Source organism: Hyperoodon ampullatus (assembly GCF_949752795.1).
Source record: "Hyperoodon ampullatus genome assembly, chromosome: 11".
NCBI classification, from domain to species: Eukaryota; Metazoa; Chordata; class Mammalia; order Artiodactyla; family Ziphiidae; genus Hyperoodon; species Hyperoodon ampullatus.
Window position 1 is genome coordinate 14,300,335 of NC_136924.1, and position 144,179 is coordinate 14,444,513.

Here is a 144,179-nt window from a genome sequence, read left to right on the forward strand (position 1 = left end):
CCCAATGTCAAAGAGAAATGAGAGCATGGTAGGGATTGTGTCAATGGCCCTTGGAACTCAGCTCCAGCCTCTCGGGGCCACATGGATATTACAGGTCCAGCAATACCAAATCTCTCCACTTTTCAAAACAGCCCAGAAATTTGTATTTATGCTTTAGTGTTGAAGATAAATTTTTAAAGTTTTAAACACTCGGCAGAGGTAGACAAAACACATCTGATGCCAGACTTGGCCTGCGTACTCCTGCTTGAACCTTTGTTAAACATCTACACTAAAACAACTCTGTGCATATCTATGTGTGGGAGTTGGTAGTTGTGATGAGCAAATCAATGCCATAATGTCACGTGGAGTGGAGAAAAAGTAGAAAAGGGAAGAATGTTAAAATTTGTTCTACTACAGTTTGAGTTCACACTCTCCCTTGCTTCTTTTCATGAACCTCTAATTATAAGTTAAATGGGATCTTTGGAACTCTTATAGTAACTTCTGTTTATGAAATCTACTCTGTGAATTCTATTAATTTATTAAATGTTATCTAAGATGGTTTTAGTGGTTTTAAACTTCTCAAAAACACCAGAAGGACATTCCCAGATCACTTCTATGTACTCCAATTCTGGTGCCGAGCTTAACTGCTTATTTGGTAAAAGGGGCCCTATGGTGGCTAATTTTAATGTTCCTACTTGACCAGGCTGAGGGTTGCTCAGATAGCTGGTGAAATATTATTTCTTTTTTATCTGTGAGTGTGTATCTGGAAGAGATGAGCATTTGAATCAAAAGATGGAATAAAGAAGATCACCTTCACTAATATGGGTAGGTAACCTCATGAGCCAATTCCTAAAACAAACAAACAACTAAATAAGCAAATCTCCTATTGGTTCTGTTCCTCTGGAAAACCCTGACTAATACACATTTTGGTATTTTGATGAGATTAGCATTTGAATTTGGTGCACTCAGTAAAGTAAATAGCCCTCCTCAATATGAGTGGACGTGATCCAATTCATTCAGGGCCCGAACAGAACAAAAGGAGGAAGAAGCAGGAATACATCCCTTTTCTTCCTGCTTCATCCGTTGAGCTGGGACATCTCATCTTATCTTCTGACCTTGGACTCTCATATCTACCATTGGCTCACGTGGTTCTCAGGCCTTCTGATCCAGACTGAATTTCATCACTAGTTTTCCTGGGTCTCCAGTTTACAGAAGGTAGATCATGGGGTTTCTCAGCCTCCATAATCACATGAGCCAATTCCTCACAATAAATAAATAAGTAAACAAATATTCTGTTGGTTCAGTTTCTCTGGAGGACCCTGACTAATACACTGATACAAGTCTTTTTCTGAACTAAAGTAAAAATGTTGCTGATCAAACTAACTGTCTGGCCAACCCAGGAAGATTTCCTGTCTTCCAGCTTGCCTCATGTAGTAGAAATCAAAATCTCATCTTCATCAGTGTTTCCCTCCCACCATACTATTTTTTTAAATCCTTAATTAATTTCTGTTTTAAAAGGACCATGTTTATAATTCTTCTGTATACAAATATATTTAAATGAAACCTGGCACTCAACCTATCTTTTTTTACATTTCAGTTGGTTCAATAGTTCCCTAAACTTGACTCCTGAAAGAGTAATGCTAACAAGAATAGCCATCCCAAATATCTGGCCAACTGTTTAAAAAAAATGCAAAGTATCTCAAATCAATGATCTGTAATGAGATTCACTAACTAGAATTTCTGACAGTTTACAAAGAATAAAAAGTTTTCTTGATAATTACACTATGTCTGTATCATGGTGAAATGGGAGGGGTTTCAATGACTGAGTTTTGTAAAACACAAAACGAAAAAAAGACAAGTGAGCACAAGGAAACTAAGACTTAAACTTCCTTTATTTCAACGAAGCAGAAGCACTGAGAAATGGAAGCTAAGGTCCATGCTATCCAGAGAGGGCTTTCTCCTGACTCTGATCTTCTAAGTCAGTGTTAGCATTTTGATACTGATGAGATCATTTAATTTCCAGTACAGCCAGCTCTCAGTCATATGCTCTGAAACAGAAAGATCGAGATGATATGAATAAGTCAAATATTAGTAAAATATTTTTGAAGTACATGCTGGCTTTGGCAGGAACTTCGTGCTTTCATGTAGCAGCATTATATTTCCTTTCTTCATCAAGTTTGGATTAGTTGAAATCAAAATTAGTTTCTGTTTCCTGAGCCACTGAAAGTGAGGACAGATGGATTAGAACATTCTTCTGGCTAAAATGATCACAGCTTTACCAAGGGCAAGCCGCAAAGTGGAATCCCACACTCTGATCATCTGGAACTCAATTTAACACACATTCTGCAAAGAAATCCAACATTCATGGCTAAGAGAACCCAACTCAAAAGCAGTAGCATCACTTTCCTTTATTCCCACCTAGTGAAGACAAACTGGAGAATGGCTAAGCTCCAAAACAGTGAGTTGTTAATCATCATGGTTTTCATGCCTCTTTTAGAGGAAATGAGATGTAATCCAACGCCTGCAGAGGCCTTTTCAGGAAATTGCTCATCTGTCTAATTAGCTTTTCTTTCTTCATAGGTCTATGGATACAGTCAGCAGACATATAGCTTCCAGAAAACCTTTGTGCCCTTTTTCTGTTGCTCATTGGAAATTTCTGATGTAATGGAATCTCCTTGAAATGGAGGTATTTGGAGATTAAAATCTCCATTTTAAGGTGATTCCTTCACCTTGTATTAAGCACTGGCTAAACGTCATGGACACTTTATTAACAAGTGTCATTTCCTATAGGGAAGCACTTCTGAAAGAGTGCAAATTAGAAAGCCTAAGAGACTACACAGATGGTTTTATACCTTGTCACTAGCATAGAGCATCTAACTGCTCACTGGCGCCAAGTTTATAAGTGCTCAGGCAAGAATGTTCCAGCTTGTTTATTTGTTTTTTTCAGTAAAATAGTCATTGTACTTTGGCCTCTGCCCCTTTCATAATACACCACAGATGACCTACCCTCTGTCCTACCTGCCACCAGTCAACCTCGTTTCATTCCCTGTCCTTGCAAAGTTAGTACAACCCACTGCACTTCCACCGTAACCATTTACCATGTCTGTCCTTTCTAAGCCAGGTTCTCAATTTCTAACTTAATTAAAGAGCAATGTGACAGACCTTTATGGAGTCCTATGTCAGATCCTGGGCACATGAAACAAAGTAAGACGGGAGTTTTGCCCTCAAGAAGTTTGCAATTTAGCAGGAAGAAAAATACAGAATTAGTAAAAAAATTCCACATCCAACTATAATAGGAGCAAAAAGAAAAAAAAAGTCATCTAAACAGCATGTTAAAGAAGCAAAAAGGAAGAGGCAAACAAGTCATCATCACTCTCCCTACCTATGAAAAAAAATGTATCACTTTTAAGTGCTTTTATATTTTGCAAATAACACTTCAAATATGTGGTCATACATATGTAGTTAAAGGAGGGTGGATAGCAAGTGTGTTCATCCTCCCACTGACCTATGATATCCAAGTACTTTAGAAAGGGAAAATTGATTCTTATTTATTAAGTTATACCAACAAGGACTATAACAGATAAATGAGGTTAAAAGAAACAAAGAGTGCAGTATTGAAGTCTATGGAAGCTAATGAGCCTCCGCCACTTCCCTGCACCTCGAAAGGCACACTATAGCAATGATAGGACAGGCCTGGAACCTCAGTCTCATTCAGTTTTTTTTTTTTTTTTTTTTTTTTTTTTGTGGTATGCGGGCCTCTCACTGTTGTGGCCTCTCCCGTTGCGGAGCACAGGCTCCGGATGCGCAGGCTCAGCAGCCATGGCTCACGGGCCCAGCCGCTCCGCGGCATATGGGATCCCCCCAGACCGGGGCACGAACCCGTATCCCCTGCATCGGCAGGCGGACTCCCAACCACTGCGCCACCAGGGAGGCCCTCATTCAGTTTTACCATCCCTTTGGCCCACCTTGAATCAAAACTACTCAACTTCTTAGATCTGTTGAAAGGCATCACAATAGAAATAATTATGGGCCTTCAAGCAGGTCTCTAGATTTGAGATTTAACATTCCAGTAGTTCTGGAATGCATTCATCTCTATTCATGCACACCAAAAGAGTTAGAAGAGGATTTAGTTCATCTCTGTGCAACCTGAGCCTGAAGGCTCCTAACATCTGCTGTATTTATAGGTTGAGAGCAGATCCAGGCAAGGTCAGTTCCACTGATTCAACAATTATTTGAGCCCAGGGAGTCCTTATTATTTAAACATGCATTATACCCCATCCCACAATTACATGGTTGCTTAGGGAAGCAAAGAAGCACCATAACACAAAAATATTCGTAAAGGGGCTGATTGACCTCTTGAAACGCTAGTCACCACTTATCCCACTCTACTTAACCCCTAGCTTGTATCTCCAACCATCATATCAATACCAACTCTGATGGTGTAGATGTTATAGACATTTAATCAAACAATGCAAATGCAATGCAATAGATTGCCAAGCAAAATGACAAACATTGCAAAAGTTGTAGGATTTCATAAGATTGATGAAAGTTACATTGGAAAATTCTTGGATCACACACACCCACACAAAAGAATTGGCAATGGTGGATCTATTAAAAATTAATGAAGAGGAAATCAACAAGGATACTGATATGACAGGCATGGTAAAAAAGAAAAAAAGAACTATTTGATAAAAAGGATTAAGAGAGCACTTTAGGAAAATTGGTAAAGCCATCACTTAAGGCAAAAACTCCATTGAGATAACATTGCAAAAGGTGTATATACATTAAGTGAAGATTTCAATATTGCTACCATACAATTTTGTTAGAAAAGTTAGGCTGAAATGAATTATCAGTATTTCATTCATCTTTGTTTTCTTAATGTGCTAAATATAATTTAACTTAAATTTATTTAAATGTAAGTAAGAATAAACAAATTATCACCATGAGATTTAATTTCCTTTTGAAGATACAGACCCAATTCATGGTTCTTTTAATTATGAAAAAAAATTTAAGTGTAAGTGGATTCATTTTTAGGAGCATTATATATATATAAGGTAAGGTAAGCACTATAGGATCAACTGGTGCAGAGGATTCACCTAAATGTTGCACACACGTTCCCATGGTCAGTTAACTTAGTGCTGATGGGAGGGCTTTGCTCCTTATTTTAACCTAAGCATTTTCTTAGATGAAAAGGAAGGACCTAGCACCCTAAATTCATTTTCCCGGGACTAATAAAAGAACATTCATCAAAGAAAAAGGTCTCCAAGTGTTCAATTCTAGGTTATTTACCTTAGGTGCCTAACGATGCTTAGTTGAAGAGGTCAGGAGCAATGCTATGAAGCACATATAAAGATTAGAAGATCCTGTCCTGAGAGAAAATATAGCCTCCTCCACCCCAAATGCCCTGGTCCTCTGACCATGGCAAATTTGCTGGAGCTCTATTGGAAAAGCACTGCTCTCTCTCTACCATAAGCTACAAAGCCCTCAATGGGAAACAATTTTATAACATCCCTCTCCTTCTGAGGAGGTAACCTTGTACAATATAAGAAGCCCAGATGTTTTCGGGTCAGACAAGCTGAACTTTAAATTCCACATTTGTATATACGAGCTGTATAATATGGACAAGTTTTCTATCTTTTCAAAGCCTCAGTTTCCACCTCTCTGCTATAAAAGTAATAAAATCTACTTCATGGAGTTGCCAAGAGACTGCAAATGACACAATGATGCTGAATGCCCAGTTATGCTTTATAGTAGGCACACTTTCAAAAAAAATGTTGGTTCCCACCACTTCCCCCATAACAAGGAAGATCACGGGGAAGCATAACCCCTGGCACCTGGTGGGAAATGAGGAACTGAAAGGCGATAGAGGGAGTGTAAGAGGAAATGGAGAGGGTGACACAGACTAACTTCACCAGCACCACCCCAACTCTTCCCACCTCACCCCAGCCTGGTCCTAATCTCATGTGGAAATGAGGGATGAGATACCTGTGTGTCAGACAGAAAGTACAAATTCAGTGCATCTGACTCAGAAACTGGGCCAAGCTGCCCAGAGCAGGTAATAAATACAGTCACCCTGATCTAATTCAGAGGCCTCAGGGTTCAGTCACTCCCAGCTGAGAGGTTTTCCTGTCATTGGTAGGAAACCCACTCTGGCCAACATGTGACAGTTGCTAATCGTTTTCTAATCTTAGTGTGAAACATGATCTTTTCATGAATGTGGTTTTCTTAGTTTTGTTTTGTTTTTTAAGATAGCTTATGAAAGGAGATCTCTTCGAGCCCTTGGAAAAATAGAGATATTCAACAAAAATTGGTGCATGTTAGTCTTCATCTTCAAGGTCTGAGCACTTTCATCTATAATGAGTCAACAAATATTTATTAAGCCCTGCGAATATTTGCTGTGTCAGGCATTGTGAGTGATAGAGAAGGGGTGAGAGGTGTGGATTTCACTCTCAAGGAACTTGCAACCAGCTAAGGCACACGAAACCTACCCCCACCCTAACCCCCGTGAAATAACTGGCCAACGGGACAAAACAAAAATATCTATCCTCAAGTGACAGTATACAAGAGTGTCTGCTGCCCCAGAGAGTTGTCATGAAGCTCAAATACAGTGATGCACAAAAGCTCCTAGCAGGAACATGTGTGTTTAACACATTAATTTTTCCCTACCCCTAGAAGAAAATCTAGGAGAGAATAATGTCAAAGCCAAGGCAGCAGGGGGTCACAAGGAGGAGGTTATCAACAGCAAATGCTGCTGAGAGATTTTGACAAAAAGGAAGTCACAACTGACCCTTTAGAGAACTGTTTTTAGAGTGTGATGAAGATCAAAGTCAGTTAATTGCAAACAGTTAAGAAATGAAGGCATATCTCAAAAGTGTAGCCAACAGGCATAAACTACACCTTTGAGAGGCTTGAGTGGGAAAAGAAAGAGAGAAAAACCATAAGATCTAGTGATGGGCATTCTGTTTCTTTTTTACAACACAAAGCTCTGTTTAAAAGGTTTCTCTACAAAAAGGGAAAAAACTAAAAGATTCTAGAATCTTCCCCAGCTCTAATATGAAGCCAACAAGACAACCATGTGGTCTTGTGCCTCCAAAGAACTCAAAGTAGGTAGACTCAATTTCTTTTTTTTTTTCTTTTTAATCAAAACATTCTAAAATAAACTTAAAACAACTTTTCCAAATTTTTTCCAAAAATTAAATAATCTTGTTTGTTTCATCAGCATTCTACAAAGAAAAGCAAAAGAAGGTAAAGGTTGGGAATTCCCTGGTGGTCCAGTGGTTAGGACTCCACACTTTCACTGCCGAGGGCCCTGGTTCAAGCCCTAATCGGGGAACTAAGATCCCACAAGCTGTGTGGCCAAAAAAAAAAAAAAAAAAAAAAGATAGAGGGGCTTCCCTGGTGGCGCAGTGGTTGAGAGTCCGCCTGCTGATGCAGGGGACACGGGTTCGTGCCCCGGTCCGCGAAGATCCCACATGCCGCGGAGTGGCTAGGCCCGTGAGCCATGGCCGCTGAGCCTGTGCGTCCGGAGCCTGTGCTCCGCAACGGGAGAGGCCACAACGGTGAGAAGCCCGCGTATTGCAAAAAAAAAAAAAAAAAAAAAAAAAGAGGTTAATTAGTTTTAACTGAAGAAAGTTAAAGAACTTTTGCCTAGGATCTTGCTAATCTCTGTTAAAATGATTAAGAGTTAGTGTATACTTTAAGTCAATAAACATTGACGTATTATGCTGGCTTTTTATATCCCTCATATCACTGAATAAATGTTATAGGAAATATAAGGATGCTCATGACAAGCCTTTTGCCCTCTGGAGACTTCAACTCAATAGACACAACAGAAAAGGTATAAGTAACTTGTGTAAAAAGGACACTGTGACCAATTTAATAAAGGGCTAAAGATATTAGGAGGAAAAAAGAGAAAAAGGTGAAAGTTGGACTGGGAGAGCTGAGTTTCCTTGGTAGAAAAATGAATTTAAGTTGGATTTTAAAGAAAGCATAGGAATTTGAAGGCAGATATGACAAGGACAAAGAAGGGGGAGGAGGGTGTACAGTTCCACTGGAATCCAGGCAGGAAGAAGGAATGAACAAAACCAAGGACAGTCATAAACAAAAGGCCATACATAACAGCCTAAAGAGACAGGAGAAATATTCACTGTACCAGAAGGGACTCGACTAAATCCAAGCCTCTAGATGGAAGATCCATACCTCCAGGCCTTTCTGTCCAATTCATTATTGTGTTATTACTCATGGCACTATTTCCTAACTTCAGTATTTCAGCTCTAGGGTCTATTATTTTCCCATTGTATTCATACAGCAGAAAGAGGAAATAACTCATCCAGCGGTGGGGATTTCTTAGTAGGGTTTTGAAGAGAGATGCTGAGGGTGGCTGACTCTGCGAAAATGTTTCCTTTTTCTCTTGCTGTTTGTCAGATATTACTGTTGGGCAACCCTGGTGAGTGTCATCAACATGCAATCTCATCTGATTTATCTTCCTTTACTCACTCAAACTCAGCCCTTTGCCTCCTTTTTTTTTTTCTAGCTCATTTAGAGTTTCACAACCTCTTACCTTTAATTGCTGAGTAAGTACAAAACATTTGTGTATCTGGCATCAGATATGACAATCTCCAAGAAAAATGACTCACAGTCACAGAGATGGCCGTGGCTACCTATTATGTCTTAATATTTTGTTTGCCATTATTTCATTTTAAAAGTTCATTTCTATTTTTCTCACAGATTCACTTTCAAAATAATAAATTTTCGTGGCTGTCTTTTCCTCCAAGTCCCTCCCTTTTGAAATGTGCATGACTGAAGTAAACCGTATGTGCTCCACAGAACTAGTGTCAGTCTCCCCAGAGACCCATAAAAAAATTTCACACCAATAAACTGTTGATGTGAGTACAGGCAATGGAATATTGGGGTCTAATGGAGTCAAAAACTGGCTTTCAATCACAGAGATAGAGGAAATTAAATTCATTTGTAGGTCAAAAGCTTTTACAAGTGTCCTAGAGGTAGGGTCACCATGGTTACTGGCTCCACCCAGCTAACGCAGATATGGAGTCTTTACAGTTTATCCCCAAGTCAACCTAACTTTCCTTGGATCAGCCAAGAAAACTTTGTTTCCTCCTTTCCCAATTTCTCTCCTCTGCCTCCTTCTCAAGAGGAAGAAAAATAGTTTGGGTTTTGACAGAGGTTTCTGGAGCAGAATTCCAGATCTAACTGTTAAATAAATATATACAGTTTGAGCCTAATGCAAGAGATGACTGTGCTACAATGGCTAACTAAGGCAGGTAAGGAAAAGCAGGTAGTGTGTTGATGCTTTCAACAGTCTGTAGCTTTTATAGACCCTGCCACTCCACACCTGTGCCTGGACTCATAAACTTGGGGGCAACAAGCATTTTTCAAGCATTCAGTTAAACTAGGAAGGACTGTAAATGCATGAAAAAGTTTTAGGACCTGCCTCATGTCCCTGAATACAAGCTATACTCTACCTATTATCTTTTTATATAAATATCTTCTCCTGCCCACAAATCCTGAAAGGGTCAAATCCTGGGAAGTCACTTGTTGTCTCTGTCAACACACAAAGGAAGCACCTGCTATAAGATGTTTCCAGCCCGCCCGTGGCAATCTTTGCTTCCAAGTTTGCTGCTATATGCACAAAGCTTTCTATAGCACCTGGAGCTTAGTAGGAATTCACTAAATATTTGCTGAATATTGAATGAATTAACAAATCAAAAGGTCTCATTGTTGGTAAAGTGTCCTCTTAACTGACTACCTTGCTACAAATCAGTCTTGCTGTTACCACCAGTCTTTATACTTTGAATCTTTGCCATTTGTTTCCTTTTCGGCTCCCGCGTATTTCCAGCCTTTGGAGTTTTAGCCTGGATTTGGCCCACAGGCATCAACCAGACCAGCAATTTTTATGGTTGTCTTGGGATTAGACCATTCATTACCCTGGCTTCAACACTTCACTACCTGGCTTATCTTGGCTTTCACAGTCCTAAATTCCAGAGCTACATTGATAGAAATCCATACATAGCACAATGATTTAAAAGTGAAAATGTGGAGGGTTACTAAATGTAATAGCCAGCCTCCAAGACGCTTCCCAGTGTCCTCTGCCCTTAGAGCTTGCTTCTAACAAATTGAACACTGTAGAAGTGACATATCGCTTTCAAGATTTAGTTATAAAAGACTGCGGATTCCATCCTGTGATTCCTCTCTCTCTCTCTCTCTCTCTCACTCTCTCGCTCTCTGTCTCTCTGTTTCTCTCTCACTGTTGGATCACCTGGGGTGATCTAGGGTAAGCCAGCTTCAGGTGGATCAGCCCCATGAAGAAGCCCATGTGGCAAAGAACTGAAGCCTCCAAACCAACAGCCACTGAGGAACTGAAGCCTGCCAACAACCACCTTGGGCAAGCTCAGAAGTGGATTATGAAGATGACTGCAGTCCTGGCCAACAGCTTGACTGCAATCTTATGAGAGAACCTGAGCTGGAATCACCCAGCTAAGGCAGCCCAGATCTCTAAACCACAGTGTATACTGTGAAATAATAAATGTTTGCTGTTTTAAGCTGCCAGATTTTGAGGTTATCTCTTACAAAGAACAGATAACTAATCCATTGAACGAGGGTCAGTAAACACTTTCTTGAAGGGCCAGATAGAAAGCATTTGGGGATGTGCAGGCTATACAGTGTCTACTGCATTCCTCTGTACTGCCATTGTAGCCCAAAAGGAGTCAGAGACAATGTGTAAATGAATGCACAGCACTATACTCCTATAAATCTTAATTTACAATAACAGTCAGCCAGCTTGTAGGCTATAATGTGCCAACCCCTGCAATATACCAATGTATTTTCAGTCTTTCTGCTTTCTAATGTCTCATTGTCCTGCAGCTACCCTATCAAGAGACAAGCATGGCCAATCTACAGTTTCTTCTGTGGTGTGAAGGGAATACCCTTCCCCAGTGTTACTTTTTAATTACTCTGAAAAAGTGAGGTTAGTGCCATTGGGAAAGGAAAGTAAGATGTAGGGAAAGTTCCTTCCAGAGTTGAGAAGAAATAAAAATCCAGACCTTTTTGTCCAAGGAGAGTTTAGAAGGAGAATAAAGAGAGGTAGTGTGAGGAGATTAGATGACCAGGCTCCACAACCCTTAGCCAAACACTGTGCACAGAGATGGGGGAAAATGCTTTCAATACATCCAGATAAGCACAAGAATCCCTAGAACTTCAGAACTGGTTGTCCAATTGCCTGCAGTGCTCAAAGCCTTTAGTAGAAACCTTGAGCCATTTGGACCAAAATGGCCCAAGACTGATAGCACAACATTGGTTAAAGGAGCCTGAAATACGGTTTATAGCCTCCCATGGATTGGGCACAGCATACAGAAGATACAAAAGTTCTCACATGGTCACCCAGAAGTTGCAGAACTGCTAAGAGGACCACTTGGTCAGCAGAGTCCAGGGCTGATGAAGGATGAGATCTCAATGACTAGAGGCAATGGCAGTGTCTAGGGTAGACAGCAAGGGAAGAGACTAGATTTTTACTTCTTTTTCCTCCCTGGAAAGGATTCTCTCTGCATTTTATTTTTCTTTTCCCCAGGTCACCATTCTCACAGGGCATGCCCAAAGCTTGGCAGGACCGCTACAACACCAGCACATTTAGCAAAGGTCAACAAGCAAGGATTAGTGGAAATAGATCCATAATGAGAGGTTTTTCCTGGAGAAGCCACCTCTCCCCAATTCCCAAGAAGATACACGAGCCCCTCTCTACCCCACTGGCCTATGGGTCACCTTGGAAAGAACAGAGAAAGGGAGAGGAAATCTGGAAGAGCAAACATTTACCCAAAAGAGACTAAGTGACCTCAATATACAACTGTTTAAATCAGAAGGGGTTGAGATACATTTTTTTTTCTTTTACAACTTTATTGGAGTATAATTGCTTCACAGTGGTGTATTAGTTTCTGCTTTATACCAAAGTGAATCAGTTATACATATACATCTGTTCCCATATCCCTTCCCTCTTGCGTGTCCCTCCCTCCCACCCTCCCTATCCCACCCCTCCAGGTGGTCACAAAGCACCGAGCTGATCTCCCTGTGCTATGCGGCTGCTTCCCACTATCTATCTACCTACGTTTGGTAGTGTATATATGTCCATGCCACTCTCTCGCTTTGTCACAGATTACCCTTCCCCCTCCCCATATCCTCAAGTCCATTCTCAAGTAGGTCTGTGTCTTTATTCCGTTTTATACCTAGGTTCTTCATGACTTTTTTTTTCTTAAATTCCATATATATGTGTTAGCATACGGTATTCGTCTTTCTCTTTCTGACTTACTTCACTCTGTATGACAGACTCTAGGTCTATCCATCTCATTACAAATAGCTCAATTTCATTTCTTTTTATGGCTGAGTAATATTCCATTGTATATATGTGCCACATCTTCTTTATCCATTCATCCGATGATGGACACTTAGGTTGTTTCCATCTCCGGGCTATTGTAAATAGAGCTGCAATGAACATTTTGGTACATGACTCTTTTAGAATTATGGTTTTACTTGATAAGTTTACATTGTTTTCCCTGTCATCCAAAGGGATGGGGGTTCATGAGAAAGTTATCTCAGCTATTATGTGACTTTTCTATTGCTGCCATAACAAATTACATGGAGGCTTGAAACAACACAAATTTGTTATCTTGTATTTCCGTGGGTGAGAAATCCATCATGGTTCTCACTGGGTTAAAATCAAGGTGTCAGAGGCTATTTCCTTTCTGGAGGCTCTGAGGGAGAATTTCTTTCCTTTCATTATCCAGTTTCTAGAAATGGCTTGCATTCCATGGCTCCTGGCTCCCTTTTCCCATCTTCACAGCCAGCAATGTAGAATCTCCTTGACCATGTGTCCATTGTCAAATCTCATCCAACCTGGAAAAGTTCTCCACTTTTAAGTATTCGTATGATTAAACTGCACCCTACCACATAAGTTAACCTATGCAAAGATTCCGTCTAGACATCTTTGGGACAGCGGAGCAATATTCTGTCTACCACAGCCATGAAAAATAAAGGTACTGCATTCCACTTCAATCTGTGCGATCAGTAAATTTCGGACCCTACTGATAAAAGTAACCAATATTTAAGTATAATTTATATTCTGCACATATTATCACTTATAGACCTTCCAAACACAACATATTTTACATGAATAGTTAATTCCTTAGACTTCTCAACTAACTTTGAATTAAAAATTCAGAAAAAAATATGCATCAACTATATCTATTGGAGGCAGTAACCTCACTCAAAAAATTCAAGAACTCTTGAAAACATTCACTGAACCAAAAATACTTTTCCTTGTAGAATTCCAAACAGAAAGGTATGATCCCTGTGTAACCAATAAGACATAGACAAGACTCTTCAGTGAAAGAGTCTTAAAAGCTCCCTGAAATCCTGATTTTCTTCAATTAAAACCTAACAAACCAGTATGATTCATCATTAAACTGAGCAGCCTGATTGATTACTGAATGACACCAACCACATAAATCATGTAGGAGACTCCTACCAGAATAATACTTACTGTTAAGAATAACACTATAAATTATGTGCACTCTAAATGCACTAATAATATCATTATTATAAACATTAATATGTGCATATTTCTTGAGAGTTTGTGTTTTGTTTTGCTGGAGTACTTGTTTTTTGTTTGAGGGGCTTTTTTTTTAAGTTTTCAAATGAAGACTATTCTCTAAATTGAAGCTATACTATAAGAATCATTATTGTTATTCTTTTTAACTATCTATTACTAGAATTTTTAGAAGAGATGCTCAATTATCAATTACAATTCAAAGAAAACACATCCATGTTGTATATGATTGCTTTATCTCAAATAAGTTTTTAAATATAGGGTTTACCAGAAGTTAGACCAGTTCCACAAAACAATGTTCCAGATATAGAAACAGAAATGACCATATCTGGCAGTTGAATATGTCTAGGAATTCTTTTGGAGAAATTAAATGTTTGGGGTTTGCGATAGTTGTGGTTATGATTGATGTCATGTACTTCAAGAGAGTTGCACTTTTTGAGATCTTACAGCCACTGAAAACAAGCCCATCTTTTAAATTATAAAATATTTAGCATAATGCAGTTGCATGAAGGCCTCGGTTTCATGCCTTTCTGAGCACTAAAAGGAATTCTCTTCAGTCTTCTTCCAAAGCTTTCTTTCCAGGCAAGGTTTCATCCATTCTACAGAAACTACTCATTCTATAGAAACTTCCCTCAGGTGGAGGGAAAGGGCTAACACATTACACTTCTTAATTCTTACCCACATTTCAGCAACTTTTCATCTTCTCTTTGTCTGGTCACCTGAAGACATACAGAAAACAACACAATCTGGTCATTTGACAAAACTAGCCACCTACAATGAATGAGTGTGTGGACTTTTGTCATATATAAAATACCTTTAAGTAGCTAAACTAAGCATGGACACAATAAAAGAGGAAGATTATAAAGGAATATACAAAACGTAAAATTAAACGTTGTGGAAAGTTCAAGGAAGGAGAGATGGTCCAACTGGGTAGATATAGGAAAGTTTAATGCAAGGATGTGGCACTTGACCTTAGCCATGAACAGTCAGGCGGCTGTGATGATTGAGGGAAAGGGTATACCAGTCATCAAGATCAGCAATATGAATTCTCAGTTTTGCAGAGAATCAGAAGCAACACACCTGCCCCTATTTGTAGCAAAGTTAGCAGTTACAGATCTTAATGACCACGTGGAGTAATGGGAAGAGCACAAGGTTTGGACATAAAAAGACAAGGGGACTGAGGAGTGAGGTCCAGTCACCACATGGTCACTTACAATTTTATTACCTTAGAGATATCACTTAACCTTCCTGAGCTTCACTTTAACATTCTATAAACATCCAGAGCAAGAAAAACAAGTTGGCAGCGTTGTTTGTATTTGTAAGCAAGAAGCATATCTCCTGAAAGAATGTTACATTTGAATTAAATGTTAATTATAAAGTTTCTCCATAGCAAAGATACCACAGACCTAAGTACTTCCTTATATGTAGATAAATTTCTTCTTCTAAGATTACTCTGCATTTAACTTCTAAATTCTCTTTCTAAAATTAACTCTGGGATCTGGAGACTAGAATAATAGAAATCTCACATGACATTTTTCCAGGAGCAAGCTACTGAAAAACTGCTAAATATAGAATATACAAAGAGGAGGAATATGGAAAATTATGGACATATAGGAAATTACAGCCATAAAGTTTCAATGTCACATTGCAAAATGCCAGATGCTGGAATTTCCTATAAAGCTTAATTGTATTTGTTTCAAGGAGAAATACTTTGGAAAGCTGGATTTTAGAAGCTCCTCATATTTTAGCCTACTATTTCCAATTATGCTGGAACTTCACTATCCGTCCTGGATACACTGGAGATGTATCATTATCTAAACAATCATTTCCATTTCACAGAAATCCCAGGACTGTTTTTTCTAACAATTGAGTCATAACAGTGCTGTTGCCATGGTTACCAAGAGTTCCAATTTCAGTTCCTCAATATGCATTTTATCATGTAAGATTGTACAATCCTTCAGAATAGGCCCTACTTAGTTCCACATGCTCTGTTATTTTCTCCAAGTTTCTCACACCCAATCCCCATTTAAGCTTCCTGTTTTGCTCATTTTTTGACTAAAGTTTATGTATCCAACCTATATGACAATCATCTTTCTAGACAATAAATTCAAAGCAATGGAGTGAAATTAAGGGACAGGAATTGGGAGAAGATTAGAAAAATCTGCTTCTCATCACTCTAGATTTTAGCCCTAGATTTTAGCGCCATAATTATGATGGTAAGGGAAAGAGCAACATAAATCCCAAACTACGGTGTCCTCAGTGATTCTGTGATTCCATTTTATTTGTTCGAATTTCTCAACTGCAAAGGAATTTAATGCTACAGCTCTGAAAGGTACTTTCTCTGGATATTGGGGTCTTACACCAGAGTCCATAGAATGGGCTTCAGAGGTGCTCATCAAGTGCCTGAAATTACGGGGATGGGGCACATGCACATATCACTTCACGTGGCTGAAGGAATTCACTTTAATGAGGAAAAGGTCCGTAGCCTTTTAATCAGGTTCTCAGAAACATATGTACAGCAAAGATGTTTAAAGAACACTCCTCTTGGACAAGATCTCTGTTTTAGGAAAGAGCTCTGAAGGGACAAGCTGTTAATAAAAATAATTTTGGCAAAATAATCTTCAGTCGTTGAGAGGTTTTAAAATTTGATGTAAAATTTTTGGAAAACCAATATGGAAATGTGTACCAGGACCCATAAAGGTGTTCTTCATCTTCGATTCAGTTATTGCACTGCAAAGAATGTATTTTTTAGGAAAAAAATCAAGAAAGGCAAAAAAGATAAAGAAATGTTTATTTTGATATTATGAATGACAGGAAAAAATAAGAATCCAACATAGACTGATTGAATAAATAATGTGACATCAACAAAATGAAACATTACAAAGCCATAACTACAAATATCCTACAGGAAAATATAAAATATTTATGATAAAATATTAAATAATATCACAAAGAAAATACAAGTATGTATAATATGAATAAAATTATGACAAAATATATACAATTTTCAAATTAGTTGTACTAAAGTAATGGAATTTTGTGTGATTTTGCTATTTTAAAATCCTCCCAAATTTTAATATCCTATTAAGTGAATACTGAATTAAAACAGAGACTTCTGGGGCCTCCCTGGTGGCGCAGTGGTTGAGAGTCCGCCTGCCGATGCAGGGGATACGGGTTCGTGCCCCGGTCCGGGAGGATCCCATATGCCGCAGAGCGGCTGGGCCCGTGAGCCATGGCCGCTGAGCCTGCGCATCCGGAGCCTGTGCTCCGCAACGGGAGAGGCCACAACAGTGAGAGGCCCGCATACCGCAAAAAAAAAAACAGAGACTTCTGTTTAAACATGGCAATTTGAACATATATCTTGATCTTCATTCGTTTCCCACACTTGACAAAAATGACACTGAAGATACGAAAAAAATACATAAATCTACAAGGAAAATGAGAACAGAGAAGGAACTGACAGCATCAAAATTTTGAAATCTATAAAGCCAACATATGAGGATGTCTAACTTATTAAAAAGGGGAAAAGTTAAACATACACCAACAATGTAGTAAGATTAGGAATAAGGTTATGTACGTAAAAGAAACCTGGAATGTTTCAAAATTGAAGACATCTTTTACCTCTAAAAGAGAGGAAAAGATGTGGCTAACAGATTCATATTTGAAAGCAACTCTGGGATCAAAAGCCAAAAACAGGGCTTCCCTGGTGGCGCAGTGGTTGAGAGTCTGCCTGCCGATGCAGGGTACACGAGTTCGTGTCCCAGTCTGGGAAGATCCCACATGCCGCGGAGCGGCGGGGCCTGTAAGCCATGGCCACTGAGCCTGCGCGTCCGGAGCCTGTGCTCCGCAACGGGAGAGGCCACAACAGTGAGAGGCCCCGCGTACCACCAAAAAAAAAAAAAAAAAGCCAGAAACAATTAGACCCACTCCTTGCCCAGATTCAACTCTCCCAGCCTACTGAGCCAGAGAACTTTCTCTTCCTCACCCAACAAAAAAATGCTCTTCGGAGGGATTGAAACAGGAGGATCTTATATTGTGAACAGCTGAAGTCAAAGGTGATGTACTGAAAATAAAACATTGGAGTCACAATAGACATGCTGAATAGTGAGATCCCTCCCTTTTTCCTCACTCAGCTCCCAGAATGCACCAGCAGCCAGGCTAGATCCCTGGGAAGGAAATTTCAAGGTCACCAGCTTGTGAGAAAAGATTTACAGATACTGATGGTTGTGGATCCCCAAGTGAAACATCCCAATCCAATCATGCTGGAATAAAGCCCATTGGTGTGCCCAGACAGCCTTTTAGTGCATCAAATTTAAGTATGAGTAGACACCCAGAGGACACAAAACATTTGAGGAAAACCTCGAACCTTGAACAAGAAGGACAAGAAGGACAACAATTAAACAAACAGTGAAAGAAACTGGGAGGGATAAGACAAGGTAGAAACAAAAACGTTCTTCTCCAAATAAATTAATATTCCCAGAGAGAGATAAGAGAAGATAATCCAGCTATGGAACAAAAGCCAAGATGTTATTTTTAACAGAACATTAAGAATACAAGGAATACAAGGAAGAGTTCTTGAAATTAAAAATGTGATATCAGAAATTTAAAATGCAATAGGAAGATGGAGAGTAAAGTTCACAATCTACAAAGTAAAACAAAAGACAAAGAGTTAAAATACAAAGAAAAACAAGCCAGAATGTCCAACATTTAACCAACAGAAGTTCTAGATAAAAAGAATAGAAAAAACAAGAGCAAGATTTTGTCAAAGAAATAATTCAAGAAAAGTTTCCAAGAACTGAACTTGAAAGTGCCCACCAGATTCCTAATATAATGAATGAAGAAAATTACACATAATTACAGATAATGAACTTTCAAAATACCAAGAATGGAAATATCTTAGATCTTCCCAGATCAGAAAGAAAAGTAGATCAGAAGCCAAGAATCAAAATTACATCATACTTGATTTTCCAATGGCAGTCCTGGTGGTGAAATAATGCTTTGAAAATTCTAAGGAAAATGACATCCAGTATTAAAGTCTGTATCCGGACAAATTATCCCTCAAGAATGGGAATAGACTAAAAATATTTCGGACAGGAAAAGCCTCAAAAAATGTGCTGCCATGCTCCTTTTCTCTGGAACTAGTAGAGAGGGTAAACCAAGAAAGAGGAACCAGGAGATGGGAACCAGAAAACAGAGTCTCTAACACAGGAGAGAGTTGAAGGGAATTTCCCTCATGATGATGAAGGGAGATCCCAAAGAAACAACAGTGTAGTTAGACTAGAGAACATCAAGTCTACACATCCAGGAGGGATAACTCCAATACTTTTTTTTTTTATTGAAGTATAGTTGATTTACTATATTGTGTTAGTTTCAGGTGTATAGCAAAGTGACAATTTAAGAAATTATTTGATATGTTTGAGTGCATCAGAGGAGATTCTGGCAAAAAGTTTGGAGTTGAGCTGTGATAGGTACTTAGAAAATTAAACAAAGGAAAAAGAGCTAGATAAGGATACTCCAAGAAAAATAAAATTTATATAGGAAAGGAAAGGAAATTAGAGTATACTATATAGTTCATCTATGAATAAAGTCTATATAGTTATATATACTGAATTTTGATTAATTAAACAGAATGATAAGACTATATCTGGAAAATAGGGAAGCAAAAGTGTTTCAGTGAAGAGGAGGGAGAGGCACATATTACAAAATTAAATCCTTGGCTTCAGAGTAAGAAATTAATAGATAGTATCTAATATAGAAAAAAAGTGTAAGCATGTTATTTAGAAATGTGGGAAGCAAACACTAGAAGAAGCAAGTAGAAGAATTTAAAATACAAATAAAAATTGAGGACAGAGAAGAGTTGGGAAAGTGACTGCTCTTTTTAAAAGTAAGTTTTATTAACGGTTTGCTTTTAAATCTATTTTCATGTATAACTTGCACAGAATGAAAAAATAAAGTTAAAAGAAGAAAACAATTGTGAAAAAGTAAATCTGAGTGCTTTCCTAGACTCAGTTTTATAAAAGTTGAATACTCTACGTGACATTCAAATTGCAGCTTCCATTAATACTATAAGATGAAACCAGAAAAAAAAGAGAGGATAAAATGATTAAAAAAAAAATTCAAAAGGAATGTTCTGGGACTAAAGAACATTGATATTTGGATTAAAAGGTACTACTAATTGCCTTGGACATGAAGAAAAAACACTCCAACTTAGACTCAGCATTATAAAATTTAGAACATAAAGAAAAATCCTAGAAGTTTCTAGACAGAGAAAAATACAAATGGGACTAGGACTGGTATCAGATTTCACATAAACAACTCTGACTTTATTTCCTTCGTTCTGTTCTCCTTAGATCAGCTTTGATTTTCCTCCTAACATTGATATAAATGTTAACTTTTATTTTTCTATTTAAATAATGAAAACATTGCAAAGTTATACATATAAATCTATTAAAAAGCCAACAGTTAATAAGAGACTTTAAAAAACAGTAGTCACAATAGAAAAAAATGGCTTTAATGTTAGGGAAAACAATTTCAAGACTATATAGTTCTATATCTAGCCAAATTAGTAGTTGAATATAATGGAGAATAAATGCATTTCAGATATACAAAGACTCAGAATGTTTATTTCCTACACATCCTCTCTTAGGAACTTACTTAAGGATGTTTTCCAGGAAAACAAGGGAGGAAACAAAGAAAGGAGAACTTCAAGCCAAGAAATGGGGGATCCATGCCTCCGCCAAAAAAAAAAACAGTCCCTGGATGAAAACTCCAGAAGTTCAAAGGAGCAATCAGCCCAGATTAAACATAGAGAAGACACCCAGGAAAAATAAGAGCGTCTTAAAGTTGGCACTTTCCTTAGTAAGCTGAAAGATCTTAAGGATTTAATAAAGAGAGACAATGTAAATTAAAAACTCAGAAGAGAAAAAAAAAGCTCTATTTAAGAATGGATATTAGCATACAGTTCAATATGCTATGAATAGTTTTTTTTTTTTACATCTTTATTGGAGTATAATTGCTTCACAATGGTGTGTTAGTTTCTGCTTTATAACAAAGTGAATCAGTTATACATATACATCTGTTCCCGTCTCTCTTCCCTCTTGCGTCTCCCTCCCTCCCACCCTCCCTATCCCACCCCTCGAGGCGGTCACAAAGCACCGAGCTGATCTCCCTGTGCTATGCGGCTGCTTCCCACTAGCTATCTACCTTACGTTTGGTAGCGTATATATGTCCATGCCTCTCTCTCTCGCTTTGTCACAGCTTACCCTTCCCCCTCCCCATATCCTCAAGTCCATTCTCTAGTAGGTCTGTGTCTTTATTCCCATCTTACCCCTAGGTTCTTCATGACATTTTTTTTTCTTAAATTCCATATATATGTGATAGCATACGGTATTTGTCTTTCTCTTTCTGACTTACTTCACTCTGTATGACAGACTCTACGTCTATCCACCTCATTACAAGTAGCTCAATTTCATTTCTTTTTATGGCTGAGTAATATTCCATTGTATATGTGTGCCACATCTTCTTTGAATAGTTTTCAAAACTATAAAAATGTAAGTAGCATTTATTTCTTTAGACACAACCTATATACAGGAAGTGCTGACCTGCAAGAAGCTGAGGGGTCAGCAGACATTTAATCCTGTCCAAAATGTCCATAAGATACTTGGTCCATAGTATATTTGGTTCACAATACGTTTGGTCCACACCAAAATGTCCCTGAAATTTGTTCTTGTCCAAAGCATCCATGAGCATATTTGGTCCATGCCAAATAGTTTTGGACAAACCAACTATCAAGGACTTTTTGGCATGGACCAAATGTCTTATGGACATTTTGAACAGGATCAAATGTCTGAAATGGAAGCAGAGGCCTGAAGCTAAGTCAAAAACAGCCAGTTTAAGGGCCTTGCCTAAATCAGCAGAAATGGAGTTGAATTTCCCAGCAGTAGGTCACTGAAGAAACCAATCAAAGAGACTCACAAGAGAAATATTATTTCTAAAATACTTTTCATATAATATTTCTCTTAGCTTTTTTTATGTGCCAAGCACTGTTCTGAACATATTACATATATGCATTAATTTAATCTTCACAACAACCCAGTGGGAGAGTCTATTATTATCCCCACATTACAGATTATAAAACTAAAGCACAGAGGGGTTAAGTAACTTGGCCGAGGACATACAGTTAGCAACTAGTATAGCTGTGATTTGAATCCAGGGACTGGTGCCACGTTCTTGCCTTTTAATGATCACACTAAAGGGTCCCCTTAAAAAGTGAACAATTGTTTATCAACCATACAAAGGCCTCACTGCCAGGTTAGAACTATCCCAGCCACCAAAATTCTTGTGAAGTTCCACTTACTTTCTATACTTTTTCCATACAGTGAAAACAGACCTAGGATAGCCTGCTAGAAAATGAAAGTGGTCCAGATGCCCAATCAGCCCCAGCTAATAGCCAACCAACTAACAGAGGTGAGCACATTTAACAGAGACCAGAATAATTATCCATATTAAATGACTGGCCCATGAACTCATGAGTTAAATAAATGCTTATTGTTTCAAGCCACTGATTAGGTAACTCATAGCAATAGCTAATTGATACTCTCAAGATTTCCTTCTATAGTTGTCAAGGAAGTAATCAAGGACTCAGTTAATGAGTGGGAGTGATAGTAGAGAGGAGGTGTCCAGACAGTGGCCACCAATGGTACCTAGGAGCCAGAGCTCTGCCTTCATGGTAGATATAGGATCCATAGATACTGGCCAAAAAGCCACATGGGCAGGGAGGGATGTCCCAAGGAAGAAAGCCTCGTGCTCTACTGTAGGTTTTAGACTGGATCATCCATGAGGGTATTCAGCATGTGCTTTTATCCAGACTTAGCAGATGACCAGTTAAATAGTCAGTCTCCAATTCAGTGCTTACAGGCAAGAATTTTTTTTTTTTTTTTTTTTTTGGTACGCGGGCCTCTCACTGTTGTGGCCTCTCCCGTTGCGGAGCACAGGCTCCGGACGCGCAGGCTCAGCGGCCATGGCTCACGGGCCCAGCCGCTCCACGGCATGTGGGATCTTCCCAGACCGGGGCACGAACCCGCGTCCCCTGCATCAGCAGGTGGACTCTCAACCACTGTACCACCAGGGAAGCCCTGAAGAAGGAATTTTAATCTCCCCACAACATAAAAGCAGTCCTAACAATATTTTAGTTTTAGAATACTACCGTTCCAAGTGAAAGAAGGAGAAAATGCCAACCATCCCAATTAAAAGCCCAATTTAATGACAAACTCAGCAATGATGGCTACCCATTTTGACATGATGGTTTCTACCGAATAGCTGCCTGTATTTATAATATGTGAAATAGTCACACAGAAGACTTACCATTGTATCCATGGAATTATACCAGTGCTGGGGACATAGTATATAGTCAATATACATCCCTTTAATTAAAATTTTTTCATGAAATTTAAACAAAGATGTAAACTCATCTACACACTGAAAGGATGCAGTTGGAAGCATCAACAGAATACTTCACACCAAGTAAATTATCAGTAATAGATGTTTACATGAGAATAAGTTCATACATTTCTTAATGTATAATCAATATGTTATTAATATCCTATGATGTGCATACTGTGCTGGTGGCTATAGAAAAATGTATGGCTCAGTTCCTTTAGAGAAGAGACTTTAAATCTAGCTGATGAAACATATATTTAAAAGATAGAATGAGAGCCCACAAGGCGTGTTTTAATGAAGTGCTAAAAGAAAAAAACTGACAGTTAAGTGAACTATTACCATATTGTGTTGAATTCATTCCCCATGAAAATCAAACAGGAAAGAAGTCAAGTTACCCAGAGTTCAGTCCCAACTGTGACGTTTCCCATCTAGAATGTAAATTATTTTATTTAACAGTGTTAAGCTTGTTTATTTTGCTGGATTGCACACACTTCAGTTCTAGAGCAGCCTGAAATAGTTATTACACCACCACTAAAAAACTAGCTTTCTGTGGAAGAGCTTCTGTGAAAAGGGTTTAACAGATAATAGACTCAGTTTGCATTTTCAAGGTTTTGGAAACATTTAAAATAGCATAATATTTAAAACAGTCCAAGGAGTTATATGCCAGATGTTAACACATTGGAAACCACCAATACATGAACTCCTCCTTCCGGTTTGACTCATTTTCGAATGGGCCTCAGAATAAAGGCTTCTTCTACAAGAATATCCTGACATTACAAGGTGAGCTGCTAAAAACCTCCCATTTGCAACTACTCTTTGGTGTAAATCAGGATTTTTTGATAGCGTGCAACCATATAAAAATACTAAGATAAATCAGATGGTAAGGATTACATGAAATCACAAGTGTCACACAGTAGCTGTGATTCCAAGTGTTTGTATGAATCAAAACAACTCCATGAGTTTCATTATATAAAGAGTAAACATGTTTGGTTTGAACTTATAAAGTTATTTTTACTAATAAAATACCATCTGTTTTTATATAGTAGAGTTCCATTTAAGATTTTATTTAAAAGGAATTCTTTCTGCTAAAAAAAAAATCCATTAGAAGAGATGATCTGAGAAGTCTTTTCCGTATCAAATAGTGTATGGTTCTTAGAGCAAAGCTCTGTTTTACAACAGAAATATAAAGCAATTACCTTGTGTCCTAAGAGTTTATAATATCACATACTATACCCATCATATGTAAGGCAACTGCCAGAATCTGCTTACTAGTTATAAAATATTTGCTCTTCCCACTTGCTTTTGCACAACACCTGCAATTTAACCAGGATGTTTTTGGGTGTGCACGCATTTCCCTGTCAACATTACAGTTTTGGGCAAATGCCAACCTGTAAGAGATTTTCATCTTGAGACTGTTTCCCTTCTTGCAACATTGGTTGTACTTTTGCCCAAAACATCAACCTACTGAAGGAACATCCCCTTTTACTCACTCCCATCCATTTTGGACTCAAATGATAAACATTTAGTATTGATACTTACATCTGAATTTAACTTTTTCTGTCCTTTTCCTTAGTAACTCCCCTAAAACAATCCTCACCAACTTCATAGGTCATTTTTTTTTCATGTGTTCTTAATACCTTAAGTTACTCTCTATTTTTTTATAATCAATATTTTTTGAAGTGTAGTTGATTTACAATATTGTGTTAATTTCTGCTGTACAGCAAAGTGGTTCAGTTTTACATTATACATTCTTTTCTAATATTCTTTTCCATTATGGTTTATCATAGGATATTGAATATAGTTCTTTCTGCTATCATAGGATATTGAATATAGTCCTTTCTGCTACACAGTAGGACCTTGTTTATCCATTCTATATATAAAAGCTTCCCTGGTGGCGCGGTGGTTGAGAGTCCTCCTGCCGATGCAGGGGACACGGGTTCGTGCCCCGGTCCGGGAAGATCCCACATGCCGCGGAGCGGCTGGGCCCATGAGCCATGACCGCTGAGCCTGCGCGTCCGGAGCCTGTGCTCCGCAATGGGAGAGGCCACAACAGTGAGAGGCCCGCGTACCGCAAAAAAAAAAAAAAAAAAAAAAAAGCTTACATCTGCTAACCCCAACCTCCCATTCCATCCCTCCCCCAACCCCTTCCCCCTTGGCAGCCACCAGTCTGTTCTTTATATCTGTGAGTCTGTTTCTGTTTCATAAATAGGTTCATTTGTGTCGTATTTTAGAGTCCACGTGTAAGCAATATCATATGATATTTGTCTTTCTCTTTCTGACTTACTTCACTTAGTACAATAATCTCTAGTTGCAAGTTACTCCCTATTTTTAATTTTTACTTTTGTTTTTTTTCTGGAGGAAAGATTTTCATAACATTTGGGACTTCCAAAATATCTGCTCCATCATCCTGAGAGAACTCAGTCTCTAATTCTACACAGGAGGAGAAAAGTCATTCTGTCATTTCTACCCATTGTGGTATTTTAGGATGCTAACTTCCTTTGTACCAACAAAGAGCTTTGTCCTTGCTTACAAAGTGTCCATTACTTCTTAACAGAGATCAAACCCTGGAGCCCATTTCCTAGGGAGATGAAATGCTAGGGGAGATAATTCTGATGACCAAACAATGACTCAATGTATTAAAAAGACAAACCTAAGCTAAAACAATGTTGTGGAAGATAGGCATGGTTTCCTGAAAGAAGTTTACGGACAAGAAAACTTTATTTATCTAGATCTAAGTCTGTATTCTGTTAGACAGATGTTTTTTCCATTGCTACTGCATTTTTAATATCAGAGCAAACTACAATTGCTCAAATTGCTCAAAGATGTTAAATATTTATACTTTCTCAGAAGTCCTAAGAGGAAAATGCAGCTAATAGAAACAATCTGCTAGAGTGGTCCATAGGCCTGGTTTGGACTATGGCGGATGATATTATTAAATCTGGTGAGTTATTTAGACTTGGATGTTTCAAGGAATGGAAATATTTGATGGCTAAGTTCTGTCACACTCAATAATTCTCTGTATAGTATTAAGGATAAAACACTGCATATTTTTAGAAAAAATGATCCTGTGTCTGTTCACCTGGTACCCTCAGGTTCATTGCATAGATGAGCGCAAATCAGAAGCAAGTTTACCTTTAAATGTGTAAACTATAATAGTGCATGGAATAACAAGTCCTAAGGCAAGGATAAAATCAAAACTCTTTCCTGTGGCCTCCAACACCCTTCCGCACACTTGTGACCTTTTCTCCCTCGCTCATTCCACACAGGCCACTCTGGACTTCTTGTTCTTCAACATACCTGGCTTTGTGCCTGCTTAGAGACTCTCTACCGACCATTCCTTCTTTGGAAATGGTTTTCCCCAGTTCTTCATAAGACTTCACCACAACAGCAGGGACTTTTTAAAGTGGGGAGTTGGGAGCGGGAATCCCAGGACACAGGAAATTGATGTATGTAAATGACTAGAATTTAATGAAGTGCTCAGTCACTAGAGATCCTTATTGTTTGGGTTGTCGTTGCTACCCTCCTGTTCTCAGCTCAAGGATTACTTCCCCCACACAGACAGGTTTCCTCTGGACGTTGAATGTACCGTTTCTCCTTCCTCTCTTCTCCAAATGATCACTCTCTGTCACATCACCCTTTTATTTTCCTCCATGCACATGAGGGTTGCCTAATGAGTAGCATTTTACAGAAAAGCTAAACTCGGAATGGATGGCTTTGTTTTTAATAGACAGAAAAGCTTTCTCTAGTTTCTACAGGTAGAAAATATATTAAACCTGTCACAGTGATAGGAACGAAAAGTCAGCACTTATTTTAAAATAAGTGGAATGGGGCTTCCCTGGTGGCGCAGTGGTTGAGAGTCCGCCTGCCGATGCAGGGGACGCGGGTTTGTGCCCCGGTCTGGGAAGATCCCACATGCCGCGGAGCGGCTGGGCCCGTGAGCCATGGCTGCTGAGCCTGCACGTCCGGAGCCTGTGCTCCGCAACAGGAGAGGCCACAACAGTGAGAGGCCCGCGTACCGCAAAAAAAAAAAAAAAAAAAAAAAAAAAATGGAATGACAGTGTAAGTGGTATTAGAGCACTGTGGTTTGTTGTTTATGGGAAAAGTGGCCAGTGTAAGGAAATCACCTATAACGTGCTCTTCTCTGGGCATGTCAAGGCGGTACTATCCCCTGGAGGTAGTGACTAAGAAGGTACTAGGACGAGTCTTAATTCTTAATTTCAAATCTAAGATACTTACATTGAGCAATGTATGCTAAATGTGTGTGGGAAGGATGTATGGAGAAGAAAGGAGTCTTGGGAGTGACAGTCCAGTCTCCTCTCAGAGGCCATTATTCTCCTCTATCCTGCCTTAAATTTATAAAATTACTACTTTATGAAAATCATCACCAAAAAACACGCTAGTGGAAAACATAAGTCTGTTTGAGAATATGTTAGTTAAACTCTTGCACAATAGATGTAGTGAATCATTAAACATAATGTTTATCCCTTTGGAAAATTGTCCTTCTTGGAGACAAACCAGGAGAACAATGTGCCTTGGTGCCCCTATGAGAACAGTCCTTAGGTGGCATCGCTGATCGCTCTGACCACTCCACCCCCAGCATGGACACCCTGATATTCTGATATGCATTCTTCCCTTCCCTCTCTCAGGTCATCCTTTTACTCGTTCTTTCTCATCTTCAGACCAAATGAGAGAGAAAAGAAAACATCACCAGTATAAGGCGGAATTGGGTCAGGATATTTTGGAAGAATCTATTCTTTCTTCCTCTTCTCACACTTTAATCTTCGATCTAAAATCACTCTGTCGGAGAGGTCAAGAGTCCAGATGTCTTGATTTCCCTGACAGTGATGTTTCCACCAAACGCTTGCCCGGTGGCTCTTCACCATAACACAGCTCCAGTCACCTAAGGCAGCCCAACATTCTCATTGCACAATCATCTGTTTTACAAACCAGAAAGCTGAAGCCAAGAAACAGTGAACAACTCCTCAGGTTTATTTCAAATCAGTAAAGAAGATGATATCGAAAGTCATTGCTCATACCTTTCTTGACTCATGGATAAAGTGAGAAACGAGTTGCCTCATTTCACGCTTTGAAATAACCAAGTATTTATTCTCAAGTTTGCTCTTATAAGTATATATTCTCAAGAGCAACCTGACTCTTGTGTAATCATTTGGAGTAGGAGAAAGGGAAAGTCCTGTGAGGGCGGGTGGGAGAGGGAAGGGTGGAGTGGGTGGGAGGCTAAACCCTGGAAGGATGCTTCATGGGCCATGAAGAAACAGTGGGTCCTTGGGCCAACTGGTCTGACTCAGCCCCAGGAAACAGATCAGTATCATTAACTTTGTCTTTTAAAGGAAAGATTGGAGCCACAAATGAACATGCAAGTCCTTGTCGGACAAGTGGACTAGATCTTCATGCTTCTGTATAGGCATATGATTTATCGAGCACTTATCATGTGTAATACGTATACTAGGAGCTTTGAATATATTATCTCATTTAGTTCTTATAACAACCCTAGAATGAAGGTATCATTATGTTTAAGACTAATGCAAATAAGGCTTGGAGAAATTATCTTGCCCAAAATCGCATAGTTATAACATGGAGAAGTCAAGCTGCTAATCCAGATCTTCCTGATTCTAAAAGCTTAAACAAAGGTATTTAAGACTCCCTTAGGAAAAAAAAAAAATCTCTCTTTTCACAGCGAAAAGTTGTATGCCTGTATATACACCTGACTTTGACACTGCATGCTCCTCGGGAACATAGATTTTGTTTGTTTGTTTTCATATCTATGTCTTCAAAGCAACCTAGCCCAAATCCTGCCATACATTAGGTGCTCAGTAAATGTCTTTTATTTCTATATAAATGCTCACATTAGCAAGGAGCTAACTGTGATTAATAATAGCAGCAGGGGCCTCCCTGGTGGCGCAGTGGTTGAGAGTCTGCCTGCCGATGCAGGGGACACGGGTTCGTGCCCCGGTCTGGGAGGATCCCACACGCCGTGGAGCGGCTGGGCCTGTGAGCCATGGCCGCTAAGCCTGCGCGTCCGGAGCCTGTGCTCCGTAACGGGAGAGGCCACAACAGTGAGAGGCCCGCATACCGCAAAAAAAAAATAGCAGCAGGAGCTGATAGATAAGTGACAGCAGTAAGATCCCCTGCCCCCTCCCTCACTTAAGCATTTCCAAAGAGCGGTGGGCACATGAAGCTGTAAGAGGCTACTGTGAGAGTGGTCCAAAGTGAAGAAACAGTCAAAGAAAGATTCCGTCAAAGAGCCACAGGTTCAGCATGCCCTGTCCTACTTTCACCATTAACCATGTGGCATAGAAGGTGGAGCGTATGGGTTGTACTATCATGGGCATCATTTTAGAGAGGTGCTTTTGGCCCCTGAGGTTGCAGCACTTTTCATATCTTCCCTGGAAACACCTTGTGTATGTATTTTCCTAAGTTCTATCTCAGCCCCCTCCTCCCATCCACACCATCACCATGTTCTTCCAAAGGCAACCAGCATCACTAATTCATGTGAGCGGCAGTGAATTCAGAGACTTAGAAACAAATGCATTGAATGTTCTCCATCTCTCTTTATTAAAACTGTCTACTACAATAAATTAGAGCCACCATAAGTTATTCTATAGTTCTTTATAAGCTGTCCTCATGAAGACAATTAAATTACAGAAATTAAATGACACATATGATCTGTTTTTTTTTTTTCCTCTATGAACAGACTTTGGGAGAGGAAATCACTACCTATAACATGTTCTTTTCAAACTTTCTCTCAAAATGATAGTATTTCCAATTAAGTAGTGAAAGATTCTTTATTGAGAACTTGCTGTGTACCAAACTCTGCTTAATGATATTGGGAATTCAAAGGAGTATAAGAAAAAAAGTCACCTGCCACTGAGTTGAAAATCTAGATGTAGGAAAAAGAAGCATCATCTATCAAGGTAAGCAACAAAACAGGCTGCATGTGCAAACTTCAGATAAGTAACGTACCAAAATCTGGGAGGTGGAAAGCGCCAGGGAAAACTGAGGAATCAAATAAGACCAGTACCCAGTACAGAGAGTAAACCAACATTGGAGAAAGGACGGTCAAGGGAGCTAAATTCTAACTTTCAACAGTAGTACTTCGAGACAATATCTACATTTTTTAAATCAGAAAAGAGATAACTCGCTAGCTAGCTAAATAGATAAATAAGGAAAGAGGAGCACCAGAAATACTTATAGTTGAATCTGGTGGTCCCTGGAGTTTTCCATGAGGGGCAAAGCAGGAACAAACTTGTAGTATGGTTTGCATGATTAACCTATGTTCACGTATTATAAACTAATTAAGTTTAATGTAGACTGAGTGAAAATCTTATATGCAAAGAAAAAGAGCAATGGCCTCTCAACAGAGATGTCAGCCTCCAGAAGAGCCGAATTTGTAGAGATTGAGGGTGTGGCTGGAAATGATTGGAGATAAGTCTGGGGATGTAGGTCGAAGGTAAAGACTCTGAAATAGATCCTGCAGGACTTGAGGAGTCAGTGAAGAGTTAGCAGGAAAGAAATATGAAACCTGCATTTTAGAAAGAGCATAATGGCTGTACTGCAAAGGATACATTAAATGAAGAAAGTCCTAGAGGCAGAGAGTCCCTTTAAGAAGCTGATGGAATAGTCATGTGGAAAGATAAAGGTCTGAATTAAGTATAGTGGAAACGGGGAGAAGATATATCCATCCGTTGTGCAGGATCTGTAGACCAATTGGGACCCACCTCCCTTATGAGCCATAATAGGAGAGGAACAGAATGAAGCCAGTTGCTCCACATAGAAATCAAACATATGGCATTACTCTTGGGAATGTCATCCTAACTCCCCTTTCTACATAATCTACTGTGAAACTCTCCAAGAGAGGTTGCTATTACCGCAACAAATCTATCGTGCAGTCTACCCACTGCAGTCACAGTTACTTCTTGAATATTTTAAGTGAACATTTATGATGAATGCAATCACACATTTCTAAATTACTAAGTGGGAGTAAGTTCCTGTGAAAAGTGACCTCAAAGGAAGGAGTAGTTTTAAATGCTAACTCCTCCTCATGCGCCATTTCTTCTCTATAAAAAACTCTTGCTCTAAGCCGTACTGAGAGTGCTGTTTATGGCCTAATCATCTCTGTCTGTACATCAGTATCTCCTCCTCCTCTGTTCTCAGCAGTTACAGCTTCTTCTCCTTTCATTCCATCGGTCATGCTGCAACGTGCCACGTGCCATGTGCCATGCTTCTACAACCCCCATTAACTTGTATTATTCACTAATCAAAACTCTTCAGGCTTTTTCCCTCCCTGTGAAATAAATACTTGCATGCTGTGCAGTGTACTTTCCACATCCCACTAATTATCTCAACAATTTAGAAAGTTGAATCATTGTCCCTGTTATGTAGATAAAAAGAGCAAAGGGGAAAAAGCAATTTCTCAGTCAAAATTGAATAGCTTTCCACTTTTCCCCCCCTACTTTTATTTAGGTTGTTATCAAAGGGCCTTTAAAAACTGCACACTCCAAATCTGTCTTCCATTCATCTCGCTGGAAATGTGGTTCTTAAGTGGAGGGGTTTATGAACTGCGCTGGAACCCCTCCTGGTATCCATGGGTAGGCTACATGTATGTAAACCCCTAAAAATGTATATAAAATTTTGCATTTTTATATGGTCATTTTTTGGGAGGGGAATTCAAAATATTTATCAAATTTTTAAAAGTATCCATACCTTTGAAAAAAGGAAGAACACTACTTTGCAGGAAGACCCAGCTCTAGGAGATTGGACTACTTTCTCCCCACTCTGCTCGTTCTCTGCTTCTTTTCTGCCTTGGATATTTCCACTCATACAAAGTTAACTTTCTCCCAATACCAGGCTTCAATCTCTCTTCCTCTATGTAGTTTTTGTAGATCACTGAAAACCAGATTGTCCTCCGAACTGTTAGCACTCGTGTCCTATATAACAAATTTAGTAATTAATAATACACCACCCTGTGGCATTGCTTGGATTTTTTTATATCTGGTTATTAGGTAACTCTATTTTATTGTTACTTGCTTCATCATTTACATTTTAAGAATCTCTAGCATCTTAGACTTCCTCATAGTCTCCATAGCATCTTGCCCAGAGCTCCACCCAGCATAAATGTTCAATAAATATGTGTTGCTATGGTTTGAAGCTAGTATCTTACTTTTCATAAAAGTGCAAACATTACTCAGGTGCTTATTAAATGTCTATAATGCACCAGGACCTATCATGGAGGTGGGCAGATGGAAGTACTCCCCATCCAAGGCAGTGAGAGAACCATTTGCCCAGGGCTGTATACTCACAGTGGGCTTCACCATGAATGGAGGGTGGAGGTCATGAGAGAGGGGTCATGCCCTATCAGATGTTTAAGAGGTACAAAAGACAGAACTTAGTGACCCATTGGTTGAGGACAGGAAGGGAAGAAGAACTGAGGATGCAAGAAACAGAGGGAAACCGATTGCCCCTCAAAAGGACCAATCACATGGCAGAGATGAAGCCAATCAGTCTTCCCTTTATTACACAGAGAAAAATCTAAAAATCTGCATTGGCTTATGATCACGCAACAAATATCTATGTGAGGTTTATTGTGAGACACAGGGACACACTGAGGGGACTGCAATTTTTAAATATACCTCAGTTTTAACATACTAGTGAACAAAGGGACTTCTGAGAGCTTCGTTTCTATCTCTGTGAGGGCCAAGGGCCACATCAGCTTACTAGGTACATCTCACACGAGCAGCTGTGATGAAGAATACTGTGCTCCTTACCATCAAGATACTTCAAATATAGTTGGTGAAAAAAAGATACACAAATATGGACCAAGAAGACAGCAGATACCAGAATGCTAAATGAAAATATGCAAAGACACTAAGTGAATTTGCTATTCCTTAATTATTAAAATTCTGAGTTTTTTAATGGTGTCATGAAAATTTTATTGCCCCCCAAAACCCCAAAATATTTATTGGGTAATACTATGACACATTCTCTTCCAGATTATATCTGAGAAAAATTCATCAGAAGTATTTTTCACTATTGGTTAGCACCCCTGGCATCAAAATGGCTCTAAGAGGAAAAACAAAGTCAAATCAGCAAAGACTGTAACACAGGCTATCAGTATTCACGTTCACAGAGGATGATAATATTCAGAAAGCTAATTTAATTATATTTCAGGTTACTTGAACTTTTAGAAAGTCTCCTGTAGCCAAGTTTTCATTGTGTGAGATCCAGGAACATATAATTAAACAGACTAATTTCATTGGAAATGAGTATTTCAAATGGCATTATATAAATAAGTTTTAAATTTATTATTCTTTATTAAAGTAACTTTTTCAGAAAAAAAAACTTTAATATTCCAAGTAGACTTTTATCAATAGTTTTCCTTTGGATAAAAACATCCTTTAAGGGCTTCCCTGGTGGCGCAGTGGTTGAGAGCCCACCTGCCAATGCAGGGGACACGGGTTCATGCCCCGGTCTGGGAAGATCCCACATGCCGCGGAGTGGCTAGGCCCGTGAGCCATGGCCGCTGAGCTGCGCGTCCGGAGCCTGTGCTCGGCAACGGGAGAGGCCACAACAGTGAGAGGCCCGCGTACCGCAAAAAAAAAAAAAAAAAAAAAAAATCCTTTAAGGGTTTCCCTGGTGGCGCAGTGACTGGGAGTCCGCCTGCCGATGTAGGGGACACGGGTTCGTGCCCCGGTCCGGGAGGATCCCACATGCCGCGGAGCGGCTGGGCCCGTGAGCCATGGCCGCTGAGCCTGCACGTTCGGAGCCTGTGCTCCACAACGGGAGAGGCCAGAACAGTGAGAGAGCCGTGTACCGCAAAAAAAAAATCCTTTAATTATTTTGAAAAAAGATCATTTTAAAAGTTAATAAATGCTCAGTATAAAAACTGTAAATATGGCCAAAAAGCATAGAGTATAGAGTAAAATGCATCCCTCTCTCCAGCCCCATCCCATGATTGCAGCTTAAAAACAACTCCATAAAAGTAGCCAAGGCTATATTATATTCTTAGATGTATTACCTATACAAATATAAACACAGATATGTCTCTTATTTTTTCCTATTTGAATGGAGTCTTAGTGTATATATGCTTTTATAATTTTATTTTTCCCTTTAATAATATTTCCCGATCATCATTCCATATTAGTAGACTTAGAGCTGCCTCACTCCTTTTAATGGCTGCATGATATTCCCTTGTTTAAAGTGCCATGATTATTTAACTAGTCCTTTATTAAGGGACATTTAATCTATTTTTAATTTTCTCTATTACAGTAACAAAGCAATGGCAGTGCTATATAAATGTGCATTTTTACATATGTATATTTTAAGGTAAATTTCTAGAAGTGAGTTCACTGCCTTTAAATGCATTTTAAATTTTGATAGATTATTGCAAAATTGCCCTTCAGAATTATTGTGCCAATTTACCGTCCCACCAATAATAATGTATGAGGGCCGTGTATAATAACAATTCCACCAAAAATATATGAAAGTCCCCTACTAATACCTTTCTGAAACACAAATCCAATAACGTAGCTCAAAAAAATCTTCAAAGGTTACTCAGTTTCTATAAAATAGAGTTCTAAATCTTTAGGATAAGGGTCATGGCCCTCTCCAGTTTCACCCCAGCCTAATTTTTGAAAACTATTATCTCCTTCCACTTAGTTGAGGTGAAATTGAAGAGGGTCATGAATCTTATGCTTGGAAGTCTATTCCCTAGGGGAAATAATGAACTTTTTCTATAGCCAAACCATTCCAAGAAAGCATCATACTTTCTTGTCTCAGGGCTTTGTTTGTGCTACTTCATTTTCCTATGACTCATTCGTTCATTCATTCATGGCTGCCGAGCTCTCCATGGTCTGTGTCTAGCTACCTCTCCAAACTCATTCTTCTTCCTCTCTGTTCTATGGCACGTCATGCATGCTTCCATCTCGTGACCTTCGGACTTGCCAAGTTTTCTGCTTAGAACTTTCTTCCCTAGAGAATGATGTAACTCACTCACTTCATTCACACCTCTTCTCAAATGTTTGCTCCTCAAAGGGACCTTCCTGATCAACCCATCCAAGATAGCACCCCCGTCCCTCTCTAACCTCGTACTCTGATTTATTTTTCTGCATGGCACTTGCCATGACTGGAAATTTTGTCTGTCTTCTGCCTTCATTCTTATAGTTCATATATATTATTATAGTTCATATATATTCATATATATTAACTATTTTAATGTTACAATCTCTTACTATGAAAACAAATCCAATGAAATGTAAGTGTCGTGAGGACATAGACTTTTTGATTTGGTTCACTGCTCTTTCTCAATGCCTAGAATGACGCCTGGCATATAGTAAGCATTTAATAAAAGCTAAATAAGTAACTCAGCAAATATATTGAGCTTTGTATTGTCCCAAGCATTCTCCTAGGATAGGAAAAAGATAAATAAGATTGATTGTGGTTAAGGTGAGTATGTAAAAATTACTGTGTAGTGTGATGCATGTCCTAGCAGAGGCAAACTAGAGGTGGATTCTTAGAGGACAGAGGAAGGTAGGTAATCTCTGTGGCTAGAACTCAGGGATTGCTTCAAAGATTACCCCTTACTCCTTCTTCATGATGACTCAAATGTCAACCCCTCTGGGAAATCACTTTATTCTGATTCCCCAAGCTCATCAGCCCACCTCCTAAGCCCCCTCTTGACATTCCTTCCCATGTCCCATCCAAACCATATTTATCACTTCTTTATATTCTTATTTTTTTGTTCATAGAACTGATGGAACATTTCACACATATAGGTATCCCTTGCTATCTGACTTCTCACCACCCGTATGTTTGCCCAGATGAACGGCAAACAATTTTTTACACAAAGTTTACTGTATATATTACAAATCTACTTTATTACATATGCCTGACACACTAGTGAAAATGTTACAAGTACACAGTATTGTAAGCAAGAGGACGTGTCTTACCTGGCTGTCCACCTTCCCTTTGTTTAAACCTGTTATAATCATCTTCCCCACATTTTAAGGGAAAATGTTTTCTTAGAAAGTGGAAAAGGCTGTAGAGAAATGAGATGAATCTAAGAGCTCAAGAACAGCCATATATCTGAAGGAAGATAGAAATGTGAATACATATATCAAAACAAAATCTTGGCCATGCATGTGTCACCATCACCACATAAGAATTTTTCTAAGTATTGTTGGCTTTAGAAAGTTTCATCATGTTACCCAAGCACTACACGTTATCTTTTGACACCTAGAGATTTCTTGGTGTAATAGATTAATAGTTTTGGTGTGTTACCTTTGAACAGCATGTTAAAATAGAAGGCACTGAAGATCCTCAAGGACTAGAAAAGAATTAAGGAAGAAGGGAATTGATTCAGTGAAGGAATGGAATTTACAAGTCCACTATAGGCCAAAAGATTTAAGTGTATGTAACACCGCATAATTTGACGATCATAGGTGAAACAATTTCCACTTATAGTGAGGTTGCAATTAAATGGTTTATTTTACAGATAAATTTCAATGGTAAACAGGAATAAAGACGCAAATGTAGAGAATGGACTTGAGGACATGGGGAGGGGGAAGGGTAAACTGGGACGAAGTGAGAGAGTGGCATGGACATATATACACTACCAAACGTAAAATCGATAGCTAGTGGGAAGCAGCCACATAGCACAGGGAAATCACCTTGGTGCTTTGTGACCACCTAGAGGGGTGGGATAGGGAGGGTGGGAGGGAGATGCAAGAGGGAGGAGATATGGGGATATATGTACATGTATAGCTGATTCACTTTGTTATAAAGCAGAAACTAACACACCATTGTAAAGCAATTATACTCCAATATCTATGTTAAAAAATGCAAAAAAAAATTTTTCAATGGTAATAAAAATGTCACATTCATTTCAAAAGAAGAGGAAAAATTTCAAGGACATTCAAATGCATTCAAAGATAGGATTTTAGATGCATATTGTGAAGACATTAAACTAATACCTTTGAAAACCACAAGGCCCTTAGAGAAATAGTGAAGAGTGAATTACATTATATACAAATCATAAAGAATGATAAAGAAAATATTTAATTACTTGAGATGGAGCTATTAAAGTCAATCAAAGTATACAAAAGAAGTATACAAAGAAGAAAAATCTTGCAAACAAGATTATATTGATAGTAGACCAAGTTCTTAGACATTCTTTTTGTGCTGTGATTACAGTACTAATGTCTTAGTGGTTTTTTTGCCTTCCATAGCATGTCACTTTTATAACCTGTGGATCAATGTACCATGTCAACATGCAATATCTTGTGCAGAGGTCTGATGCAGGTAACACAGCTTTTTTTTTTTTTTTTGCGGTACGCGGGCCTCTCACTGCTGTGGCCTCTCCCGTTGCGGAGCACAGGCTCCGGACGTGCAGGCTCAGCGGCCATGGCTCACGGGCTCAGCCGCTCCGCGGCATGTGGGATCTTCCCGGACCGGGGCACGAACCCGTGTCCCCTGCATCGGCAGGCGGACTCTCAACCACTGCGCCACCAGGGAAGCCCAGGTAACGCAGCTTTGATGGAGAATTTATGAGAGATATTTGGTATCTTCATTGGCCTGGATTATTAGAAAACAAAGTTGAGGCACAGATTAAGTGCTAGTATTTTTAATGGATGTGCAATACCAGAGCAGCATGAGTCAGGGAAAAGGGAAGTGAGACAGTGAACAATCTAAAGGAACACAGGTAAAGAATTACCATGCTAGCCACTGGTGTAAACTGTGTTACAAGAAGACACATGCAGTTGCTAGGCAGGATCCTTTAGGACACATTATGTAACATGATATGACAGGACTTTAGGCTCTACAAAGAAAACTTGTCTGGGAGTCGTCCACTGGAAAGAGGAAGGGAGATAAAATTTATTTTTCTAGGTCCTTCCCATCCCTTGTCTTCCAGTGGGCTCTGAGTTTCATCACCTGTCCTAATCATATGTCTTATATCTTTATCAAGTGTTAACTTTTTATTAAGCCATGTGATTGGTTGACATCAAGCAGAAGAATGATGTAGCCGATGAGTGGGAGGAAGTGCCTAGAGAAACTGAGGAGGCACATGAGATGTGTCCTACACAATATCAAAAAGACTCAGATTCATCAGGCAGGGTGGAAGATAAGAATCAGAATAAGAAGGAGTGAACAGGACTTCCCTGGTGGTGCAGTGGTTGAGAGTCCGCCTGCCGATGCAGGGAACACGGGTTCGTGCCCCGGTCTGGGAAGATCCCACATGCCGCAGAGCGGCTGGGCCCGTGAGCCATGGCCGCTGAGCCTGTGCGTCCGGAGCCTGTGCTCTGCAACCAGAGAGGCCACAGCAGTGAGAGGCCCGCGTACCACAAAAAAAAAAAAAAAAAAAGAATCCGTCTGCCAATGCAGGGAACACGGGTTCAACCCCTGGTCCAGGAAGATCCCACATGCCGTGGAGCAACTAAGCCCATGGACCACAACTACTGAGCCTGTGACTCCTTCCTCCTTATGACTCTCTCACTAAACTGTGAATTCCTTGAATCCAGGATTAGGGCACATTTATTTTTGTGTTTTCAGTACCTGCCACATACTAAGCCCTCAGTAAGTATTTGTTGAGTACAGGAGAAATAGGTATGAGGGCTATTAAGAACTAAAGTACTAGTCACTAAAGGATTTTGAAGAGCTTTCTGATTTCCTTCCCATCACATCTAAAGTCACTGTAGGAAACTTATTTTAAGGCTGTCTGTAATTTTTCAAGAAGATATTACAGAGAAAAGTTTTCCTTTTCTTGGGCTTTTCAAATTTATTTTCTATCTGACAGTTTTCTAAGTAAAAGTTACTGCTCTTTATGGAAGTTTTATTTAGAAGTGGCAATTTCTATATCCTTTGAGAGAGAATGATCTGTTTTGCATTCCATAGGAATAGAATAAAATCAAATTTAAATGCAGACTAAGGGACTTCCCTGATGGCACGGTGGTTAAGAATCCATCTTGGGCTTCCCTGATGGCGCAGTGGTTGAGAGTCCACCTGCCGATGCAGGGGACACGGGTTCGTGCCTCGGTCCGGGAAGATCCCACATGCCGCGGAGCAACTAAGCCCATAGACCACAACTATTTAGCCTGCACTCTAGAGCCCGTGCTCCACAACAAGAAAAGCCAGTGCAATGAGAAGCCCGTACGCAGCAACGAAGACCCAACACCACCAAAAATAAATTAAATAAATAATTTTTTAAAAATTCAGGTTAGATCTTGGAATTAAATAAAAATTTTCTGATTCAGTCTTTTACCTTTGCAATTTACTCATAGAAAAAAATGTTCTTATACTCAAAAGTTTATATTATCAATTTTCATCATTATTATTTATTTTTAACAAAATAGACCTTTTATTCTTTTCCTATTTACTACCCTTTGGTGCATCTGGCTTCCCACTTGTTAAGAAAATGGGCAGAAGATGCTATTGAACTATCATATGTTTCCCAAACATAGGCCTTAATTTCAATTGTACCCAGGTAAGGACAAAAATAAAACCCTAGTAAATGTGAAACATCTGACCATCATAGCGTTGAGATTGGCCAGATCACAATCAACTGGAACTTCCTTCTACCTAATTTTAATTCCATTTGAGAATTTACCCATGATAATTTGGCCCAGGTCTCTTCACAAAGTAACATTATCTTTGAGTTTACAATTTCGTTAACCTCTTGTGATTAGAAAAGGGAGTATTTCAAAACTCCCACTTGATTACTCTGAGCTGTGACGGTTTCCTTTGCATGGGTTAAGCTTGTCTTACATTTAACATGGCAAATTCAGTGTGACCAAAGCAACCTGATGCAAAGTCTTCACAGAAAAACTACCATGAAGGAGTTTTATTGAAATCATACTCTGCATCAGACTGGCAGAATTGTAATTTTTAAAATCAAAACTACTAAATAACTGAGAGACAGTTTTGACCAAATTCAAATCAAAGAATGAATGAATTAAGAATCATTTAAAAACCTACAAGATGCTGACTTACCTGATTGAATAAACATTAATAGCTTACTTCCTTAAAATCAGAGAATGAAAAATATTAAAATTAAATCTGGTAATAACTTTCAAAATCTGAGCTAGAGCTCAGAGTAATGAAATGGGAAGTTTGAAATATGTTTTCTAATCACAAGAGGTGAACAAAATTGCAAACTCTAAGATAATGTGGCTTTGTGAAGAGACCTACATCAAACTATCATGAAATTAAAATCAGGTAGAAGCTTGAGTATCATTTTGCTAAGTCCTCATGCATTGTAGTATATCTAAAAGTTATCATATGTGATTTTAAATGTGATGTTTGTTTGATCATTAGAAGCAGAAGAAACATTTAAAACACAAAGTTCAGTAACTGGGGGGGATGTTTAGAACTCTTTTCTTTCACAGGTTTAGGCAAAGCTAGAATATAATTTTCTAGTTCTACCTTAAATACTTTCTGAAAATAACAATGATAAATAAATAAAATAATTTTTTGAAGTTTTAGGATATAATATTTAGAGATTCTGTAAACTTCAATTAAAGTTCATACTTAAGCTATTATGAAAAAAATCTTCTTGACTTTTCCACAATTAAATATCTACTCAGTGCAATTCTTATAGCCCTAAGACCATAAGCTCCAAGAGGACAGGGCCATGTCTATTTTGTTTCTGGCTCTATCCCCAACAAAAGAGTGTAATGCTGGCTCATTTAATATACTTAACCAGTATTCGTTGAATGGATGAATACCGTAATTGTGTACATGTACTACTACAAACAGATCCCATTAATGTACTAATAATGGCTCCCATTTGTTCAGTCATTCAAAACAAACTTAACAAATATTTGTCGAGGGCTTCTATGTACCAGTGTCTGTTCTAGGCACTAGGGATACAGCTATGAACAAAGCAGACAAAAAGAAATCCTTGTCCCATGGTGCTTACCTTCTAGCAGGAGGAGACAACCGATCAATGCTATAACTAAGTAAAATACATAGCGGGTTAGTTAGTGATACGTATTTAGTAGAAAACTAAACAGGGAAGGCAGACAAAGGGTATCAGGTGGCAGGGAGAGCTTTCTGGAATGTTTAAGGCACAGCAAGGGGAGGCCAGGGAGGCTGCAGCAGATAGAATGAAAGGGGGGTGGGGAGGTAAAACATGCCTTCCATTAGGAAGCTTTTACTCTGAGTGAGATGGGGAGCCATTGGCAAGTGTTGACCGGAGAAGTGAAACCATCCAACTGACATGACAACAGGATCAACCTGGCTGCTGTGCTGAGAACAGACTGAGGCGGAGCTGGCGCAGAAGCAGGGTGAACAGGGAGGAGGCTGTGTCAACAGTCTGGCGAGGTGACGATGCTTGAATTTATTGTTCATCATGTGCCAGGTGGTGTGAGAACTGCTTTATGGGTTTAATATTTACATATTCTATTACCTAATCCCCGCAAGCTTCTGAGGTGAATTATTATATTGCCATTTGTTGGATCAGGAAACTGAGGCTAACAATGTTTGACTTGCCCAAAATCACCTAGCGAGCAGGTGGCAGACGTAGGATTCAAACACAAGTCTGTCTGTTAATGACCCCACTGCAGTGCCACCCTAAGTTTTCATACATATTTGTCAAATGCTTAGTAATAATTAGCATCAGTATCTCCAGAGATGATGAGAATACCCACTTTAGGGGTGAGGTGATATGAATAATAAGAAACCGACCCATCCTTCCAGCTCTGTCCTCAGTTTCCCTGTGCTGGGAACCCCCTACACCAGCCAAACCAACGGACTTATTATCTCCCACATATTTCTTGAACTTTCCCAATCTTAAAAATTTAGAATTTGAAGAAAACTTAGCCAACCTGACACTCAAGACAGAAGTCCTGTCTACAGCAAGACTGATAATTAGGTCTGGTCTCTGAATATCTCTAGGTGACAGATAAGGTGTTCATTGCTGGCTGTACCTGTTCATGTGCTCATGTCAGACAGCACCTGGGGAATCCCAGAGGTTCTTGCAATCGATCTTGCAAAGAGTCGGCCACATTAAAAGTTTGGTTATAGGGCAATAGCATTCATATTATGGAACATTTCTCATCAGCCAGGCCTCTTATTATAAAAACAAAACAAACCAAAGCAAAACCATGTGCCGCTAAAGAAAACTAGGGCTTCCTGGTGGCTCAGTGGTTAAGAATCCACCTGCCAATGCAGGAGACACGGGTTCAAGCCCCGGTCCGGGCAGATCCCACATGCCGCGGAGCAACTAGGCCCATGCGCCACAACTACTGAAGCCCGTGTGCCCTAGAGCCCGTGCTCCACAACGAGAGAAGCCACCGCAGTGAGAAGCCTGCGCACCGCAACCAAGAGTAGCCCCCGCTCACCTCAACTAGAGAAAGCCCGCGCCCAGCAATGAAGACCCAATGCAGCCAAAAATAAATAAATAAATATTTTAATTTATTTAAAAAAGAAAAGAAAAGAAAAAAGAAAACTGGGACTTAGGGTAAAAAAGAAACCAAAATCCTGCTTCTCTTGATATTAGAATGCTAGGATTTGTTGGCTTGAGGTCCCAAATTTGATATTTAATTGTTAATTTTCACTTTTGTCTGTCACTCATAAAGGAAGTCACCGTTTGAGGGACAGAAAATAGAACCATGAGTTATACTAGTGGAGCCTCAGCCCTGCATTCACTACCACCCAGATGCTGGTTTCAGGAGGTGGCTGACGACCGTCTTATTGCTGTGGACAGTCTGTCTATTCCATGGCCTGACACTTTAAATTCAACCCCAGGCAATGGACCAGGATGGAGGAGAAAAGAAAATCACAGTAGACAGGACACTGTGAGAAGTCTGCCTGTTGACCTGGCACTGTGGGTCCCTGGAGGGAGATAAACAAACCCTCAGCCATTAAAACCATTACCTCAGAGTTTGGTAAAAACACAACACAAGAGGTAGGAGTCAGGCGATATGACGAGACTGCTTTCAGCTCTTCCACTTTTTTTTTTTTTGCGGTACGCGGGTCTCTCACTGTTGTGGCTTCTCTCGTTGTGGAGCACAGGCTCCGGCTGCGCAGGCTCAGTGGCCATGGCTCACAGGCCTAGCCACTCCGCAGCATGTGGGATTTTCCCGGACCGGGGCACGAACCCGTGTCCCTTGCATCGGCAGGCAGACTCTCAACCACTGCGCCACCAGGGAAGCCCTCTTCCACTTTTTATAGTGCTTCAGATAGTGACAGTGGACTTATGGTTATAAAAGCCCCCTCATTTCTTTAAAATTCCATCTTGTTCCATTCCCTGGCTCCAATGCCTGAATGCCAAAAACTTTGGAAGAACAGGATTAGAGCATAATTAACTGGCGAAGTTTAACACAAAAACTTGGAACAATTGCCTCCATTCTAGCCGCACAAGTGACTTTAGAAAACCCAAGTCTACTACTCATTGCCTTAATTCCTGCACATATGAGGTTAAAATTAAAGCATATCTGCTTACACCTAAAGATCTTTTAAAAGTCAGTTTTACACTTTCCCTGTGTATTAGCACGAAAAGTTTCAGGCATACTGAACAGAACTGAGCCCTGACTAGAAGTCTAAGTTACTAAAATAAAAAGCTTTGTATGGTGGCTTCTCACATTATGAACACAGCAATGTTGTCTAACAACTCTTTCCTTGAAACTTCATTCCAGGCTACTGCCTGAGTCATAAGTAAAAACACAGTATGGTCCTCAGGCCAGCTCTGAGGCAACTTCTCTAGAACAGGATGTGCTTCTTCCTTGAGGTGACAGGTTACATACTGCAAGTTTTTTTCAACCCTATTGAAAACATCTCATTTGCTGCCAAGCTATATGTAAGGGAAAGAAGCCCGGTCTGCCCTCAGAGGCTCCCTGGAGACTGAAACCAGAGAATAGCCGGACATACATGCAGTATGAAAAGCCTAAATTAAACAATGGCTTTACAAGAGCACCTTCCCATGTGACTTTGAATCAGAGTAAAGGGAAGTTCACGAAATCAAAGCAGTAAAAGGGATCTTTATTTGGAAAGTACTCATTAACTCAGCAAAGCAAAGCTTTAAGAATTAGATCTGTGAGGAAAATCCTCCTGGCAATGAAACCAGGGCTTTGATTTCTACTGGCTCATAAAATAAATAATAATATCCACTTACAGTTCTATATTACCTTTCAATTTACAAAGTGCTTTCCCATACTTTATTTTATCTTCACAACATTCTTGTGAGGTATTGAGTTATGATTATTCTTTCATGGGTTAGGAAATTGAGGCTCGGTGAGCAGACAGGATTTCCTCAAGGTCACATAGTTATTAAGAAGCAAAGCCCAAACTGAAATGTTGGTCTCCAGACTCCCACTTCGCAGCTCTTGCTCTGTTGCCTCTGTAAAGGTAGTAAGCCATAATTCAAGATTATCATATCTAGTTATAGTTAACTGGGGAAATTCTAAAAGGCCACTGGTTACCCAATAGCTTGAAAAAAATAGGCCAGAATCGAAAGAAAGCAGACTTACAAACTGCTTTATATATGTTCCCTATGACAATGGCAAGAATCCAAGGTACATTTTGAGGTCAAACAAAACTAAAATAAACTTTAGTTTTGAACTTCATAATAATGGTATCAAAGGCTGAAACTACTGCATCAGAAGTTTTGCCAGTTGAAAAAAAGAAAAGTTCCCTGACTAATTTATAAACTTTAAAAGGTTTTCTAAGGTTCTCTCTCAAGTGAATTAAACACTGATTTGACGGTGAAAATACTTGAAACTGACTTTTGGTACCTGGAGTTGGGTTTTCTTTCTTTCTTTCTCTCTCTCTCTCTTTCTCTCTTTCTTTCTAACAAACTTGAGACAGTGTAAGACGGAGCACTATGGTAGAAAGGAAATGCTTTGGTGACCAGGGAGGCTGGCCTTTGAATCCTGGCTCCAGCTAAGTGACCTGACCAGTCTATTTAACTACCGAGGGCTTTATCTATAAAATGGAAGCAAAACTATTATTGTTTGGTGGCTTAGTCAGCTAGGGCTATGCTATGACAGAATACCCCAGAGTTAATGGCCTGAACAGCAGACAGTTGTTTTCTCACAGTTCTGGAGGCTGGGAAGTCTAAGATCAAGGTGCCAGTGAGGTTGGTTCTTGGTGAGGACCCTCTTCCTGGCTTGTAGATGGTCACCTTCTGGTTGTGTGCTCACATGACCTTTCCTGGGCATGTGTGCACAGAGACAGGAAGGAAGTGAACTCTCTGGTGTCGCTTCTTACAAGGGCACTAGTCTTATCACGCGACCTCACACCTCATGACTTCATCTAAACCTACTTACCTTCCAAACGCCCCACCTTCTAATACCATCACACTGGGGGTTAGGGCTTCAACATACGCTTTTGGGGAAAACAATCATTCAGTCCATAGTATTTGATTCCCACCCTAGTATCAAAGCAGACTGGAAAAATAAGGCATTTAGAAAGAAAGAAGCAGTACTGTTAATTCAGTAGGAGCACAAAATAGTGGAGACCACTGATGCCCAGAACCCCTGGGTCACTAACGTTTGTCACAATCCATCAGGTAGCCTTTCTGAAACAATCGAGAACATGGATGAGGATGCTAGGAGAGAATGCTGTACTTGAGATCCCAATCATGACGGGCTGTCCACCACCTATTTTCAGAGAGTCCATCCTGTTTGTACCAAATGACACCCACCACCTTAGCTGAGGTGGAAACAGCTGCCAGGAGGAGAAACCACCCATAATTCAGTTGAGCAAATCAGATTCTCCAACCAGGGAATGAAGCATTAGGCTTAACAATTGAAATAGTGAGATAACAGTTGGTTGGGGAGGGGGTCGAGAGACACACGGACAGGTATAGAACCAAAGTCAGGCCTGGACCCATTTAAGCAAAAGCTACTATGTCCAAACAGAAGCGAAGACAGAGCAGAACAACCATGAGGCAGGTGGCAAATCTGGAAGGCGGATCGGAGCAGCTGGGCAAAGAAAAGGAGAATCAGGAGGTCCGTCATTCAGTGAGAGAAGACAATAGACTCGGGTACTGATTTCGCAATCACGGGGCCTCCTATGGCCTGGTTGTACTTTTCTCCAGACTCCAAATATTTCCGAGATTCCCTGGTATCCTTTCATTAAATTCTCTTTTTACCAGAAGTCATCTGAATGGCTTTCTGTCTCTTGCAACCAAAAAGCCTTAAACATAATAAATACAATCAATCAATCCGTCAGACAGATTAATTTGATACAAATTAATTTAATACAAATCCATGTGAAAATGCTAAAGCACAATCTAAGAGCCACACACGTGAGGGCTGGGAAAAACCAGAGTGAATGTGCAAGCATAGCTGGGTGAGGTTACAGAGAACCCTCCCTAAAGACATGAACTGAACCAAGTATGGAAAGTAGGGGGATGCTGTGCTTGCAGTGAGAAAGGCATTTATCTAGGAAAATGTCTGCAAAGAGACATAAACAGCAAACCACTGAAGGTGAGTTCGAAAGCAAGCTAATACAATAGGCTGCTCTTTCAAAGAAATAATATTTTTAAAAATTAATTTCATTTTGAATATATTGATAATATCTTGTAATGAACATTTTTAAAACTATTAGATTGCTTTGAAACTCACATTTTCTTCAATTCAATAGAAGTACTGTTTTATTAGTTTTGCTGTTTTTAAGTCCAAAATCATGTGTGTCTTTAGTTTGTGGTCAGCTGCTACCTATCAAGTTTCATTGAATTAAGTCTCAAGTTCTGTTTATGATACTTACAGAAATCTCCTAGTTCTTGGCTTAATTATGAAAGGGAAGAACTTTTCCTAGGCTAAGTGTTCAACAGGTTTTAATGCTATGACTTAACAACTTGCTATTAATCATCAATTCTAACATTTGTAAGTGTTAAGACCCTTTGACATAAAAAGATATCTGTATTATTTGCTTTAAATTCTAGTATTTGCTTTAGTCTCAAAAAAGTCTAAGCACCTCTTATTAGGAGACTGTCACAACAGATTATCTGAAAAAGCATATGAGAGTTTTAGAGCCCTGACCTTGTTTGACACAAATGTTATGTGTCACCAGCATGACCAGAGAAACATCAAATCAATCAATAATTACTGGCAAAGAAAGGACAGGTGACTCTAATGGGAATGACAGAAAATGGATGGGAACAGCTGTTCTATGGCAGTCTTTCCCTTTAGGCACAGCACCAAAAAAAATCTTTAAAGTGCTAAGAAAGGCCAAATACAACTGCTTATATCTTGCTATCATATTTTGGGGGGGAAAGTTCAAACTTATTAGCTTAGTACTTGAGGCCATTCGTCTCTTCCACAAATTTATTGAGCTCCTATTATGTGCCACGCTCTAGATGTATATTGCTGAGTGAAAGAATTCCTATTTGTGGCCTAGGGAGGACCCCTTACATACAATTGCTTCAATGTGTCCTCCGCATTCATGCCTCCGTGCCTTCTGCTACACTGTCACTCCTCCATGGAGGATGTTCCTCACACACAAACCACATATACACACGTGTGAGGGCACCCACACAAGCACACATTCTTCGTGTGGCTCTTTCTTACTCCTCAAACTTCAAATATCACCTACACCGGAAAGTTTGTTCCTAATTTCCATTTCTTTTTTTTTTTTTTTTTTGCTGTACACGGGCCTCTCACCGCTGTGGCCTCTCCCGTTGCGGAGCACAGGCTCCGGACGCACAGGCTCAGCGGCCATGGCTCACGGGCCCAGCCGCTCCGCGGCATGTGGGAACCTCCCAGACCGGGGCACGAACCCGTGTCCCCTGCATCGGCAGGCAGACTCCCAACCACTGCGCCACCAGGGAAGCCCCCATTTCTTTCTTGATTTAAACATCCTACCCTCTGTGTTCCCATATATTCTGTTCACACGCTTATCAAAGCACTCATTATAATGCATAATCTGCTATCTTTGCTGATTTATTGTGGGTCTCCCCTATAAAGATGAGGGCCTAGATCTAGCATGATACTTGATACACAATGGGTGCCCTGTAAATGTTTCTTAAATGAATAAACAAATGAACTACTAAGAAGCAGTGGTGGCAGATGGGCTAAGAAAGGAAATGATCTTGGACATTGAAAACAATAGTTTTAGTCTAAATCAAAAAGATTTTGACATGTGAACAGGAAGAAAGGACTAATCATCTTATATGGTCTTAAGAGATTGGGAACAGATTCTATTTAATACCAGAATCTCTTACAGATATTACAGCCCGCCCTCCACCAATTCAGCACTTCAGTTTAACCAAAGTCTGTGACTATAGTCAGTATGCTTTGATACTGATTGATCTAACACACATGGCAAGTACAAACAGACACACACACACACACACACACACACACACACAGTACAAGTCTTCTCCTTAAGGTGAATTCATCAGCTTACCGGTTGGGGCACAGCACACACAAGGTGTCACATGACAGATATTCTACCGGGGAATTAATAAATAAATCCTTTAATTTCAGGAAAAAAATCCATTTTTATAGTTCCACAAGTGTGAAATTTTAGCAGATGGTGCTAAATAACTTATCACATCTCTGGGGCCTGGCTTATGCCACATCATGTTGGGCCATAGCTAAACAACCTGGCCTCCTGATTTAAATTCAACCCAAGGATATATTTGGCATTGCTATGACATTGAGTGAAAGGCTTTAATGCATGCTCAAGTTGCTGTTACACAACCTGAACCAGAAGTGAGCTAGAGAAGACATGTAACCGTCTGTCACTTTCAGTGGAGCAACTGGGAGAAGAAAACTCTACTTCACCATCTTAATGCGCCCTTTGCAGATTCCCAGCTTTTTGGATTTGGATCGTGGGCCATTACCATGAAAGGGGTAAAGGAGACTGAGAATGTGCCTCTCTACAATTGAAAGCAAGGAGGGAAGAGTCCAAAGATTACAAAGCCTCCAGCAGAGATTGGCAGGTGGAGAAAGGTGATGGGCTCTTTAAACCTGGGCTTCTTAGTCTATGTACCAAAAGATTAGGACGTGGGCTTCCCTGGTGGCGCAGTGGTTGAGAGTCCACCTGCCAATGCAGGGGACGTGGGTTCGTGCCCCGGTCCGGGAAGATCCCACATGCCATGGAGCGGATGGGCCCGTGAGCCATGGCTGCTAAGCCTGCGCGTCTGGAGCTTGTGCTCTGCAGCAGGAGAGGCCACAACAGTGAGAGGCCTGCGTACCGCAAAAAAAAAAAAAAAAAAAAGATTAGGACGTGACTAGGACACAGGTCATGGCACATGCCACTTACCACCAGAGGCCAACAACATCCAACTAAACTGGTCTATGTTCAATGGACAAGCCCACACACTTAGAATCAGGACAATGTCAAATTGCTTTTCTGAATGCTTGCTCTCAGTTTCCATACTTGCTGTATTCCAGACAGATAATGAATAGTCCCATGCCAGTCTAATAGTCAGTCTGAAGGCCACACTTTTGGTAGCATTTGTCTGAAACTCTTGAGTTTTCCTCTCTGTCTTTTAGGTTCACTGGCAAGGACCAAGCAAGGTGGTTGAAGGTGAATGGTGGTGACTTGTTGATTGTTTGCTGGCAATGGTCAGCTTATGGAATTTAGTCTAATGGATGCTGAGAGCAAAAGATATTCATCAAGGGATTGACTTTAAAAATGGACTGCTTAGAATTCCCAAATGAGCAGGGAAGCAGACCTGCTTGTTTGCCGCAGCTGTGGCCCTTTTTTAAGGATGTTACCTAGATAGAGAGTTATTAAGGAGGACAAAACAAAACAATACAAGTCCAGTTGAGAAAGCATCTTTCCCAGGATGTGTGAAGGCGACAGGGATGATGTCAGAGGTGGCAGGAAGCCTGCCTCTCTCTGCGTGTTTATCTTCCTCCCTCTCTGAGCCTTCAGGCTCCTGAATTCCAATGCTACAGATAATAATTACTGATTCCCAGCATTTGAAGGAATACTATGGAGAAAATGGACTTAACATGGGTTTTTCAGCCTATCCTAACTCCCTGCTAAAATACCTAGGATGATACAGAAAATGACCAAAGACAAAAGTTACTGTTATGGGCTTGCCTGGTGGCGCAGTGGTTGAGAGTCCGCCTGCCGATGCAGGCGGGTTCGTGCCCCGGTCTGGGAAGATCCCACATGCCCACATGCCACAGAGCGGCTGGGCCCGTGAGCCTGCCTCTGAGCCTCTGAGCCTGCGCGTCTGGAGCCTGTGCTCCGCAACGGGAGAGGCCACAACAGTGAGAGGCCCGCGTACCGCAAAAAAAAAAAAAAAAAAAAAAAAAAGTTACTGTTATAAAGCAGAAACTAACACACCATTGTAAAGCAGTTATACTCTAATAAAGATGTTTAAAAAAATTTCTATATCTCCAAAACTAAATCTGGTAGCCTATCATAAGAATCTGTTGGGGATTCCTATCAAGTCTAACAGTGGAGCTGAATTTTAAGAAATTCAACAGCCTATCCATCCTTCATCTGTTGAAAGAGAACATCTCAGCCACCTAAAACTATGAAGAAAAATATAGGAGGAGTCCTTAGAAGTCCTCTTTGTTCTTCTTCCAACCTCTTCACCCTGACTTAGAGATACAGAGACTACAGTCCTGCTACTGGATGGCACTTAGGGGCAGCCAGAATCCATCAGCTCTTCACTCAGCATCATCCTAAAGCCATTTGGAAACTAATTCCAAGAGAAAAATAGGGTGAAGACTCTGAAGTTAATGGTACCTACAGAAGGCATTCTACCCATTGTTCTTGGCATTGTAGATTTCCAAGTACTCTGTTCCAACACAAAACATTCTCAAAATAAGGTTCACAGAAGAGTAGCACCATGAGATGCCTTTCCAGAAGGTTTTGTGAACAAAGAATTTGAGGCAAGGATGCATAACCCTTCTGTGGGTAGTCACAGTATCCCTAACAGTTTTGAGATATCCTGCAGGAAATAACCATGTTTAAATGTGTATCCATCATTGGCTAAATTCTTTTGCCTAGACACAAACTTACTAACATAACTCTTAATATTCTACATAACAAGTATTTTGCAAAAAACATTGAGGAAAGCTTGTTCACATCGGAGAAGCAGAAAGTAGAAGTCAAACCAGATCCCTTTTCTGTACACAGAGATGCCCTAGATGAATGTCTGGCTGATCAGGAAAAGTGGACAAGAAGACTTGCCCATCAATTACCTAATGTAATCAAATTATTCTCCAGTTTTGATCCTAGGAGAGAATTCATCCAGCACTGACAGTGTCAGTGAGGAAAGACAAAGACAATCTATAAACCCTGAATGATCACAAACACTGAGCTGAAAAAGAGATTTCTCTCTATTCCAGGATGAATAAAGAAAGAAATTTAAGTCTATAAATTAGTGCAGAAATAGGAAAAAGGAATGTCATCTGGAAGACTCCAAAGAGCATTCTCTAGAAATAATTCTATGTGTCAATATTCTAAATTTTAAAATAACAGTGAAACCACAATTTCAATCAAATGGCAGTATAAAACTTACAAACAAGCCTAAATAGACTTAATTTACCTGAAATAAAATGAAATCTTTATTTTAAAAACTAGTCCTAAGAAAAATTCTCCAGACTTAACCTATTTTATGGATGCTTTCTTTTAAGAAATAGATACTTGCCACATTATATACACAATTCCAGGATACATAAAAAGACACAAATCCTCCTCATTTACTTTACAAAGCAGACATAATCCTGACACTAAAACCACACACACACACACATACACACACACACACACACACTACTGCTGATACTGATGGTTACTGACAATTATCAGAATAAGAATGAATGCAAAACTCCTCAATAAAATTCAAATATGTATTAAAAGCATAATCCAGAATGAAAAAGTAGGATTTACGCCAGGCACACAAGGACTGATGTAATGCTAATACCCCGTGATTGGCAAAGAGCAGTAAAATTAAAACTCTAGTACCCTGTGTGAAGAGTGAGATCATAAGGTCCCTTCCTGCCCTGTTTCAAAGAAGCAGTTAGGGCCTCAGTGACTCATTTCCAAAGTTTTCTTCAGAGGAGAAGACAGAAGCTCCTTGAAGACAAAGCTGCTTCTTGGTTTTGGGGGAAAGCCCAAGTTCACTGAAGCAAAGATGATGGACTTCTCAGAGAGGGAGAAGTGTCCTTGAGGACAGAAATAGAAGGAGGACATTGACTGCATTACCATGGAAGGAGGTAGGTGTCAAAACGTCAGAGGCAGTGGGGACCAGTGGACCGCCAGTGTGGTTCCCCAGGGAGACAGCAGATTAGGGTTGTAGGGAACATGAAGGGAGCTGGGCCGTCAGCAAGGGGCTCTAACCAAACTCAGGACTCCTGTGCATGAAAAGTGAAACAAAAGCAGCACATGAAGAAGCCATGACAGCTGGGACACCCGGAAGTTCTAAGGTAGATTGACAAAAGAGGACTGTCCTCCAATGCACCATCATTGCCTGAAGAGTTGTTGCAACACTTCCCCCAGGGCTGTAGTGGGAAAGCAAGATCCACAAGAGACACATTCATTCCAGTGAGTCAAAATCATTAATTTACTTACAAATATTTATTATGTACCAGGTGCTAGAGTTACAGCAGGGACAAACAGACATATCTAGCACTCAGGAGCTTACATTCTAGGTTGAGGAGATAGCAATAAACAATTAATAAGAACGTCAATTATATAGTATGTTAGAAGTTGCAAAAGGCTGTGGAATACAGAATGAAGAAGATGGGTTAGAGGCTATTGTAATCTAGTCAAGAAAACATGGTGGTAGCTGCAGAGGTGATAAGTGGTCAGACTGCAGATATATTTTGAAGGTAAGGCCAACATGACTTCCTGACAGACTGGATGTGGGGTGTGAGGCAAAAACAGTAGTCAAGAATGATTCCAGATGTTTCCATTGGAGCAACTGCAAAGATGGAACTGCCATCCGCTGGTCTGGGAAAGACTGATCTGGGTAGAGCAGATTGGGAGGCAGATTTGAAGAGATCCAGATCTCTTTTTCTTAACATACCACATATCAGTTTTCTTTTTTAACACCCAAGTAGAGTGTTGACACCTACCTCCTTCCATGGTAATGCAGTGGTTTAAGTTAACTCTGAAGAGGAAGGCAGGGCGGGAGGGGAAAAGAGGGGGAGGGAGCAATAAATGTGCTTTTAACACAACAGGTTTTTGGGTCAAAAATCTTTGGACCGAAATTCTATTCCACTACTTTATTATCAGCAACGTATAGTGTGATATTTTAAGGTTTGTACAGAATTTAGCCAGGGGGATGTTGGGAGCTGTCAGGGAGATTTCACAGAGTAAACGACATTTAAACTGGGCTTAGATGGATATATATGAGCTCAGAAGCTAAGAAGAAAAGCAGGAATGTAAACATGAAACTTCGAAGTGTAACGGTAGGTAACCCCGTGTGACCAGAACCTTCCATAGATGGAATAGAATGACTGCAAATGAAGCTGGGAGAGTAGGCTGGGTCAGATTTGGAAGACCTTGTATGAGGTGCTAAGAAATTCAACTTATTTTACATGAATTTGTGTAACAGCAACTGAGAACAGAATGAAAGACAAAGACAAAGCCATGGCCGTGGAAATGTAGTTGTTGAGTTTTTAATAGGTGCAATAGAATGATTCTGTGCTTTAAAGCCTGAGTATTTGCAGACAGACTAAGGAGTTACGGCAAAGTATTGCATATTTACTATAAAACTGAGCAGTTCAGGTCTAGTGATATCAAAGAAAAAGTATACCCAAGACAGAAAAGAGACAATATTCTAAGCAAACCTGACTAATGATTTAACTCCCATTCAAGGGAAGAGCAATGGGGAGATACTCCAGGATCGTGCTTTACTCCTACCTATAATTCTTTGTATTTACTCTGTGTCTATGCTTAAATTAACTGATAAGAGATTGTTAATGTTAATTTTCTTAGTGTGCATTTAGTTCTTCCCAACTAATCCTTTTTTAATCAGTAGTATTGCATTAAAAACACTTTGGTTATCATTAAAGGTGCTTGAACCATAAAAACGCAACTGATGCCTGAATTCAAAGTAAACTGTTGAAAGGACCAATTAAACAATCTCCTAGTAAAGAGATAAATCACATCTAAGATATGCACAACTTTATGGATATTTCTCCTTTAAGCCCTCAGATCCTATAAGTCTAAGGGATACCTCCCAGCTTGCCAGCTATTTACTGTGCCCTAAAGACGAGATGGCTCAGACAACCAGACCCATTTTTCCTTAGGTTATGAGAATGGGATTAGGATTAACTTGCCCTTCTGTGTTAACCACATGCTTCTTTTTTTTTTTATTTTTATTGGAGTATAGTTGATTTACAATGTTGTGTTCGTTTCTGCCGTACAGCAAAGTGAATCAGTGGTGCATATACATACATCCACTCTTTTTTAGATTCTTTTCCCATATAGGTCATTACAGAGTATTGAGTAGAGTTTCCTGTGCTATACAGTAGGTTCTTATTAATTATCTGTTTTATATGTGGTGGTGTGTATATGTCAATCCCAATCTCCCAATTTAGCCCTCCCACACCTTCCCCCCTGGTAATCACAAATTTGTTTTCTACATCTGTGACTCTATTTCTATTTTGTAAATAAATCCATTTGTACCATTTTTTTAAGATCTCACATATAAATGCTATCTACCTGAAAAAGAATTCAGGGTAATAATAGTAAAGACAATCCAAAATCTCAGAAAAAAATGGAGGCACAGACTGAGTGGATATTTACAAGAAATGTTTAACAAGGAGATAGAAGGTTTAAAGAACAAACAAAGATGAACAACACAATAGAAGACCACATGCCTCTCAATTGTACATCTCATGTGGAGCCATCGGCAGGACCACGGAGACCTGATGCAAGGTTCAAGGACATACAGGTTCCCTGTTATGAGCAGCACGAATACTCATCGCCTGGACTCTGCAGTGCTCCCTGGGGTTGCTGCGTTACTGGTGCATTTTGAACATCGGCATGCTCTGCATTCCACTTTTTTATCAAAGCCCAGAAATCTTTTTTTTTTTTTTTTTTTTTTCTGGTACACGGACCTCTCACTGTTGTGGCCTCTCCCGTTGCGGAGCACAGACTCCGGACGCGCAGGCTCAGCGGCCATGGCTCACGGGCCCAGCCGCTCCGCGGCATGTGGGATCTTCCCAGACCGGGGCACGAACCTGTGTCCCCTGCATCGGCAGGCGGACTCTCAACCACTGTGCCACCAGGGAAGCCCGCCCAGAAATCTTTTCCAAATAGCCTCAAGATTGCTCTCACTCTTGGACCTGGACATTTTCAATAATCAGTTTAATGCTTCAAATAATCTTCCTCTGTCCTTTGACATAGCCTTCTACTCCCACTTCGAAACCTGGATTGAACACCTTTTTTCCCTCGTGGAGCTAGGGAATATTTTCAGGGAAAACCTATCCAATATAAAATAGATGATCAACAAGGATATACTGTATAGCACAGGTAATTGTAGCCATTATCTTGTAAAAAACTTACAATGGAGTATAATCTGCAAAAATACTGAATCACTAAGCTTGTATACCTGAAACTGATATAATCTTATAAATCAACTATACATCAATTAAAAAAAACATATCCATTAAAACATATAAAGAGTGTATGGATGGCAAACCGTAAACATTTAGAGCAAACAGTGAAATGAAATACTATGTTACCATTTGTAGGTATAGTTTTAGGCAGCCCACAAAGTAATTAAATTTGGTAAAGTTTTATAAAAATCCTGAGTGTTTGACACCTCCAGGAGTAAAGCCATCTTCAGAAAATCCAGAACCATGAAACTGAGAGATTCTCCTTTTCTGGGCACTAGAATACCACTGGATTTAACCCAAAGCTCACACTGAGTCATCAGAGAACTGCACTTTCTTTCAAAAGAAATCAGCCAAATTATTTTTACTTTGAAACTCCGGTGTGGGGTATGAATGTAAGGGAGACAAGTCTTTCTCTTTTGTTTTTCATCTTGTCATCAAATGAACATTCCGTGCTATGTATTCCCTCACACAATAAAGGCTAAAAGTTTAACCAGAGACTTAGTTATAAATGTATATCATCAACTCTAAGTTAATCAATGTTTAATTATGTAAGTTGATGAATTTTTCAGACCCAGCTTCAACTAAAATTTCTCCTTTTATAGTTTATATTCCACTTTATGTTCTGTAATGAGGATATATTCTTTTATCTCCCCAGCACCTTTTCTTTTTTGGTGAGCTCCACCCTCACTCCTATTTCCACCTTCTTTCAGGAAATACTCCTCCCCCACTCCACCACATGGTCCAGGTGAGAAATGCCAGTTACAGCACCGCATCCACTGGTTAGAGAGGCTGCGTGTGACCTGAACTGGTCCTTTCCTAAACTTCTACAAATTGATATTTAACCAAAAGGGACAATCCCTCTCTGGTATCAAGGCTTAGGAGCTGAGCCTGAGAGGTGGTGACCTCGTGGAGGAGGGCTGTAGGAAAACATGTTGAAAGGAGTAGAAATGAAAGCTAGAAGAGAGAGACTTGAAGAAACCTGAGCCCCTGTTTCCAATGATTCTGGAGACCCAGTTATATCCTTGCCCTTCCCTTTGGCCTAAGTTAGTTCAGGTTGCATTTCTGTTACTTGTTTGCAAAGGGTCCTACTTAATATGCACTCTCTCATAATTCCTCCATTAATAAGGGTAGAATAATCCTACCCTGGTCAATCTTTCATTTTGAGTCACTGTTGTCCAAATCAGAAAACAATTTGCTAGATCTGAAATTTTTCAGAATTTTCCATGAAAACCTGGATTTTTAATCACCTTTGCAGAAAGAACGAAAAAGATTTTTGTCCTAGGACAAATAGAAAATACTTTATGGGAGTGCCTTTCTCCCTGGTCTCCAAGCAGTGTTCTTAAAATCAAATTAGTATTTTATTACCTGCCTCTCCCAGACCAGAGCTGATAGAATCAAGCAATTCTTGACAAAGACCAAGGTCAAGCTCATTTTGTTTCCGACTCAATGATGTTCTTTCAAAGCCTTGGTACATTTCTCTTGTGATAAATATTCTTAGATTTGTACAAGAGAATTTCTTGGGAAAAAAATAAATCCTGGCCCTGAATTTGAACCTGAACTAATCATCAGGCAGTCTATAAAGCAAGGTGTAATCAGATAAATTCAGCATAGCAATATTTTCCAGCATTATTATCCTAACCGGCCAGTGAGCTCCGTGGATGGTTTTAAGCGGTTTGGCTGGTTTTTCTTCTGGGGAGTAGTTATCCATGAAAAGATGATTAGCTTTCAATTACAAGTAATGAATACTCTCTGGGGTTTCTTTGCCCCTACCCCTTTCTCTCTTTGGGAAAAAAATACTCAGCCTCTCAGACAATTAACTCTCTATGAACTACGCTAGTACTCCACCAATAGAATAATGACCAGGAAACACAATCACAGGGCCAGCTCTGTTGGTCTTTTGCTGAGTTCCTGGGAAAGTCATTCCCACCAAATATGATAGATAGTTTCATTGAAATTGCCCTGGAAACTGCCAGCCAAAGAGAGATCCAGAGAAATTTTATGGTTCACAACATACCTTGAGGCCCTAAATAAAGATGTTGCAGAAACATGCCGTGTCAGCCAGTTTACTGAGGATTGGGCTTTCTTGCCATATGAAATGAGAGACTCTTTAATCCTCGTTAGCTCTTACTTTAAAATTCACTGGCACGGTTCTTTCTGAGATGGTTCACTTCTGACAATGCTGCTTGTAAAGAAAAAACAAGCAAGATCAAAGTTGAGAATCAGAGATGTTAATGTACTTAATTAAGGGGACCTCCCTGGTGGTCCAGTGGCTAAGACTCCGCCCTCCAAATTCAGGGGGCTCGGGTTCGATGCCTGGTCAGGGAACTAGATCCCACGTGCCACAACTAAGAGTTCGCATGCCTCAACTAAATAAGATCCCACATGCCACCACTGAAAATCCCACATGCTGCAACGAAGATCCCGTGTGCCGAAACTGAGACCCCGGGCAGCCAAATAAACAAGTAAATTAATTAAAAGTACTTAACTAAGATTGCACAGCTAGTCAATAACAGAGATTGGATTTTAAACCCACAGGTTACTTTACTATTTTACTTCTCATGAGGTAATGTGAATGCAATGCATATACACGATTTCTAAATTTTTTTAGGCCCTCTGTTACATTTTTTTAAAGATTAGTATTTCTATAGCCAGTGCTCAGTGTTTTAGTCAAGATTACAGTCAAGATTGCTCTTTAGAAGAACCCAAGCAAACTAGTTTCTAACTTGTCCTGGGTCATTCAGCTCTTAATTCTCCATATTAGCCTAAAGTGGCAGAAGTCTGACAATTCTTCCTATTCGCTTCTGGAATGTATATTTTGAGAATGAGTGCTTCTCATGTTCCAGTAATTCACACCAACTCAAAAAAAACTGCCCATGATCACCCCCAACTCATCCTTGTCACTCCATGTTACAAAGAGCTAGCCTGAACATGAAGTACTATCCCAAAACTTAGTATAAAGTTCATTTTAAAGAGTATTTCCATGTCCTATAACCTAGCTACATAACAATATGGGCTCTAATTTCCTTTTTAAAGTGTGACATTAACCAAAAATTAAATCAGAATGTTTCCCCAGAATCTCCTGTCCTCTTTTTCTATTTGATGAATGGATGCAGCTTGCATCCACTCACCAAAGTGGCAAAAACAGGAATGACAGGAAATGAATCTAACCTCAATGGATATGTAGCAGCACAACATGAGTTGTGCCTTCTAGGTCATCTGAAAGGGGTGCAGTCTTGGTAAACTGCAGCTGCTTTCAAATTTTCCAGTAAAAGTTTTCTGTATGTGATTGTCTTTTGAAGAGAAAGAGAAAGAGAACAATTCAATCCCAAGAAGGCGTTCACTTAAAATATTTGCATGTAACATTCTAAGAGGTTATAAAAGTTAACAAAGGAATAGTATATAACAATAAAAAGGAAGAAACTATCGATAAAACAATAACATGCAAGAATCACACAGCCATTTTTGCTAAGTGAAAGAAGCCGGAGACAAAAGAGTATACGTTATATGATTCCATTTATAGGAACCCATGCATGGAACTCAAGACAGTGGTTATCATAGTTTTCTGGGAGGAGTATTAACTGGGAAGGGCCAGAAAAAACCTTCTAGGTGCCAGGAGTGTTCTGTGTTCAATCTGGGCTCTGGTTATGTGGGTACATATGTACATGTGAAAAATCCCTGGGCTATGTGCTTAAGATCAGTGTTCTTTAAGTTCTTACTCAATGTATGTTATATTTATTCTTCGATTAAAAAAATTTTTTTAAGTTTAGCCCAGCCATATAGATGAAAGAAAGGTTATATAATTCATGCCTTGAACATTACTGATACTTCTGTTTTCTGTGGTACACAAACTTTTTTTAGTACTACTTACACTCCGTAATTCCTTACCTGCAGTGATGAAATGCAAAAAGCTGTGAAAACCAAAGTTTTCCAACTGATTTGAACGGATGCGAAGCTATTTACATCTTTATTCATTCCACATTCTACCTACTGCAAATATTCACATGCCCCTCTGTGGCCATGCTGTTTGATTATAGGATGTCACCCACACCCCCATTGTGGTGTTAAAGAATACACAGTACATGCACTTTATTACCTTTGTAAAACCTCAAAATGTTCTAAATTTCTAAACACTTCTGGATCCAGTGGTTCCAGGTAGGATATTGTTAAGCTTTATTTATTTGAGGGTACATTTGAAAAGGTTTAACCAGCACCCCATACCTGTGATTTCACAGATATCTTATTGCTTAAGATGAGGCTGAATTTATTTAAGTAAACTGTGAGCTGAATTATTTAAATAAATAAATAAATCGTAAATAATAAGGTGGCTCACAGCCAAAATTGTAAAAATGGCATGGAAATGACTGAAGCTTAAGAAACATCTTTCCAGCAAGTTCAGAAAGATGTTAATGTGTCCATACAGAAGGCCAAGTTGCCTACAGAAGACAAAGGGTGAGGGTAGGGACTTTCTGTGCATTTTGCCCAGCACCAAGCAGGAACCTGCATTCAGTATCCACTCGACAAAACCTTGTTAAACTGAATCTCCAACAGCCCTCATCCTTTGACTTCTGTTACACACCACCCGTGAAAAGGAAAAATGAACACTGTTTTAAAATAAAATTTAAGGCCTTTGGGAAATAGTACTTTGGTTCCTTTTGGTTGATTGTAAGAAAAGATAGAACTGCATCTTGGTTTTTAACTTTAGGACATGTCTCTACTGGAAGCCCTCAAAGACTCAAATCAATCACTAATTCCCTGCTGTTTATTCTGTTCATCCAAGAACAGAAATCTCACAACCCAAACCACATGAAATTCGCCACTGACTCTAGGAAAAGATTCACTTTTTTTGTGCTGACTCTCCTTTGCACCATCACTTCTGAACGGCTGCTTTCACATTTCTTTCCTTGATTCCTTTATATTTTCCTCAAGGAAAAGAGCTCATTGTAAGGATTCTGCCCAAATATATTCTGGAAGTGCTGTAAGTGTTTGCCTCATGCTTCTGTATCAGTTTCAGGACCGTCGTAAATCAACAGTCTGTGGATGGAGGTGCTCAGACCGAAATCATGCCTTTAAAAAACGCATAGCATCATTCTCCTCAAGCAGCTGCAGCCTTTTATTAATGGCTCAGGAGGCTTTCACACCTCCTTTTAAATCCAGCGCATTTGAAGTGATAAAACAGGGAGCAGTTTATAGGCAGGAAATATTAAAATATTTAATTGCTTTTTTTTCTTGGCACAAGGCAGCCAGCCTCAAGCGTTCTCTAACACATGAAAAAAAGGACACCTGTCCATGCTTGAATGGACATGAAACAGGGGATTGCTAAATTGAACACATCTGTGACCAAACCGCCTTTAAACCCACATCAAGCCCATTTTTTTTTACTAGTTCTAACCATTTCCCTCCAACTACTTTTCATTTTCGTCTTCCTTCTCCTTGTCTCATTACAACAAAGCACAGAAGAGAATAAATTGATATCATGCCCAAGATGACTCCCTAATCTATCTCAAACAGAAACAGAGCACAAATTGAACCTGAAAATCTTTCCCATTGTCTGATCCTGTACTTTATAATCTAACCCACTGAACCCTTCTCAGAGAAAATGGGATCTAAATGTGTGAGTACCAATGAAATCACTAAAGCTTTTGAGAAGTCTATCTATATGATGGTCTGAGGCAACCTGAGGTCAAGTTCCAACTCTGCCAACTGCTGGTTCAATGACTTTGGAGAGGTTGGTTAGCTTCTCTGAACCTCAGTTGGCTCATCTGTAAAATGTGGATGGTCAATAGCGCCTCTCACATGAGGCAGTTGTGGGCATTAAACGAGATGTCCATTGTCAAGTGTGCAGTATGGTGTTTGGCACTCTGTGAGGCCCTAGTGTTAGCTACCCTTTCATTATAATTCATTCTAAAGAGAATTGTTTATAAAGCCAAAGAAGACATGGCTAACACTCTTCCACAAACAACTGACAGTAGTACAAGAGTATCTTGCTGAAATTTGTATTGGCTTTCTACTGCTACATGACAAATTTCCACAAACTTAACTGCTTAAAACACCCTTTTATTAGCTCACAGTTATGCAGTCATAAGTCCAGCAAGGCACGACTGGGTCCTCTTCTTCAATATCAGAGGCTGAAATCCATGGGTGAACCAGGTTGAGTTCTTATTTAAAGACTCTAAGGAACAACCACTGTCGTATTCACGTGGGCACTGACTGAGTTCATTTTCTTGTAGTTGTAGTACTGAGACCCTGTTTGCCTGCTGGCTCTCAGCAAGGGGCCTCTCTTAGCTCTTAGAGCTCACTCCTTTCCTTCCCTTGACAATTTCTCCATCTTCAAAGTCAACAGCAGAGAATTTCCTTCACACTGAATCCCTCTAATGCTTCAATTCCCTCTGACTTCTGCAACCAGAGAAAAGTCTGCTTTTAAAGAGGTCATGCGATTGGGTTACTCCAACTCAGATATCTCCCTATTTTAAGGGAAGCTGATAAACTTAATTTCATCTACAAAAATCCCTTTTGCCATGGAATGTAACATAATCATGAAGTAACACCAAGGAGCTGAGGTCCTGGGAGCCATCTAAGAATTCTGACTACCATAAAATTTTAATACTGGAAGTTGGGATGAAAAACCATGTATTGTATTTCAAGGCAGAGCCAGAAAGCAAGGTAGCATCCTCCTAACCCCTCTTTCTGGTCTCCATTCTTGCTGCCCTCAAATTCAATCTTCATAGAGCTACCAGCATTAAATATCCAAAAGCAAACCTTGTAATCTCCTCATTGCCTACAAGAGCAAATCTAAAACTCTTAACCTGACCCACAAACCCTCCATGATTTGGCTGGCTCTCAAAACTACCTTTGAAGCTCCTTGCTAATTCCAGAATCAAGCTTAATGATCCAGAAACTCCAAACTGCTTACAGTTTCCTTCATCCACCATCATGATGCTCACTTGTGTCTTTATTCAAGCTGTCCTCTCAGCCCAGAACCCTCTATATTTTCACCACCGCTTTGTCTAGGTAACTCCTCTTCATCCTTTAATTTTGCTCATGTGACTTCATTCATGCAATAAATAACTACCGAACATCCACTCTATGACAAAGATGAGGCTATGGTGATAAAATAGACTCATGCGGTCCCTGCTTTCAAAGAACAGACACTGTTGTTGGGGGTACAGGCAATTAAACAAACGAGTACAGCCCAGTGATAAGTACAATGACTGGAGGAGGGCTGATGCACCCAACAGAGGCACTTAACCAAAATCGGAAGTTTTCTGGAGGAAGTGACATCCAAGTCAAAAGTCGAAGTAGGAGTAGGAGTTGGCCAGGTAAATGGGAGTTTGGGAGAGGAGGAAGTTCCAGACAAAGGCAACAGCATGATAACATGCAAACACACACTTGTTAGAAAGAACATGGCTCCTTTGAGGGACCTAAAATAGTTCCAGTGAAACAGAGCTATTACCTGGGGTAATGAGGAGGCATTGAAGCTTAAGACTAGATTTCTGTTTAGTGACATCTCCCCAGCTGGCCTGCAGATAATAGACAGGAGGAGGGGCTAACCTGAGGAGAGGAAACCAGCAGGGAGTCCAGGGCAGTCATCCATATCAGACATGACAGTAACTTGTTTTATGCAGAGGCAACAGAGATCAAGGGAAATGGAGAGATTTGAGAGAGGATGCCACCTACAGGAGCTTGGTGATGAATCAGCTACTGGGGATGAGGGAGGGTAATGCCTATGTCTCTGGCTTGGGCAACAGGGTGGATGCCCGTGCCTGTCACTGTCAGCGAGAACATGGGTGGAGGAGCGGTTTTGTGGGGGAAGATAATTGTTACCAAATGGCTTCTGGGATAGCCAGTAATTTACAGAGACTATTTCAATTCTTCCTAGCCCACCTGTATGATTCAGCTACATTAAGCAAGAAAAGAAGCTCATTTGTTGAGTGTAAGGGGAAGAAGGGAAAATATAGAAGTGACACTGTCACTTGTTCCCCCAATTATCCACCTCTGGTCCCACAGTAGAAGAGTCTCATCATCTGGGATTTCTTGTTCATTCTAGGTGAGGATGATGGAGAATGATGGTAATGATCCTTTCCTCTGATGTTGCGTTCTTCCCCCAAATATCTGCATGGCTCACCCCTGTCCTCTCTTCATCCAGAGCTCTACTTAATTGTCATCTGATTAGAGGGGACTTACTGAACCCCCTTAATAAAGAGAAAAATCTCACACTCATACTCCAGCAGTCCCTAGTCTGCTTTTTCTCTATAGCACTTTCGACAGAATGTGTGTGTGTGTATATAAGAGATTGTCTTTTTTAGTAGACTATAAGTACCACAAAGGCAAAGACTTTGTTTGTTCGCTGTTAAATCTCTCTCTCTAAAACAGTGTTTGGACATAGTGGGCACCAGTATATACTTGTCTGAGTAGACGAACAAGTGTAGGAATGAAAGTCTGTTGCTCAGAAGACCGACCTTGGCTGGAGAAAATTATGTGGGAATCCTCAGGATAAAAAGTGCATTAGAACCATAAGAGTAGATAGATTTTCTCAAGAAGAGAATACAGAGCTAGGAAAGGTCCCTGAGGAATTCCAACATTTACCAACGTTTAAACGATAGCCTGTAAGGGGAGGAGTCTGCAACAGAGTGAAAAGGGGCAGCCAGGGAAGCAGAAGAAAAAACAAGATTATTGGGGAGTGAGAGAAGCCAACGAGGAGGACGATCATGAAAGAGGCGTCAACAGTGACAAGTGCAACCGAGAAGACAAGTAAGAAGAGTTACAGAAAGTCTCCATTGGGTTTAGCCATCACGATGCCATTTGTGGCCCTATTGAGAACAGTTTGAGGAAAGGTGAAGATGAGGGCCCGCATTCAGTGGACTTAGAAGTGAAAGGTAAGAGAGGATAAGAAAAAAGTAGTTGAGGGAAATAAAAGTAGAGGGATGCTGGGCTGAGGAGAGTTGTTTTTCTTACAATGGTAGAACAAGTTTAAAGGTTGGTGGGAAAGACACAGTAAAGAGGAAGGGGTTTAAGATAAGAGACAGCAAAAAAATCGTCAATACCGGGAGATCTCTGCAGTAGAGGAAGCGAGGCCTCCTTCTTCCGGAAGCCTCCTCTGACCTCTCCCTGCCCTGCCTCCTCTCCATCCTCTTCCCTACAGCCTGTGTTAACTGTGCATAAGTCTATTATTAAGCTTTTCCAGTGAAATTGTAACTCTGCTTGTGTCACTGTTGTGCCACTAGGTTAGGAGCTTCATTAGGGAAAGGACAACTTCTGATTCATCTTTTTATCCCCATGAACTAGCACAGAATCTGGTACATAATGAATACTCAATAGATATCCAATAAGAGAGTGAATGAAGGAATTGATGGAATAGACTTATGACCCTCAACAAGTATGTACTGAAGCTCACTCTGAACCAAGCTCCACTCTGGGTTCTGGTCATTGAGCAGGAACAAAACAAAGCCCATGAACAAGTGAACTGAGGAAAGGACACAAAAACGTGGAGGGAAAAATCAAAGCAGGCTTGAGGCACATGAAACATCATGAACCAGCACTTCATAAATTGAATAATGTTGATGCTTTAGAAGGGACACCATGCCTCTTCACAGCCAATTTTTTCCACATGTGAGGGGAGGATTTACTTACCATTTATTAGGATTGATTATAGTCTTGCTTCCTCATTTCCTGTTTTTCATGACACTTGTAATCTATGAATCACTTGCTTGAATTTGCCTTTCTCCATAAGCTCTCAAAAGTGGATTGAACTGGTTTTCCAGCTCTTTACTAAAAGAAAGACAGATCCAAGCTCCCAGAGTACCATGGGGTTAAAGCCTTGACCATGCCTTATTCCAAAGTAACTTCTCACTCAGGACCTCAGTCATCATTATGTTCTCCTACAGGAATTAAATGGAAAAGAGGGGAAAAAAAAAAAAAAAAAAAAAGCAAGGCTTTAGGAGATATTGCTCAAACATTCCCAAATGGGAGTGCCTATGTTTGAGTCATTAGTGCACATTCAGGAACACCCCAAGCCTCATAGATAGGAGGGATTGAGGCATCAACACACAGCAACACTACTGTGATGCCAAGAAGCCATTCTAGGTCACTTACACAAATGACACAAAAGTTGTCCAAACAAACAGATAAGGGAACATAGCAGTCACTGTGGAGCATTTAAGAAGCCACATCCTCAAGGCTCTTGGATATTGGTGTTAATCAAACACTCGTGTTCTCTTCCTGTGACCATATTTTCAAAAATAAGAATTAGATCCTTTGTTGACTCTTTCTACTCCGAAACCTAGTTTCTAATCTTGGTTGACCCTTTCACCTCTTCCCCCAATGATATCATCCAATTGAACAATCACTTCCACATGGTTTGCTCCCAATTCTTCAGCCAAGAGCTCAGACCTGCGTTGTAATCTTCTAGCCCGATATCTGCATGTCCCTCCAATACCACAAAGCAAACATCCTCAGAACCAAACTCATTCTCTTCCTCGGAAAAACTAGCTCTTCCACACAACCTCCCAGGTTCCATTCACGATGCCACTATTCCACCAGGTGAAAACCTTCCCTTTTTGTACCTTTCCATCCCTTCCATTCTTCAGTTCCGTTGAGAGACTTTCTAAGACCCATTTCCAACACATCACTCCAACCCATCCTCTTTAACATTCAGCTACTTTTATTCTCACTGCCTCCAGCCTAGTTCAGGCTCCTGTTCTTCTCACCCGGACTGTCGCAAACACTATCACTGGGGAAAGAAAATTTCACAACCACATAGATTTCTATTCAAATCCTGGTTTCATCTCTTTCTAGTTGTGTCATCTTGGGCAATTTCCCCAAACACTCTAATCCTCAATTTGCTCCATAAAATGATGGTTCATTTCAAGAGTACATAAAACAATGTAAGTTAAAGTGCCTAGCACATAAATGCTCAAAGCATCAATGACTCTTCCCCCCCAAAAAATTGCTCTGGTCATGTCTTTTCCATACTCATAAACTTCGAATGATTTCCCTTTTTCTACAAAAACAAGACCCAGCTACTTATTTGCCCTCCACAATATCACCCAAGCTACTTTCCTAGCTTTCATCTCCCGAACTTGGCCTCTCAATCATCCTCAAACGTGTCCACATTTTTACTATGCTTATCTTTCCACCAGATATGACTTTCCCATTAATCTCCACCAGTCAAAACTCTACCTATCCTTTAAGAAACAACACAAATACCACCCCCTCCATGAGGCCTAATTCTGAAATCCAAATATGTGTTCTGCCTTTGAATGCCCACTTCACTTTCTTAACATCTACATTATGGAATTTATCGTATTCTGCTTCATACTATGATCGTAAGCATTCTGTCTTATTCTATGTATAGAACTGTGAAGTAACTTCTTATTCATCTCCAAAGCCTACTGCTTTTCACTTGTTTGATGCTCAGGAAATGAGCAGAATTGATTGTAAGTACACGTCCCTAGAAGAGTAGCCTTTATCTGTTAGACTACAAACTCGACAAAGGCAATCATTTTTGTCTATCTTAAATAATGATATATTCTGAGTACCTAGCATCATGCTTAAAATATAGTCAGTGCCCCCAGACTATCTACTGAATGACTTTATAATCCAAGATTATTTTTTTGAGCCAAGAAAAAAATCCCACGTAATCCAGTTTTTAAAGTCATGCCAGTTAGTAACACCTAAGCTCTCACAGTCTCATCATCTCCCACCAGGGACATCATAACGTGTGTGACTGACATGAAATGGGCACCAGATGTCCACCCAGGGAGAGCGCTCAAAGAAGGAGAGCCGGGTCCTCATGCCCTTGGGTGCCCTCCACTAAACAGGCTTCTCTACAGCTCCCTGATGACACTCCAATTGCTCCATACACACCTTTCTCTCTGGCTTAGACACTGGGCCTGCAATTTGGCAGGGGCATAAATTAAAGCCCCGAGAGAACAATCACAGGAACACTGGCCTCTGAAGTCAAGGCCAGCCAGCAATATGATTCAGGCCCTGAATGCCGCCGCCCTCTGCTTCAGTTAGAATCCTGAGAGAAATCATTTGCCAGCCCAGCCAGGGTCAGAACAACACTGCTGAGTTGCTGGCCAGGATCCCCAACAAGCAAGCTGCCGACACCATGTTGCTGACTGACAAAGCTTTAAGCTGTGCCTCGGCCGGTCGAATCAAGCTGTTCATTCCCTGCAGTGGAAGGTGGGAGAAAAGAGGGAGTGAGGAGAGAAAAACCTTTCAAGTCAGACAGACCTGGCTCTGAATGCTGGCTTCCCCTCCTAACTAGCAGCGAAGCCGTGGGCATTTTATCAGCCTCCTGGACTGCAGATTTCTTATCTCTAAAATAATACCTTCCTTACAGCATTGTTGCAAAAATGAATGGTGATCTACGTAAAGCACGAGGCACTAGTATTGCTGGTGGTATTATTGCTATTATTAGAGAATCAAAGAAAGTAACAACAGACATTAAGCCAACATTCCTAACGCGATCCTAAGAATTCATCTTTACTAATTCACTAGAATATGGTTCATTTTGTCCCTTGGAAGGATAATGACAGATTTCTAAGAAAAATAATCAAGAGTCAATCCTAAGCATTCTAAAACCCAACAGACAAAAACTTGCAGATGAATTTTTGGAACTTACCCCTGGCAGAGGGTTCCCTGGCTTGACCTCATTTTCCCTCAGCCCCTGAACCTCAAGACTTAACGAACGGCGCCCCGAAGTCCCTGTGCCTCTAAGTCCCTGCCACCCACAAGGATCGCCCCTCTTCTTAGCAGTTGCCTACCCTGCTCTGCATCTTTGATCACCTTCTCCCCCAACCAACACACACATGCCAGACCTCCTGGGTCATCCTAACCCATCCTCAGAACTCACTCAAACTCACTCTCACCCTCATTCCCACGACTACAAGTCTCCAGAGAGGGGAAGTGCCAAAGAAGGGGCTTTTTTTTCACAGCAGCCACGATCTGACAAAATGCCAACGAACTTGGCAATCACAGGAACTACACACTTACTCAGCTGTCACTTATTGTTCTCACTCGTTAGGTAAGTAAAGTCCCTGGTCTGATTGCGTCTGAAACACATCCTTTCTAAGGTTTACCCTGTATCCTATATCTTACACAGATCCTAAGTACATAAATCACACAGATTACTAAATGTTATATTTCCCTTCTTGTGGGCCATCCTGGGTGACGTAGTCACGTGCTGAATTGTCTGATTTTCTGAGCTGAGCTCCTTATCTGATTCTGTGATACCCAAATTCACACTAATTCTGGAACATTCTCCCCACTGGCTAGGGAAGGCAACATCTTAGCTTTTCAACTGTATGACCTGAAGTCTGGTGGAGCTGGCCTCTGTAACTGAAACTGAAATGGAGGAGTTCTTTGAGAATTATCTTATGCATCGTGTTCTATAGCATCCACCGTATTTGCTCATTCTCAACTTTCATGAAAGTCCTCAAAATTGCCTGGTTTCACTCAGTCATCTCTTCTCCTAGCCTCAACCCACATCATTTCTCATCTATCCATTGCAACCACCTCTTAACTCTTGTAGCTGCCTCCAGGCCAACCCCACTTCAGCCCCATTCTCCTCCTCCGATATCTTCTTCTTAGCGGAGTGATTATTCTGGACAGCAGCTCTTCCTAAATCACTGTCTTACTCACAAGCACTTAATGGCTCCCAGTGCCACAAACAATGCAAACTCCTGTGAGTGGCACGTGAAGCCCTCTGTGAGCTCATCCTCGCCGTCCTTATTTCTTGCAACAGGCTTGCTCTGTCCTATGCTAACTACCGAGCACATCATGCTGTTTCACATTTCCATACCTCCTATTATGCAGTCCTCCCTGCCTGCAAAAGGAGCATCTTTTCTCAACCTACCTTCTAAACCTGGAAGGCTCTGAGGCCTCTTTCAAGAATCTGCTCAAACCTGACCTCACCAGCTAGAGATGCTATCTTCCTTCTTTTCACTCTCACTCTTCCTCATCCTCTTATTTGTGCTATTGTGTCTATCACACTGAATGGGCTTTTGTTTGTTTCTGCCTCAACTACTAGCCTACGAGCTCTTTGACAGTAGGAACCACATCTCATTTACCTTTGGCTCCTTAGTGCCACGCAAAATGCCTGGCACAGGGCTTCCCTGGTGGCGCAGTGGTTGACAGTCCGCCTGCCGATGCAGGGGACACAGGTTTGTGCCCCGGTCCAGGAAGATCCCACATGCCGCGGAGCGGCTGGGCCCGTGAGCCACGGCTGCTGAGCCTGCGTGTCTGGAGCCTGTGCTCCGCAACGGGAGAGGCCACAACAGTGAGAGGCCCGTGTACCGCAAAAAAAAAAAAAAAAAAAAAAAATCCTGGCACATAGTAGGTGTTCTATAAACTTTTATTACATTGACCTTTTCTCATTCCTTTAGGGAATCTTTTGACAAGAATCTGTCTTAAAATGACATCAGGTTGAAAAGACCAATACTGAAAGATTTCTTCCTACCCTAATTGCTTGGCATATCATTTCATATTCCAGGAACACCTGAAATATATTTTCTTTTGATTCGAATAGTTTTTCTTAGAAAGTCATCTCATTTTGCCAGTTTGAACAAGCCTGGAAATTTTGGTGTTTGTTTTGAAACTGAAAAGTGCCGTAAGAGGTACTTTGTGCACTTGGACGGGGTTGAGAAGAGACCCACAGAGATGATTAAAGGCTGGAAAACAGACTAAGAGAACTGGAAGGGAAAGCTAAAGGCAATTTAGGAATCGACGTCAAGATTGTGAAGGGCTGTTATTACCGCAGAGGCTGATGAGCCCGTGATGTCCATATCCTCTCAGGGGAGAGCAACAGGAAACGAGGTGAGCTGAAGCATAGAAAACGTGGGTGAGATAGAGAGGAACTTTCCTGGCAGAGGACATTGCTAAACACTGAAGGATCCAACAGGAATGATACCTCTTAGTCTTTTTCTCTTCAGAGTTATAGAAACATAGAAAACTTTCCCAACTATCTGGGATGTTCCATGTGCACTACTACCTAAATGCAGGGATGGAATCACACAGTTTTAAGGGACCGTCTCCAGATGGCACATAGATTTTTGGCACTTTGGTACACATAGTCTGACAGAGTCCTTCTCACTCTAAAATTTTGGAGAAAGTATCTCAAAGAAACTGAACTCACTCAACTCTCACTTTTTTTTTCACTAAATCTTTACTAGGCCCCTTCTTGAGGCCAGCGCCTGTGTTAGGAACCGTCACAAGGACTAAGGCATGGTTTCCTCTAATGGAGAAAAGAGCTGATTATCACCCATCTCTCACAGGACGTCCAGGCCTCAGCCCTCACCTATACCCTACCCAGCAAACACCCAAGCTGCCTGCATTCCCTTCCAGTAACATCTGCCGCTAGCTGCTCTCACCTCCAGGCCTTGCGTATGCTATTTCCTCTCCCTGTAATGCCGTTCCTACTGCCTGACTTAGGGAACCCCTTCTTGTCCTTAAAGCACAGCTCAGGTGTTATCTCCTCCAAGCTGCCATTTTGTCAAGGCTATTATTCCTTTCACCCCCATTCTAGATATGACACTCTTTCAGGATTCCTAACTGCAGGCATTAGACACAGACTCAAAGTAACTCTAATAAAAGAGAGTTGACTGGAAGTGTATCAGGAGCTCAAGAGTACCTAGAGGCACAGGCTTGGAAATGCCCAAAATACAAGGGAGCGAACAGCAGGAAGCAGAGGGCACATTTGCCTCTTAGCAAAAAGAGGCAGAAAATAGTCCCTGTGTCCTACTATCCAAGTCCTAGAAGAGGGTCTAATTGGCCAACTCTGGGTCCCAAGATTCGCCTGACCAGCCTATGGCTGCCCTCGAGTGGGAGAGGAGGATCATTCTCTTCCATTTTCCCTAATGGGAATTGGTCACTAGAAATTTTCCTCCCACTTTCCTCACACAAGGGAAGAAAGGTAGTTCCCTCCCAAAGAAACTGGAATACAGTGGAAGAGGAAGTGCATGCTAGACGGCTGTCTCCCACACTCATCCCCTTGTGATGCAATCCTTAGTTTTCCTGTCTGTATTCCTGGTAAGCCTCTGTGCTCCCTGAGAGCAGGAATTGGATCTTTCATCCCTATCTCATACATTGTTGGGTAGAGTCAGTGATCAATAACCTTACAGATTAGACTCCTGATCAATATTTGTTGGTGGTACATGAAGACCAAGACAGGATTCATCCCTGTGCCTGCCAACTCCAAGCTCAGTGCTTCCTCTGCTATATCATAATAGTAGCAGGGATGATATCTATTTCTTAACCTAAGGAGCATGTTGTTGGTTTTCTTAATAAATTGAGATTGTTATAGTAAGTCTTGGTTATGATTGGCAAAAAAATTTTCTCAAACTATTTACAGAATTTAAGTCCATGATGTGCAAATCCAAGTTTTTAAGCATCCCCTTTATTTTTGAGTCAAACTATAAGCATCCATCAAACTTCTGACAATGCTACTCATAGACTGATTTTTCCCTAGTTAATGGTAGCTATAGGAGAATAAAATAACAAGAAAAATAATACCATAAGGTTGGAAATAAGTTCTAAGCATAATAAATAACTATCATGAAATAGAGCATGAGTGTTTCTATGGTCACTATCAGGCAAGTAAGCATGACTGTCTTGGTAAATTCATTTCAATACTATTGACAGTGTCTATGGCCATTCAAGCCTGTGACTTTGCATGGCTTGTTTAATCCAATTTCTATTTCATTCTGAATCATATTTGGCCCTGTACTGAGTGCTGCTTTCATTGAGATGAAAAAATGTACACCTTGTTAAGAAGAAAATAGTCTTTGGGAATTCATTGGCAGGATTTCAAAAGTTTAGGATTAAGATCGTGTAGATGACTAAGAGGTAAGTTGATCTTCCCTTGGAGGTGCATTGTCATGAACATGGAGAATAACAGTCAGGTGCTTGGCCATGAATTAACAATGCATTTTGGCCTTATGTGATATCTATTGCCTTAGGTTTCAAGTCATCAAGGTCATATTAAAGAAGCTAGTTTTGGACACCAAACTTATATATCTATACAGAATTGGCTCAGGAATCAGTCATAGGTCCTCCTTCAATAAACCTTTCCCATGAAGCTCACATATTGTCCACATTTTCTATATAACTATAAAAGATGAGTCATATAATAAGAACTCTGCATAATTCAGTTGGCTGGATTACATCTAGGTGTCCGGAGAAACAATGTCTGCTTATATTAAGCATTAAGACATTAGCAAGAATGTTACACAGATTCCTATTTTGAAGGGCTTGTCAATTCAGATATATTTTAAACTCAAACTTAAGACCAAACTGGAATATGATAGCAATTTGTGCATCTTTATAACCATGATTGCCCCCATCCCATCCCATAGAATTCCACTTAAAAATCATTAGAACAGCAGGAGAGTTAGTACATTGGTCCAAATCTGGATTTACAGTTAGCTGCCCTCTGGATATGAAGGACTTGAAAGAAACTACCAACTACCCTCAAAGTATTTTGAAGTTGCCTTTGCTGATGAGAATCTATGATGGTGGACCAGTTTGGCAATCCTGAATTGTTTTCAGTGCAGCTGTGGATTACCTGTCGTTTCAATGGACTACTGTGTATGCTTTGTTTATTTTATCCCTTCTTCCTGTTGGAAAAACAGCTGGAGAACAGACATCCTGCTGTTCAGAGCCTCAGGCCTTGGAATATTAACAGGAAGCCACAATAAGCATCTTCATTACTTCACCTGTGGCATAAACGGCAGAAAGAATGGAGCCCATCAGGAGGAACTGATTTAAAACAGAATGAAGCAGTTTGTGGACCATATGTCTGAACATCCAAGTAACTGCCACTGGCCTAATAAATTGGCTTCCTTCATGCAGAGTTCAACCAAGGGGAAGAGGAAAAGTCAGTTTCCTATAGAAAGGAATAAAGGCAAGCCTCAGTAGCCTGTGGCAAGAAATGGAATAAAATACTTGGTGCATTAAACCAAGGAGTTTTATCACATAATTTACATCAGTTGCTTTTAGCTTTTAACAAAAGATGTGGGAATGGATGGTAGGGGTATGTGGATGGGAGAGAAGGAAGCTAATAGCCTTACAAGATACTTTCATGTGTTTTCCATCATGTATAATTACTCATCCTAAGGCAAGAGGAATATTGCATAAGCATCACTTCAAATATCTTCCCAGTATTTTTTTTGTTTTTTGGGGTTTTTTTTTTTGCAGGGATGGGGGTGTTGCACAAAGAGGAGACGTGAGTATAAAGCATAAATATCCCTGTTCGCCAAATGAAGAGACGTGGCAGAGAGGTTTTATGATCTGAGACTCTATATAATGTTTACATCATAGTGGGTCAGAAATACTCCTGGAAATGGAATTCCCTGGTGCAGATCCATCTTCCCCTCTGTAGACTGAGGCTGTGGAAAAAAATAATTCTGGAAAAAAACATTTACCCTTTAAGCATAAAAATGAGCTACTGAACAGAAGGACAAAAGAGGGAATAATAATCTTAACATTCATTATTGAGGACCCATTGGAACGCTTCCTCATTCTACTGTACTTAGTAAACATTTAAAGACCTGTGGGTGTATTTAATTCTTAGAGACTTGATACATTCAGTCGACCAACTTTACTAAAATACACTTAGGAAAGAAACTCCAGCAGCACAAATACGGACAACAATCCTCAGAATCAGGATTCAGGAAATCCATTATACCACGTAATCACTCTGAGTCCGTGAATCAGACAGATCTAGGCACAAACCCCAGCCATCCTACCTTTAGATGAACTTGGATAAGTTACTGTACAGTCCTGATTATTAGGCATTCCTCCATTTTTCCAAGGAGAAGGTTAAAAACTTTTCCTACCTATTGGGATTGTGTAAACTTTTAGGAATATAGATGAAATAATCAAATGTCTGATTATAATATTTAATTTATTAATTTAGTCATGTAAATGCTTAAATCATAGAAATCTCGATTTAGGAATATTTTTTCACTCTTTTTTTTTTTTTTTTTTTGTGGTATGCGGGCCTCTCACTGCCGTGGCCTCTCCCGTTGCGGAGCACAGGCTCCGGACGCGCAGGCTCAGCGGCCATGGCTCACGGGCCCAGCTGCTCCGTGGCATATGGGATCCTCCTGGACCGGGGCACGAACCCATGTCCCCTGCATCGGCAGGCGGACTCTCAACCACTGCGCCACCAGGGAAGCCCTTCACTCTTATTTTACCAAACAGTTTTCTTCAAATTCTTGATTTGCAGCATTGGAATCCGTGTCACCTGACATGGTCTTCATGATGCACCATCTTTATTTCCGGATGGGTTGTTGGATGCTGTCATTGGAAATCTTATCCCAAACCACAATTACCCATTCACATAACATTAAGACACTTGCTTTGTTCATTCATCCTGTTGGTGAATATTTGTGCTGTAGTGTTCACTTAATGTAATATAATAACCGATTTCTCACTTTTGAAAGGCCTCTCTTTAAAGGTTGCATATGATGACATTCAACCCTTACAGTTGTGAGATCACCACTGTACACACACCCATCACAAAATTCATGAATAAATCTCTATCGAATTTCTTTGCCTCCCTTTTTAAGGGATTCTGCAGGTAACATCTATAAGCTTTTGAGACCAGAATTTTCTGAAGTCATCTCAGGCCTATGTGACTTTAGAAGTTGAAAAAGAACCATATAATTCGAGGAACTTTATGAAGATTGAACTAAAGGTAACCCCCTCCTTTCCGAGGGTTAGGTTTGGAAACTATCTCCTCTCATATTTTAGCACATACAGTACTTAATCTCTCTAAGCCTCTGTTTCCTCCACTATAGAATAGAGCTAATAATAGTACTTTGCTCACAGAATGGCAGTGAGGGCTAAATAAGATGACACACTACAAGGACACTTAGCACCGTGCTGTGCACCTAGAAGGTAATAGACATATCAACCGCTACTGCCCCAGTCTCGGGTTCCACAAATAAAAAATGCAAAACTTGAAGAGTTATGTCCAAAGAAACCCACAAAGATTTAAGATGAAGCAGATGAGGACAGGTTAAAGGAAGCTGGATTATTATTCCAAAGGGGAAAAAAAGAGTAATGTAACAAATAAATTGCTAAAACAGAAAGGACTCTCAAACAAAGAGTAATAAGTATTTCTGCTCTTCTTCCTTACTCAGTAGGATGGTCACAAGATGCATCCAAATTACAGCATAAAGGACTTATGTCATATTGAAGGAAGAATTTCTATTCAGTGAAGGTTGTGAAAGAATTGAATCACTCTGCTAAAGACTATGAAGAACCTTAAAAAACAGGAATCATAGTTCTGTCTAAAGGCAGTATTATTAAAGGAATGATATGGTGAGGTCCCAATTAGCCCTATGTTTCTGCAAATCAAGATGAGCTACTAGGGACATCCCTGAGGGCACAGTGGTTAAGGATCCACCTGCCAGTTCAGGGGACATGGGTTCTATTCCTGGTCCAGGAAGACCTCACATGCCACGGAGCAACTAAGCCTGTGTGCCAGAACTACTGAGCCTGTGCTCCAGAGCCCGCTTGCTGCAACAACTGAAGCCCATGTGCCTAGAGCTCATGCTCCGCAACAAGAGAAGCCACCACAATAAGAAGCCCATGCATCGTAACGAAGAGTAGCCCCCGCTCACAGCAACAAGAGAAAGCCCAAGTGCAGCAATGAAGACCCAATGCAGCCAAAAATAAATAAATTTATTTTTAAAAAATGAGCTACTATATGAAAATAAGGCATAGGCATGGAACACCAGTAGGAGAGCATGTTAGCCAGGCAGGAGTGGAGACTAAAGAGATGACATTTTTTGCTGAGTTCCTGGGGTATCATGCAAATTTATTTTTTAATGTCTCTAATCAGGGGATTTCTTTCCTTTCACAGACTACCACTACTATTAGAAAAAGCATAACCTTAGACCTCTAAAGTCTTGAGTTCAAGTCTCAGCTTTTCTTCTTACTATGTAACTTTGAATGAGCTTCTTAAATTTTTTGATAGTATGTTTCAACATCTGCAAATGATGCATAAAAACATCAGTGTTACAGGGCTTTAGCAGGGATTCACCGAAATATTTCTGAAATGTCCAAGCTCAGCATCTGGCGCCCCATGACAACTTTATATGCTGATTTTCTTCTCCCCCAAATTCTGCTTCTAAACATACTCCAGTTTCAGAAGCTGAAGTCATTACAGCATCATCAGCTGAGAGCCTTACACCTGAAGAAACATCAGAGCCTGGTTTAGTTTTAGGTAACAAATTCCTCAAAGACAGAACTGGAGAGAGGTGAACAAACTTCAGGGAGGGTGTGGAGTTGTTACCAAGTTTCCCATGAGCAGTTGTGCTGGGAATGACTCTGCTATGTAGACATCCTCTTGAAGGGAAACTTATTCTTCCTTACAGTTGCCACAGATGTCTCCACAGCCTCCTCTTCATCCAGGCATAAATGGTTCGGAATGGCTTTAAACTCTCTAGCAAGGTATATTAATTAGGACAAGGCTTAGCTGACATTAAAAAATTACCCAGGGCCTCCCTGGTGGCGCAGTGGTTGAGAGTCCGCCTGCCGATGCAGGGGATACGGGTTCGTGCCCCGGTCTGGGAGGATCCCATATGCCGCGGAGCGGCTGGGCCCGTGAGCCATGGCTGCTGAGCCTGCGCATCCGGAGCCTGTGCTCCGCAACGGGAGAGGCCACAACAGTGAGAGGCCCGCATACCACAAAAAAAAAAAAAAAAAAAAAAAAAAAAAAAAAAAAAATTACCCAAAATACAGTGACTTAAATGAGACAGAAATTATTTCTTTCTCACATGATAGTTTGGAGGGAAGTGGTACAGGGCTGCTAGGACAGTTTTCCTCCCTCAAGACACGGGGCTTCTGCCTTTGGGTTCTGGGCAACATCCATGCAGTGAGCAGGGCAGGGCAGGGAGCACACCACACATCTTCGAGTTGCAAAACCCATCAGTCACACATACTTCAGATCACAACTCATTGGCCAAAATTTAGTCACATGGCCACACCAGCTACAGGGGACACTGGGAAAAGCAGCCTCATGCTGGGAAGCCATGTGTCCAATAAAAGCTCAAGAAGAGAGAAATAATGAATATGGGGGCGGGACCACGAGCAAATTGTGTGCTCCATAAAATTAAAGAGGAAAAGTTGTCTAGATAGCTTAACTCTTTATTCAAAGACCATCTAAATGTTCGAAAGTCCAGACAACATACCTTTTAACCTGAAACAATGTGGTATGGATCAAGGTATGGATAAAAATGTGATGAATAAAGACCCTAGCAACATAAATTGAGGCAGTAAGTATAAACCTTCTTGTTTATACAACAGAAACTTGAGTCATCAAGTCTTACTGAGGCCAAGCTACATCTGGGAAAATCTGAATATGCTGACCCAGAAAAGAGTTGGAGAAAAGAGCTGTGTTGGAACAATGACAGGGCTTAGCCTCAATCTTTTAAAAATTCAAAAGCTATGGGGACGGCCCCCTGAGCAAGCCTGGGCTAGCCTGGAGAACTCCAGAACAAAGAGCCCACTCTGACACAGAGTTTATGGTTTATGAAACACCAGGTCGGATGAAGTGGCAACACCCCCTATTTGACTGTGAGAAAATATCTCTTGGGCCAAAGAATAGTAACTCCTATTTGCAGTCAAGGATGGGTTTACCAGATGCCGTTTTGCAAAGTCTTATGAAAATCTTTTCCAGCCTGTTTAGGAGACTTTAATATGCTACTTTATTTCATTGCCTGAGCTTCCCATTTATTTCACTCCTGCAGGAAATGCAAAATATTTTATCATTAAGTGCTTGTTCATGAATTTAAGAGTTTGTCCTAATCTCACAAAGGTTTTCATTCACAATTGGTTCTCTTCTCTGACTATAGAGAGTTCTCCCCATTTTTTTCAACAAGAACAAGAGAATCCACAGGAATTTTTAGATCTTTTGAGAATAAGAAGAAAACCACCAAAACACAAGCAAACCAAAGATCAGTCCCAATCACTTGTTTAAAATCGACATAACTGAGAGGAAGTATATCCCTTGAAATATTTGACAGAGGAACTGGGGACATTTGCTATGAAATTAAAATAAACAATCTCTACTAGTTTTTTTTTTTAATTCTTAGGTAAAATAATTTCTTTTTCTGATGGAGAATATTCTGGACTAAAGCCAGAAAATTCAGTTCACAGCCCAGATCAGCCAGTAGCTAATGGTGGACTTTGGCAAATCCCACAGTGTCTTTGGACTTCAAATTTCTCATTTGTAAAATCAGGAAGTTGAAAGATATTTCTAAGGTCTTTCATAATTTTAATAGTCCTCAAGTTTATGAAACTGCTAGTTACCGAATTTTTTTAAAATTCCACAATCATAAATGTCCCAGAATCATATTAATTTTTTTTCCTACTTCACACACAAATTAGTGAGTGATAAATTCCCCCCAACAATTAGGGGGAAATCCAGATTCTGAAGACATCTTGCACAGTTAAAATTTGTAAAGGAAGAACTAAACTCTCTTCTCAGAAGCTTTCTGGCCCTTAGAGATGAGTGTGTCACTTTATTGATTCTTTGTGCCAAAAGGGTATTTGGATAAGATAGCTGTTCCCTCCAAATTTGGATTATTTATGATTCATATCCTGCTGCCAGTAAAATGTTTATAGCAGGTGATCTCCCCATTAATGTTAGTTTCAAAGGATTAAAGCTAGTTAAGGCATTAGTCTTGATTACACTTAAGTAAAACTTGTCCCAGTGACATTACAGTGAACCCCTGACTTCAGCCTCATCTCCTGAAGCATCAGTCCATCCATCTTCCATGTAGGCACCAGGGCTTTTCCTAAAGTACAGGTGACAGTACTTTGACAGCTCCATAAGTTCCATTCTGTGCTCTACAAGCTATGTCATGATATTTCACTCCTCCCTGGCTTTACATGTGCTGCATCCAACACCTCTAGGGTCAGTCCTCTTCATGGATGTAAGGAAATATTAGTGCTAATTCTCAATAGACCTTCCCTCTAGGCAGACATAGTTGCAGAAGCCAGATTCAGAAAGTAGAAGGAAATTACATGTAACGAAAAGGGTGCCACCTTCTCAGTAGGGAAGCCAATGTGCCTCAGAGTGTATGCTAGGTTTCAGGGCAAAAACTACACAGTTGTACCAGGTGGCCTGATTTTTCTCATCCCTTTATTCCCTCCACCGCGTTCTTATTGCCTGCCTTACAGTTCCTGATAATGGATAAAGATGCGGTGCATATATACAATGGAATATTATTCAGCCATAAAAAAGAATGAAATAATGCCATTTGCAGCAACATGGATGGACCTAGAGATTATCATACTAAGCAAAGTACGTCAGACAGAAAAAGACAAATATCATATGATATCACTCATATGTGGAACCTAATTTTAAAAAGTGATACAAATGAACTTATTTACAAAATAGAAACAGATTTACAAATGTTGAAAACCAACTTCTGGTTACTAAAGGGGAAACGTGGTGGGGGAGGGATAAATCAGAAGCTTGGGATAAACACACGCACACTACTATATATAAGACAGATAAGCAACAAGAACCTACTGTATAGCACAGGGAACTCTACTCAATATTCTGTGATCACCTATCTGAGAAAAGAATCTTAAAAAGAATAAATATATGTATATGTATAACTGAATCACTTTGCGGTACACCTGAAACTAACACAACATTGTTAAGTCAGCTATACTCCCAATCAAATTAAAATTAAAAAAAAAAAAAGAATTGACTAAAATCTCACCTTCTCTGGGAAGCCTTCACTGTCTTCTCCACCTCCTCCACAGTGACAGAAGTTTTCTCCTCTGGGAGCCCACGGTACCCGACACCTAGCTCTACTGTATCCCATTCTGTTGTCACTGATCCCCTATGTGTCCCTCAGTCCCTCCTATTAGGACCACTGGTTTGCTGACTGTTTCTCCCCAGTAAACCATAGTCTCCTTACGGGTAAAAAAGTCATAGTTCATCTCGACCTGGGTTGCCTAGGACAAGTTCTGTTCCCTTTAAGTACTTAGTAAATGCCTATTTAAAGGAAAGTCTGTCTGGTTGATGTTAAAGCAGTTACAACATTTAAAATCCATGCAACCAAACAGCCTAAGAGTAGTATCAAATGTTGGCTCATGTTGCAAATATACATATTACACACAGCCATTTCCCTTTTAAAAGAAAGATAGTGGATTAATAACTTACGTCCTTTTGAATTGGGATGAAAGTTTCATTTTCTATTACAAATTTCAGAAGTACAATGTATAAAATAATTACTTTCTAAATATTGTTTTGTATTCTCTTTCTGTAAATTTCCCTGCTCCCACATCTCCAAAAACTCAATCTTTTCCCCCAAAATATAAATCAGCTAAATTCTAAAATGAAGAACTGATCCTTATTGTCTAAGAAAAATTGAGCCCTTTACACAGGAATGGAAATTCCCTATTTCCACAGATTAACGATCTAAATATACATAAATCTTCTGCTATCCGTTAATAAGGACCAAGGCATCTACCAAATGTGTTAGATAATGAGGCTTAACTCAGAGTCTCTCAACTGTGACACCAATGACACTTTGAGGCAGCTAATTCTTTATCAAGATGCACAGGGTCATCCTGTGCATTATGGGCTGTTTAGCAGTATCTCTTGGCCTGTACCCACTTGATGCCAGTAGCAGTCTCCCAGTTGTAACAATCAAAAATATCTCTAGACACTGCCAAACACCCCCTGGGGGGCACAGTTGCCTCCAGTTGAGAACTACTGCCCTTAATATACTCAGAAGGTAGATATATCAGGCTTTAGAACCAAGCATACAAGTAGCAAATACCAGCTCCATCACTTAGGAGCTACGTGCCCTTGAGCAAGTCACTTAACCGCTCCAAGCTTTAGTCTCTTCATGTAAAAAATGGTGTCAGTAAAATACACTTTCACAGCCCGTGGAAGACTAAATGTAAAAAGGTACATGAAATGCTTAGTTAGCATAGTACCTGCTATATGGCAAATACTTAATACCAGAGTCTGCTTCAGATGTGGTCGGGGAGGATCACAGAAGAAGACAGCTCCTCCCAGAAGTCAGAACCAAGGGCCAGCAGATGCGCTAAGCAGGAGACTTACTCCTCCTCACTCCCTCTTCACTCTGGTCCAGCAGGATCTGATAACTGCTACAACCAAATGACTGAGAATTATTTGCAGTCTCTCCTTTTCCAAATAGGAGTTTTTGCTACAGTTATAATGTTACTACTACTGGTGAGATGAGACCAGAAAAGTATGGACCTAAAAAACCCCTATTCTGACCTCGTAGAAGGGACCAAGCATCACCCAGAGTTTCTGAACCTTGAACCCTATTGCAATAACTGGGTGAGATTTTTGAAATGAATCCCTTGAGAGAGGAGGTGAGTGTCCTCTGCATGTGAAAAAGAGATACACATAGCTTTTTAGGTTTCCACCTGGACAGACCATGGTAGAGATTGTAGGTTGTCTCTAAATTTGTTCTCCACTCCTTCCTCATTATTAGAAGTCCAAAATTTTAGCTGGGTACATGGCAGTCCAAACAGTTCTTGGCTTCCCCTTGGCAACTAAGTGTGACTATGTGATTAAGTCCCAACCATGGGATGTAAGCAGACCTGATGTGTGTAACTTCTGAGATGTGTCCTTAAAGGTAGGGGGCATGTCCTTTCCTATTTCTCTGTCCTGTTTTATGGAACTTGAATGTAAGGGCTATGCTTCATCCATGAGGATGAGTGTCATGTACCCAGTTCACCAACCTTGGTGAGATGGGTGGATGGAAGTAACCTGTGTCCCAGATGACTCAGAAGCCATCATCTTTGGCCTCTTTATCTATACCTTTATATCAGAGAAAAATAAATAAATCTATATCTTGTTTAAGCCAGTGATATTTTGGGGTCCCTGTTAGCCACAACAGAATGTATAGTTCAACTAAGAGATTGATCTTATGCATTTCCTTTTAGCTGTAGACCTGAAAAAAAATAAGAATAAGAACTAAGGCAGAAAACTATCATATGATTCTTGACTCTAATTCCCCTGACCCTTGAGGAAATGTGTCACTCATAGTCTTCCTATGTCTCTTGCAAATGAGTCTGAGAAAAGCAAAGGAGACAGTATAGGAAGTTGAATCAAATATGGAAGAGATGTTACCAAGACAGAGGGATTGGTTTAGAAGCAGACCAGCGTGACTCACCTCCCTGAATACTGTCCTCATAGTGAGTCAAAGGAAAGATGCTTGAGAAAGAAGGAAAAGAAATTCAGAAATGCATCCTGAAATGGGCTACGCCAACTTTCCCAGTTATCCAGGTCCATCTGCATCCATAGGTGATTTCAAAGTGAAATGAGGACTTCCATAAATTTTAAATCTGGTTCTGAGATAAAGGAAAGGGAAATAGCATCTTGTTTGAAAAGTGCTCCTCGGTGCACACATGCCCACCCAAGAGGACTATGGCGCTCGCCCACACAATTCCCATCACTATTCATGAGAATTGTGTTGATAAAGCCTCAGCCATCACATTCCATTTTTTTCACAAGTCTGCTAGCCTGCACAATGTTTAAAACCATCCTGGGGGTACCACAGTGACGGTTACAGCTAATAACTTGTGTCCTCATCCACAGCATACTTACATAATCATTTTCATAGACCCCATTAGCCAAAGCATTTTGAGAGACATGTTGTTTAGCCCAACAATTTGGTAATAGTAACTACATAAATCAGTGACTGTTTGGGTCTGAAGTTTTGGAGTTAGAAGTAGACGGAAGAGAAGCATGAACTCTTTTTAGAAGAAATTACCTGAATTCAATAAGAAGCCACTGTAAATGACCCAAGTGAACCCACTTCTCATTCTAGCCTTCTATATTAACCACATTACTTCTTGCCTCTAGCAGCAAGGCTGGTTACAGGCTAATTTAAATCTCTTATACATTATAATTCTCTGCTAAGTGGGGTAAAGAGCACATGGTCTCAGTCACCTGCTAAACATATGACATGGAGTGTAAATTCATTTATTTAAACCTTAATATTAAAGGACTTTCTTGAATTTAAATCATCCGATACCAAGTTATGACTTCAGTCCAAAACAGACATGCCCTGGAGAGTTAAGAGACCTTTTCAAAGACAAAGAAGGCTTCTAACCTGCTCACAATTAGCCATTACATGCTACTAGGGGTTGTTTAATTGGGACTGCCACTCTCAATTAACCAGCAACAAGTGAATAGAAGAGTGAGTAATCAAAATTAGGTACACATGTTACCAATTATGTACATTAGGGAGGGTAATGAAATTGTATGTTTTGCTTTGCTTTTTCTTTCTTCTCTAGCTCCAAAAAGTTAAAGTAGTGAGGGAACAGAGCTCAAACATAACTTTTTCCTTCTAAGTGTAAGAAAACCACGTACATCGAAGCCCCTGCAATTTTTCACCTATAGTCCACTCTAACTTCAGCATTTACTCTGCAGTGGAGCTGATAGGAACTCCCTCTGAGGGCCTCCAAAAGGACCAGGTAAATATGTTGTGATACAAACATAAAGCTCATTCTTCTTTTCTTTACTGAGCAATAACAGAGCTCATTTAGCCAAGAGACAAAATTCCCTTCCTGTTCACTAAAAAGCAAGAATATTCAGTTTCTCTGCTGTGATTCCCTAGGTTTCCGATTGGTAGTATTTTAGTGGGGAAATGGAAGGGAAAGAAAGGAAAGCCACAGTGATGATGCACTGAGCTGAAAAGATCTTCAGCTTAAATCTGCATTTGGAACTGGTTAAAATAGCCATCCCTCTAGAATTGCACTTTAAATTTGAATTTCCTGGACTGGACAGCTTTAAAATTTATATTTAAATGTGTGTATTCAACTATACAGATTTAAATGGATGCACATATCTAAATATAGATTGTTTTAAATTGGGGGGTTGTACCAAGCACTTGATATAATTTAATCATGAATGAAAGATAGACAGTAAAGTAAATGGGTCCCATTAAATAAGAATCCTGTTTCATATCTTCATTTGTAGACAGAACTGCAAGAATCCAGATATATTGGAAACTATAATTTTTTCCCTATAAATATCATCCAGCTGTTTCTATAATAGATTCAACCGAAACAATTGTCTTCCTGTGGCTGTGTTTCTGGAGGTTCCACAGATTATGAGACAGTAGGAGAATTTGTATGACTTTAAACTCTTCCGTGGACCACAGAGATACCATAATGTGACGCTGATCTGAAAGTTAAATAAGTTTTCATGACTGGCCTTTCTTATACTTACCAGGAATGCCGAGAATTTGAGTCTTTCAGTTCTGGGCAGGGCCAAATCAAGAGTTCATGACTTTTTCAAGCACAGAGACAACCGTGTAGAGTAGCAGTCCACAAACTTTTTCTGTAAGGGCCAAATAGTAAATATTTTAAGGTTTGCACTCCATAACATCACTGTTGCAACCACTCAACTCTCCCTTGGTAGTGGAAGCAGACATAGACAATATGTAAACCAATGCATGTGGCTGTGTAAACTTTATTTACAAAACCATACTGCAGACAAGATTTGGCCCTTGGGGTCTATAGTTTGCTGATCCTGTTTTAGCTCTAAATCCTCTGATTCTCTCTGATCATTTTTAATTTTCCATCTCATCACCCCAGAAAATAATCAAAGAGACTTTGATGTCATGGAACAGGAGTTCAGATTTGAAGGGAATGGTCTAGAATTATTTGAGGAGCTTAATAAAAATATTGATTCATATGCCCCCCCCCCTAAATTTTTATTTAGTAAATCTTACATGGAACCCAGAAATGTGAATTTTTTTAAAGCTCCCCAGGTTGATTTTGATTCAATGTCAGATTTGTGTTTTCTTGATCTAGATAATGGCCCCAGCTTTTCCAATAACTTTCTAACATAAAGAGTATCACCTACTCTATTAGGGTAATTACTGCTAGCTGCTAGCAAACCCCAAATCTCAGCAGCTTAACCCAGTAAAAATTTATTTCTGTCTCATAATCACTCTCCTCTATCTTATAACTATGCCATCTGGAACTCTGGGGGGAAAGAAAAAGAAATGAAGGAAGAAAACCATCTCAACATCTTAGCACAAACAGCACAAACATGACACACATGGCACTTCTGCTCACATTTCATTGGCTAAAACCACTCATATGGCTCTAACCTTAACTGCAAGGGAGTCTGGGAAAAGGAACGGAGTACATTAATACTTGGAAAGCTCTAAATGTCTCTGACACACCTGCCATGTTTTTATCTGACTCATCATCTGTAATTCTAGTATACCACCTGCCTCCTCCAGACCACACAGAAAGAACAGATGCTCAAAAAACTCTGGGCCATCTATTAAACTCTGAGCAACTCTGGAACAGACAGCTTAATATCCAAAGCTGTTACTTATATCTAGCTTTTTGTGAAGGTTAGATTCTTGAAATCTTGGAATGAAGCTCACTTTTATAAATCAGATTAGGTTTGGGGATTTTTTTTTTTTTTAATTAGCTGGAAATTCACTGTGAAACTAGGGCTGTTGTGATCTCTAGCTTCTGAGTTAGCTATACACAGATAGGTGTCATGGCAAAAGAAAATAGTAATTAGCGGATTGTCCTCTTGTTTGCAGTTACAAAGGTTGGATGTTGGTTTTTTTAAGTAATACTGTGCATATCCATGATACTCAGTGTTAGGAAATGAAGAAGAAATGTAGAGACTGCCATCTCTAATCCAGTAGCCAGAGCAGCTGATTCCCTGTTTTCAAAAGTGGGAAAAAATATCTAAATGGGAAGCATCTGCTTGAATATTTAGAGACACAGATATCATTTCAAAAGTGATAGCCCTTTAAAAAAAAAAAAAGATGCTTCCTCATGAAAAAGAAAAAAAAAGCCATCAATCTTTAAGCTCTTAAAAGAGAAAATGGGGATTTCTACTAAAGTGATACAGCTTTCAGCTAGATGTTTGAAAAAGTCCCAAAATATTTAGGGTGGCTTATAGCCTTTCCCACATAGAAACTGAGATAGCATATGAAACTATTGACTGAGGAAGGTTTACAGTTCTAGGAGGAAGAACTAACGAAGTATTTATGAAAATCACAACTTCATTTACCAGCGATGGCTTATGGTCTGTAAATGTCCACACACGTGATCTACTTACTCAAAGTAAAAAGAAATGCTAATCAGTAAAAAAGGTATTGTTTTTCAGTGCACAGCCCTTATTCAGTATAAACTGTGATCTTAAGTATGGCACAAGATGGTTTTCTTTAACAGATGTGCAAATAGTAACTAAATAAAGTTGCTATTTAAACCCTGCCTCATAACCTTTCATCTCAGAGTCTGTATCTGAATCCCTCGTTTATTAACCTGATAACTCTCTCACCACAGCTATCTTTCAGTTGATACAGCAGTCCCAGTCTTTCGGAATAATCAGTCACCTTGGAGAAAGCGCAGAATATTTGCTCAGCCAACGTTGTAGTATTTGGCTGTTTCACCATCCCCAAGGGATCTTGGCTTATGTACAGCTATAGATATGACAAGACTATCTGCAATAATTTCAAGTGTTGGACTCTATCTAAATGCTGAAAACCCTTCCATAATTGTACAAACACCTAAAACCTGGCAAATAAACTGCCTTTTTAAATATAATGGAGTTATTTCAATGGATCCATTCCCCAGGAAACTATATGTTACAAAAACAGTTATAGCATTATGGCTTATAATCAGTGGCTTTCTCAGAATCTTCAATCCAACACTTTTTAAAGAAAATAAAACAAGATTTCTAGACTATTAAGCTGGGAAGGATATCCTTATTCATATGGAAAGAGTGGAGGTTTTTGTGAGGTTTCTTTTTCCTGTATTTTCTTTAGAATATTTACATGCCTGTAGCCTCTATATGGCAAAGTTACAGAAAGCTTACATACAAGGTTCATTTCCAATAGAAAACAGGTCAATAACCCTTCTATAGATAAGGATTTCAAACTGTGAGCAATTATAAAAGTACTTAACTTAAATTGCTAACTAAGAATGATTTAACATGCAGAAATCAGGAGTTTATCATTCATATATCACAAAGCCTAGAACAAGTATACCATAACTACATGGTTTAGAGAGATAATTTGTTGATTAAAGTTTATCACAAACAAATGCTCTTTCCCCTGATTTCAAGATCAACAGGAAGATTCTGAGATTTACCACTTACTTAGGGCTATTGGGTTCATAAGTCACAGATATTTAGAGCAGACATGATCTTGAGGAATTATCTAAAAACAGCTTCACTTTACAGATGAAGAAAAGGGCTTGTGAAAAGAGCAAAATCCAGGCTAGACTCCTCCAGTCTGATTGTACCTGGTCTACTCCTGCACCCCCCATTTTTCAGCTGCACATCAATAGCAGAGGGTGGGTTTCCATCCATGTTTTGGGAAACTGTTAACTAGAAAGTTGTTTGAGTGATAGCACTCATAAGCACTCCTAAAGGAAGCAAGGATTATTGGCTTCAAAATAACCCAACTCTTATTCATAAAGTGTGGAATGACAACTTTTTGCTCATCTGTTGAAATGTAGTTGCCTTAAAAATAACAAATATTTTCCACTTATCCCTAGCTCATTCTTGTTAACAGTGACAAATGACTCATTGAGAAATCACTTTTGACAGCTTCCAGTTGCCTGGTAGATTTTTATAACTGCCTTTTACTGGGTCAAGGAGCAGCCATGTGTAACCCTTTGGGGCCATTATTGGGCATAAACTCTGTGGCAACTGCACTTGCTACATCATTCATTTAATTGGTTCAAGTCAAATGCCAGGGAGACCAAAGTTAACATGCTCATAGACAGGATGCCTCATCACAAGCAGGAAAGAGAAATATCTGTGCTTGGTTCCAGGAAGAACCACACAGGAGAACACATAGATGGCCAGGATCAAATCTATCACTGATACTACAGCTTAATCCCAAGAGCAGGACCTAGTGATAAGGAGCCCCTCACTCTTTTATTTCTGTATACAAAAGCCCACGTATGTGTTTCCACAGAATTATACAAAATAGAATCCTTTGAGTCATGAGATTCTGGAGCTCAAATGTATTATTTCACAGGCGAGAAAAGAGATCATGTTTAAAGCATTTACTCAAGATCACACAACTGGTTACCAGCAGAACTCAAGCGAGAACTCATTTCTCCTCATACCTATTCTAGTGTTTCTGTTGTTGTTGTTACATTTATGGTTCACCATAATTCTTTAGTACTTCTGACAGGTTGGTGTGTTAAAATGATCTTGCATGATAACAACATTTAGATCCCTAATTGTATTCTAAACTAGTTAAAATCTATTCCTGAAGAGTCTCTTCTGTTGAAAAGTACTATGGTGACTTATTGCTGTAACCTCTCCGTTTCTCGTCACAAAAAACTAGCTTAAAACAGAGTGACAAATGTATTGCTATGGCCAATTGTGTTAATAATGTCTGAAATAAAAAGTGTTTTGTCAGGATGGAAGGAATATAAGGAAAATATTTCAAATTTCCTTTTGTAACATTGATCCCATACTGATTACCTTTTGATACATTGCTCATGCTCTCACTTTGAAAATGATTATGAAATCTGTCTAAGGAAAAAGGACCTGAATTTAAGGTTAACCTTGAGTTAAAAAAGAAAAGCAGAGAGATAAGATCAAAGGCAAAATCATCCCTGCAGGGCTTCAGGATCTCAGGAAAAACTCTTCTCTTCCCCCAAATCTCATCAGTTAGAATAAAGCAAATGTACAGCTCTTTACTCAGCCAGATACAATCAAAGCATTACATTCCGTGTCAATAGAACAGGAATTTCCACAAATTGATAAGGACAGACTGATGGACAGAGGTCAAAGGTGTCCTTTTAAAGTTAGTTAGAGCTCCTGTTATTACAGTTTTCTCTCTCTCTTTTTTTTTTCATTTCCAGAAAGTAGGTGATTAACACTATAGTGCTGAAGAAAAATGTCCCACTGAGTCACAAAGCTAAGAAAGTCTGTAGTCACTGTCCTAATATAAGTTGCTTCTGGGGATTTATAGTTGTGCTGATTCACAACTTCCCACACACACTGAGGGGATAGGAGAAAAGAGCATCTCCCTCTTCCAGTTAACTATAAAATGCATGAATCAAAAACAAAAAAAAAAGTCATATGGTTACTTCAGAGAAGTTGGATTTTTTTATATTTACAGAAATTAAGATTCTCCCAATTAAATATATTTTACAATGAGTCACTTTCGGGTGGGGGAAGATGGCATTGTGGAGAGAAAAGATTACTCCCTCTGGTTTTATATTTTTAAAAATCACGAAAGCAAATGCAAACTAAATTTCACAAAGATTATCCCAATGGATGAGCTAAACTTACAAATCATCTACCAAAGAACTGAATGGCACAGGCACGGAGGCCCAGCTGTGATCAACGGTTAGCCACGCAGGCTACTTACATGGATACTATGCTCTTTCCTTTACTTACATGGATACTATGCTCTTTCCTTTACTTACATGGATACTATGCTCTTTCCTTTACTTACATGGATACTATGCTCTTTCCTTTACTTACATGGATACTATGCTCTTTCCTTTATAAGAAGCACTTTCTCTCAAGGGAAGGGAAGGGAAACTAACATTTATTTAGGTCTTACTGCGTGCTGCGCCAGAGGCGTTCACATACTGGATGTCTTTCAGCCTCAGTGTAAGCCTGGGGTGCATGGTTCCCTCCACTGTATACAGATAAGAAAGGCCCAGCCAGGGAAAAGGGAACCAAAGTATACTAATTACATCATGTACATTCATTCAACAAACATTAATTTATTAAGTCCACCTGGAGCCAGGAGACTTTAAAACCTGAGTTTGCTTAAAACTAAAATAAGAAATCTAACACCCATGACTCAGAGATATGAGGACTACAAGAAGTATAAAACACCCATTTCAGTTTACCAGCTACGTCATCAAGGACTAGCAATCATGCCTAGAATATATAAAAATGAACTCGTTGTTCAGAATCCATACTTGTGTATGAAATCCATCCAACATTGCTCACCGTGCGTTAGAGCAACCACTAGCAATATGTAGCAATTTAATTTAAACTTAAATTAGTTAAGTCAATAAAACTTAAAATTCAGTTTTTTAGTCACAGTAGCTATATATCAACTGCTGATGGCCACGTGTGACAAGAGGCTATGTACTGGGAAGCATAGATACAGAACACCATCATTGTAGAATGCTCTATTGGACAGCACTGTCGGACTCTAAACATTCTAGATTAGGAAAGGAGTTTAATATATAATCTTGCTTCAGATATTTTTGAAAAATACTGCTTTGTTTGTATAGCACTTCATGATTTTTCAAAGACTGGAAAAGAGGGAATTCCCTGGTGGTCCAGTGGTTAGGACTTGGCGCTTTTACTGCCGTGGCCCGGGTTCAATCCCTGGTCAGGGAACTAAGATCCCACAAGCTGTGCGGCACATCTGAAAAAAAAAAAAAAAAAAAAAAAGACTGGAAGAGATTATTTTTCTGATCCATGCTGAGATTATCCCCATTCTGTGGTGAAGGCACATGACACCTAGGGAGGCTAAGTGACTGACAAGGTCATATATTAGCACCCAAGAGCAGAGGGGATAATCTCAGCCTGCTAGTCCAGCATGTTCAGGGCATGGTGCAAAAGCACACACTCAGAAGGCAAATGTGGCTTTGAATCCCAGCTCTGATGCCTACCAGTTGTTTGACATGGAACAAGTATGGAAGTCTTCTGGGCTTCAGTTTCCTCATCTGAAAAACGGGAGGTGATAATGACAACCTTACAAAAAGAAGCATCCATCACCAGATGGTTAACTTGGTATGCTACCCAGCGTGACAGCGGTCCTCCTCCCACAAGCAGGATTTTTCTTTTTTCTTTTTTAATCTTAATTTAAATTTTTTTTCAATGTTATATTCTACAAATAGGATCAACAGAAGTGGTTCACAATTTAAGAAGCTGATTTTGAGTACGTTGACATTTCCAACTGTTATATATACTCTCCTCCCAGCTGCTATATTTGTGTTACCTCAGAATTATTGTCAAGATGATATGAGAGTTGAAATAGCACATAAACCTGACATGCAGACATTCAATAAATGCAAGTGCCTTCTTCACCTTCTTCCTCTACCTCAAGTTTTTTTTAAGACTTCCTGGTATCCACCTGTCACACAAGTTAGAAGCCTAGATCCTACCCTGCATGGATAAATGACTTAGCAAGCTTATTTACAACCTGATAGTGTAACACATAATTTCCACAAGAATATGCATTACATATTATGTTAGAAATCAGGAGTAAAATAAGATTAAATGCTCCGAAATTTGTTTTTCAGAAAGTTTTAGAGTGCATCTATTCCATATATTGATTATCTAGCTAATGGAGAGGTGTATTCTAAAATGTTGCTTCTACTTGGCTTAGAAAAGCATCACAGGATGACCCTAAAGTGGACTTATCTTCCTAATTATGCTGGGTTCAAGATATTAAACTTAATCTACATATCTGAAGTCAATGATTTATAATTCTAGATCAGCTCTGAATTTTTCAAGCAACTCTATTTTAATTCATTTTAATTTTCCAAAAATATATCTGTACTGCATTCTCCTCCAAAGAGTCCTGAAACAAAGAAACAATGAGAGAGTAGTCAGTCTCAAGGAGATGGATGCTTTAAGCATCTTCTGGCTGGTACTGGGACCACTTGGCCTGAGAATAGGCTGACAGATGTGAATCTTAAAATGCCTGCTGACAGTCTGCCATGGATAGCTAACATTTTGCCTCTATAGAGGCTCCACATAGATGTTTGCTGGAGTCTGATACCAATTCTGTGAAGCCTGAAGTAAGGAAGGCATTATCTCATTTTTCCAGGTGAGAAATTTGAGAATCCAGATACTGGATTGATGTGACACAGATCATTATAAAACCAGGACTAGAACTCAAGTCATTTGGCTCCTTGTCTGATGTTTTTTCTATTATCAAAACCACTGAATTAAATGAAGCTCTCATTTAAATAGACCTAAACACAGTACCTGTATTTCATCTATTAAATCAAAACCAGTATGCAGAGAATGGCCACATGACCAAACCATAGAGAGCCAGCCAGTAAAGACCAGGGAAACCCACAGGGGTCAGACAGGCAGCAAGAGGGCAGCAAATTGGAAGAAGTTGTCTAGCTCCATCCCTCCAGCTCTGTAGTTACTTCTGTTGTCTTCGTTTTTCATTAATCAATGGGAAGATATACAGGCAGAGTGCATACTGCGTTTACAGGTGGCACAAATGTAGGAGGAATGATGTGAATGCTGGTGAACAAAATCAGCATTCAGAAAGTTTTCAATGAACAAAAAGACAAATCTAACGAAAGGAAACTTTTAGTGAGATAAATGTGAGACCCTGCTCTTATGAGACGAACTGTGTTCCCCCCAAAATTCATATATTGAAGCCCTCACCCCCAGAACTTCAGAATGTGACTGTACTTGGAGATAAGGCCTTTAAAGGGGTGATTAAGTTAAAACAAGGCCTATAGGGTGATCCCTAATCCAACTCGACTGGTGTTCTTATAAGAGGAGATTAGGACACAGACAACCCACAACTGAGGGGTGACCATGTGAGGACACAGCAAGAAGGTGGCCAGGCCATCTGCAAGCCGAGGACTGAGTCCTCAGAAGAAACCAAACCTGCCGACACCTAGATCTTGGATTTCCAGCCTCTGGAACTGTAAGAAGATAATTTTTGTTGTTTAAGCCACCTGGTGTATCACATTTTTGTTATGACAGCCCTAGCAAACTATATAATACACTCACAGTTGGGCAACAAACAAATATACCTATTGAGTATAAGATAGACAATACGTAGCTTAACCGTGTGCAGTGGCAGGAGAGAGAGAGAAAAGCTTCCGTTAACAGTGAGTCCTAGGTAAGTCCACCATGGGTTTGATGCCAACACAGAATGAATGAGTAAAGGTCTAATCTTAGAGGCAGCAAGGTCTTGGTGTCAGACAAGACAGTTTGTTTCCACCCTGTCATTTCCTCATTGTGTGACTTGAGCTGGTCATCTCTCTCTGCGCTTGTGTCCTCATCTGTAAAATAGGAATAATCCCTACCTGACAGATTGAGAGGACCTCAAGAGATAATAGATATCAACTGCTTCACACAAAGCCTGCCTTGGAGAAAACAGTAAATGAAGGCCACTGTTCTTTGTCTTAGCATCATCCTCAGCATCACTGTCAGAGGATGGGGGTCTCAACTATTTGGTGATGATCAGATCACCTCTGAATATCAGTTTTGGCTCTTCAAACTCTACTTATAAAAACATGGTGATAGTAAAAACAACAGCAAGTACCATTTATTTGAGTGTCTGCTCTGTGTCAAGTGTTGTATTTCACCTTTTCATTTAATCTTCGCAACTCCCCTTTAAACTATGTGTCATTATCAACATTTTACAAATAAAGAAACCAAAACCGAAACACACAAAGCCAGTAAGTGGTGGAGCAGGATTCAAAGCTGGGTGTGTCTGACTCTGAACGATGTTCTCTTCCCCTTCCTGTATGCTCAAAGCAAGGGAACTCGAAACGATATCTAATAAGATAAATGACTTGGGGATGAATATTAAGAACACTCCTGAGAACGTAGCATTGTGTTTAAATATTGTAAAGTCTGTTACTGAAAAGATTGATTGGGTTTTGTATAATCAGTAGAACCAAAACTAGGAGTAGAAATTATGGGGGCAAGAGTACACCTCAACATAAAATTTTCTAGTAGAATAGTCAAAAGATGGACTAGATTTCTCCAACAGGATTCGCATAACCATTTGGCAAAGAAGTTGCAAAAGTTGTTTTCAACTATCAGCCAAGTAGTTGAAATCAGTGACTTCTGGGGTCCTTCCCAGACCTAAAACAAGCTATGAATTTATATCCATGCATCATGGATGCATAGGTGATAAGAATATCAAGATAGGAAAAAAATCTAACAACTTGCAATTCCTGAGAGTCCTAGAACACAGCACCAGATGCTCAACCACAGGGACTGAGATGTGCGACACCAGTCCCAGAAGAATTGGAGTGCCAGGCAGGGAAAGAAGGATGGCCACAACAGGAAGAAGCATGGTCCATTGTTTTAACTACTGAGCTACAAACCGTGGGCAGAGGAAACGAAGCAAGGTCCAGTCTGAAGCATAATGGTTTTAGCGATAGATTCAAATTCCCATCTCACCACTGGCAAGCTGTGTGTCTGTGGCCAAGTTACATAGTGAATGCTCACTAAATGTTGGTTTACATTATTGTTATTCCTGAGTATAGATTTTTTTCCCAGGATATGGGGCAGCGCCAAAGCTAATCATAAGCTACCCTTTCTCAGAAGACTACAGCGACACAGAAGTAATGACTTCAGTAAACCATGGCATCTTCTACTTTTAAACAAGAAAATTTGAAAAATCTCTACTTCTGAGAACTGATACCTACTTATGGAAGTTTCTGAACTTAAGAAAGGATAAAGCTTAAATTGTGGTTAAAGTTTCCTGTCATAGTTCCTCCCGTATGTAAAAATAATTTATATGCATAGTTCAAGTCAAAATGCATTTACCAGTAGGAGCTGTGGGTAAGCTTGCAGGTTCCACAGCCGTGTTTTCTGGGTTCAGATTCCACCTGGATCGCTACTAGCTGGGAAATCTTGACAAGTTATTGAGATCTATGGGCCTCAGTTTCCTGGTTTGTAAAATGGAGCTAATCATAGTACCTACTTCAGAGGCTCATTATAAGGATTTGTAAAGCAGTTACAACAGTACCTGCCTACATAGCAAGGGTTACCTATTACTATAATTCTGGTTATGTGTCAGACATCGCAATGGGCAGGAGAGACACAATTATAAATAAGGCAAGGTTTCTGATCCTAGGAGTTTCTGGGCCAGTGAAGAAAACAGATTCAAAAGCAGAATTCCAATAAAATGTGCCAAGTTCAACAACAGCTTAACCTACTACTGGGTGTGATGGAGGCAGAGACGAGAAGTAGCTAACTGAACCTGAGAAGACTTCCTGGAGGAGGGAATACCTGAACTAAGTCTTCAAGGATGAGTAGATGGCAAAGTTCTGATGGAATCCTTGGAATCTTTTGGCCAAAAAATATTTCACCCAAAGTGTTAGCAAATGAAACCCTTTCCAAATGTCTTAACTGATTAAAAAAATAATAATAATAAACAGCCAGCAGATGAAGAGAACTTGATCATATCCATTGAAATATGACAATTTTTTATCTAATTTCCAGCTAGGTGTTACCCAATGGTTTATGTGAATGAATTTCAATTGAGAAGTACTGATCAAATAATTGAGAAAGAAAAAAGTCACTTGGAAAACAGGTACTGAAGCTCACATCTTAGAATACTTGACAAAGGAAAGAATATACAAAAGAAGCTAGTTGATAGTTGGCTAAATATGAAATAACTAATGAAATGTGACCTGTGATCATGCCAGCGAACTGAATTCTCTTTAAGGGCAGGGATTGTTTCTTACCCTCTTTGTCACCCCAGCTCCTAATGCAGTTCTTGGCAATAAATTTTTGATTACTTAACACATGAACACATAGAGTTGAATTACTGGCTTTAAAAAAAAATGAGGGTGATAAGTCATCTTTGAAATGAACATCATAATATTGATAATTACCAACTTTTGTTGAGCACTTGTTATATGCCAGGCACTGTAGTAAGATGGCACATGGGTTGTCACCATTTTATCTTGGGAAGTCAGTACTATTTTTATTCTGACTTTGCAAACATTCACTAACTTAACAAATATTTATTGGGGGACAAATACTTGCAAGGCACTGTTCTGGGAGCTGTGGCTAGAGCAGTGAACAAAAGAGACAAAGTACTTCCTCTCATGGAGGTTGCATTCTAGCGAGGAAGAAAAACAGTAAATAATACAGTATAGCACTATAATAGAACATAATAGATAGAGATATCTATAATAGAGATAATTAATCTCTATTAATAGATTAATAATAAGTATAATCTATTATAATGTTATGTATAATATAATATATAACATGTGTTTCTTGTTGGATTCCTCAGGAAGCTAGACTCTAGACCATGGGGGAAGTGAAAGAAGCAAGACTGGGCAGAGAGAGAAGCTGGGCTGTGATTCAGGCTGAACAAAGTCCTCAGCCAACCCCACAGGGAGCTCTCCAGCTGGGATGACCTTGGGTCTAGGCGTCTGGGCCTTGTTACCTTCATAGTGACCAGTCTTTGGATGCAGGCTGACTGAGATGAGTCCATGACCTTGGGTGAGGTAGCTCTCTTCTGCCAAGGGCAATTCCCAAAGAGGGCTGACAGCTGAGGGCTGAGCTGGCAACACTCCCAGTAGCTGGAGGTAAGTCCCTCAGTCTTAATCATGATGCTCTTGACTTAATGTCAGTCTCTTGCCCACTAGAATGTAAGCTCACAAAGGCAAGGATCTGGTGTTTTTTCTGATATGTCTCAGGTGTCTCAAACAGAGTAATTGCACATGACAGGTATTTCATGGTGTTTGTTAAATTAATGAATTAATGGTAGAAAATTATTATATCATAGAACATAAACCTAAACCAAACATTTCTAAAGGATGAGGTCAAGTTGGCATATAGAATACTTGCAAATAATTTGTATTTATTATTGGTACAAAACTTTGAAAAGTATGTTTCTTTTTGAAATATTGGTTTAAAACCTGTGATCAGTGATTTGAAAGTTTGCTTATAAGTTCAGTTTAATACTTGATTTTTTTTTTACATCTTTATTGGAGTATAATTGCTTAACAATGGTGTGTTAGTTTCTGCTTTATAACAAAGTGAATCAGTTATACATATACATATGTTCCCATATACCCTCCCTCTTGCGTCTCCCTCCCACCCTCCCTATCCCACCCCTCCAGGCGGTCACAAAGCACCAAGCTGATCTCCCTGTGCTATGCGGCTGCTTCCCACTAGCTATCTACCTTACGTTTGGTAGTGTATATATGTCCATGCCTCTCTCTCGCTTTGTCACAGCTTACCCTTCCCCCTCCCCATATCCTCAAGTCCATTCTCTAGTAGGTCTGTGTCTTTATTTCTGTCTTACCCCTAGGTTCTTCATGACATTTTTTTTCTTCTTAAATTCCATATATATGTGTTAGCGTACGGTATTTGTCTTTCTCTTTCTGACTTACTTCACTCTGTATGACAGACTCTAGGTCCATCCACCTCATTACAAATAGCTCAATTTCATTTCTTTTTATGGCTGAGTAATATTCCATTGTATATATGTGCCACATCTTCTTTATCCATTCATCCGATGATGGACATTTAGGTTGTTTCCGTCTCCTGGCTATTGTAAGTAGGGCTGCTATGAACATTTTGGTACATGACTCTTTTTGAATTGTGGTTTTCTCAGGGTATATGCCCAGTAGTGGGATTGCTGGGTCATATGGTAGTTCTATTTGTAGTTTTTTAAGGAACCTCCGTACTCTTCTCCATAGTGGCTGTACCAATTCACATTCCCACCAGCAGTGCAAGAGTGTTCCCTTTTCTCCACACCCTCTCCAGCATTTATTGTTTCTAGATTTTTTGATGATGGCCATTCTGACTGGTGTGAGATGATATCTCATTGTAGTTTTGATTTGCATTTCTCTAATGAGTAAAGATGTTGAGCATTCTTTCATGTGTTTGTTGGCAGTCTGTATATCTTCTGTGGAGAAATGTCTATTTAGGTCTTCTTCCCATTTTTGGATTGGGTTGTTTGTTTTTTTGTTATTGAGCTGCATGAGCTGCTTATAAATTTTGGAGATTAATCCTTTGTCAGTTGCTTCATTTGCAAATATTTTCTCCCATTCTGAGGGTTGTCTTTCGGTCTTGTTTATGGTTTCCTTTGCTGTGCAAAAGCTTTTAAGTTTCATTAGGTCCCATGTGTTTATTTTTGTCTTTATTTCCATTTCTCTAGGAGGTGGGTCAAAAAGGATCTTGCTGTGATTTATGTCATAGAGTGTTCTGCCTATGTTTTTCTCTAAGAGTTTGATAGTTTCTGGCCTTACATTTAGGTCTTTCATCCATTTTGAGCTTATTTTTGTGTATGGTGTTAGGGAGTGATCTAATCTCATACTTTTACATGTACCTGTCCAGTTTTCCTAGCACCACTTATTGAAGAGGCTGTCCTTTCTCCACTGTACATTCCTGCCTCCTTTATCAAAGATAAGGTGACCATATGTGCGTGGGTTTATCTCTGGGCTTTCTATCCTGTTCCATTGATCTATCTTTCTGTTTTTGTGCCAGTACCATACTGTCTTGATTACTGTAGCTTTGTAGTATAGCCACAGCAATCAGAGAAGAAAAGGAAATAAAAGGAATCCAAATCGGAAAAGAAGAAGTAAAGCTGTCACTGTTTGCAGATGACATGATACTATACATAGAGAATCCTAAAGGTGCTACCAGAAAACTACTAGAGCTAATCAATGAATCTGGTAAAGTAGCAGGATACAAAATTAATGCACAGAAATCTCTGGCATTCCTATATACTAATGATGAAAAATCTGAAAAGGAAATCAAGAAAACACTCCCATTTACCATTGCAACAAAAAGAATAAAATATCTAGGAATAAACCTACCTAAGGAGACAAAAGACCTGTATGCAGAAAATTATAAGACACTGATGAAAGAACTTAAAGATGATACAAATAGATGGAGAGATATACCATGCTCCTGGATTGGAAAAATCAACATTGTGAAAATGACTCTACTACCCAAAGCAATCTACAGATTCAATGCAATCCCTATCAAACTACCACTGGCATCTTTCACAGAACTAGAACAAAAAATTTCACAATTTGTATGGAAACACAAAAGACCCCAAATAGCCAAAGCAATCTTGAGAAAGAAAAATGGAGCTGGAGGAATCAGGCTCCCTGACTTCGGACTAATACTTGATTTTAATGGCTATGTTTATGGACTGAATTATGTCTCCCCAAAATTCATATGTTGAAGTTCTAACCCTCAGTAATTCATAATGTAATCATATTTGGAAATAAGATCTTTAAATGGGTGATTAAGTTAAATGAGGTCGTTAGGTTGGGTCCTAATCTTTTTTTTTTTTTTTTTTTTTTGCGGTACGCGGGCCTCTCACTGTTGTGGCCTCTCCCGTTGCGGAGCACAGGCTCCGGACGCACAGGCTCAGCAGCCATGGCTCACGGGCCCAGCCGCTCCACAGCATGTGGGATCTTCCCGGACCGGGGCACGAACCCGTGTCCCCTGCATCGGCAGGCGGACTCCCAACCACTGCGCCACCAGGGAAGCCTGGTTGGGCCCTTATCTTATATGACTGGTGTCCCTGTAAGAAGAGGAAATTTGGACAAAGATGTATATGCTCACAGGAAAAGACCATGTGAACACAGAGGAAGAAAAACAGCCATCTACAAGTCAAGGAAAGAGACCTCAAAAGAAACCAACCCTACAGACACCTTGATGGCATACTACTCAGCCATAAGAAAAGAAGGAAATCCTGTAATTTGTGACAACATGGATGAACCTGGAGGGTATTATGTTAAGTGAAATAAGCCAAAGAGAGACAGACAAATACTGTATGCTATCACTTTTATGTGGAATCTGAAAAAAAAAAATTGAACTCATAGAAACAGAGAGTAGAAAAGTGGTTGCTAGGTGCTGGGGTGTGGGGGGAATGGGGAAAGGTTGGTAAAATGTACAAACTTTCAGTTATAAGATGAACAAGTTCTGAGGATCTAATGTATAAATAACATGGTGACTAAAAGTGATAACACTGTATTGTGTAACTGAAATTTGCTAAGAGGGTAGAACTTAAATGTTCCCATCCCAAAAAAAAGGTAAATATGTGAGATGGTGGATGAGTTAGTAAACTTTTATTTTTTTTATTTTTATTTTTTAAAGAAGATGTTGGGGGTAGGAGTTTTTGTTAATTAATTTATTTATTTTTGCTGTGTTGGGTCTGTTTCTGTGCGAGGGCTTTCTCTAGTTGTGGCAAGCGGGGGCCACTCTTCATCGCGGTGCGCGGGCCTCTCACTATCGCGGCCTCTTGTTGCGGAGCACAGGCTCCAGACGCGCAGGCTCAGTAGTCGTGGCTCACGGGTCTAGTTGCTCCGCGGCATGTGGGATCCTCCCAGACCAGGGCCCGAACCCATGTCCGCTGCATTAGCAGGCAGATTCTCAACCACTGCACCACCAGGGAAGCCCCGAGTTAGTAAACTTTTATCAAATCATCACAGTGTACATTTTAAATATCTTACAGTTTTATTTGTGAATTATACCTCAATAAAGCTGAAAAAATAGTGGATGTGAGTCCTTTTTTTTTTTTTTTTTTTTTTTTTGCGGTACGCGGGCCTCTCACTGTTGTGGCCTCTCCCGTTGCGGAGCACAGGCTCCGGACGCGCAGGCTCAGGGGCCATGGCTCACGGGCCCAGCCGCTCCGCGGCATGTGGGATCTTCCTGGACCGGGGCACAAACCCATGTCCCCTGCATCGGCAGGCGGACTCTCAACCACTGCGCCACCAGGGAAGCCCGTGAGTCCTTATTTTAAATAATACTATTGATAAATGAAAAAAACGGTATCTTAATTCTTAATAGATCAGGTTCGATCATTGCTTTTGCCTTGTCACGAGTCTCATGTAAGGAGTAAGCAAAAGCCACCTCTACAATGTTATTGTTGTTCACGTGTGCTTACATTATTAGCATTTTTTTAAATCTGCAGTTTCTCTGCAAGGGACATTTTCAAGCCATGTGTCTATTTGGTGAGCATTCATTCAGTGAAAACGAGATAATATAATCTGAAAAGCCACTTACTAAACCCTGCTTTGAAATATTCTGCAAGCAAACAAAAGAGTGAGACTAATGGCTCCCTCCCCATCTCCATTCCCCACTCAGGGAAACTTCCACACTGTTCAAGATGCAAGGCTATCCAACACACCGACCCAGAAATGCTGCTGGGGAGTGCCGGTACCAGCCACTCTCTACGTGCTAGTAAGCTGAATCCCTTTCTTACATTTTTAGACAGAAATAAATAACAGTTCTAATATTTTCTTCCCAGACCCTGTTGCTGTCGTTAACCAACCTCTGGGATGCATGAACCTCCACCCTGGAGACCAATCTACTTGAGTAAACAAAGGGAACAGCTGGGTTTTTTTTTTTGTTTTTTTTTTTTGTGGTACACGGGCCTCTCACTGTTGTGGCCTCTCCCGTTGCGGAGCACAGGCTCCGGATGCGCAGGCTCAGCAGCCATGGCTCACGGGCCCAGCCGCTCCGCGGCATATGGGATCCTCCCAGACCGGGGCACGAACCCGTATCCCCTGCATCGGCAGGCGGACTCTCAACCACTGCGCCACCAGGGAGGCCCAACAGCTGGTTTTTAACTTACTTCTTAGACCAAAGCCATCTCTGCCCTGGTTCTATTATGCATAGAATTATCAAGGCCCGGAGTGACCTGCCATTCTCTGAAATGCCTCCTCCAACAACAAATGCCAGCCCTCACACTCCTCGTTCGAGGGCATTCACTCTTCTGTCAGTTCTGCCACCTGATTGCCCTGCAATGTGTCCCTCTCAAGCAGAGACAAAATTGTGAAATCACCCAGCATGCCCTAAAGGAAATCTAGGGTCGAGTGTTATTCTTTGGTATTTGAATCTCTGAGTTCAACCCAGAGGATGCACAATTCAGAAGCAATATAATTGAATTTCCTTTCACCAGCCTGCCCGGGCTTGTTGCCTGTCACTCATCAGAGCCAACGTCTTTGTAAAGGGCTTTAGGAACCACATCTTAATGTCACTGAGCAGATAACATATTAACTGTTAATTGACACACAGAAATGCTCCAGGATTGTGTTCCTGTCTTTGTTAGAGGATGATAAGTGACATGATTTACCACTGCCATTTTTTCTTCCAGTTTTCAGAGAGGTTATAATCTGAACTCCTCTCGTCCCCTAAGTGTCAGGTCAAGTTACAGTTTGTCTCTGTTTTTGTGGCAAGATTGGTCTTATTATTAAATTATACTAATATCTTTCAGACTTTAAATTATTTTTAAACTAATTTTCCCTTGTGGTAATGGTGTTTTATTTTGGTTTGTTTGTTTTTTTTAATCATACCAAAAAAATTTCCCTCAAGGATATCATTTTGTCTCAGAATTTGTAAAAGACATTATGATTTTAAAATGTTTAAATATTTAGTTCTAAACCATTTCTACTTCTTCAAATTGTCTTCCATCTTTATTAAGTCCTCATAGACATTCATATATAATGTTAAGTAAAGTGTATATACACTGCCTTTTTTTTCAGCTTTTTTCAATTAAATATGTTTTTATGTATCAGCCAACTAAATGAACTTAGGCATCCTTCATTTCCCCATGTTTAAAATAAGAAAAATAGGGGGCTTCCCTGGTGGCACAGTGGTTGAGAGTCCGCCTGCCAATGCAGGGGACACGGGTTCATGCCCCAGTCCGGGAAGATCCCACATGCCGCGGAGCGGCTGGGTCTGTGAGCCGTGGCCGCTGAGCCTGCGCTCCGCAGCGGGAGAGGCCACAACAGTGAGAGGCCCGTGTACCGCAAAAATAAAATAAAATAAAATAAGAAAAATAATGTCTACCTCTCAAGATTGTTTTGTGGATTAAACTATGCTAACGTGGTGAAATCAACCAGCAAAATGAGGGGAGCATGATGAAATCTGAATTTAATGTGAATGTATTGATAGAGTCCACAAAGTTATAATTTTTAATAATAATCAATTCCCTCATATTATTTCGAGACAGTTTATTTAGCCAGTCTCCTGACAATGTCCAAAAGTGAAACTGCTAAATGCATTTAGCATAAATTTTATCCTACGTGCTTCTGAAATGGTTGCAAAGTAACTGGAATCTGTCACCTTTCTCATTAATCTGTTAATAAAAACAGGAAGAAAACCTTATATTTATACAATGCTTTACCATTTGAAAATTTCTTCCACTCACTTACTTGAATCTATTATAAACCTTATAAGGTTGACAGATATTATTATTCACACTTTACAGATGAGAAAAAATCGAGCTTCAGAGGCGTAAATAACTTGCCCACGGTTTTGGTTAGATTTAAGTCTTCATATTCCAAATGCAACATTCTTTCTACCACCGCACACAGCCTAGACACACTGTTCCCCAGAAAGAATTGAATTTCAGGGTTTTCTCATTGTTTATTTTTGTGAGTTTAATCCGTTTTCAAACATGCCATAGCTTCTTTTAATTTGCATTTTGTTATTTGCAAACTAGGCTGTATGATTTGCTCCATGTGAGCCTACTGAATGTTCTATTATGTAAACTGTCTATTCACATACTTTGAATAGACAGGAAGTAGAATCTTTCACCACATCCTCCTGAGCCTGCATATTTGGCCTTGTAGTAAATAAAAAAATCTTTTGCATTCCCTATCATGATCAGTTAGTTGACAATAATCCCTCAATGAAATAAACTTGCTGGAAAAGACTTATTTTTTTTTTTTTTTTTTTTTTTTTTGCCGTACGCGGGCCTCTCACCGTTGCGGCCTCTCCCGTTGCGGAGCACAGGCTCCGGACGCGCAGGCTCAGCGGCCATGGCTCACGGGCCCAGTCGCTCCGCGGCATGTGGGACCTTCCCGGACCGGGGCACGAACCTGTGTCCCCTGCATTGGCAGGCGGACCCTCAACCACTGTGCCACCAGGGAAGCCCCAAGACTTTTTTTTTGTAAACATAAGGTCTGCAATAAAAGTTATGTGAACTAATGCAACTTAGTAACTTTTCCTGTACCCTAAATTCCACTGATCAGTATCCCTTGGGGTTTTCCTCCTTAGGGAAACAATGCTTCTGTGTGTACAGACCCAGCCAAAGCCCACCAAGTTAGTCCCACTTCTCACCATTTCATCACTCAAACTCCGGATACCCAAACAGGTTGCCCATGTGTCTTTCAGAGAGGGAATTTCCTAGCACCATGGTTGACCTCCACTACCCCAGACTGCCTACACTCTCAGGGTTTGTCCAGAGCCCATCTGGCCTTTGAGACTGGGGAGGGCAGTCAGTTTCCCAGGGCATTCGTTCCTTACTGTCTGTCTCAGGGAGGGACTTTTCTTTGTTTGTTCCCAACCTGTAAGCCCTGACAACTTCAGCCTGAAGGCAGTGAGGCAAAGTGATGTTTCCCAAAGGGAAACGAAGGAAAAACTGTATCAAGGAAATCTCTCTCTTTTTAAATTCCTGACCTTATGAAACATTTGAGAGAACAAAAACTGTTGACAGTCTTAAATATGTTGAGTACAATACGCCAGAATTAACTCTCAGAGCTATGTCTTGGCTGTCTAACTTAAATGATTTGGTCATTACCTTTGGTCATTACCTTTTGGAAAGGCCAACGTGAACGATAGAGTTTCAGTCGTTGAGGGATGCCTGGAAAGAAACAAGGAATTGTTTTAGCAGTAGTATCCAGCCCTGTAGACCAACACATTTCTGCCTATCTTTGTGAATTCCTCACACAATAATAACAATAGTGATAAATTATTTCTTAATTGATATTGGTGCATTTTCAGTACATTTATTGATACATGTGCTGATATCCATCATCTTACCTGAATCCATAGGAAGTGTCAGGGGAAATACTATGATTCCACTCCATTGTTTTAAATGAAAAAACAGTGGTTCAGAAAGTTAAGGTGGTTTGCCCAAGGTCACGAGCCTGGCAGATGCAAGACTAGAAACCAATGCTATGACTCCTATGTTGGTATTCTACTTCATCTCCTAGCTACCAAAGGGAAATATGGTATGTATATGCATGAAAATGTGTCCTTAAATCTGTAAAACTTCCCTTATAATAGCAGCTTACTTCTGTATATGTAGTTCTCTTGTCAACTTAATGCATTGCTTTTGCTGTTCTCCTTAGGAGCTCTTTTTAAAATTTCTTTACTTCACCAGGTCTATTAACACCATTTTGCAATGGTAACTGCCCCCAGTGAAAAGCACTCATATTAGTTAAATAAACAAACAATTTGATTCTAAATCTAAAAGCACAGTCATAATTGATGAATATGTTGTTACCCAAGGATTTTAGCTGGTTACTGCACACTAAGCTAAGATATTCATCATCTCTATTTTAATTAAGCATGAATTACTAAATGAAAAATTTCAGGAGCCATTTTTCCCCTTTTCACTGTCATAGCCCTGTTTTTAAAGTTTTCCATGTTTTATTTTAAATGCGGTTTTTTCAGTGGCACTTTGCTGTGTTTTTCCATTTCTATATGAAAAACTTAAAATACAAAGCCATCTGAGTCTTTCCACCTTGGAAATTAGAGCAATTTTGTTCCATCCTCTAGCATTCAAATTTTGCTCCTTCCTGTTTAGGTTGGATGACTTTTCACTTAGAGGAACTGAATGTATTCCGCTGAGTTCCCCTCACAATCTCCACCATGTGTGGTCAATTAAATCCCAGCAGAATGGAGGAGTTTTTCATTGAAACTACTGCACTTCCTGGGAAACAGCAGGGTTTACATCTAGTTTCTAAATATTGTTGGATCTTCATGGGGCCAATTTCTTCTCAACAGCCTCAGCGCAGCACACATGGAGTTAGACATGAACCCACCTATATCTAATTTGGCAACAAACCACTCTTTGAAGGAACCGTGCTATTTTCATTAAAGATCTCAGTCATTCCTTCTCTTCATAGGTTTAGCTTTATTTTCTGTAAATAGTTTCATGCACATATGCACCTGGATTTTAAAGCAGATGCACCATTCAGAAAAGCCTATATAAAATTACCTCTAGCAAAATAAAATTGGAACACAAAGCAGATGCCTGGAAGACAATTATGGAAAAAATGATGAGAGTCAAATGGTGAAAAGATATTTTGCACTTACTTTAGTAGAGGATTTGTTGTTGGTGGCGGTGGTATAAAACCGTCAGAATCAAGTTTTTAAATGTGATAAAGAACCGCAATCCTTTGTGGTTCTTTTTGGGAAGTGTTCCTTAAGTCTGATCATTGAAAAGTGTTTTCCTTTGGTTTTAGATACCTATTTAAATGTGCCTGAAAACAACAGAATACACATTTTTCTCAAGTGCTCATGGAACATTCTCCAGGATAGATCATATCTTGGGTCACAAATCAAGCCTTGGTAAATTTAAGAAAATTGAAATTGTATCAAGTATCTTTTCCGACCACAATGCTATGAGACTAGACATCAATTACAGGAAAAGATCTGTAAAAAATACAAACACATGGAGGCTAAACAATACACTACTCAATAATGAAGTGATCACTGAAGAAATCAAAGAGGAAATTAAGAAATACTTAGAAACAAATGACAATGGAGACACGACGACCCAAAACCTATGGGACGCAGCAAAAGCAGTTCTAAGGGGGAAGTTTATAGCAATACAATCCCACCTTAAGAAACAGGAAACATTTCGAGTAAACAACCTGACCCTGCACCTAAAGCAATTAGAGAAAGAAGAACAAAAAACCCCCAAAGTTAGCAGAAGGAAAGAAATCATAAAGATCAGATCAGAAATAAATGAAAAAGAAATGAAGGAAACGATAGCAAAGATCAACCAAACTAAAAGCTGGTTCTTTGAGAAGATAAACAAAATTGACAAACCATTAGCCAGACTCATCAAGAAAAGAAGGGAGAAGACTCAAATCAGTAGAATTAGAAATGAAAAAGGAGAAGTAACAACTGACACTGCAGAAATACAAAAGATCATGAGAGATTACTATAAGCAACTCTATGCCAATAAAATGGACAACCTGGAAGAAATGGACAAATTCTTAGAAATGCACAACCTACCAAGACTGACTCAGGAAGAAATAGAAAATATGAATAGACCAATCACAAGCACTGAAATTGAAACTGTGATTAAAAATCTTCCATCAAACAAAAGCCCAGGACCAGATGGCTTCACAGGCGAATTCTATCAAACATTTAGAGAAGAGCTAACACCCATCCTTCTCAAACTCTTCCAAACAATATCAGAGGAAGGAACACTCCCAAACTCATTCTACGAGGCCACCATCACCTTGATACCAAAACCAGGCAAGGATGTCACAAAGAAAGAAAACTACAGGCCAATATCACTGATGAACATAGATGCAAAAATCCTCAACAAAATACTAGCAAACAGAATCCAACAGCACATTAAAAGGATCATACACCATGATCAAGTGGGGTTTATTCCAGGAATGCAAGGATTCTTCAATATACGCAAATCAATCAATGTGATACACCATATTAACAAGTTGAAGGAGAAAAACCATATGATCATCTCAATAGATGCAGAGAAAGCTTTCGACAAAATTCAACACCCATTTATGATAAAAACCCTGCAGAAAGTAGGCATAGAGGGAACTTTCCTCAACATAATAAAGGCCATATATGACAAACCCACAGCCAACATTGTCCTCAATGGTGAAAAACTGAAACCATTTCCACTAAGATCAGGAACAAGACAAGGCTGCCCACTCTCACCACTCTTATTCAACATAGTTTTGGAAGTTTTAGCCACAGCAATCAGAGAAGAAAAGGAAATAAAAGGAATCCAAATTGGAAAAGAAGAAGTAAAGCTGTCACTGTTTGCAGATGACATGATACTATACATAGAGAATCCTAAAGATGCTACCGAAAAACTACTAGAGCTAATCAATGAATCTGGTAAAGTAGCAGGATACAAAATTAATGCACAGAAATCTCTGGCATTCCTGTACACTAATGATGAAAAATCTGAAAATGAAATCAAGAAAACACTCCCATTTACCATTGCAACAAAAAGAATAAAATATCTAGGAATAAACCTACCTAAGGAGACAAAAGACCTGTATGCAGAAAATTATAAGACACTGATGAAAGAAATTAAAGATGATATAAATAGATGGAGAGATATACCATGCTCCTGGATTGGAAGAATCAATATTGTGAAAATGACTCTACTACCCAAAGCAATCTACAGATTCAATGCAATCCCTATCAAACTACCACTGGCATTTTTCACAGAACTAGAACAAAAAATTTCAAAATTTGTTTGGAAAAACAAAAGACCCCGAATAGCCAAAGCAATCTTGAGAACGAAAAACGGAGCTGGAGGAATCAGGCTGCCTGACTTCAGACTATACTACAAAGCTACAGTAATTAAGACAGTGTGGTACTGGCATAAAAACAGAAAGATAGATCAGTGGATCAGGATAGAAAGCCCAGAGATAAACCCACGCACATATGGCCAACTTATCTTTGATAAAGGAGGCAGGAATGTACAGTGGAGAAAGGACAGCCTCTTCAATAAGTGGTGCTGGGAAAACTGGACAGGGACATGTCAAAGTATGAGATTAGATCATTCCCTAACACCATACACAAAAATAAGCTCAAAATGGATTAAAGACCTAAATGTAAGGCCAGAAACTATCAAACTCTTAGAGGAAAACATAGGTAGAACACTCTATGACATAAATCACAGCAAGATCCTTTTGGACCCACCTCCTAGAGAAATGGAACTAAAAACAAAGATAAACAAATGGGACCTAATGAAACTTCAAAGCTTTTGCACAGCAAAGGAAACCATAAACAAGACCAAAAGACAACCCTCAGAATGGGAGAAAACATTTGCAAATGAAGCAACTGACAAAGGATTAATCTCCAAAATTTATAAACAGCTCATGCAGCTCAATAGCAAAAAAACAAACAACCCAATCCAAAAATGGGTAGAAGACTTAAATAGGCATTTCTCCAAAGAAGATATACAGACTGCCAACAAACACATGAAAGAATGCTCAACATCATTAATCATTAGAGAAATGCAAATCAAAACTACAATGAGATATCATCTCACACCAGTCAGAATGGCCATCATCAAGAAATCTAGAAACAATAAATGCTGGAGAGGGTGTGGAGAAAAGGGAACACTCTTGCACTGCTGGTGGGAATGTGAATTGGTACAGCCACTATGGAGAACAGTATGGAGGTTCCTTAAAAAACTAAAAATAGAACTACCATATGACCCAGCAATCCCACTACTAGGCATATACCCTGAGAAAACCATAATTCAAAAAGAGACATGTACCAAAATGTTCATTGCAGCTCTATTCACAATAGCCCGGAGCTGGAAACAACCTAAGTGTCCATCATCGGATGAATGGATAAAGAAGATGTGGCACATATATACAATGGAATATTACTCAGCCATAAAAAGAAACGAAACTGAGCTATTTGTAATGAGGTGGATAGACCTAGAGTCTGTCATACAGAGTGAAGTAAGTCAGAAAGAGAAAGACAAATACCGTATGCTAACACATATATATGGAATTAAAAAAAAAAAATGTCATGAAGAACCTAGGGGTAAAACGGGAATAAAGACACAGACCTACTTGAGAATGGACTTGAGGATATGGGGAAGGGGAAGGGTAAGCTGTGACAAAGGGAAAGAGAGGCATGGACATATATACACTACCAAACGTAAGGTAGATAGATAGTGGGAAGCAGCCGCAGAGCACAGGGAGATCAGCTCGGTGCTTTGTGACCGCCTGGAGGGGTGGGATGGGGAGGGTGGGAGGGAGGGAGATGCATGAGGGAGGGGATGTGGGAACAGATGTATATGTATGACTGATTCACTTTGTTATAAAGCAGAAACTAATAAAAAAAATAAATAAATAAAAAAAATAAATGTGCCTGAGAAAAACTCATCATTGTTAGATTATACGTAGAGGAAGAAAGTATGTTGTTCATACTGGAGAGGATTCAAAAAATGTTTCAGAATAAAGCTACATTAACATGGATTTTCCTCTTTGACTACTGTATATGTAGCCATTCATCCTGGAGATATTAGCAGTTAACAATTGCTAACAAATTTAACTGTAAATCAGTTTTCAGGGGCTATGTTTCCCTACTTAAAGAGTAAACTGTGTTTTAGAATTGGGGATATTTTTTATATTTACATTTACTTATATTTAGTTTTGTTTGTTACTTTTTAGTTTGTTTTTATGCAGAAGAGTTTTGCTCTTTATAGTTGAGGCTCAGTGAATTACAACCTCAGCAACACAACCACCACATTTTATTAACACTTGGTCTTATATGCATGCAATCTCAAGCAAAATTATTTTCTGTTAAAATCACATAATTTCAATAATCCATCCCCTAAAGTATTTCAATTAAAAAAGGTATACTGTACTTGTTTGAAAATGGCAAGTCATCAAAGAAGAATAAAGCCAAAATAGGAGAAACGTTACCTTGTGACATAATTGCAAAAAAAAAAGGCCAAATTACTCGGTTCCATTACAATTGCATGTGCTCCCTGCACTTAGGTTAAAAACATCAGATAAAAAGGTGAAGTTCGGACTGATTTTACCAAGCAGTGGCAGAGCCTATGAAAGCCTTTGCTCCCTCATATAATGACTTGAAACAAAAGGAACTGCCTTCAATACAGCTGATCTGAAAAAGGTCTTTCCAGAATAAACGTTTGCAAGGAGCTAAAAGAATCAGGCTTTTCGAAAGGCCCTATTGCTTGCTATGGTCCAGCAGCACTGGCCTTCCATCTGTTCTGCAAATAGGCCCAGCTCTGTGCCAGCCAGGCATTCACAACGTCTGTTCTCTCTTCCTAGGACAGGAATGTTTCTCTGCTCACCCAACTGTGTCCTTCTCCTTCCTCAGGCTTAAATATCACCTTGCCCAGGGGTCTTCCCACACCCACCAATCCAAAGTAGTTTCCCAGCTAGTCTCCCTCATGACAGTTTTTCTTCATAGCACTTGCCATATATATACATCCAATACCTCATCAAATTTAGAATTCCAGCAAGTGTTAGACACGCCACTACATTACATATCACAAAGAGAAAGAAAAGGGTATGGCACTCTTTCAATGTTAGGATGTGTCCTGATGTCAGATATATTGAAATATAGGGGAGGACATGTGCACCTTAGAATCAATAGGATATTATATATGTGTCTGTATATAGATCTGTGTCCCCCATTGGTCAAAAGTGTCACACTAGAAGGCAAGAACCATATCTATACTGTTTACCCTGCAGGCCTAGCAACGAGCTCTTTGTCTAGGACGTAGTACCTGCTGATTGAATAGGTAAATAAGTGGATGGCCAGATGGTCATGAAGATATTTTGCTGTTAAATAACACACTGTGTGAGAAGGTCTGATTCTCATTCACACATCCATACTTTTTGTACTCAGAAAAGTGACCTTAATTCATTACAGTAAAAGATATGAAATATGAAATAAAAGAATTCCCTGCAACTACTCCTCTCAGCAAGTAATATCCTCGGATAACATACACCCGATGATTATCAATGTTTCTTCATCTCTAGTTCCACTCACTTCATAAACTTACAGAATCTGATGATTGGAAGAGATCAGAGAGTGGTGTGGTTCAACTCCAGTTATTTCTTTCACCACATGTTACCTCATCTGTACAAAGGCAAGATTAAACTAGACAATCGCTCTTGTCCCTTTTAGCTTTTGGACTCTGGGTGGTGCAGAAGTTAACAGCTGAAGAGTAGGTTCATTCTCTATTCCAGGTTGTCTGCATTGTCTTAAAGAATAAAAAGAAGACGAGGAAGAAGAGATTATTCAGCCAGCCAATATTTAAACCCATGCTGGCCTGTGAATTCAGTTTTCATGGATTAGATACATTTTCTTAATTACTTGGATATGTTTTACCTGAGAAGTGAGTGTCCAATTCTACTGTAGCCCAAGAGGAACTCTCCATGAGAGCCAAAAAGAAATATAGAGACTTATTTAGCTTCTAACATTATTGCTTTTGCAAAGTAAAAATGCTCTTGGTGAAAATCCAGCTCTCACCAACACTATTGTTAGTGTTCTCGAGCCTTCAGTACCATGTAGGTATAAAAATACATATTAACAGGAGATTAAGTAAGTCATAGTAACAGCAGAAGGTGTGTGTTTTGGCATTCTCTGCAATGATGTATTAATTGCTTTGTGCCAGTATGCCTCTCTTTCCCTTTATTCTCAGTCCATGAACCATGACCTCAGCTGATCTAGGATAGTAACAGAGGCAAAGTCTTGCTAACATAATGAGGGCAACACCAGTGAAGCCGCCTGGAAAAAGATTCCAGGTTACCGGACAGGTTCAACTTAATGCTAATTTAGGCATACAATTGTTCTAAAGTTCTTCAGTATTCTTAGCTAAAAAGAAAGATGAAAGTACAGCAAGTGTTATTGCTCCATTGCTTTTTTGCTAGGTGTGAGACAACGTTTTGCCCTATTAAATCAAAGCAGATAATGTTACAAAGTCATTTCCAGATTTCTAGTTCAACCCAGAAGGTTGATGCTTACTTCGAAGTCTCCAGAATTGGATCAAATTTTCAATTCAAATGAATAGAGCAACTATGCATCCAATGCCTCATAAATCTCCAAATTTAGCTTGAAGCCTGTTCCCTTCTTCCAGATGGCTAGCGAGGGGAATGCACAGAATTAGCAAGCAAACCCAAAGAGACATGGTTTCTGTATATTCAATGGTGTCCCTCTCTCAACCAGTTTTTATTGAAGTTGGCAATACTAAACAGAAATTACCCAGGTAAACAATAAATTTTAAGTACGTGGAAGGTTTTAACCCTTTAGGGATTTCCCTTCATAATGTCATGAAACTAGATTTCTTTTTTCTTCAAAGCTAGAAGACTAGGTGGACAGAATCAACCCTTGTTGATTTGCCCAGAAGATATCGGGTCATTTGCCCAGAAGATATCGGGTGTCACCTCACCTCCATTATAAGCCAATAATACTTTAGCTTCTCAGGGATGGCTTGTCACCTCCCATCAGGGACTTAGCTCAGACCTTTGAGACTTTACAGGATGGTGAACTGCTTCTGACACCCTGCCCTCACACCCCAGAGAAAAGATGTGTTAGGTAAGGTTGAGGAAATTATGAAGGAAAAGAGCAAAGGAGAGAAGAGGATGGAATCAGACATCATGTTTTTTTTCCCTTCCATCTCCAAATTTTTTAATATCAAAAATATTTCATAAAGATATGGGGTATATGCATTAGATGGAAGTAGCAGACAGGGAAAATATACAAGAGCATAGACCACAAAATATTTAATGATAACGTACTACTTGCTTTTTTGACTCTTCCAATGACCTTTAGGTCTTACTTGGAGAAGCTTTATTGTTTTTTTTCTATATTTTCTTACTATTTTCATTTTTATTTTTCCCATTATCATGTCTTTATAACCCAAGAAATCAGAGCCTCAAGTCAGATGGAAGAAATTTTCCTCTGAAGGAATTGAATTTCACTTTGTTTTTTCTCAAGTGATCAAAATGCATAAGAATTCCCTCCATAGTTCACTCAGATAATCCTTCCCTTCTTTGCTTCATCCCTTACCTTCTTCCTTTCATAACCTTTTAAATATTCCTTCTCCATCTTTTCCACCTCTAAAATCTTCTTGATCTCAAAACGCTGTCTCATAAATATGGCAGATGATTAAAAAGGTATGTATTAGAACTGAGCAAAAGGTGAAAAGTGACAATATCTCATGTTTACAAGCATGTGGGGCACATGGAATGCCATACACTTCTGGTTATCATGCAAATTGGTACAACTCCTTTGAAAAACTACTTAGCTGTATTGATTAAAGCTGAACATACACATACCCTATGACCAAGAATTTTACTCATAAACACAATAGAAATGTGTATAGATGTGCACCAAAAGACACATAGAAGAATGTTCACAGCATCATTGTTCATAATAACCAAAACACGGCAATAGCCCAGTTGTCCCTCATCAATGGAATGGTTAGGTCATGCAATGGAAGGCTATATAAACATTAAAAGAAATTATTGCTGCACATAACACAGGTGAACCTCACAAGCATAATGTTGAATTAAAGCACCCAGAAAACTAAAAAAAGAAAGAACAAAAGCAATAAGGAAAGGAAGAAAGAAGGAAAGAAAGGAAGAAAGAAAGAAAGAAAGAAAAAGAGAGAAGTTTTCAAAAACTGGCCAAAAGAGCCTACAGTGACAAGAAATCAGAGCAATGGTTATTTTGAGGAATAATTTAATGACTTAATAATGGGGCATGATTGAACTTCTGGCTTATTGGGAATGCAGTTTATCTGGGTGTGTTTACTTTCTAAAAATTCATGGACCTTAAGATCTGTACATACTGCTGTATGTAAATGATACCTTGATTTCTTTTAAATCTGTATTATCTGGGATTCTGGTTTCTCTACTTCAGGAAAATGCTCTTTATATCCTTTTCTTACACATCCTTTGGCTCTTTACCAAGCTTTGTTTCTCTCCTGAATAATTCCTAAATTCTCCCTAAATTGTACAGCTTAGAATATGACCTATCATCTGAATGATCTGACTAGCACTGACTCTAACACAAATCATTATATAATATCAACAGACCTCCCTAGTCAAGCTTGGAATGGTGGTTGGTGGTAAAAAGTAAAAATTATATATGAATGAGCTAATCATTTTTAAATGGAGATAAGATGGAGAAAGAAATCACCACAGCTGTATTACATTTAACAAGTATGGGAGGGACAACAGTAATAACTGTAGATTGAGTCTGACTGTCTTCTGGCTCAAAGTAATTGGCTAAAACTTCCTGAATTATGTTTCCCTGAAGAAAGGTTGAAAGGATAATGGTTGACAGGTAAAAGTGAAGATGCTAATATGGTCGCGATTGCTAACATTAATTAGCTCCAGGTCCCTGTGTTTAACCACTATTATCCTGTCTCCGTGTTATACAGCATTTTAGTGTGATTCTACCCATGCAGGGTTCCACATTTATATTTATATATTCCAGTGTCATTCTTGACCTTTTTCAACAAAACTGCAATGTTGACTTATGCTCAACTTAGTGTCTCTTCTAACCCCAGATCCTTCTCTGACAGAAAGTTACTTTTCCACAGCACATAATATAAAAGGTTAGTCACCAGAGTGGAACACAGTGTTGTGTATGAGTGAAATTAATTTGTAATTTATTTTTCTGACAGTTGAATGTACATTACTATTATTCACATTTGGATTTCTGACTGAGATTGGATTGAGAAGATATAGACCACTTTGATTTATATGAAGAACCATGAGGGCATAATGGGCCCTGCTGGGGCCAACACATTCTCCAATAGTATCATGAGGTTTATACTGTGAAAGACCCACAAGATATTTTAATTTCTTCCCACTACTGTCACACATCCTAAAAAAGTCAGATATATACCAATTAATGCTGATATTAATAGAAGAAAAATATTAGAAAAAGAAAGTCTGCTCTAAATATATATTTGCACAATATGTGCTTGTGTATCCAATGCCAAATGAAATTGATTTCTTAAAATTACCAAGACCTGGTTATATCCATACCACTCCTCTAAGTCACTAACACAGATAATCAAAACATGGTCAAAATTGCTTTGATGGTAAGAAATTTTTCTTTTCCCAACACTTTCTGGGTCCTCTATGTTATTAGTTATTATTCTAAACAGTAAAACAAGAATTATCTTACTCATACGTTTCCAAATATGTGACCCATATATAATATTCATTCTGTAAATTAACCCCTTTGGGACTCCATTCTGCTTTCTTAACTTTATTTTCCCATTTCCTAATTTTTCATGCCTATTTTAAATCTCTCATTGTATCGCTGGTACTTATGTAAACCATTTTATATACTTTTCCAGGAAAAGGCAGTTATGCCAGCTGGGGTCCTCTGAGAAGCAGACACCACAGTGTGATTAGACATGCAAAGATTTGATGGGGGGAATATGAGTGAAGGATAAAGAGAAAGGAGCAGAAGTAGCCAGGGGGAGGCTCCCACTGCCAGGTGCAGGTGTGACGCTTCTGAAAGAAAGAGAAGGAAGGAGGTCTGGATAGGAAGAGTCTCAGCCTGCAGGGCAGTTCTATGTAAATATCGGCCAGATGAATGGGGAGCTATGAGCCAAAATTGATGTTAAAAAGGTCCCAGATCCCACTGTCATTTGATCATTGGCTGGGGATAGCCATCAAAAGAGTGGCCACTGGGATGGATTCTAAGAAAGGGCAGCTGAGGGTCTCCATCAACCACACTTTGCTCGCAGGCTCTCTTGAAGCAGATGTCAATGGCAAATTTCCACAGACATCACACTAGTATACCAGTAAATAAATAAACAAGAAAGTATTCACAGGTAAATACATCTCCGTCATTTCAAAACTGTCACAGTAATCCTATCCAAAAAAAAATCTTTCTTAAAACGTAACATTCTGATGTTTTCAGGTTATGATAGACTAGAATCACACGTCAAGATTTATGGTGGCTGAACCATGTTTAAGCGCACCTCCTTAGCAATAAACCAAAATCTATAGGCTGTGGAACTGTGCTTTCCTGACACCTGGGATATTGGATTTGCTGCAACACGTAATTGTTCTCAGCTCTCTCCACTGTGGTTACTTTTCATTGTGCCACCCGGCAAGATAAAAAGGAAGGGAATCTGAGGTTTTGCTTTCCCTTCCGTTTCCATGGACACGGATTTAGAATTTTATATGAAAGTCAAAATCTGTCACTCTTATGAAGTCTGTTCTTGGAGCTACTTTGCTAAGAGCTTCGACTAATGCAGTAAAATAATTAGGAATCAGCAAAGAAAGCACACAAAGTGAAGGGAAATGAGCCCCTTCTTAAAGATGTACAAGGCAGGGGTGGGGAGATGGCTGTGGAGTGAGCCGCGGTTTAGGAAAGGGATGAAATGAATAGAAGGCAATAAAGTACTAAATGAATGTGGGTGTTTCAGAGCATTGGCTGGTATCTCAGCATGCAATGTGGATATAGTTTACTTTTTAAACCAGAAACAATAGAATTAATGTTCCTTTTAAACAGAACACGACCTAATGGTTAGAACTACATCCGCCTCCTGCTGTCTCTTATACAAATATGTGACTGTATCAGCAGAACAGTTTTGAGAATCCTGCCATGGAGACATTTACCATTCAAAAAAAATTCATAATTAACTTTAGCCTAATTGATTTTGGCCCAGTCCACTCTTCTGCAGGTCCCAGGTCTGTGGGGCTGTGTCCTATGGCTCTTATCATATAAGGTTTAAAGAGGCCTTACCACATGTGAAGGACACTGGCGGACAGCAATTGATATAAAGAACCTGAGAGATCTTTGTTTTGAAGCAGTAGTATATTCAAAAACATACATTTTAAAAAGGAAAATTAGGAAGGGATTTTCAAATTATAAAGCATTCTTCATTTCTCTGGGAGGAGTCATTTCACTAATACCACGACATTAAAATGATTAAATTTGTGTACTACTCATGTTCCTGAGGTGTTTGGTGTGGAAGTGGGCCGTAGACTTTGGAGCTGCCCATCTGATTAGGTCAAACCCACCAGGATAATCTTGTTGAGTAATTCAGAGTCAATTAATGTGGAACCTTCATTCCATTTTCAAAATCCCTTCACTTTTGCTACATAATGTAACCTATTCACAGGAGTGAAATCCATCATATTCACAGGCAAGGGATCATACAGGGTATGTGCTCCAAGGGAATTTTAGGGGCCATTTTAGAATTCTGCCTGCCACAGGTAAAGACTAAATCTTCACTTGATAGATAGTGGTAGATTTTTAATATAACTGGATTTAATTATTAGTCCAAATTCTATGCCAGATGAATATCATTACACATTTTTAGCTAGATTTAGGAGCTCCCATACATATAGACTTTGATTAAAGGTAGACATGGTAACTGGAAATTTTATTACCATCTTAGTAACAGTATTTGTTTCCTCTGAGTATCATCCCAATCCTGAGACAGTGTGCTCATGTGTGGGTGCAATATTGGGGGGGTGAGAGTTAAGGGGTGCATTTTGTCTAAGTAGAAAGGTTACTATTTAAAATTAATCAGAAATACATCATCAACTGCTTGACAGAGGACAAATGAGGTTCAGAAGATTTTTTTTAATGAAAGACTCACTTCCAAATTTCTTCTTCAGAGTATGTATGATCTCATTCTTCCATATGAATATGAATATATATGTCTCCTAAATGCCATATATATGAATAGATAGAGAAATAGAGAAATGGATCATTCAATCTTCTAGGCAAATTTGAACACTGTTTGAGGAATGTCTTCACTTTAAGTTGGACACTTAATACCCTTTAGGCCAGAGGTAACTCTCCATGAGAAATCTCACTGTAACAATTTTTTCTGACATAAAATTTGCTGACGTAGGCAATGAAATTTTCTATTAAAATAACAGACATATTTTACAACAACCTTTCAAATATCACATTTGAAAGCTTATCAGTCATTATTTTCAAGATCCATTGTGTGACAGACACTGTTCTAGGCTCTGGAAAATAGCCAGATGCCTATTTTCTAAAGAAGATAGAGTACAAGCAAGTAAGAAAACAAATGGACAGGATAGTTGCAGATAATGATATATGCTGTGGAGAAAATGAAACAAGTTGATTGAATGGGATTGAAGTAGAGGCAGCAGAGATGAGGGGAGGTTAATTTAGACTGCTGTGAGATATGTTCTCATTGAGGAATTTACCTTGTAACGTGGACAACAAAAATGAGGCCAACCAAGAGAAAAGCTGAAGAGAAAAGCTTCTAGGTAAAGGGACCAACACGTGCACACATTTATGGTAGAAACAATCTTGTTGTGTTCAAGGAATAAAAAGAAATCAGGCATGGGCTTCCCTGGTGGTGCAGTGGTTGAGAGTCCGCCTGCCGATGCAGGGGACACGGGTTCGTGCCCCGGTCCGGGAAGATCCCACATGCCGCGGAGCGGCTAAGCCCGTGAGCCATAGCCGCTGAGCCTGCGCGTCCGGAGCGTGTGCTCCGCAACAGGAGAGGCCACAACAGTGAGAGGCCACAACAGTGAGAGGCCCGCGTAACCCAAAAAAAAAAAAAAAAAAGAAATCAGGCAGTGATGGAGTCCAGTGAAGGAAGGGAGAGGGAAAGTGGAGGTCAAATCATGGAGGTTAGGTAATTTATTATTTTTTAATATAAATTTATGTATGTATTTATTTTATTTTTGGCTGCATTGGGTCTTCATTGCTGCACTCGGGCTTTCTATAGTTGTGGCGAGCGTGGTCTAGTTGCGGTGCACGGGCTTCCCATTGTGGTGCTTCTCTTGTTGCGGAGCACAGGCTCTAGGCGCGCGGGCTTCTGTAGCTGTGGCACGTGGGCTCAGTAGTTGTGGCGCATTGGGCTTAGTTGCTCCGCGGCATGTGGGATCTTCCCGCACCAGGGGTCGAACCCGTGTCCCCTGCATTGGCAGGCGGATTCTTAACCACTGTGCCACCAGGGAAGTCCCGGTAATTTCTTATGTCATGTGATGATTCAGTTTTTGTTTCTAGGTGCAATTGATAGCCCTTGTAGGATTGATTTGTTTTAAAAAAAAAATCACTGTGGCTGCTGTATCATGAGTGGTATTTCATAGAGCCTCATCTATATCCATTGTTTATAACTGGAAACAAAAATGTATTACTAGTCCAAAGAAAGAAATCAGTCAATTATTTTCACTTTTAGTATTTATTTTTGTTTTTAATGTATCACTTAGTTAACAGGATACTTTTCTACTTGGCATAAATCTTGTCCTTAGTTATTTCTGATAAAAACCTTAAAGGGAACTTTCAAAGAAATGTTATAAACATTTATTTCTCCACTGGCTGTTATTTTAAAGAATCCAAAGGAAATGTGAAACCCAAACTTGTCCCTTTATAAATTTGTTCTTTTTCTTCCATTAATTTGCTATGATTTGTTATTTTAGAGTTGCTAAGGAATACAAATATGATGATATTATAGTCTTCCTTTTCTAAGCAGAAAAACCAACATTAGTACACCTACTTTGGAATGAAAAGGGATAAAATAGTTTCACGATACAGAAAAATCAAATTTGACAGGATGCTTTTCTTTTTAATAGCCTATTTTCAACACTTGTCTTATAACTAGTTTTTCCAGCTGTATTTTGATATGTGTCAGCATGTCCAGTCCATCTCTGCAACAAGCCCCCAAAATTTTGTTCACTTTAGGTAGCTAGAGTTTTAGATATCCAAGCAACTTACTTTGCAGTGCTAAAAACAAAACAAACAAACAAAAACAGGAATATGCATAAATTTCAAAAGATTCACTCCTTCAAACAGCATAGAGAGTGGAGCACAAAAAATCTAAAATCAAAAGTCAGGAACACAGAGACATTCTGATTCCAGTAATAGCAGACTACATAATGAGGGCAAGTTCTATGGTATAAATACTTCTACTTGAAAGCACAGCAGAGTCAACAAAGCATTGAAAAAGGACAAAGATTCAGGAAAAGGCAGAAACCCAGAAAGAAAACTTCGGCATTTGGGGTCACTTTTCCCCTGGAGACTTGTGCCAATTCTAGATAAAGTGGCTGAGAAACTGAGCTGGAGTACTTTTGACAGTCTGCCAGAGCTGGAGGAACAAAGTTTGGGACCAGGGTCCACCAAGAAGAAGAGCTCACGTGAACACTCTTTGCTCTCTGTTGAGACCCTGAAAGACACATCTTAAGGATGAACCCAGAATATACAGGCTTTTAAAGGATTGCAGGACACCTTTACGTCATCTCCTGAAACTTACCATATCGCAAACACAGTCAGAAGCATGGCAGAGCAAATGTTAATTCTCTCTAGAGAAAGGTAAGATTATCCTAGACCTCGGATTATTTCTAAAAACAGTTGTGCACAATGTCCTAGATACAACAAAAAATAACCAGGCACAAGAGAAGTAAAATCACATAAACTGGAAGCAGCAGAAAAAATAGACAATAGAAATCAAGCAACAGTTACTTCAAGGTATTAGACTTATCAGATGCAGACTTTAAAATATATTTTTACTATTTTACAATGTTGATGGAGATAAAAGACAAGACTGAGAAATTTGGCAGAGAATTGGAAACTAGTAACAAAGAGCCACATAGAAGCTCTATAAACTTCATTGAAAAGCACAATTGAATTTAAGGATGCAGTGGATGAGTTTAACAACAGATTAGATGACGCGAAGAGGAAATTTGTGAAACGAGGGTTGGATCAAAAGAAATATTCAGAGTAAAATGAGACATAAAAGGATGGAAAGACACTTAGCTGATGCAGTGAGAAACTCTAACATATAATACGATTCATGAAGAAGATAAAGACCAGTTAGGACAGAAGCAATATTTAAAGGATAATGACTGAAAACACCAAACCAAGGATTCAAGAATTCCTCTTTAATGGTGCGATAAAAAGCTTTCCATCTGAGACAAGTAACAAGACAAGGATGCCTCCTATCACCACTTTTATTCAACATTGAATTAAATATACTTGCCAATAAAATAAGGCAATAAAAATTAATGGAAGCTTTAAGAATAAAAAGGAAAAAATATAGCTGTCATTATTCTCAGACAATATGATTATATGAATAGGAAATCCAAAAGAATCTATAGTTAAATTATTAAAATTAATACATAAGGTTGGAATAGTAGCTGAATATAAAGTTAAAACATAAAAGTTAATTGCATTTCTACACACTAACAACAATTAAAATTAAAATTTTTTTTAATTTAATTTTGTTAACTCTGAAAATAGTGATTCATTCAAAACAATTCCTTAATAAATATTCTTAGCAAGAAAATAGAAAATACAAATAAATAAGAAAGTAAGTGCATCTGATAAAAGGGCAAAATATGTCTTAATCTCTAAAGTTCACTGTCTTCTCCACCATTTATGTACTCCAAGCTGAGCCACAACAACTACAGGTATTGGCTGAGGATCTTGTGCTGATTCGGATTGTATCAGGCACTTGGAGGATGGAGAAATGGTCAGAGTTGATCCTTCTTTGCCTTCTTTTCAGTCTGTGTCTGATAAGTCTAATACCTTGAAGTAACTGTTGCTTGATTTCTATTGTCTATTTTTTGTGCTGTTTCCAATTGATGTGACTTTATTTCTCTAGTGCCTGGTTATAGCTTATAGTCTATTTGTAGAGATAAGGCTACTGCAGATGCAATCAGCTGCAAAAGAGTGTAACTCTTATTTATTCATTTGGGCATTTCCTCACTCAACAAAAGAATATTGACTTCCTGCCTGGAATCAAGCATGTTTTCTGAGACATTAAGAAATATGAAGAGGAATAAGACAAAAGCTTTAACATTGGACCAGAAGAGTCCAAAGGAGAGAGACAGGAAAAAAGGTCTGAGGACACAGGGAATGTTTTGTGGAGGACCCAGGAACTAAGCTAAGCTTGCAATGGTGGAGAGAATTTGGATAGAGTCAAGATTTTTAAAAATGGCAATGGACATGGGGTGGTCATGCATTCAGTCTCACTAAACCAAAAGTTCAAACGGAAATTGGGAGAAATATGGATGGATTCTTTAATTTAAAAGCCTAGCAGAAGAATCTAGAATTCAGGCAGGTCAGCAATGGTGATGAACTGTGGGCTTTTTACACATGGGAAATGTCAAGGCACACCCATAATTACCTCTACTCTCCATTTCCTAGAGTTGACAAGTATTCATTGTGGATCTATTTTAGGTAGATGAGCATGGTGGTTAGAAGCATTGATTTCAGAGCCAGACTGGCCAGGTTTGAACCTGCCTCTGCCACTCACTAACCATAGGTGACCTAGACACTTTCCTCGTATGGAAAGTGGGATACTAATAGTATTGCCTCACAGATCTTTTATAAAGGTTAAGTGAATTAATCCACATTATGATTAGCCCAATGCCTGGTACAAAATAAACACTATATAATGTAGCTATAATAATTATTATTATCTGCTTTATGTCCAGTGTTACCCTAAACACTGTGATAGATGTATTTTTTTAAGTCTCTCCCCTCAAAGACCTTATAATTTACTTGGGGTTCTGGTGGGGGAAGTTGCCACTGAAGTGTATGGGGAAGGATACTTAATTCCATGAGGAAATGTTCAAATACATTGTGAAAAGAAAAAGAAAACAGTAAATAAAGGAAACTACAATACAGAACCGAAAGGATAATCCCAAATATCTTTTTTGATAGTACAGACAGGATTCTTAAAATTCTAGAAAATACTAGCTACTATCTCTGGATACTGGGATGATGAGTGATTGTGGCCTTTCCCGTTGCGGAGCACAGGCTCCGGACACGCAGGCTCAGCGGCCATGGCTCAGGGGCCCAGCTGCTCTGCGGCATATGGGATCTTCCCGGACCGGGGCACGAACACGTGTCCCCTGCATCAGCAGGCGGATTCTCAACCACTGCGCCACCAGGGAAGCCCTAATGAGTGATTTTAAGAAACATTGTTGGATTATCAACTTGAAGAAGAGGCAATGGGTGTAATGGAGTTCACAGGCTTTAGGACCATAAAGAAGCGGGTAGATTTCTCAGCTAAACCTCTTGCCTGTGCAGGCTTGAAAAAGTTTTTGCTCTTTTTGTCTCTTTGTTTTTAACATTCTCAGCCTCTGTTTCTTCATCTACAAAATGGGAGAGTGCCTGGCACCTTGTAGATGATTTACCCACTGTGGTTATTTTTGTGGAGTAAACTAACTTCCTCACAGCATTCATTCACAGCCTTCATCGCCAGCCACATAAAGCCATCATAAGCCCAAGGTCATACCATTGACCACTCAGTATAACCAGTGCTACAGTGTGATCACATTGGTCTCAGACACTTTTTAAATATCCAGTGATATCCAAGGCAACAGAAGTATATATTTATTTCTGCATTCATCTGGCAAGAATTCATGTTGAATACCTGAACTTGCAGTACTAGGTGCCAGGTGATAGACTTTGTAGATACCTTGCTTGTCACAAAATATGAAATTAAAATTCATTTTCAGTACTTCCCTAGTGGCGCAGTGGTTAAGAATCCACCTGCCAATGCAGGGGACATGGGTTCGAGCCCTGGTCCAGGAAGATCCCACATGCCACGGAGCAACTAAGCCCATGTGCCACAACTACTGAGCCTGAGCTCTAGAGCCCACGAGCCACAACTACTGAGCCCATGCACCACAACTACTGAAGCCCGTGCACCTAGAGCCTGTGCTGTGCAACAAGATAGGCCACCGCAATGAGAAGCTCGCTCACCGAAACGAAGAGTGGCCCCCGCTTGCCGCAACTAGAGAAAGCCCACGCACAGCAACGAAGACCCAACACAGCCAAAAAATAAATTAATTAAATTTTTTAAAATAAAATAAAATTTAAAAAATTCATTTTCACTAACTTATTTATTCATTCATTCAATGATTATTAATGAATTGCTAAGCAATGAGTATGAAATTAGTTTATCCCCAATCCATTTCTTCTAGCCTCTTACAGAAACTACATTTGGTTCTGCTTGTGGTTTCAAAAAGAGGCCTAAAATTATATTTACCTTTGACTATAAATAGCGTTGGACTAGGCACAAGACAAATAAATTCCGACCGATCAAATCCTAGCAGCTCCTATATGACATTTCAATCCTTTCATGCTGTTTTTGAGCTATTTGGGTTGAGATATTTCAGGTTTACTTATTTTAAAAGCAAAGATCAGATGGTGTCTCATATTTTGTCACAGTTTCAGGCAACCCTGGAGGTTTAAAAGTTCTAATTTAATCCAAAAGGCTCTTAATAAATAGTCAATGCCAGATAACCAGAACTTGAAGTAAAAAAGAAAGACATACAGAGTCTTTTTTCCTTCACAGTAGTTTTTCAGACAATATCTATTTCTGAAACCCATAGAGAAATAGAAAGATTCAAGAAATGTTCCTCTTATGAAAAGTGTGCCACCAATCCATAAAGGTATTGTTCACAGAGTTGTTAGAGCAAAAAGTTTAAAACAATCTAAATATACAAAATAGAAAACCAATTAAAAAAACTATTATATTTTCAAAAACTGGAATATGCAGCCATTGAAATATTGTAGACAAATATCCAATGACATGGAAAATTCTACAAAATAAATTGTTAAATAAAAATCAGATTACAAAATAGTATTTATAGGATGTTTCAACCCCACCATTTTGACGCAGCTGTTTTTGTCTCTGAAGAAATTTTGACCCTGAGGATGTGTATAGTACAAACATTTTGGTCAGATTAGGCCAATATTGCTAAAATTTTCATCAAGAAGTTAGGTCCCAGAGCAAATACCACTAAGCCAAATTATTCCTTGATCAAAATAGTACAGTAACTATTTTTCAATATTTTTTCAATTTTCTTCTTTATTTAACTGAGATTATTTCTTTGACATTAGTGGTTTTCCATCTAAATTATAAATTATAATACTTATAAAATCATAATTTCATTCATCAATGAGGTTTTTGTCATATCAATTTTTATTGATTTCTTTCAATCTTTGTGGGTTTTCTCTTGTAGCCATTATATCTACCGAGTTCAATATTCCTGGGTGAGAATTTGCAGATCTAAATATTGTTAAGAAGATCTTATTCTTCCATTAATTTTCAGTCAGTAACAAATTTTACCATGTGCAATTTCAGATGTTGTCAGTTTTATTCTATGGAGATTATTTGTACCAGTAATATTTAATGCAAATATCATTATTCCTCTATTAACCCATATGAAAATTATAAACAACTTAATAGAGAAAAGGAAAAGGAAAGAGGTCAAGGAAGAGAAAGAAGATGGGTGAATGGAAGAGAGAGAATAGGTGAATGGGAAAGGCAAGAGAGAATAAAGGGAGACAAAAAGAAACATGCAAAGAAAGAGACAGGTCAACACATAGGAATAATCAAAGCTGTGGGATCAAAATGGTGGGATAGGATATTACTAAAATATAATAATGCTATCTCTTCAAGCTTAATCATGCCAATGCTTTCCCTTGACAAGATAAATTCCTGAAAAACTCCTCCAGAACATTTCTGTATTTCTTACTTTCAATCTCCCTACATATTGATCTGCATCGGAGAAAGGATGAATTCACCACATCAATGAAGGATCTTTTTACATGACCATATAGCAACCAGTTAAAGTATGTAACATTTTATTAATATTTTATTTGTTCTACATGCTGAACAGTTAGCCTAAGGTTGTTCATCAACAGGACTGGGTATTTGGACATCAGCCTGTTTGGGGTACACAGAGGTTCTGCTGGATATCCAAAATCCCATCTCTCAGTATCAAATATAGTGATCTCCATGGTATCAAAGATAAGGCTAAGATCAAGGTAATGAATAAATCAAATGCTGGGTCTTGGTCTGCAACTAAGGGTCAAGGACATGGAAGTGAATGAAGGAGGAAGGAGGAAAAGCACAACGAGGTAGAGAGAACAAGGGTGGCATGCCCCAACTGATGTATTTACTTCCCAGGGCCACTCTTAGAGCCAAGAGAGGTCTTCATTTCTGCGCCTTTTCATCCCCAGCTCCCATGCAATTAGCTTTACTGCCCCCAAATTATAACTTAGACCAATAGTGTTCAAACCTCTCACACATTTTTTGAAGGTACGCACTCCAAAAATCTTATGCAAAAGCCTAACTTTTTAAATCAGGAAACTTTTCTATTCTGGAGCTAGAACAGGCAAGGAAAGGAACAGGGTTGGAGGAGTGGTAAATCTCACACACCTAGGTTCTTTGCTCCTCCCCAATCCAAACACTCCACAGTGACCTTAGAAGGAGCCCTATAGAACCCAGTTTGAATCCCACTGGCTTAGACTATAAGCTGTATTCTAGAATCTCTGAAGGTAAATTTTACAGGTAGGCTTGCAAGTGTAAAGATGCCACATCTTTGGCAGAGCTTTGCAAGTTGAACCAAATGATTACTCTTCAAGGTTTATTGTATTGTCTTTGTTTTCTAGTTAAAAATTTAATTTTAAACATCTCTTAGAAGTTCACCATTGATTTTAGCTTACATTATTAAAAATAATAATGATGATAGCTAACAATGATGTAGCACCTTCTTCTTTCCTGACAATGTTTTAAGCGCTTATGTGTATTAGTATATTGAATCCTCTCAACTCTGAGAGGTCAGTACTATTATCTCCTACCTAGAGATGAAGAAACCAAGACACAGAGAAGTCACTAACTTGTCTGAGGTCATATACCTTGTCAGTGAAGTGGAAATGTATTAAAATCAAAATCTGCTGCATGTTTCATTTGAAAGAGTAAGAAATTATACATGAATCCAATTATGGAAAAGTTTCTTCAGTGATTACCAAATCATATGGCATCTTCTTAATAGTCCATCTCAGGCAATTTCCATAGAGTCATGGAAATTAATTCTCCAGGCTTTAGTCATAGAAGGTCATGAAAATTTGATCTGAGTGATTCAAGATCTTTGTAGGAGTCTTTGACTCTTGCTAAATTCATTTCTGATATGAGTAATCTATGACAATAAGACTTGCCTAACAAAGTCTTCTTATACAATCCACTAATAAGATAAAATCTATCCCAAAATATAATTTACAAATTTTTTGCTAAGAGTCAAAGGGGGAACTAAAGTAAAATATACTGTCATCATCAGGGGCATAACATAAACCAGTAAAAATAAAATGAGAAGATATTATGACTAGATTAAAAAATACTAAGAAGTGCTGTGAAAGATTGGTAGTGTGGATGGAAATTATCAATGGAAGATGAGATTTCATGTGGATTTTGAAGAACCTCTAGAATTTCACTAATTTCTTTAATAATAAATAAATATATATTGAGTGCTTAACAACAATGAAAGCTTTAACCTTGATTTTGAAGAACTACTATAAGGTCATTAATTCATTAAAAAGTCAACAACTATTTATTGACTACCTAACATTATTAATAACCAACACTGTCCTCAGTAACACAGAAATAAACAGAACTTAAAGTTTTCTGCTCTCTTGGAGTATATGCTAATGGAAGGAGGCAGATGAGAAACAAATGAATGAATAAGAAAAAGTACTGGATAGTGATAAGGAGTATGCAAAGATAGTGTGATATGATAGGCAGAGTCTGGGTGGCTACTTTAGATTAAGTACTCGGAAAAAAGGCCTCTCTAAGGAAGTGATATTTAAGCTGAAACCAGAATGACAGAAAAGGACCAGTGTTCTGAAGACAAGAGAGAACAGGCAGCAGGAATGGATAGTGAGAAGGCACTAAGGTGTGGTCAAATTGGGCTGATTCATAGAAAAGAAAGAGGGCTAGTGTGGCTGGAGCATCAGGGTCAATGGAGGAGAGTGATGGGAATTGAGGCTACAGTTGTGGGCCTCCCAGAGCAATGATGAATTAAATATAATGAGAAAAAATTGATAAACAAACAATAATATACTTCCATGGGATAAATGTTATGGTAATGATAAATATTGGCAGCCTCCTATTAGAGCATAGAGGCACCTGACCAAGACTAGGAAATGGGATATTGACTTTAAGTCCTAAAGGGTGAGAGGAGTTGGCCAGACAAGGCAAGACTAAATGGCATTCTAAGGAAAGTTCTAGAATATCAAACAGTTAGTTGCAGCCAGAGCCTAGAGGGTGAGGCAGGAGTCTGGTGAGAGATGAACCTGGACACATAGGAAGGACAAAATGATAGTCATAAAGCACCAAACATCATGAAGTTATTTTTTAACTGAGTAGATCAAACAATAAGCATAATGAATATGGATATAACGTATAACAAGTATGTAAATACATTAGAAAGTGGCCTTCTAATCTAGTGGCCTAGAGTTCTAAGCAATGAGGACTTCTACCTTATTTCTAGCTCCTCAGAAAAAATGAAAAAAATAAAAGAAGATACTAGCTCTTTGCCAAGCTCAGTCACAAGATTCAGTCCTTGTCTGGAAAGTTCTTACTTTCTGTTGACTATTGTCAAATGAAAGTCAGTGAACGCCCACTGCGGTAGTTTGTTCAACAAATATTCTGGGGCCCCTCTCTACAGTGTCCCTCCCTGAAGAAGGATTATATATCACTGCTCTGATGGACTCAGAAGTGATCATGTGACTTGCTTTAGCCAATGAAATGTAAACAGAAATGATGTGGGTCACACAGAGGCTTTCGGAGCTGGCAAGTGGTTTGCCGTGTTTCTTTTTCCTCTGCTACAACAACCAAGTGTTCCAGGTAGAGGCTGCTCCATCAGATGACAGGAAGTGGAGCAACAGCTAATATGGAAAGGACATGGTATAGAAGATACAATAAATCAGCCTATAAATCACTGAGGTTGGGGGGTAGGGGACTTATTTGTTAATGCAACATAAACTAGCCTATCCTGACTAGTAAATTCACAAACACAGACTTCCAGGGCAGAAGGGATGAGGCAGGAGATGCTGAGTAACAGCAAATACCTGCAACCCTTTGGTCAGGTTACCCCACTCAGGGATTTCCCCCACAGATTTCACACCAGAACCATGAAAATGAAGTATATTTAATTTTACATTTTCACTCTCTCCCTGCTCGTGACCAAACAATTCAGTACTAATGACTAACTACTCTAACCAAAAAAAAAGTGTGACAGGGGATGTAAGCAGCCTGTCTGTGCTCCGTTTTCACAGCCCACAGCTATAAATAATACCATTAGGAAAGCACACATTGCCTTAGATGGAAGGCACAAAGAAAAGCACTTTCTCTGATAGTTTAGCAACACATTCAGATTTCATGTCTCAAGGTAAAAATAGGCCTAACAAATGAATTAAATTTGGAAGCTGAGCTGAAGTGAAGAGTACTGGCATTATGAAACACGCCATAGGAGGAAAGAAAGACTTATAAGGTGCTGTTTTCTCTCTGCTGGTGAGCAGGATAGAAGGGTGAAAAAAGGATTTTCCTGAGAAATAAAAATAATCATCAAGGATTTGAAGTTAAAAATATCACCCTTATTACATTGGTAACTGAAAGGAACTCTGCAAACCGCGCAGGCTTCAGCAAAGAATAAAATAAATCTAGACAAATAGGATTTTCTTCTGAGTACTTTCAGGATTAAGAAAAAAAGGGGGGAAAAGATCCCAAGAAAATGGATGTCAAAGAATGTTTAAAAAATACGTAAACTTCCAGTTCAATAACTCATACGTTTTGATTGTTTAATTTATTTTTTGTTTTTGGTTTGTTTCAATAAAACCCACCCCTTTCTATTATGCAATTTTCAGTTCTATATTTAATGTTTCTGGTACTTGAGCAAAAGAAGTGTTAGGAGATACTATATGTGCCAAAAGACAAGAAAAAGTCATCAATCATTTACCTTTCTTAATGCTGCAGTCTAAGGCAAGTACATCGATTATCCTATACCACATGCAAACAAAAAATACTAAATTGTCTTCTATGTCAAAATATGCTCTATCTATCTGCAAGCATAAATATATCTAACATTCGATATATTCATGAGGCTAAGAATCGTTTCTTGCTCTCCTTTGTATCTCTCCCAGGGCCTACTAAGTGCAGTGGCTAATACCCAATAAGTGCTTAATACATATTTTTTAATTGAATAGAGTGACTTTTCTCCATCAGCCCCTCTTTGCTTTAAGTGGCCTACCACGTATGAACTATACACTATGTTGATGGAAAATCAGTGTAACTTTTATGCCAGCAAAACATCAGCAGACAATAACACCACCATCTGACTCTATGTCTAAATCTGTGTTCCCCAAACTGCACGACTGGCATCATAAAAGTGAGTTAGGATAACTCAATTTAATCGTTTCACTGAACAGCTGGAGAACAGCCTGAATATGCCAGTAGTCCTGTGGCCATTGTGATTTGGCCAGATCTCAGTTCCCAAAGCACTAAACACAGGTGAGGCCTTTCCAAGAGAGCCAAACGGCTTGGGGACACAGCTGAGATGACTCACAGCCATGATCAGGAGAAAGCAGAGGGCTTGTGTGTTCGTTGTAGAAACAGGCTTGGAACAGCTTGTTCCTGGATATCTGGACAATTCTTGTGGTCAGCCCCCTCAAGCGTAGGAGATCTAAGTAATCAGTCATCCCAAGCAGTCAACAACGATTGTGCAAATCCTCAACCTCCATAACAAGGGCTTCTTGATTAATCTGTGAACAGTTCTGTTCTGCTGCTTTAAGGTCAGCTAGTGTGTTGGAACAAAGCACAGTGGAACTGTTGGAACTGAAGTGTCAATGGCAAAGCACTTACTGATAATGCCTTCTTCTCGCTGGCTGTGAAGTGTCTCAGGACTTAAACTAAGACAAAATAAAGCAGACTAGGATTTATAATCTTTGTTTTTTAGAGTAAACATACCATGAACAGTATAGTTTTATCTGAGCTTTAGTGACTTCAGGGTAATTTATGCAAACACTTAAAGCACAATTGGAAGTTTTGAACTCACATTTCATACTGAACCAATTCAACAAACATTAATGAATGCTTACTATGTGTCAAGTAGTGGGGTTGGGTACCAAAATATAATGATGAACAAATGAATAGGGTGCTATTAAGAGTTTATAGCATTTGTTGAATGTTGCATGAATTTACCTTCCATTGATTCCACAGTCAGGATACTACATCTCCAATTCCAAAAAACAGGCTCTCCGTGAACCGACGAAATGTTCAGGCCAAAAACATTTTGAAATAAAAACACAACTCAGAATTAACCTCAATGAATATGATTGCTTAGTCATCTATAGTAATGTCATTGACAATCAGCCATTGTTAATGAGCCTATGCAGAGACCTTGAACCTAGAAGGAAAAGAAAGTCAACTGACTGTAGAATCTGGATATAGATTTATTCATTCATCCATTTATTTATAAATTTGTTTATTCAACATATATTTTATTAAGTCCCTAATATGAGTACATCCTGTTCTAGGCATTGAAATACCATAGTGAACAGAACAGATAAAGCCTTCCTCTCTTCAAGTGTATATTGTAGTGAGAGAGACAGAAAATAAGCAGGCAAGCAAATAAAAATATATAATTTCACTAAGACTAACTGCTCTAAAGATAAAGAAGGATAAGGTAATAGAAACTGATTGATGGGTTTGGAGGTGAAATAGATGGTGAACATCTCAGCAGGCTGTATTTTGGCAGAAAGAGAATACGTACATTATAAGAATACATTTAGCTTCCATTTTTGTTTTTTTTTAACATCTTTATTGGAGCATAATTGCTTTACAATTGTGTGTTAGTTTCTGCTTTATAACAAAGTGAATCAGCTATACGTATACATATATCCTCATATCTCCTCCCTCTTGAGCCTCCCTCCCACCCTCCCTATCCCATCCCTCTAGGTGGTCACAAAGCACTGAGCTGATCTCCCTGTGCTATGCTTCCCACTAGCTATCTATTTTATATTTGGTAGTGTATATATGTCCATGCCACTCTCTCACTTCATCCCAGCTTACCCTTCCCCCTCCCCGTATCCTCAAGTCCATTCTCTACGTCTGCGTCTTTATTCCTGTCCTGCCCCTAGGTTCTTCAGAATCTTTTTTTTTTTTTTAAGATTCCATATATATATATGTGTTAGCATACGGTATTTATTTTTCTCTTTCTGACTTACTTCACTCTGTTTGACAGTAAAAATATGGAACGCTTCACAAATTTGCAAGTCATCCTTGCGCAGGGGCCAGGCTAATCTTCTCTGTATCGTTCCAATTTTAGTATATGTGCTGCCAAAGCGAGCACTTAGCTTCCATTTTAATTAGCAAAATATCAAGAATATTGCTGAAGCAAGGGGCTGCAGAAAAATAAGAACAGAACCAATAGGTCTTAGCTCAGCCTCCAAGACTCCCCAAAATCCTCAAAATGGTGTCACAGCTGCCTGTGATACATTTCGTGCAAGGTAAACACTGGTATTTTTTGCAGAGCAAATTCAAGGTGTAGTAAAGTTATACGCAGCTTCTGAGATGCAAAATAGGGTAACGTGCCAAGACAACAGCCTTGCCAGACATATCATTGCATAGAGAGAAGATTTTCCAGATCACTTTAATACTTCCTTTAGGATACCAAGAACTTAGATTATAGAGTTCTACCATGGTGTGGAAAGGATGCCTATCCTCTCACAGCTAAGCCATCACTATGGCAGACAGAGGATGTGTCTTAAAGGAAGTGGAATAAAGTCTGTCCTTTTATGGACATAAGATGGTGAAAAAGAGAGAGAAGAAAAAAGACAAGTAAACACATGCATTCAAATTTTTTCCATCTTGGGTTCCACCATGAAAGGAGGTAATATGTCACACATGCAGTACCAATGAGATCCACTACCCCCAATTTAGAATCTGAAATGGGACCACTTAGTAGAGTATCCAATCTAAGGCACAGCCACTCAAAGAAACCTTAGCAGTGTGGTTAGGTAAAGAAGCCTCGATATTTCGCGTTCCCAAGCCACCTGCATTTCCCCATTGCTTGGATTCAAAGTGACATCCAACAGGCCAACCATGGAGCCCACCACAGAAAAGCATAAGGATTCCACAGCTGAAGAGGACCCCAAGAACAGAAGGCCAGATGAAGGAACTGCTAGAGACTTGGTGGCTGACACAAAGCAACCGAAGTCCACACTGGTAGCATTTCCTGAGCCAAGAGAACAGCCCACAGCTTCATATTCTGCAGATCTCAGCTCTGAAAGCTGGGAGAGAATTCAGTAATCAATGGCCATGACCTTGGAGCTCAGAAGACATCACACCTTAAAGAATCCCAAATCTTCTCCTTTGCCGCGGGGCTACACAAGTTTGAGCAATACTCACCTTTCCACTCACACCAACTCAATGTTAGAAACGGGGCAGCAGGAAATACAAACTCTCCAAGACTCAATATTTTTCTTCATGTGAGAGACCGAGAATAACCTAAAGGGGTTACTTAAATTGTCAGATTGAACTAATTTTAAAACATACTGGAAATTTAATTAAGTGGGAGCATGTGGGAGCTCAGGAAGGGGACAGGCAATAGACAAAATAAAGGAGCTATGTTTCTCTACACGTCTGAATTGTCATGTGAGTTAAGTCCTGAACGCTGACACACAGGTCTCACATTTCATCTGACCTCTCTCTCTGATTACCTGTGAGACCGATGTCCTAGGGTTGGAGAAAGAGCTGGTGCAAGAGACTTGGGTCCAAAATATGCAGAACTGACATAATTCTTTCTCAGGGTAGTCAATCATTGTATTCAGAATTAAATTAAGAAGTTCCTTCTGGGGCTTCCCTGGTGGCACAGTGGTTCAGAGTCCGCCTGCCGATGCAGGGGACCACGGGTTCCTGCCCCGGTCCAGGAGGATCCCACATGCCGCGGAGCGGCTGGGCCCATGAGCCATGGCCGCTGAGCCTGCGTGTCCGGAGCCTGTGCTCCGCAACGGGAGAGGCCACAGCAGTGAGAGGCCCACGTACCGCAAAAAAATTAAAAAAAAAAAAAGAAGTTCCTTCTGAATGGATAAGGCAGGAACTACTTTCTCAGACCTAGTTGTTTAATGGGTGTTGAAATTTTTTTCCAGGGATCAGAAAGTCAGAACGTCGCCAATGCAAGACACATCATCAAAGAGACAGTGTCTTCTAGAATATAATAGATTCAGACATTTTATGAGGAAAATATAATAGATTTCAGTCATGTTTATGAGGAAAAAAAGATGGGAATCATCAAAACTCCCATAACAAGCACCTCTTTTTATAAACTTGCACCTCAAATTAATCTAGTTTCTTAGTTTCAAAAAATCACAAATGAGTTCAAGTTGGAGACAAAAAATAGGCTCTTAAATATCAAACCTTGTTTTTCTTCTTGAGAAACTCAAATATAGTAATGAATAGGGATCAGTGATGTAGGTATAATTTTAGGAAGTCTCCTGACTTTATAAGTGTCCAAATATTAAGATAAAATAAGATGAAAGTCCTTATTTTTAAGCAAATATGAAAATAATATAAAACAAAGATTTCCTAAACTAAGAGATTCTTCCTCTGAAGAGGAAGGAGAAAAAATTTAAAAAACCAGATTCATTGAAAACATTTTAAAATGTTTATTTCCATTTATACTGTTTCTAAATTTGTTTAAAATATGTTTGTGCTAAAATAACTGAAAATTAGCTTGCTGACAAAAAATTCAGCTTAGAAAGAAAAGGAAACAGAGGCTTAACCATTGTTCCTTTACAATGTCTGCCTAGTTTAAAAAATGAAAATTAAAAAAAAGTCTGTCTTCATTGTTCTTCTAACATCTTTTCATAACCAGCTTTAATGTGATATTCTATTACATCTTCTTAAATGAAATAATATATCTATCTTTTATTCCACAAATCAATCAGGTATAACATGTAGTTTATACTTTAAACTTTTCCTTTGTGAAGATACCCAGAGATTTCCTAAGAACCCCATGGAGAGTGAGAAAGCATGATTTGTTGTTAAGAAAGCCACTTGAAAGAGCTCCCAGGTGAAGGTTTTAAAACACCCTCTCACCCAGCAAAACTTTCCAAATTGTTAAATCTTATAACCTCTGGTAACCTGTCCTATTTGGAGGTGAGGAGGTGACGGATCGCTCACACTTTCCCCAAAGAGCCCCCTGCTCCTACGTGCCTGTAATCACGTTTTAATATTGCACTTAATCTTCTTGCTCACAAATTACAAGCCTATAACAATTACCTCAAGAGTGGCACCAGGAAACAAGAGTGCATTATTACTCACAATCATCCCTTAATATTTCCAATTTACTCCTTTCATTCCAGACCTTTGCAAAAGGCCTCATTTATTCTTAAATTCCAGGAATGCAGGAGCTAAGAAAAGCTTTGTTGTGTGGCAGAGAGCTCCAGATCTTGCATTCATGAGGAAGGGGAAATCAAATGGGGCCATCCTTAAACAGCTCAGCCCAGAATCCTTATGGAAACCCCGCCTCTTCAAGTGACCGATGGGCCTGGGCCTCTTAGACTGCAGGCTGTTTGCATTCAGTCAACACTTCAATTTTATAGGCCTGTGGAGCCAAAGATTACAAGACTTTTGAACTCCAGGCTGCCTCTGTCTGGCTACACCCTCTGTTTCTGGAGCCCAAATCTTTTTTAACAGCTCTACAAAAACAAGCAATTAGGGTAAGTTCTGTTAATCTTCTCCTTTGGACCTAGAGGTAATTACCGATTTTGAATCAACCAGTGAGGAAGCAGAATGACCACTACCAAAGCTTGGAGCTATTTAGGAAAGGTCAAATTGTACATCAAAGGCAGTGATAAGGACTGACTCCAGTCCCTTAAAAATGTCCTACTGTTGTTTCATAGGAAGTTCCATACAGTGCTAGGCTAGATTTTTAAGGAAAAGAAGAAATGTATAATTAACATGAATGAATACAGGAAAAATGTTGGCTATATTCCCTGCACCATACAATACATCTTTGTATCTTATTTACTTTATACATGACAGTTTGTGCCTCTAAATCCTCTTCCCCTATCTTCCCCCTCCCCGCTTCCCTCTCCCCACAAGTAACCACTACTTTGTTGTTTATATCTGTGTCTGTTTCTTTTCTTTTTTCCTTTTTTGTTATATTCACTAATTTGTTTTATATTTTAGATTCTACATATGAGTGATATCATACAGTATTTGTCTTTCTCTGTCTTATTTCACTAAACGTAATACCCTTCAAGTTTATCCATGTTGTTGCAAATGGTAAAATTTCATTCTTTTTTATGGCAGAGTAGTAAATTAACTATACCTCAATTAAAAAAACAAACAAACAAAAAAAACTAAACCAACTAAATAAGTGAATATAAAGACTTCTTTAAAAAATGAAAAGAAAAAGTCAGGGAGATATTTTAAAAGGCTCAAAATATGTTAGAGCATCCATTGCTCTATCTTTCTGTTACCAGATAGGTAACTGCACATCTGGTTTCTCCATACCCAATAGCATGCACCTCTTCTTTTCTCCTAATTCACACTGTTAATGTACTTCAGTCTATTAACAGATTTGAAATTTAGTCTAGGCAATTTATATTAAATTAACATAACATAAATTGTTATGGTCTTTTTAGTTACTCAAAATAAAATGCTAAACACTGGGTACAGGAAAATTCATAGCATCTCTTCCAAAATCAGATTTTTAAACTGCTTTTTATCTCTAATCTAAATCATTATATATAATAATATACGGAAAGCCAGGGGTCCTTAGGGAGAGGCAAGGAATTCATTTCATTCCTCTCAACAAGTATTTTGCTATAAAATGTGTCAATGGTCAACTCTGAGTTGTCAGTGGTCAACTCTCCACTAACCTGGCATCTTTTCAAACAAGTCTGTAGTTTTTCTATAAAGATTTTGCATGGATATGCCAACTACACAGTTCTGGAAACACAAACATCATAAATATTAGTAGGGCTACGACTGCCACCAAGAGAACAGGGAGTTCCCAATGTACTAATGGGTTGAGTTTCAAAACCTCATTTTTTTAAGTACGTGGAGCGCAGAGTGAACTTTCCCATAAAAACATTGTTGTGATTATTCCATCCAAATGGGTCTGCCTAACAGCGCTTCACTCACGCTCCTCCATGCCCTGCCCCTCTGACTTGCCTCTGCAGCTCCCTCCTCCCGGAATGCCCTTTACCCCTCCTTTCTTTCATATCCAAAGGCAACTCATGCCCTTGACAACCAGCTCAAAAGCTACCCCACCAAGATTCTCAACAGAAGGAACCAATTACTGGATCCACAGAACTGAAGTGCTCTTCATGGCCCCTCTGTAGTGGACATTGTGGTCATTTCGCCCCACGTCCATTCTACCCCCTCCAATCTGTGGTAACAGCCATAGGGTTTCAGTGAGACTGAGCCCACCCCTGTTTCCTGGAGTGGGGTCTGTGCCAATGAGGATAATCTCATCTCTCTTGACTGAATCTTTGATCCAGGTAATCTAATCCTAAACCAATAGGTATTTGACATTTTCCTGGCCACATGGACTGGTTCAAGAGATGTACAATCAGCACAAGTGTTAGGACTTTTCACCAATGACTGTGGGAGGAGACATTCTCTTCCTGGACTTGAAAGTTACAGATAATATGGCTCATGTTGCTATGGGCATACCTGTTGTTCCCATCAAGGAAGCCAGAGTGAAGTTGACACCCAGAGGAGGGCAGGAGAAATACAGCCATGGTCCTTATGGAACAAGCTCCCCAAGCCTGACCTACCTCTGAACTTTCCAGTTACATAAGCCAATCATTCCCTCAAGCCACTTTGAGCTGGGTTTTGTTACCTCCAATGAAAGCCTATTACTGATACAGCCCTTATCTCTTTCTACTTCATATAATATTTTTGTGTACCAGTTTTATATTCCCTATTGTACCTATTAATTTTCTGAGACCAATACCACATCGAACTTATCTTTGTATCTGCCCAAGGTGTATATACACATATACATAACTACGGGTGGAACTGAGCCAACTAACTCAATTTTTCTCAAGTGAAAGACAGTTATGTGAGATGTTAAAACACTTTATAGAGGGAAATAATTCTATCTTTAAATAGGATTGACAAGCACTGGATTTTTTTTTTTTTTTTTCCGGTAAAAGGACCTCTCACTGTTGTGGCCTCTCCCGTTGCGGAGCACAGGCTCCAGACACGCAGGCTCAGCGGCCATGGCTCAAGGGCCCAGCCCCTCCGCGGCATGTGGGATCTTCCTGGACCAGGGCACGAACCCGTGTCCCCTGCATCGGCAGGCGGACTCTCAACCACTGCGCCACCAGGGAAGCCCGACAAGCACTGGATTTTAAAAAGAGGGAATAATTTCTTTACTACAGTATTTCTTAAAGTCCTCAGTATACTATACTAACATACATTGACAAAATGTAGGATATAATATATTTGTCAGACTTATTTAACTCCTTATCTCTTTCATGCTGAACATCTTGAGGAACTAATGAAACAAAGAACATACTGGGGAAAATGCTATTGTATGTCAAAATGTATCTAAACTATGTTAAGAACTCCAACTTGATGAACTTTGCTGAACAGGAAGGAAGAGGAAAAGGAAATTTTCTCCTTAATGCCTGAGGTCAAGACCAGCCCAAGACCCATCACCCCTGTCCATACGCTGTTGACACAGCTCCTGTATGTCTTCTCCCCAGGAACGTGTCCCCTTTATGCTGATCCACACCCCTCAGCTGTGCTCACTACATTCCGATCTTCCAGAGTGCTCACTTCCTTTGTCCCTACCTACAATAAGAATCCTTTTTCCCTTCAAATAGTTGAGCTGTCCAGAGGAAAGCAATCTGACTAAATTGTGAAAACTCGGTCAATCCTTCATATCCCCAATTCCTACAGATACTGTACTTTATTATATTTCGATTAACACCATCCCTTCAAAGATATCTCTAAAAAGCATAGAATATATGTCAGTATTACAAATGGAAGTGTAGGGCAAACATTTTTTAACAGGTGTACACATTTAAATGAGATCATTCTATGGAAGACCTTTGACCTTCACTATAGGAAATAAGGGACACTTCGGTTGTCAGGATCATCATCATCGTTGTTAGTTTTAATAATGATAATTTTTAGTAACCTCTGGGGGTTACCAGAGGTGGGAGTTGGGGGTAGGTGAAATGGGTGAAGGTGGTCAAAAAGTACAAAGTTTTAGTTATAAGTTAAACAAGTCCTGGGGATGTAAGGTACAGCATGGTGACTATAGTTAACAATACTTATAGTATATTTGAAAGTTTCTAAGAGAGTAAAGCTTAATAGTTCTCATCATAAGAAAAAAAAAACATGTAACTATGTGTGGTGGTGGATGTTAACTACACGTGTTCTGGTAATTATCTCACATTATGTACATATATCAAATCACTATGCTGTACACCTAAAACTAATGAAATATATGTCAATTATACCTCAATAAAAATAGTAATAGTAATTTTTATGCTGTTCTCATTCTGTAGGCATTGGCATTGTTTTCATAATCAGAGATATTTTCTTAAGGGTATTCTGTTCCAAACAGTCTTCTAAGGTTGTTCTATTTATACCTCGGTTAGTTTTTGTTGCCAAACAAACCACTCCAAAACTGAATGGCTTAAGCTTTTCATGACCCAGGAGCCTTCTGACCCACCAGTTCCAGTACTGTCCCTGCAGTCCTTCCAATCCTTATGGACCTTGTCCCACAAGCCCAGCCCTCCAGTGTCCCGGGGTCTGCCTCAGTCCCAAGCCATGCGTGGTGTGCAGGGGCAATGCCTCTGCTTAGTGCTGGCCTTGACCCTGAAAGCCATGCAGCCACCAGAGACTGCTCGGTCTCAATCGGCATGAGAACAACAGTGAGGAACTTGGAAAACCTGGGGAAACAAGCACTTCCTTGTTTGCTCTCCACCCATAGTCAGCGGCATAATAGCAGAGGGTATTTCTCAGTGGATTTTTATGCATCAACATCTGTTGAAAGTAAAATGGAATGTTTTTCTCAAGACATTGATGTAATTAGATCTAATGCTGTAGAACATCCGCTAACCCAGGAAGTCAAAGAGTAGGAAGGGATTTTCCTTGTTCCTCTTGAAGAAAAATTATATCCCGAGAGGAAGAAGTAAAAAGATTCACCAGATTGCATCTTTACTTTTTAATTCTTTCACTCATGAGCACCATTAATCTAGTTTACAGACTTGACCTTTATTCATTTAGAAATATGTTGCAGGTGCAATTTGAAGGTATTCTTGGAAGGTTTTTTTAGCCATTGCTCCCCTTTGCTGTGAGAGGGAGGTGATATCGCTTGCTTAGAGCAGCTCTGTAAACCCACGGCGACTGCGTACCATTCTCAACGTCCCTTGCATTGATTAAATTACTTTGCCAACAAGGACTTTTTGTCTTACAACAAGTTCCACCAGCTCTAAGTCAGGCAACGATATCAGTAACACCATTCTGTAGAACAAAATTTATTAAAACTGCCTTAGATTGCTAGGTACTTATTCAGGCTCTTTAAGCATGCAAAAATAGATTTTTTAAAAATCACTGTAGTCTATAAGATTTTGATCTGGGCAGTAAATGTGATGTTTTAAACCAACCAGCCAAAAAGTGAATAATAACTGGATTATAGGACCAATGATTTATTTCTTCCAGTTCTTCTGGTCTGGGTCAACTTAACAGGGACTGAAAGGTCTAAGACGGCCTCACATGTCTGAGGTCTCAGTCCGGACAGCGGAGATGGATGGCCGGTTTCTCCACGTGGTTTCTCCTTCTGCAGGAAGTTCGTTTAGGCTTCTTCAGAAGGTGGTCTTCAGATTCCCAGCAGCAAGAGAGCAAGCCCCCAAATGCAAGTCCTTTTCAAATATCTGCTGCGTCACATTTGCCAATATCCCCTCCGGCAAAATAAGTCACATTGTTCAATTCAGATTCAAGGGCTAGAGAAATAAACTTCCCTACTTGATGAGAGGAGTGGCAAAGTCATGTGGTCAAGGGGCCTTTGTGTAGTGATGAAAGGAACTGTCATGGACGTCTTCTCAAACCATCTATTTTGTCCCCACTATGGTCACAGTGAAAGCTGAGATGAGCAGTCCCTACTGAGCCTTGCACAGACTGCTACCCAAACAATTGTGAGCAAGTAAATGCATTTTGGGAACATTGGTTCTACTGCAAAAACTAACTGAAACAACTCCTGCCTGAATCCACACAGTAGGTTAAAGTTCCAAAATTTTTTGTTTCCTTTTTATAACTCATTTTATTTATTTATTTTTTAATGCAGAAGTATTTAAAAGTAAATTAGAGACATCATGTGACTTTTCCCCACAATTTTATTAGGCGAGATGGAGAACAAAAAGTTGTTCACACATGAAAGTCAAGTATAAATTAGATGCTTGAAAATTGGGGCATGCGTTTCCTGCCTTCTATACCTTACTCACCAAGGAAGAGAAGGAAAAAGGGTTTGATGGAACAACCACTAAAACAAAATACACATTTGATGTAGAAACATTGCAGGAGAAACCACCATGTACCTTCATCCTTAATATGACATACACTAAGACCCAACCATAAGCAACACATATCCTTATGAAAGCTCTCAGAATTCATAGCACAGATTGCAAGACAAAGAAAAATCAGGAAAAGAAGAGAGGCTGGCAACTCCGCCCCAAGTTTGAATTTTAAAAGGAAACATGTCCACTTTCCTCACCCACCATTACTCAAACTGTATTTTCAAATGTGTCCTTCATCAGAATGTAGCAGAATAATTGCCGGTGTAGAATTTAGGACACCTGAATTTTGGTTTTGGCACTAACGGGCTGATTGATCCCAAATAAGTCAATTGACCTCTCTGGATCTGTGCTTTCGCAACTATTCACTGTCTAAATGTTGCTCTTCCAGAAATTAAATGAAATAATTGACCCAACCTCATACCTCATATTGGAATGCTGGGCAGTGTAGCATCATAGTCAAAAGCGTGAACTTTGTTATCAAAAAGAACCAGTTTCAGGTCTAGCTCAGTAACTGACTAGCTCTAGAATCTTGGGCAGGTAACTTAAATCCTTCGTTTCGGCATCTGTAAAATGAGAACCGATAATTGTATTCGAATCTGTTAATTATGCGATAATGTATATCATATGTTCAGCATATGTCTGGCACATTAAGAAGTGCTCAGGAAATGTGTCTTCATGCTGTTGACAAGAACCTAAACCATGTCTGCTAATCTGGTCCATACTCTCGTAAAAATACTGGCCACATCACATGTTCCATGAAGGAGTCTTACATTTACCCCCATCACAACCGCCTCAGCTCTGCTTCCATGTCCTAGGGCCAAAGCAGAAGTTGAACATTTGAAATCAACAGAACATTCTGGATCTACTGCTCTCCCTGCCCAAGATGTTTTACTTCCCTTTTTTTAAACTCTTAATTTCAAATCTGAGAAAGAGCAAGAGATTTGGGGTCTGAGTTTAAAGGAGAGGAAAAAAGCAGACTGTACAGACTAACTCTGGCCTCTTCCCTGATTCGTGGAGGAAGTCATAGCCCCGGTTCCCGGGGGAAAGAATGTCTTGCAGTCATCTGCTTGAAACAGGATACTCAGTTTAACCAGTAATTCTGGTCTCTCCATTTTTTCCCTTCATGTTCAAGGTATCAAAGGAACAAATGATGCCTAAAACATCAAAATGTTTTTAATTCTTCACCTTCAAACAACTCTATCCATTCACAAAATGAGAAGTAATTCAGAGTATATTTAGGCAGGAAGAATCCGCTATTCAGTCTTTAAGCGTCTCCATCTTACCTACTAAGGATAATAACAAAACAACAATAACAATGTGGGTGGGGGAGGGAGAAGGCGGAACTTCATCACCCTTCACCTTCGTCTAAGCCACTAAACCCCCAGAAAGTATTCCTAGGGTGGCAGGGCCAGTGCCGGAGAACAAACCAATGCCCACCAAACGAATAAATAATTAAAAGTTATAAAAGAAGAGAATAAATGGGTAAATAAAATATATTCTATCTTCCTGCTTTGACAAGTCTACCTTCTTAATAACAAGGAAGGCCAGGTTTAAATTCAGGATTCTTGGAGTCCTCAGAGTTCCACACTGAAACAGAGACACAGGGAGAGAGCCCTCCCCTGAGCCCTGCCCACTCCCACCCCACCAGCACCCAGTTGCATCCGGCACCGCAAGCAGCCTCAAGGCAGGTTGGGGATAACCCAGCCCCCAGATCCAAGCAGTTCAAACCCTGCCTGACAGCTGGCCCTTGGCAACCCCACACGCCTATAAATGCACAATAGTCTGCAGTCAGGAGGATAAGCCCAGCCACACGGGCACTGAAATCGGGCCTGGGGTGTTCACAGAGCCTAGGCACTCAGACGTGGTCTTGAAACAGAGCGTGGACTTTAGACAGGTCTGTCCCCTTGTCCAGTATATCCAAGACAGGACCCCTCAGAGCTGGGGGCTCAGGACACGGGCACCTCTTGTCTGGGTCTAAGGGTAACACCGACTAGACCACAGCCTTCTCCTCAGGATCTTCTCAGACCTTCACCCCAGGGAAATTCTGCCTCACACCTTCTCCCACAGGCAGATGGCCTCTCTA